The sequence below is a fragment of the Ranitomeya variabilis genome, chromosome 1, assembly GCF_051348905.1.
Source record: "Ranitomeya variabilis isolate aRanVar5 chromosome 1, aRanVar5.hap1, whole genome shotgun sequence".
In the NCBI taxonomy this organism is placed as follows: Eukaryota; Metazoa; Chordata; class Amphibia; order Anura; family Dendrobatidae; genus Ranitomeya; species Ranitomeya variabilis.
Genome location: NC_135232.1, coordinates 101,797,024 through 101,939,604, shown reverse-complemented (window position 1 = coordinate 101,939,604; position 142,581 = coordinate 101,797,024). Strand labels below are relative to the sequence as shown.

The following is a 142,581-nucleotide window of genomic DNA, read 5'->3' as shown; positions in this document are numbered from 1 at the left end:
TTTTTTCTCTTGTGACTGCAAGTATATAATTTGCTTACTTCTGGTGACATTCCGATTATTCTGTATCCGGTCTCGCTCAATTGCTCTTCCTCTTTTATGCTGGCGTTGTAATAACAGTGGCCCGAGGTATTTAACGCTTGAAACATACTGTACCTTTTACTTATTCAAATCTGTGAAAATTGGTCATTTGCCCACTGTAATGCAAGTTCTGATACCCAGAAACCATTTGGCCCAGGCTGTGGTGACCTGAATTTGATGTATTGATGTAGGGCATAACTATCAATATAATAATGATGGGGTGAGTTCAGTGGCCCAAAGTCATTTAAATCCTTTTAACACACCAGTTACTTATTCAAATCTGTGATAATCGGCTATTTGTCCATTTTGATATCAGTTCTGATGCCCAGAACCCATTTGGGCCAGGCTGGAGTGAGCTGAACTTCATTCGGGGCATCACTAGCTGTGTAATGGTGGTGTGAGTTCAGTGGCCCAAAGTCATGTAACACCTTAAAAACACCATTACATCACCGTTACTTATTCAAATCTGTGAAAATTGGCTATTTGCCCACTTTGATGCCATTTTTTATGCTGCTAGAACCCATTTGGGCCAGGCTGTGGTGACCTGAATTTGATGTTGGGCATCACTATCTGGTGTCTGCAGTGTGAGATCACTGGCTCACAGACATTTAATCCTTTCAATCATACCCTTCGGCGCCCCTTTGATGCCCATTGTTTATGCCAGTTTTATATTTTTTGTAGCTGCTTTTAGGTGTAGTCACATCAGGTCACCTCGCTGCATTGTATATTATTCTTATTGTGACATTTTTATTTTCGTTATTAAACCTGTAAAAAAAACATTAAAAATAAAAAAATTTGCCTAATAAGAAATCAACTTCAGCCCTGAATAAGAAACTGGACGAATAAGAAACCAACTTCAGCCCCAATAAGAAACTGGATGAATAAGAAACCAACTTCAGCATCGTGCTGTACGAATCCTGAGGGTGCAGATAGTGGTGACAGTGGGCAGCAGATATACGGCGGGCAGGGGAGGGCATGGTGTGGCCACTGTTTCAGCCCTTTGGCTTTCTCGGTCTTCGGCCTGGACTGGAACAGCCAAAGAGACAGATGTGGCCCATGGGCCCAGTTTGCCCAGTGATCAGTTACTGGCACACACTCGATCTCCTGCAGCAGGGCTCATGGAGATTGCTTCATTTCAAAGAGGGTTTGATCAATGTTGATATACTGTGACTTGAGGTTTTTGGTTTTCCTGACTAAGATAATTGTGCGGCCAGCATCTCACTGTGCATTTCCTTCCTTATTTACAAGTATTGTCTGGTGCTGAGCCTCTGCACAGATAAATGTGTCTTATACTGACATAACGCAGGCATCATGCCGAACAAAGCAACTTACACAACTGCACGTTTATAAGCTGTTCATCGGGGCAAAGCATTTTCTATGTAAATATTTTTCAGAAGAACAGACTAGAATGATAAAGCTTTCAGTTTTCTAATGGAAACATGCATGATGACCTACGTACAGAGTTGTGTCTACAGGAACTATTAGAGCTGCCAGGCACAAGCCGTGTACTAGTGCTGTTTTCTGATCCTGATGGAACAGTCGTAAGTCGCCTTTTTGTGTCCATAACATCTGGGTAACATGGTAGCTTACTGGTTAGCATTGTTGGCTTGCAGCTCTGGGGTCCTGGGTTTTTGTTTGGTGCTACAAAACACTACGTAGGACGTGTGGCTAAAGATCACTCAAAGTCTAGGAGACGCTTTGTAATTCCATTCTTTCTTTATCCATGCAGGAAAATCACTGATGACAACTGATGGTCAAAACGGACACACAGATGACACACTGATGGAAAATAGAGATGAGCGAACATCGTCAGCTCCCTCCTTAATCGACAAGCTACAGCACTTACTGAACAAGCTGCCGCGGGATCCCGGAAACCTGGATTGCTTCTGATAATCAGCTGTACGGCGCCGCAGCTGCATGTGTGACGCCCCAGGGTCCTGGTTGTCACAGTGGCATTGCTTTCTCCACAGGGAGAGTGATCCCACGCTTGGAAGCATTGAAGGATATCTTTCACCAGGTAATCACTGCATACAACACGTTCACATTCCAGGCCAGAAGTGGGAGCTCTATACCCGGATTAAGGGTGAACTCCCCTATAAATACATTCTGGTCTGGAGGGAATGGAGTCAGTTTGTTCCAGACAGCAGAGAGAGGAGTCTGTCAGAGGACAGAGACGAAGGCAGATGGACATAGAGTGTCAGAAGGTCTGAAGGGGCCTGTAGTCTGAAGTACTACTGCTCCAGGTTTGAGAGAACTAAGAAAGAGCAAACAGCTTGTAGAAGGAGTGCAAGAGAGAGAAAGCGCAGGAGAAAAACACCAGTGGAGCAGAGCTGTGAAGTGGCTACCTCCTTGGCTAGTGCAGATTCCGGTAGCTGGAAGACCGAGCCCGTGCTGAACTCTATAGTGGCATAGCTGAAACCAACAGGACAGCTGGATTGTACATCTCCTGTCCACATTGATACCCAGGAGACACAGTGATATCTATAGGGCCCGGGTCATGATAGAGACCCTGTAAAAAGGCCCAGTTCACCTGTCATACGGGTTGTGTCCTAACCTTTATGGGGGACAGAGAGGAACTGTGAGGACCTTATTGGAAGCCTTAGGCAGTAAGGGACTACAACACCACCGCGCTAGAGGAAGTCTTTGATCTCCACCTGGTAAGTCTTTGATCTCCACCTGGTAAAGGGGACTCTGGATTCGCTTCCAAGACGGCCGGACCCTGCCTGTCCTGTGATCTGGTGCCCTGGACGGCAGTTGCCTGAAGCCTTCAGAAAACCAGGTAAAGAGACTGCAAACCTGTGTCCTCGTTCTTTACTGCACCATTCACCATCTTCCATCTACACACCGGGATGTTATGATCCTAGAGGCAAGGATCGCAGGTCGGACTAGCTAAGTAACTGAACAGACTACTAGCTCTGGGGAAGTGGTAACTAGATTGACCGCAACCTGATCCTATCCGCAAACAACTATAGGCAGCCATGGAACGTTACCTAAAAATCCTAGACGTCTCTTCACGGCCTGAGAAACTGACTATTCCTGGAGGGAAAGAAAGTCCTCTCTTGCCTCAGTGGAATGACCCCAAAGATATAGAATAGCCCCCCACAAATATTAACAGTGAGTTAAGGGGAAAGCACAAACGCAGAGATGAAATCAGATTTAGCAAATGAGGCCAGCTAATACTAGATAGCAGAAAATAGGAAGGGAGCTATGCGGTCAATAAAAAACCCTATTCAAAATATCCACGCAGAGATTGCTCGAGCCCCCGCACCAACTAACGGTGCGGGGGAAGCAACTCCGTACCCCAGAGCTTACCAGCAAAAAGAAATCACATATTAGCAAGCTGGACTAGACTCATCATACACAGAAATCATATTGCAGGCAGATGAGCAAAAAATATTCAAACAGAACTTAGCTTATCCTGAAGAGGCAGAAAACGAGATAATCAGGAGTAATCAGAATAGCACTGAATACATTGACAGCCGGCAACAAGTGGAAGTGAAGCAGAGCTAAATAGGAGCCTCCCTGGTGAATAACGAGGCAGCTGATCCAGCCAGACCCGCAGGATAATAAACCAAACCACCAGGGGGAGTCAAAAAAACAGTCACACAGTACCATCTGTGACCACAAGAGGGAGCCCGAAAACGGAGTTCACAACACCGGGAGCCCTGGGGACATACTTCACCTGTGGGAAGTTATACCATCTAGCTGCCATAACATCACCCCAGAGGACCCCTTTAAGCAGTGTCGGTCCCTACTGACCGAATACCACAGGTGGCGTCATGAACACGAACTTTATTCATAAAACCCCTAAAAGACTTTTCCTTTAATTGGGCGCCCAGGGCCACGGACCGGGTCGCAGCCACCGTGACATTCCCTTTAAGACCGGACCCGGTACCGAGTACCCCATTGCCCAGGCGGGCGACTCACATGTGTCACGGCTGTGTCACTGTCACAGCACATGCATGGAGAGCCTGTGTGTTGTCACACAGCCATGACACTTGCAGCTGTGTGTTGTGAATTCCGTTCTCGGGCTCCCTCCTGTGGTCGTGAATGGTACTTTGGTGAGTTCTGTCCTTGGACACCCTCTGGTGGCTTTGAGGTGAACTGCTGATCTTTGAGGTTGGCTTTCTCAGCTGCCCTCGTTTGTTGCTTCTGCTCGCTTCCCTATTTAACTCTGCCCAGGTCGTTTGTCCATGCCAGCTGTCAATGTCTCAGTATTGGTTCAGATCTCTCTTGGAATTCTCAGATGACCTGACTACTCCAGCAGAAGCTAAGTCCTTGCTAGTCATTTGCTGTTCATTGGTTTTTTGAATATATTTTTCAGTACATGCTATGTTTCAGTCCAGCCTGCTATTATGATATTTCCTTGCTAGCTGGAAGCTCTGGGGGTGCAGAGCTGCACCTCCACACCGTGAGTCGGTGTGGAGGTCTTTTTGCACACTCTGCGTGGTTTTTGTAGTTTTTTTGTACTGACCGCATAGTTCCTTTTCCTATCCTCTGTCTTTCTAGAGAAGATTCGGCCTCCTTTGCTAAAATCTGTTTCATTCCTGTGTTTGTCACTTCCCTCTTAACTCACAGTTAATATTTGTGGGGGGCTACCTTTACTTTGGGGAATTTCTCTGAGGCAAGGTAGGCTACTATTTCTATCTTTAGGGGTAGTTAGCTCTTAGGCTGTGAAGAGGCGTCTAGGGAGAGTTAGGTACGCTCCACGGCTATTTCTAGTGTGTGTGATAGGATTAGGGATTGCGGTCAGTAGAGTTACCACTTCCTCAGAGCTTGTCCCAGGTTTTCTGTTTTAACCATCAGGTCACTTCGGGTGCTCCTAACCACCAGGTCATAACAGCTGTGGTGCCGAACAGCTGATAATCGGGAGCGCTCCAGGAATCCGGGTTCCTGCGGCAGCTTGTTCGGTAAGTGCCGTAATTTGCCGAATAAGGAGGGAGCCGACGATGTTCGCTCATCTGTAATGGAAAACACTGATGACACCGGTACCATTTTTTCACATCTGTGTTTAAACAAGGACATCTGAATAAGGGCTCATAGTCACTTGTGTGAAATATGGCCGAGTCTCACATGGTAACACCCGGCTCTGCTGCCGGCACTTGGGAGCGGAGCGTGCAGCTCCATGTATTGCTATGCAGCCACACGCTCCGCTCTGGAGTGCCGGCGGCAGAGCCGGGTTTTAACATGCGAGACTCGGACGTATTTCCCGCAAGTGAGTATGAGCCCTAAGTCCTAAAATCCATTTGTGGCCAGGAAGGTATATTTCAACATACTTTTTACCACTCTAACCAGCAATGTCATTAGTTTTGTGACTTAATCTAGTAACAAGTTACTTCTACTTTCGACTATTTGAAATGAGGTGTAGGAAACTTTTTGTCCACGCATGGCCACAATTGAATGCAATGTAGCATTTAGCGACTATTTTCAACCTGATGGTATCAATGACCCCAACCAGAGGTCATAAACATTAACTCTGTGGGGGTCCAACACCTGGTTCCCCACGCTGATCATCTGTTATCAGCTCTGACAGCCGGACCAGTGAATGGAGCTGTTCTGCAGTGCTAAACAGTGGCCATTACACAGTGAAGCGAGTTGTGCTGTTCAGTTCTAGTCAATTTATATCTAGCCATTACCACAGCTAATAACAGCTGAATTGTGGAGGTACTGTTTGTCGGACGCCCTCTGCTAGGATACTGATGACCTATCGTAAGGAACGATCATCAGTATCAAAAGACCAGAAAACCTGTCGAGCACAGTCATTCCGAATTAAATCCAAAACTTATTTATTAGAGGAATTGCCATCAGAAATCCAAGGTTGGAATTTCTCCTGCGTATGTGCAGATTGAATTGCTGTGGAATTGCCAATGACATACAGCTGAATCCCAATGTTGGCGCCTCCATGTGGAATCTGCAGGTGTAAGTAGCATGCTACATGTTTCCACCACCCACCTTACGCTGTGTCAGTTTTCCTTTGCATGTGAAGGGGACTTTTGAAATCTCATTCACATGCGTGAGATATGGATTGTTATCTGATTTGATGCTGAACACTTTCATCAATGAGGCAACATTTCATAGGAAGCCCATAACTCCGGGTTAAACACAGACAGCAAAGGGCCTTTGTGCAAGGATAGTATATGGGCCCTTTTCAGGCCAAACGCTCATCATAATGCCTTCATGTGCCTGTGACAGAAGCTTTGGAGGTGGATGTGGCCCCCTTTCCTCTTGGGTCTCTGTCACAGGTTGCCCACAATTAACATTCTGGGTCTATATAGCTTTGAGGTCGGGTCATCCAATTTACATCTAGAATAAAACAAACATTTCTGGTCCATATTGTCGTCTTTATGTCTGATTTTACGTCTGTAAGGAACCCATTTTTCTACATCAACGGTAAATAACATTTACAAGATTAGATAAGGTTTCCTATGGTAATAATATGAATTCTATCGGTTAAAATCGAATGTTATATGGATGATCTATTTGTGGTCAACTTTTTCGCAGACCCATTACTTAAATATGCAATTCTCATCCGATATACAGAAGTGGCCCAGTGCATGCTGCAGTCTCTTCACATGGACACTCAGACAAATGGACATTTCGTCAGGTTCAAAAACTGGCATCTGTACATTTCCAGGTATTTTATTTTCAATATTAGAAGGATATAGTCTTCAGCTGCTGGTTTTTATTCTTTCCCCTGTGAAGCTGATTGCTGCCTTCATTATAATATTTCTCAGACATCCACAAGGCCTGGAATGCCTGGCAGCCAGAACAGTATACATGAATCACACAGGAAGTTTGACGTAAACTTGGAGTCTTTACAAAGGGTGTGATTGTGACCCGACCATAAACTTCTGTGCTATCGACACCCAATTATTTTCAAATGCCATGTGGTTGTTCATATTATCAAAAGGTGGCAATAACAACAACAATGGCGCAATCTAAGAGAATGTAGATACTAATAATGTATCATTTAGATGATGACAAATCTGCCAGCATTAGACAAGTGGTATTCTGTTATGTAATGAGAAAATATTATTGTCTGTTTTTTGTGTCAAAAGAATTGTCCTATATAGACAATCACTTTCCAGATGATTGCCATAGGGCCGACTTCAGAAGCTCCACATGAGCAGCTTCAGCTGGCCGGACATTACCTCTGCTCGAGTGCAAATGTATGAATGTAGAAAAAAATTCTATACAGTATATATATTATTATTACATATAAATTATTATATTTATTATGCTTTGCTTATATAGCACCAATGTATTCCAGAGCACTTTACAGACGTGGTCATCACTGTCCCCATTGGGGCTCACAATCTAAGTACCCCATAATTATGTCTTTGGAGTCTGTGAAATGAGCTGAGTACTTAGAGGAAACCCACACAAACATGGGGAGAACATACAAACTACAAACTCTTCGCTGATGTTGACCCCAGCACTGCAAAGCAACGGCGCTAAGCACAGTGCTCAGCTATTAGTTTTGCGAGTACACCTGAGAAATTTGTAATTGCTAAGGAGCCACTCAGGGGACATTTTTACATTTTAGGGACATCCGGGGGCGATGATAAATGTTCAGTTGTTACTTAAAAGGCAATATTACTTTATAGGGGCACAATGACATTATTCCTGTATGTAAGTTCACTCAGGGGGTGTTATAACTATATGTGCAGGAACTCAGGGGGGATTATTAATATACATGTGGCGAACTCAGGGGACATTATTTACTATATCCAAAAAACTCAGTGCTGCAAGGCTAAAGTGCTAACCACTGAACCACCTTGCTGTCCATATATGTATGTTGATAGACATGACTTAATAAAACATTCATATATATGCTTGGCCCACAAATAAAAATGCATTAAGTATGTCACTATGATTTCAAATGAGGAAATGAAACGTCGCATGTACGTAAGTATTGCACCCACACCTATAGGACTGTGCTGAAATTCTTTGATAGATAGATAGATAGATAGATAGATAGATAGATAGATAGATAGATAGATAGATAGATAGATAGATAGATAGATTTTTAGAATTGTAGAGTAACTACTTTTACCGGAAAGGTGATAATGATCATCATTTTCATATGTAGATTGAACCACAATCATTAACAGATACAGCTGTATAGGAGGCCTAAACCTGGGTGAGGGAGAGCTACAGAGGTGAGGCTGTGGAAGACAGTTTTATGTCATACGTCATACGCAATGGCAAAACTGTGCACTGCAACAAGATATACGTTTCTATACTGCATCAGAAAGTTTCTCCCAACCAAAGATTTCAATGCAGACCGGGATTTCATAATGTGCTTTTCAAGCTCTTTGAAGAAACACCAAGAAATAGGCAACATTGAGAACAGTTGATGCAATGGTTGGCCAAGGAAACGTAGTGCTACAGATGAAAGACACACAATGCCAACTATACATGAACACATAGGAACTGGGGTGCAGAAAAATTGCAGCAAGTGCTCCGGACTGATGAGACAAAATGTGAGATATTTGGGGTTGCATCAAGATTAATGAAGACCTCAAATAAATACAGGGAGAAACTTTTTTTCATCATGCAGTATCATTAGGAAGGCATCTGATTGGCTCCAAATTTATTCAGCATCAGGACAATGACCTCAAATATACAGACCATGTCATTAAGAACTCATGTTGAAGAAAAACAAGCAGACCTGAAAGTGTTGATAAGGCCACCACAGAGCCCTGATGTCAATCAACTGTAAAGAGATAGACCGGACCGCAGGTATCTGCATGCCGGGTCCGGAACTGAAAGGGCTGCATTCTCTGTTCCTGGGGGGAAGCTTGAAAGAGGTGGACCTTCCCCTGCAGACTGGGGAAGCCCTAGTGAGACGGAGCTTCCTGCTGTCCCAGGGGGGCGGGCGAAGCCAGAAAAGGGCGCGCAGAAACAGAGGAAAAAGCGCGCGCAGGAGGAGAGTTGCGCGCCAGGGCAGAATAGCGTGGAGTCAGGTGAGCAGCGCGCTCCGCTCCCCCTCCTGAGACAGAGTAACGGTGCTGTGCTGTGACGGGCTGTGCTGCAGTTGGACGAGGGGTCCGGGACACCGTTCTGCAGAGAAAGGCCGCTCAGAGCGGAGCAGAGCAGAGCAGTGTAGAACAGAAGTGTGCAGAGCCGTTCACAGAGCGAAGCCGAGCCGGGTGTAGCAGCAGACAGAGAGGAGTGCTCCAGCAGGGAGCACTAGCGCCAAAAAGACCAGCGTTGCCCACCGCCAACAGCAGGGATCCGGGAGAGCGGGACGTGCGGTGTGTGCCCAGTGACAGCCAGGGAGTACCAGGTGCTGTACACGACGTGACAGTGAGTACCGCACAGGCATTGCCCAAGAGAGATCACACATAGGACTGACACTCGCACCCTGACGTGGACACACAAGAGTTGTCCTAACCACCGTCTGTTACCTTACTACCTCCAGCTAATATAGTTAAAGAGCCACGTTGGGCTCGCACCGGTCTGTGGTCCATGCCTTTAATAGCCACATTAGTATATAGACAAGGGGCAGTGGAAGGTACCGGAGTCCGACCACTGCCACCAGAAGACGGAACCAGCGACTACACTACCATCTAGGAGGAGGCACTGCACTCGCCGTTGCCGGCGCTATGGAATGTGCAGCAGGAGCTGCAGTGTGAGGACTACCTTATACTCTTGCCACCTAATTATTGTGTTTGAACTGTTGTATTTTGCTGTACCTTTAACTCCATTTGACTCTTTACCTCCCTGTGTGGAGTATCTCCCCTGTAAATAAACCTGTTAACCCTTGCTCTGCCTCTTGAAGACATCCCACGTATCTGCTTGTTACCTTTCACAACCTCATCATGTCTGTCTGGGATTACATAAAGAGACAAAACTATTTACTGTACATAAGCTTACATCCACAGAATAATAATAATAATCTTCATTTTTATATAGCGCTAACATATTCCGCAGCACTTTACAGTTTGCACACATTATCATTGCTGTCCCCGATGGGGCTCACAATCTAAATTCCCTGTCAGCATGTCTTTGGAATGTGGGAGGAAACCAGAGTACCCGGAGGAAACCCACGCAAACACAGAGAGAACATACAAACTCCTTGCAGATGTCCTTGGTGGGATTTGAACCCAGGACTCCAGCACTGCAAGGCTGCAGTGCTAACCACTGAGCCACTGTGCTGCCCTACAGAGAAGATAATTACTGCTCATGAGAAGGTAAAGGAGGGTGGATCACAGCAAGTGCTGATATTAATTTCGATCAATTTCACTCACTTTGCATCTCACTGATTTATAACTATTAAACCTTTGATTATGTAAAACATTTTTTACTATGCAGCCTCATTTTCACACCTGCCTAAGTGTGTGTATATCACAGAACCACATGGGGGGACGTAGTGAATGACCTGCATAGAGCTGGGACCACATAAAGGCTACCATCGGTAACACACTATGCCACCAGGGACTCAGATCCTGCAGTGTCAGACGTGTCCCCCTGCTTAAGCCAGTACATGTCCTAGCCCTTCTGAAGTTTAATAGAGAGCATTTGGATTATCCAGAAGAGTATTGGGAGAATGTCATATGGTCTGATGAAACCAAAGTAGAACTGTTGGGTAGAAGCAAAGCTCGTCGTATAATAGTAGACCAAATGAGAGAGCATATATGAAGTCTATGAGGAAACTCTGGATGGATATAAGACCTGCATGTCCACTGACTGAGAAACAACTAATCACCCAACATTTCATAAATATATATCATATATATCAATGTCATAAAGAGAAAAATAATATCACAATTTGAAATGGATCATCCCCACATGAAGACCACCCCACATGGAAGAACAACATTTGCAACCCCCTGAAAATGCTGCAAGAAAGCAGATCTTAGATAAACTACCGTATTTTCCGGCGTATAAGACGACTGGGCGTATAAGACGACCCCCCAACTTTTCCAGTTAAAATATAAAATCTTCTTAAAAGTCGGGGGTCTTCTTATACGCCGTATGTCATCTTATAGGGCCGGTGACTAATGTGCCTTTTGGGGGGGGAGTGGTCCCGATGACGAAGAGGGGGCGTCTCACAGGAAAGTGTGAGTGGAGTATCCCCCATTACCTCATTGTAGCTGCAGCGTGGGGTCTCTGTGCTGGGAGCAGCGGCGGCTGCTCGGGACGAGATCTGAATCTGAGTATGCGCCGCCCCCAGCGGCCATTTTACCGGAGGCCACCGCATCGCAGCAATGGAGCTCCCGGGGCCTCCGGGCTTTGAGGAAATGCCGGAGGAGCCCCGACTGACTCTGCACGAAGATACGCCGCCCCACAGCACAGAGCCCCGACGCTGCACAAAGAGGAGCCGCTGCCCCACAGCACAGCACCCACGCGGCACAAAGAGGAGCAGCCACCGCCGCTCCCAGCACAGAGACCCCACGCTGCAGCTACAATGAGGTAATGGGGGATAATCCACTCACACTTTCCTGTGAGATGCCCCCTCTTCGTCATGGGGACCACTCCCCCCCACCCACCATATACACATTGGTGTCAGCACCCGGTGTATAAGACAACCCCCGACTTTTAAGAAGATTTTCAGGGGTTAAAAAGTCGTCTTATACGCCGGAAAATACGGTAAATACCATCAATATCAGAGATCGATTGCAAAGGCTCAAAGAAAAATCACCAGACAGTATGCTAGAAGATGCCAATAGAGTACTTGCATGAAAACTACCACCACGATAACGCAAACTAATAAACTGATCTATGCTACTGCCTCAACAATCATGGAAATGCTATACAACCAGCACGAACAACAGCCTTGGAAAACAGCCTTGAGATAGATACAGATCAAGTCAGCCATCTAACAGAACTACAGAAGGGTGTAAAGACTGTCCAAGAGTTGGCGGATGCTTTAGTCCAGGTCTGGGAGGAGATCTCTCAGGAGACCATCCACCGCCTCATCAGGAGCATGCCCAGGCATTGTAGGGAGATCATACAGGCACGTGAAGGCCGCACACACCTTCGGGGCCTCATTTCCTTGTTTTTAGGCATTTCCACTGAAGTTGGATCAGCCTGTAACTTAATTTTCCACTTTGATTTTGAGCATCATTCCAACTCCAGACCTCTGTGGGATATTAGTTGTGATTTATGTTGATCATTTTTAGGTTTTATTGTTCTCAACACATTCCACTATGTAATGAATAAAGATTTACCACTGGAATATTTCATTCAGTTATATCTAGGATGTGGGATTTTAGTGTTCCCTTTATTTTTTTGAGCAGTGTATATATATCTATACAGTACAGAGCAAAAATTTGGACACACCTTCTCATTTAAAGATTTTTCTGTATTTTCATGACTATGAAAATTGTACATTCACACTGAAGGCATCAAAACTATGAATTAACACATGTGGAATTATATACTTAACAAAAAAGTGTGAAACAACTGAAATTATGTCTTATATTCTAGGTTCTTGAAAGTAGCCACCTTTTGCTTTGATGACTGCTTTGCACACTCTTTTTTTTTCTGTGCTATGTTGTGCATAAATATGTGATTCTTCAGAATTTGTATTAGTCTATGCCTGATGAAGAGACCTGTGTAGTCTCGAAAGCTTGCAATTTGTTACCATCTTTTCAGTTAGCCATTAAAAGGTATCAACCACTGAGGACTCTCAATTCTAAACATTTTTCTATCTACTGGCTAACACGGTACCAGATATATATCTTTCCTGTTGCACACTCTTGGCATTCTCTTGATGAGCTTCAAGAGGCAGTCACCAGGAATGGTTTTCACTTCACAGGTGTGCCCTTTCAGGTTTAATAAGTGGGATTTCTTGCCTTATAAATGGGGTTGTGACCATTAGTTGTGTTGTGCAGAAGTCTGGTGGATACACAGCTGATAGTCCTACTGAATAGACTGTTAGAATTTGTATTATGGCAAGAAAAGAGCAGCTAAGTAAAGAAAAACGAGTGGCCATCATTACTTTAAGAAGTGAAGGTCAGTCAGTCTGAAAATTGGGAAAACTTTGAAAGTGTCCCCAAGTGCAGTGGCAAAAACCATCAAGCTCTACAAATAAACTGTCTCACGTGAGGACCGCCCCAGGAAAGGAAGACCAAGAGTCACCTCTGCTTCTGAGGATAAGTTTATCCGAGTCACCAGCCTCAGAAAGTGCAGGTTAACAGCAGCTCAGATTAGAGACCAGGTCAATGCCACACAGAGTTCTAGCAGCAGACACATCTCTACAACAACTGTTAAGAAGATACTTTGTGCAGCAGGCCTTCATAGTAAAATAGCGGCTAGGAAACCACTGCTATGGACAGGCAACAAGCAGAAGAGACTTGTTTGGGCTAAAGAACACAAGGAATGGACAATAGACCAGTGAAAATCTGTGCTTTGGTCTGATGAGTCCATATTTGAGATCTTTGGTTCCAACCACCGTGTCTTTGTGCGACGCAGAAAAGGTGAACGGAGGGACTCTACCTGCTTGGAGGAGGAGGCATGATGGTGTGGGGGTGCTTTGCTGGTGACACTGTTGAGGATTTATTCAAAATTGAAGGCATACTGAACCAGCATGGCTACCACAGAATCTTGCAGCAGCATGCTATTCCATCCGGTTTGCGTTTAGTTGGACCATCATTTATTTTTCAACAGAACAAAGACTCCAAACACACCTCCAGGCTGTGTAAGGGCTATTTGACCAAGAAGGAGAGTGATGGGGTGCTACGCCAGATGACCTGGCCTCCACAGTCACCAGACCTGAACTCAATCGAGATGGTTTGGGGTGAGCTGGACCGCAGAGTGAAGGCAAAAGGGCCAACAAGTGCTAAGCATTTCTGGGAACTCCTTCAAGATTGTTGGAAGACCATTTCCGGTGACTACCTCTTGAAGCTCATCAAGAGAATGCTACTTTGAAGAACCTAGAGCATAAGACATAATTTCAGTTGTTTCACACTTTTTTGTTAAGTATATAATTCCATGTGTGTTAATTCATAGTTTTGATGCCTTCAGTGTGAATGTACAATTTTCATAGTCATGAAAATACAGAAAAATCTTTAAATGAGAAGGTGTGTCCAAACTTTTGGTCTGTACTGTATATATAGACATATAAATATATATTTATATATCTATATATACAGTATATTCGCATATTATATATAAAGTAATTGTGGCAGATCGAGCAACACTTTCCTTTTGAAGTCTAATAGACCCTAGCAGTTATCTCCTCTCATTATATTGAGCCCTCTCGTGTTCTTATCTTTCTTCTCGGAGATGCATCAATTATCTGTCTCTTCTATTTTTCATCACACACAAGCATGCATCACTCATGCCTTTGTTGCTCAGCTGTTAAATAATGCACCATAAATTCCCTTTAAAGTGCTTGCAATCCGATATCAGCAAAATGTTTAAGGCTGACATACATAAGGATGACCTTTAAATACATCCATTGACATCAGAGTTTATATTCACTGAATACAGGACATGAAAGATAATTACTGGCAATGGTTAATTAAATGTTAATAAAGCGCTTTGTAATATATTATTAGCTTCAGTTGCTCAGTCACAAACAGAGATAAGGAAGCTGGATATATACATTACAGACATAATGTGGAAGGCTTGCTATAGGTCACTTCTTGATATAAACGATGTCTTTATATTATTATCCTGCTGACATTATTGTAATTCTAAGTTATAATCTTTATATGACTTTTTAGTCAAGATAATAAAACTGGAACATGCAAGCAATACAAATTAGCATAAAACAAAATACTAAAAATGTTTACCGGGGTATTCTCAAGATTGGAAGTTATTCCCTATCCATTTGTGAGAATGAAATAGAGGAAAAGGAGTAGTAACGTTAAAAAGGAATATTTTATTTTATAAATATATAAGTTGTACAAAACAGTAAAGTACATAGATGACAGAACAACCCAACGGTGCCAGCCAACATAAGAGGCTTAATGATAAGTCACCAGTACTACAGTGGAGCAAAGTCCTATATACTGTATAAAGCAGCATTAAACGGTATTAGAAACTGTTAAGGCCAAATGACAATAAAAGTAGTACAATTCAAGGCATAGCTTACCACACTTAATACAGAGCTGTTGGAGGTACCGGACCGGATGATGAAAACCCCAATGCGCGTTTCGCGTGTTATTCACTACTTTCTCAAGGGGATGCGGTAATGGTGCAGATAAGGTCCTTTTTATTTCATTGGTGGCCATCAGGTGAGTGGTCAGATGGTCACTATGGACCAATGAAGTGGCTCCAATGGCCGCACCCACCGAGTCCAGCAGCCGCAGCCACTGACGTCAAGTGTGACTGCACATGCATGGGGGTGACAAAGCCCTGGGCATGCGCAAGGAGCATAAAGACGCACGTGCACCGCCAGACAGGAAAGTAAATGCGGTCACGTAAACAAACCTTCATCATACAGATATCAGGTGTATCCTCAGTATTGGCATTAACAATTGCATGTGAATACTAATGATAAAACAATAACGGTGGCTTCCACCTTTCTCACACACCCCGCCCCTGCAGCAAACATGGCGGATGAGTTGGTTTTCTCCTGTCAGATAACTGCTCCTTCACCCCAATCCCACTGCCACTCTCTGTTACCCTCCCTTCCTTTGAGGTGCACTCTGTGCGCATCTACTCCCCCTCCAACCTCCAACTGGCTGTCATTTACCGCCCCCCAGGGCCATCCACCACCTTCTTTGACCACTTCAGCACCTGTCTACTTCATTTCCTTTCCGCGGACATCCCCACTATCATCATGAGCGACTTCAACATCCCCATTGACACTTCCCTCTCAGCTGCCACTAACTTCAACTAAACTTCAACTTAGCTGCAACTAAACTTCTATCTCTCAATTCCTCCTTCGGCCTCACTCAATGGTCTTCTACAGCCACCCACAAAGATGGTCACACACTGGACCTCATCTTCACCCGCCTCTGCTCCCTATCTAACCTCTCTAACTCACCTCTTCCTCTCTCTGACCACAACCTTCTCACATTCTCTTCCCTCTCCACTCCATGTCTACAATCCCCACCCCACAAACTTTCACACCCTCGCAGAAATCTTAAACATCTTGACCTACATTCATTCTCTGAATCCCTCCTCCCTCTCACAGATATAAGTTCCTTACACAATGCGGATGGCGCTGCCACTCTATATAACACCACAATAGCTGTAGCTTTGGAATCTGCTGCCCCACTTACACATACCAAAGCTCGCAAAATCAACAGACAGCCCTGGCACACCAGCCTGACCAAAGAACTGAGGCGAGCTTCCAGGGCTGCTGAGCGCAGATGGAAAAGATCCCACTCCAACGAGCACTTCATTGCATTCAAACAGTCTCTCACTACTTTCAAGACCACACTCACCACAGCTAAACAAACCTACTTCAAATCTCTCATATCCTCCCTGTCTCACAACCCTAAACAGTTATTCAACACCTTCAATTCTCTCCTCCGTCCCCCAGCACCTCCTCCCTCCCCGCTTATCTCAGCTGAAGACTCTGCCTCATTTTTCAAGCAGAAGATTGATAACATCAGAGACAGTTTTGGTGAACAACCCCCAGAGCCCTTCCTCCCGACTTCCCAGCCCTCCACCTCCAAAACCAACTTCTCCACCATTACAGAAGATCAACTCTCCACTCTACTCTCAAGATCGCATCTCACCACCTGTGCACTTGACCCGCTCCCATCCCACTTCATCCCATACCTCACCACAGTCTTCATCCCAACCCTAACCCATCTCTTCAACCTATCACTAACAACTGGTGTTTTCCCCTCAAGCTTTAAACATGCCTCCATCACACCTATCCTCAAAAAGCCTTCTCTTGACCCATCCTCTGTATCTAGCTATCGCCCTATATCACTTCTCCCCTATGCCTCCAAACTACTGGAACAACACGTCTACCTTGAACTGTCCTCCCATCTCTCTTCTTGCTCCCTCTTTGACCGCTTACAATCTGGCTTCCGGTCACACTATTCCACTGAAACTGCCCTAACTAAGGTCACCAATGACCTCTTAACCGCCAAGAGCAAGCGACACTACTCTGTCCTCCTCCTCCTCAACCTGTCGGCTGCCTTTGACACAGTGGACCATTCCCTATTATTACAGACCCTCTCATCCCTTGGCATCACAGACTTGGCCCTATCCTGGATCTCATCATACCTAACAGACCGGACATTCAGCGTCTCCCACTCACACACTACCTCCTCACCTTGACCCCTATCTGTCGGAGTCCCACAAGGTTCAGTCCTAGGGCCCCTGCTCTTCTCCATTTACACCTTTGGCCTGGGACAGCTCATAGAATCTCATGGCTTTGAGTCTCACCTCTATGCTGATGACATACAGATCTACATCTCTGGACCAGATATCACCTCCCTACTAACCAGAATCCCTCAATGTCTGTCCACTATTTCATCCTTCTTCTCAGCTAGATTTCTGAAACTTAACATGGACAAAACAGAATTCATCATCTTTCCCCCATCTCACATGACCCCCCCAACGAACCTATCCATTACAGTAAATGGCTGCCCACTCTCCCCAGTCCCACAAGCTCGCTGCCTCAGGGTAATCCTTGACGCTGATCGCTCCTTCAAACCACATATCCAAGCCCTTTCCACTTCTTGCCGACTTCAACTGAAAAATATTTCACGAATCCGTACATTCCTCGACCAAGAATCTGCAAAAACCCTAGTCCATGCCCTCATCATCTCTCGCCTTGACTACTGCAACCTCCTGCTCTGTGGCCTCCCCTCTAACACTCTAGCACCCCTCCAATCTATTCTAAACTCTGCTGCCCGACTAATCCACCTGTCCCCCCGCTATTCCCCGGCCTCTCTCCTCTGTCAATCCCTGCACTGGCTTCCCATTGCCCAGAGACTCCAGTACAAAACCCTAACCATAACGTACAAAGCCATCCACACCCTGTCTCCTCCATACATCTGTGACCTCGTCTCCCGGTACTTACCTACACGCAACCTCCGATCCTCACAAGATCTCCTTCTCTACTCCCCTCTTATCTCCTCTTCCCACAATCGTATACAAGATTTCTCTCGCGTATCACCCCTACTCTGGAACCCTCTACCACAACACATCAGACTCTCGCCTACCATCGAAACCTTCAAAAAGAGCCTGAAGACCCACCTCTTCCGACAAGCCTACAACCTGCAGTAACCACTGATCGACCAAACCGCTGCATGACCAGCTCTTTCCTCACCTACTGTATTCTCACCCATCCCTTGTAGATTGTAAGCCTTCGCGGGCAGGGTCCTCTCTCCTCCTGTACCAGTTATTACTTGTATTGTTTAAGATTATTGTACTTGTTTTTATTATGTATACCCCTCCTCACATGTAAAGCCCCATGGAATAAATGGCGCTATAACAATAAATAATAATAAATAACTATAATCATGCAGGTGAAAGCTGTGATGTGATTTCTTTCAAATGCTTTTCAGGGAAAATGAAGTGGAATCCAGGTGGAGTGACAGCAGATGGAAAGACATAAAAGGTTGATGATGGCACCACAAAGCAGTCATGGCTGTAAAAAGTGATATCATTACAGAAATAATATTGAGACATAATAAAAAAACATTAAAAAAGTTAAAAATCTGGAATAGGTCAGGGGGTAAGGTAGGGAGGGAGAGAGAGGATGGCAGGAGTAAATAAAATGTAAACAATGTACTATAGAAAGGAAGAGAAGCTAAGGGTCACATTTAAGCCCTTACGTGTCATAGTGTTAAGCCTCACGATCCAATTTGTTTTGAGTTGGGCTATACGTTTTTTGTTATTGCTCCCTCTGATCCCCATATGTAATCTCTCAATGCCCCTGACCATAAGTGACCTGGCATCACAATTATAGTAAACCTTGAAGTGGCGGGGGATTGTTTTTAGGTCAGAGGGGTCAACCACTGTCTTGGCAACTCAAATGTTCCGAACGTACTGGAACGTGAAGCTCCCTAGATGTCAGTCCAACATATATTAGAGAGCAGCTGCAAGTGGCATAGTATATTACATTGGCAGTACTGCACATGATATGTTGCCTGATGTGAAATGGTTTGGAGCTATCCGAGGAGTCAAATGTTGAGCTGCTCAGGATATTTGCACCAGCAAGACAGTCGCCGCATGGAAAAGAGCCCAATAAGGGTGCCCTAGAGCCAAATGGTTTGGTACGAAAATAGTGGCTTCTGACTAATAAGTAACTCAAATTTGTAGACTTTCTAGATGTCATAGAAGGGAAGTCACCCAAGTGTAGCTCCAGGGAGGGCTCTGTCCTCAACATAGCCCAATGTTTAGTCAAAATGTCTCTCATGTTAGTCCACCCATGATTGTAGGTTGGAATAAATCTTATCTTAACCTCCATTATTTTTCCCTTGTTTTTACTGTTGGAGTACAATAGGCTATTGCGTGGTGTCTTTCTTGCCCTGTCGTAACCAAGCCTGATGCATCTGTGACTATAGCCACGTGATTAAAAGTGCTTTTTGAGATCCGAGGCGTGGGTCTCAAATCTGTCATCGGAGGAGAAAATCCGCCTCTTCCTTCGGAACTGTCCAACCGTGACGGCCCAGGATTGTGAGCAGAATCCCCACATATTAAAGTGTTAACTGATGTAGGTTTTCTGAAGACATCCTTCTGGATACACGAGTGATCGTCAATCTCCAGAGAAATGTCCAGGAAATACATTTTTTTGCAGTTATATTTATGCGTAAGCTTTATATTACGGGAATTCTTATTAAGTTGATTGATAAACATCTCAAGCTGCTGCACCGTCCCATCCCACATGATAAAAATATTGTCAATATATCTTAGCCAGCACAGCACATGGTCAGCAGCCTCCACGCCTGCACCACCAAAAAGGAATCTCTCCCATGAACCAAGGAAGAGATTAGCGTATGAGAGCAAGCAGGCCGCGCCCATGGCTGTGCCTCGCATCTGGAGATAAAATGAGTCTTTAAAGACATAAAAGTTGTGGGTAAGGACAAAGTGCAGCAGCTAGAGAATGAGCTCACGCAGAGAACCGTACAGGTTGCAGGTCCACAAGAAGAGGCAGATCTCATCCAACCAGTGACCATGTTCGATACAGATATACAAAGTCTCAATGTATTCTGCTACAGATGGATCTGGATAAGTTGGAAACTTGAGCCGAGAGGTGGCAGATGCGGTTTAACAATGATAAATGTAAGGTTATACACATGGGAAGAAGGAATCAATATCACCATTACACACTGAACGGGAAACCACTGGGTAAATCTGACATGAAGAAGGACTTGGGGATCCTAGTTAATGATAAACTTATCTGGAGCAGCCAGTTCCAGGCAGCAGCTGCCAAGGTAAACAGGATCATGGGGTGTATTTAAAGGATGTCTGGATACACATGATGAGAGCATTATACTGTACAAATTCCTGGTTAGACCACACATGAGTACTGTGTATAGTTTTGGGCACCGATGCTCAGGAAGGATATAATGGAACTAAAACGAGTACAAAGGAGGGCAACTAAATTAATAAAGGGGATGGGGAACTACAATACCCAGAAAGATTAGCAAAATTAGGATTATTTAGTCTAGAAAAAAGACAAATGAGGGGCGATCTAATTACCATGCATAAGTATATAAGAGGACAATACAAATATCTCTCCAAGGATCTGTTTATACCAAGGAAGGTGACGGTCACAAGGGGACATTCTCTGCATCTGGAGGAGAGAAGGTTTTTCCACCAACATAGAAGAGGATTCTTTACTGTTAGGGCAGTGAGAATCTGGAATTCCTTGCCTGAGGAGGTGGAGAAGGCGAACTCAGCCGAGAGGTTCAAGAGAGGCCTGGATGTCTTCCTGGAGCAGAACAATATTGTATCTTACAGTTATTAGGTTTTTTAGAAGGACGTAGATCTGGGGATTTATTCTGACAGAATATAAGCTGAACTGGATGGACAAATGTCTTTTTTCTGGCTTGCTAACTATGTTGCTATGTTATTATGATGTCAGCGGTAACAAGCTTTGTATTCTTATCCACAAAGACGCCGTCAACCTGAGAGAGGACGTCTGTCACATCCCGGACATAAGATGGCAAGGTCTGAACCAGGGACTTAAGGTAGTAGTCAAACCTGCACATAGGGTCACAAAGCCCCTCAATTCCTGAAACGATCAGACTCCCCCCCCCCCCCCCCCCCGGGGAGGGAGGTTTACAGCTTCTCTGTGGATTTTGGGCAATAGATAGAAGGTGGGTATCTTGGGGGACCTGACTGTTAACCCCTCCAACACCTTTTTGTCAATGATTCCATCCTCGTAGGTCCTGATAAGGATCTGCCGGAGTTGAGATGAGAAGTAGGTTACTGGATTAAATAACAATTTAGTATATGTGTCTGGATCTTTCAATTGGCGAAACTTTCTCTACCTCTCTTTCATATTTATCACATGGCCAAATCACAATGTCCCCCCCTTGTCCGCCGGTTTGAATAAACATCATTATAATATTACATTTGCTTGATGGCATGACGTTGCTGGGATGTAAGATCGTCAAATTTGCATCTCGTGGAATGTTTTTTAAAATCCTTGGATACCAGCCTGCTAAAAATATCAATAGCCGGGCTTAGGGACCTCGTCGATCTGGGCATGATGGATGCCCTCAGTGGTTCTTAAATAGATTGATTCTTGTAGTGTGATTTTCTCAAGATGAGCTTGCGGGAAAATAGATGCAGATCCTTCAGGGACTGCAAAATAATCAAAAGAGTTAGTGAGAGAAAACGTCAGGCCCCTCCCCAGCACCTCCAACTGCAAATCCCAAAAATCATGAGGGCACAAATTGAGTACCTGTAGCCCTCCCTGGGGACCAAACGCAGGTTGTCTTCCAACGGGACCCTTGTTTCTGGCGGTTTGTCAACTCACGGCCCTTTTTGGTTGATGAGTCTGGATCAGTCTGCTCTCCAAATGCACTCATCTGATGGAATGTAGGTTCGTCGCATGACATATTGGATTTGGTGGATGCCGATCTGGAACGTGAGTTAGAATTGTTCCTAAATCTCGGATGCTTGTTTGTCAAGGGCATCAGCGGGCATGTCCTTTTGTAGGATGGTCTGTATAAATCGTATAACTTCCTGCTCATTAGCGGTCCCACCGCTGAGACTCCCCTGATCGCAAAAGCAGAGCCCCATGGTGGTTGATTATGCACATTGCCTCTCTATTCATTGCTAATAGGACCGCCAGAGATGAAGGGAGCGCAGCACTCTGCTGGTCTTCGGTACTCTGCTAACAATGAATATTCCATTCATGATCACCACTCCATTCACATAAGGCTCTTCAGCAATTGGACCCACAGTGATAGGGGATAACTTCCAAAGAGTTCCTGAGAATACCCCTTTATTACATAGGTCTATGGAGTATCGTTTCTCCTTATGGAGAGTGACATACCATCTCTGGCTTGTCAAGGTAAGGAGGCTTATTTGCCGTACAATGCTCCTCTGGGAAATTAAATATGCAAATTGCCTCTTCTGAGAAAAAGAGGACTTAACTCTATAGCGCCACCTGTTGGAAGTAGTGATCCTACAAGTCACAATCAACCCTCTAACGAGTCGTGCAATATGACTTAGGATAAAAGCCAAATCAGTATCTCAATTCGCAGACACGGTGTTTCGGGCTGTTGGCCCTTGTCAGTGCGAAGCATGAGAACTGAATTTGGCTAGGTGAGAGGCTCTGGACTGGGGTCTAAGGGGTATCGTTTCTCCTTATGGAGAGTAACATACCAGCTCTGGCTTGTCAAGTTAAGGAGGCTTATTTGCCGTACATTTGCTCCTCTGGGAAATTAAATATGCAAATTGCCTCTTCTGAGAAAAAGAGGACTTAACTCTATAGCGCCACCTGTTGGAAGTAGCGATCCTACAAGTCACAATCAACCCTCTATCGAATCGTGCAATATGACTTAGGATAAAAGCCAAATCAGTATCTCAATTCGCAGACACGGTGTTTCGGGCTGTTGGCCCTCGTCAGTGCGAAGCATGAGAACTGAATTTGGCTAGGTGAGAGGCTCTGGACTGGGGTCTAAGGGGTATCGTTTCTCCTTATGGAGAGTAACATACCATCTCTGGCTTGTCAAGGTAAGGAAGCTTATTTGCCATACAATGCTCCTCTGGGAAATTAAATATGCAAATTGCCTCTTCTGAGAAAAAGAGGACTTAACTCTATAGCGCCACCTGTTGGAAGTAGCGATCCTACAAGTCACAATCAACCCTCTAACGAGTCGTGCAATATGACTTAGGATAAAAGCCAAATCAGTACCTCAATTCGCAGACACGGTGTTTCGGGCTGTTGGCCCTCGTCAGTGCAAAGCATGAGAACTGAATTTGGCTAGGTGAGAGGCCCTGGACTGGGGTCTAAGGGGTATCGTTTCTCCTTATGGAGAGTGACATACCATCTCTGGCTTGTCAAGGTAAGGAGGCTTATTTGCCGTACAATGCTCCTCTGGGAAATTAAATATGCAAATTGCCTCTTCTGAGAAAAAGAGGACTTAACTCTATAGTGCCACCTGTTGGAAGTAGCGATCCTACAAGTCACAATCAACCCTCTAACGAGTCGTGCAATATGACTTAGGATAAAAGCCAAATCAGTATCTCAATTCGCAGACACGGTGTTTCGGGCTGTTGGCACTCGTCAGTGCGAAGCATGAGAACTGAATTTGGCTAGGTGAGAGGCCCTGGACTGGGGTCTAAGGGGTATCGTTTCTCCTTATGGAGAGTGACATACCATCTCTGGCTTGTCAAGGTAAGGAGGCTTATTTGCTGTACAATGCTCCTCTGGGAAATTAAATATGCAAATTGCCTCTTCTGAGAAAAAGAGGACTTAACTCTATAGCGCCACCTGTTGGAAGTAGCGATCCTACAAGTCACAATCAACCCTCTAACGAGTCGGGCAATATGACTTAGGATAAAAGCCAAATCAGTATCTCAATTCGCAGACACGGTGTTTCGGGCTGTTGGCCCTCGTCAGTGCGAAGCATGAGAACTGAATTTGGCTAGGTGAGAGGCCCTGGACTGGGGTCTAAGGGGTATCGTTTCTCCTTATGGAGAGTGACATACCAGCTCTGGCTTGTCAAGGTAAGGAGGCCTATTTGCCGTACAATGCTCCTCTGGGAAATTAAATATGCAAATTGCCTCTTCTGAGAAAAAGAGGACTTAACTCTATAGCGCCACCTGTTGGAAGTGGTGATCCTACAAGTCACAATCAATCCTCTAACGAGTCGTGCAATATGACTTAGGATAAAAGCCAAATCAGTATCTCAATTCGCAGACACGGTGTTTCGGGCTGTTGGCCCTCGTCAGTGCGAAGCATGAGAACTGAATTTGGCTAGGTGAGAGGCTCTGGACTGGGGTCTAAGGGGTATCGTTTCTCCTTATGGAGAGTGACATACCATCTCTGGCTTGTCAAGGTAAGGAGGCTTATTTGCCGTACAATGCTCCTCTGGGAAATTAAATATGCAAATTGCCTCTTCTGAGAAAAAGAGGACTTAACTCTATAGCACCACTTCCAACAGGTGGTGCTATAGAGTTAAGTCCTCTTTTTCTTTTCTTGAATCAGTTTTACAGAGAACCTGTCAGCAGGATTTTGTTATGTAAACTACAGAATGGCCATATTAGAGCTGTAATACTGATTAAAATGATGCCAGCGTTGAAGAAATCTGATTTGTGGTTCTCCTGTAATGAGTGTTTAAAGTTTTGCTGTAATCATGTCTTTGAGCGTTAAGGCGGGACTATGAAGCGGGATTGTGGGCAGGCTCTTTTCTTGTAGCTCTGGCCTCTCTGTCTGCCTCCTGTTTGAACGACAGGTCAGTGATCCGTCAATGAGCTGCTTCCTATTTTAAATATCGCGCCTGCACAGTACTTTATTTTGTCTTAAAAAAAATTAGGTCTTAAACTAAATAGCACCAGCGGTGGCGCATGCGAGGTCCCATCTAAAAACCTATGCTAATTCTCAATCTGCACATACGCCGCCCACAAAGCCCAGAGGACGATGAAGACGTGAATGTAAACATCATGCTGGTCCTCTGAGAACGATAGGTGCAGGAATGTGCTCACTTGGCAGGGTTGTGGACCACAACACCAAAGACAGCTCAGTTGAATTGCTGCTGCAGAACCAGGATTCATGCAGTGGAAGGAAAAACCATGGAGGAAGGATCGTTAACTGCGCTGACGAAGACACCATATGATGGAAAATGAGATCCAGAAGTCAATGTGTTGAAAATTGTAGTTTAATTAGCACGTTTCAAAGTTCACAGAATTCTTCATCAGTACAAAAATACCTGACGAAGAAGTCTGTGAACTTTGAAATGTGTTGACTAATAAAACCGCAATTTTCAGCACATTTACGTCCCATGCAGCGGCTTGTCTTGCCATGGCTCCTCATGTTCCTGCTCTTCCTTCCAGATCTGTTGTTGTTGCTGCCTTTGGGCTTTCTCTCAGTGTCTCATCTTTTGGTGCCATTTTTCTGATGAATTCCTGGATACTCCTTGTTTTATCCGTGATGATGGCATGGATGCTTATTAAGCCTTGACCACCCTCCTTTCTGTTGGTATACAATCTTTGGATGCTAAACTTAGGGTAGAGAACTCCATGCATTGTGAGGAGCTTTCGTGTCTTCACATCTGCTGCTTCCATCTCTTTTTTGGGCCAGCACACTATGCCAGCAGGGTATCTGATATCTGGCACTGCATATATATTGATGGCACAAATTTTATTCTTTCCATTGAGCTGGCAAGACAAGAGAACCTGGATCTGATGAAATGCAGCTCTAATATATATATATATATATATATATATACTAGATGGTGGCCCGATTCTAACGCATCAGGTATTCTAGAATATGCATGTCCACGTAGTATATTGCCCAGCCACGTAGTATATAGCCCAGTGACGTAAGCATATTGCCCAGCCACGTAGTATATTGCCCAGCCACGTAGTATATTGCCCAGCCACGTAGTATATTGCCCAGACACGTAGTATATTGCCCAGCCACGTAGTATATTGCACAGCCCACATAGTATATTGCACAGTGATGTAGTATATTGCCCAGCAACGTAGCATATTGCCCGGTGACGTAGTATATTGCCCAGTGACGTAGTATACAGCACAGAGCCACGTAGTATATTGCACAGCGACGTAGTATATTTCCCAGCCACGTAGTATATTTCCCAGCCACGTAGTATATTGCCCAGTGATGTAGTATATTGCACAGCAACGTAGTATACAGCACAGAGCCACGTAGTATATAGCACAGAGCCACGTAGTATATTGCCCAGCTACGTAGTATATTGTCCAGCCACGTATGTCACAGGTTAAAAAATAAAAAATAAACATACTCACCTTCCGATCCGAGGGCCCCTTGTAGTTCTAACATACTCACCTTCCGCTCCGAGGGCGCCTTGCAGTTCTGTCGCCTGTGCGCGGTGCAGGCGGCAGCTTCCGGTCCCAGGGTGTGATGACATCGCGGTCACATGACCGTGACGTCATGGCAGGTCCTTCTTGCGCAGGGCCTGTGATGACGTCGCGGTCACATGACCGTGACGTCATGGCAGGTCCTTCTCCCGTACCATCGTTAGCACCGGAAGCTGCCGCTTGCATGGAGAGGTCACCGGAGTGTTGCGAGGATCGTGAAAGGTGGGTATATAATAATTTTTTATTTTTTTTTATTATTTTTAACATTAGATCCTTTTACTAATGATGCTGCATAGGCAGCGTCAATAGTAAAAACTTGGTCACACAGGGTTAATAGCGGCGGTAACGGAGTGAGTTACCTGCGGCATAACGCGGTCCGTTACCGCTGGCTTTAACCCTGTGTGAGTGGTGACTGCAGGGAGTATGGAGCGGGCACTGACTGCAGGGGAGTAGGGAGGGACTAATCGGACTGTGGCCGTCGCTGATTGGTCGCGGCAGCCATGACAGGCAGCTGCCGAGGCCAATCAGCGAATGAATATCCGTGACAGAAAGAAGGACAGACAAAAGGACAGACAGAAGGACAGACAGAAAGATGGAAGTGACCCTTAGACAATTATATAGTAGATATATTCACGCACAGTCCTGCTCATCATTATTGGCATCCCTTCATTTTTTTTCATAGACTGTACAATATTTTTAGAAATAAATGGAAATGTAACAAAGTTCTATCCTCAGGATTTTTTAATTAGTGGTACAAAGTAATGCAACAATAAAACATTGTTTTTCAACTGACATGTTGTAATTTCAAAGAAACACAATATACACCATGTGCACCAATAAAGGCAGTCGTAATTAATGCTTGGTTGCAGAGCAGACCCTTTAGCATTGATGACAGCCTCCAAGCGTTTCTTTCAGCTATCTATAAGCTTCTTGCACTTCTCAGCTGGTATTTTCTCCCACTCTTCCTTTGCAGTTTGTTCAAGCTCTTGAATGTTTGCAGGGTTCTTTTTCTCGAAGCAGATTTCAGCTCCCACAAAGATTTTCAATGGGATTGAGGTCAGGACTCATTGCTGGCCATTTTAAAACATTCATTTTTTTTCATTTTCAACCATTGCTGTGTACTTTAGGATGTGCGCTTTGGGTCATTGTCTTGCTGAAGGACCAATGATCTTTGACTCAAACCGAGTTTTTTTTACACTAGGTAGGACATTTCATGCTAAAACCTCTTGATAATTCTCTAATTTCATGATTCCTGTGATGCTGTCAAGGCCTCCTATACCAAACATAACAAAGCAACCCCACAGCATTATGGATCCTCCACCATGCTTAACTGTTGGTAGGGTGTTCTTTTCCTTACAAACTTTATTGTGCCATCTGTAAACAAACTGTTGCTTTGCATTGCCAAAAAGCTCTATTTTTGTTTCATCCATTCACAGAACAGTTTCTCAGAAGGAGTGTGGTTTTTCAAGGTACTCTTTGGGAAAGATCAAGAGAAATCCAAAAAAACTTTTTTTTAAAAGGAAGCGATAGTCATGAATATAATCCAAAAACCTTTATTATAAATACTTATTAAAAAAATATTTTTTAGGTATATATCACTTTAGTAGTTTACAAATGGAGATGCACATGCAAATAAACAACAGGTGCAGGTACAGTATAACAACCGCCGGACGAAGCTAACGCGAAACGCGCGTTGGGGCTTAGGACAACACGTGCAGGTTATATATCACCCTTATTTCTTTATAACTATATGCATGAGATATGGGGAATGGTTCAATGGTGAACCCTATATGCAGCAGCATGGTATGACCAATACTACTTCTGTGTGGTTACTACTCAGGGCCTCCTAGGATTTTTTCTATGGTAGATAGGGATCGGTATGTACTCTACAGAAATATAGCACTTAGCATTCCTTTTTTGGTCTCTACCTTTGGGTCAGCCCTATAAACTATATACCAGATATGAAATGACTTTCTGCTCTATGTGGTAAATTATTTATTCCCTTGTATACACAGTAACTTTTTCTATATTCATATGTGGTGATATGTTATAATACTGTACCTGCACCTGTTGTTTATTTGCATGTGCATCTCCATTTGTAAACTACTAAAGTGATATATACCTAAAAAAGATTTTTTAATAAGTATTTATAATAAAGGTTTTTGGATTATATTCATGACTATCGCTTCCTTTTAAAAAAAAGTTTTTTGGGATTTCTCTTGTTGTTTTTGGAAGTGTCATGTTGACAGGCCGGTTTTCTTGTTTTTGGATAATTTGGGAAAGATCAGTTGTTCCTTTTTATGCCTTGGTTTCCTCCTTGGCCTTCACCCATAAAGCTCTGCTTAGTTTAGTGTGTGGAGTATAGTAGTTGTTGAAACCATGACCCCAGACTGCTACAGGTTGACCTTCAGGTCTTTGGATGTTAGACATGTTGTTTTTTTCCACCATTCGCACCAACCTTCGAAGACATCTCTCTTCAATTTTCCTCTTTCCCCCAAGTTCAGGGAGGTTCTTGATGATTCCAAGCTTGGCAAAGTTCTTAATAACATTGCACATTATTGAAACTGGGATACCAAGGTCTCTTGGGGATGGCCTTATACCCTTGGGAAGTCTTGTGTTTGCTAATAATACCAGTTCTGATGTCCTCAGACAGCTACTTTATCTTCACCATTGTGATAAAAGAACCAGACCTACCATATGGTTTTTTAAAACACTATCTCCGGAGACAGATATAATATTCATTATTTAAACTAAGGGGCAGGACAGTGAGGGATCAGTGACCTGTCAGCATTCTTCATTATGAATAGCTAATCAGAGCACCACATGAAGACCCCCCACAGCACAAGCATATCATTAACTCAAAACTGAAAATAAAGAGTAAGCAACAACCACAAAATGGATTTCATCAACCAAAGTATCATTTTAATCAGTATAACGGCGCTGACCTAACACTGTCTGTAGGTTACTGAGCACAATCCTGCTGACAGGTTCCCCTTAAGGAATCACTAGTGCCAGATTTCAGTGGTATACACCAACTATTAAGGTACTGTATATTGCCTATGGCCTGCATTGTTCAGCACAAACAGTAGAAGACATCTACTTTGAGAATGCAAAGTAACCAACTTTCCCGCAGTGGAAGCAGAGCCAGGATTGAAATTTTGGATGAGGGCCTAGAACAACAATAGCATGATTCTGGATATGATCCCATTGTGAAGAAACCATTATAAAAATCGCAGATCGATAAAACTGTGAATTCTGCAAAAATGGGATAAATATTACATGTTACTAAACCTAAGCTCCGAGTACAATCCATCATGCATTTCAGTTATTTCAATATTAGGTTTAGTTTTGTGCAAATTATAAATAAAACATTTAGGATTTATATTAGATTTCACGCTACCCACAAATTTGATGCTCTCAAAGCAAATTGTATAGTTTCCATATCTTCAGCTGAGACTAAGGCCTCTTTCACATGTCCCTGTCTCCGGTACGTGTGGTGACAGTTTTCACACGTACCGGAGACACGTACACACTTAGACCCATTCAAATGAATGGGTCTGTGCTCATGTCAGTGTGTTTCCACTGACCATGTGTCCATGGGAAAAAAACGCTGACATGTCTGTTTTTTACCGTCTAGAGAGTACAGAAGGCTAGCACTCGACAGTTGCGGATGTGACGGTGCAAGTGAACGGAACCAATGGTCCCATCAGTCATAAAAGTTCATAATCACTGCACTCGTACTATGAAGAAGGCTTGATTCAAGTGAAAAAGTTTATTGAAACAAAATGTTGTGGTAGAGCGATAGGCATTATTATGTTGCTACAGCCAAACGTATTGAGACAGGCCGTGTCTCTCCTCTGCATAGACACGGCCTGTGTCTGCTCTCCCCACTTGGCCACCAACGCTGGCCCCTGCCACTATGATCGCCACCAGCAGATGACGGATCTGAATTCACTTTCACTTTACCTCTGGTTGATAAGCAAGAATATCATAGTTTGGCCCTGGCTGTTTCTACACACTGGCAGCTATACTTATATATATACTGTCCAACTCCACATTACGGCGGCAATACGTTTGGCTGTAGCAACATAAATAATAAGTTGGACCGCATATATCTATATCTCTGGCTGATACCTTTAGCAGCACCATAGATATATTATAAGGAAGAACTTCACATAAGGTGATATTGTGATCAAGGCCACGGGTTGGCCGAAACATTTTTGCCTATCGCTCTACCACAACATTTTGTTTCAATAAACTTTTTCACTTGAATCAAGCCTTCTTCATAGTACGAGTGCAGTGATTATGGACTTTTATGTTTTTTCCTGTCAGCACGGATGGCAAAACGTCCCGTACACGTGCACAAGGAGAACACACATTGATGTCCTCCATGTGACACGCATCGGCACTGGGGAAGAAGCACTACAGTAAGCACTGTTTCCCGGCGGCAGGTGCTGAAGCCGGCTCTCATCATTCTCCCCTGCTCTGTGTAGACATTTATTCTATCTATTCTATTCTAACCTGTCAGTGTGATTTTACTGTACACTGCGCTGAATTGCCGACTTTTCTATAGAACACCGATGCATATTTCTCGCAAGTCACATGCTTGGTCCGTGTGTAATCCATATTTTTCTCGCGCCATAGATTTTCATTGGCGGATTTTTTGCGCAATACACTGACAAACGCAGCATGCTGCGATTTTCTACGCCCGTAAAATACAGCTGTGAAATATACGGCAGATAGGAGCTGCCCCTTAGAGAATCATTGGTCCGTGTGCAATGCGTTGTTTTTGCACCTCTCATACGTCCGTAAAACTCTCTAGTGTGACCCCGGCCTAATAGAAACACGTCACCTCTTCTGTATTTATTACCCACTCCTGGTTTGGGGTTACAAATACTGAGGTAAAATACTGACCAAATACTGACCGTGTGAACGTGGCCTTCGACGTATTAGATATTAGACGACGACTTATTATTTCTTAAAAGCATTTATCAACATAAAAGATTCTGTGATGAAAGTTATTATTATTAATTAAACATCATGATCCTATATTAGCTCGTTTACACGACCGTATTTTTAGTCAGAGTGCTGTCAGTGAAAAAAACGGAACACACTCAGACCAATGTTATTCAGTGCACAGTGCAGATGAGCTATTTTTTTTCACTGACTGATTCTTCATGTGAAAAAAATCTCAGCATGTTCTAGTTTCTTTCGTAAATAGGATGAGACTTCTGTCGGCCCCCGGATCCAGCCCTGGCCTTTAGCGATGCTCCTCGCGACGCTCCGTTCCCAGTAATACCTTGCAGCAATAACACGTGATGATGTTGCAGTCTCGCGAGACCGCTACATCATCTCCGGTCATTGCCGCAATGCATTCTTGGGACCGGAGCGTCGCGAGGAGCGGGAAAGGCGCGGACGGCGGAAGGTGAGAATATAATGGTTTTTTTTTCTTTTATTATTATTTTTAACATTATATGTTTTTACTATTGATGCTGCATAGGCATCATCAATAGTAAAAAGTTGGGCACACTTACACGGTTAATGGCAGTGTTAACGGACTGCGTTATGCTGTGGTGTAACGCAGTCCTAAAACACTATGTGGGTGCTGACTGGAGGGGAGTAGGGAGGGGGCACTGACTGGGCGGAAGTAGGGAGGGGCCAATTCGCGGCCGGACTGTGCCTGTCGCGACCAATCAGCGACCCGGGATTTCCGTTACAGAGAAACAGACAAACAGACGGAAGTACGCCTTAGACAATTATATATACAGTGGGGCAAAAAAGTATTTAGTCAGTCAGCAATAGTGCAAGTTCCACCACTTAAAAAGATGAGAGGCGTCTGTAATTTACATCATAGGTAGACCTCAACTATGGGAGACAAACTGAGAAAAAAAAAACCAGAAAATCACATTGTCTGTTTTTTTTATCATTTTATTTGCATTTTATGGTGGAAAATAAGTATTTGGTCAGAAACAAACAATCAAGATTTCTGGCTCTCACAGACCTGTAACTTCTTCTTTAAGAGTCTCCTCTTTCCTCCACTCATTACCTGTAGTAATGGCACCTGTTTAAACTTGTTATCAGTATAAAAAGACACCTGTGCACACCCTCAAACAGTCTGACTCAAAACTCCACTATGGTGAAGACCAAAGAGCTGTCAAAGGACACCAGAAACAAAATTGTAGCCCTGCACCAGGCTGGGAAGACTGAATCTGCAATAGCCAACCAGCTTGGAGTGAAGAAATCAACAGAGGGAGCAATAATTAGAAAATGGAAGACATACAAGACCACTGATAATCTCCCTCGATCTGGGGCTCCACGCAAAATCCCACCCCGTGGGGTCAGAATGATCACAAGAACGGTGAGCAAAAATCCCAGAACCACGCGGGGGGACCTAGTGAATGAACTGCAGAGAGCTGGGACCAATGTAACAAGGCCTACCATATGTAACACACTACGCCACCATGGACTCAGATCCTGCAGTGCCAGACGTGTCCCACTGCTTAAGTCAGTACATGTCTGGGCCCATCTGAAGTTTGCTAGAGAGCATTTGGATGATCCAGAGGAGTTTTGGGAGAATGTCCTATGGTCTGATGAAACCAAACTGGAACTGTTTGGTAGAAACACAACTTGTCGTGTTTGGAGGAAAAAGAATACTGAGTTGCATCCATCAAACACCATACCTACTGTAAAGCATGGTGGTGGAAACATCATGCTTTGGGGCTGTTTCTCTGCAAAGGGGCCAGGACGACTGATCCGGGTACATGAAAGAATGAATGGGGCCATGTATCGTGAGATTTTGAGTGCAAACCTCCTTCCATCAGCAAGGGCACTGAAGATGAAACGTGGCTGGGTCTTTCAACATGACAATGATCCAAAGCACACCGCCAGGGCAACGAAGGAGTGGCTTCGTAAGAAGCATTTCAAGGTCCTGGAGTGGCCTAGCCAGTCTCCAGATCTCAACCCTATAGAAAAACTTTGGAGGGAGTTGAAAGTCCGTGTTGCCAAGCGAAAAGCCAAAAACATCACTGCTCTCGAGGAGATCTGCATGGAGGAATGGGCCAACATACCAACAACAGTGTGTGGCAACCTTGTGAAGACTTACAGAAAACGTTTGACCTCTGTTATTGCCAACAAAGGATATATTACAAAGTATTGAGATGAAATTTTGTTTCTGACCAAATACTTATTTTCCACCATAAAATGCAAATAAAATGATAAAAAAACAGACAATGTGATTTTCTGGATTTTTTTTTCTCAGTTTGTCTCCCATAGTTGAGGTCTACCTATGATGTAAATTACAGACGCCTCTCATCTTTTTAAGTGGTGGAACTTGCACTATTGCTGACTGACTAAATACTTTTTTGCCCCACTGTATAGACAATGTTCTAGTGTTCTGTTGTCACAGATAAGGACAAGAAAAATGCTTAAGGGTAACTTGGCATGATTTAACAATGTAAAGGCATGGCCGTAATGGTGCTTTTATACTGATTAAAGCCATAGTTTTAGTGAAGAAATCCGCTTTGTGGTTGTTCTTTAATCAGCATTTGATGTTTTGGTGCAATTAGCTTTAAGTGCATAGGGGACGGACTGTGGATACTTTCTTTGGCTCCTGTCCCAGCCCCTCTGCCTGCTTCAGAACCAAGGCTTGTGGTTCTCCTGAAGAGGTTTTGAGAACATCGAAACGCATTGAGAATAAAGTGCACGGTTACCTCAAAACCTACATATCGGGGATTATTTGGGGACACAGCGCCAGCAGAGCAGGTTGCCCACATCACTGATTACTTTATACCACGTTTGATCTGCCAACCTATGGAGGTGCAGCAGATGGAGAACCTCTATTGTTTCCGCCCTGCCAGTGCTGTGTCTCACCCTAGGTGATCAGTGCTGCTTTATTTTATACTAGCTGTACTACCCGGCTTCGCCCGGGTTAATAACTGCTGTTAGCAAAATAGAACGTGTTAAAAAAAATTTATTCTGCACACAAAAACCACAAAACAAATAGATAGAAATATAATTATTAAAAGGCAAAAACTAAGCTAATTGCCTCACTTCCCTCTCCTCAGAAAGTTCATTGGCTCTTGAGGAAGCATTTCTTGTTTTCTTGTGTGCAAGCCTTGCTTCCCTCTCCTCAGAAAGTTCATTGGCTCTTGAGGAAGCATTTCTTGTTTTCTTGTCTGCAAGCCTCACTTCCCTCTCCTCAGAAAGTTCATTGGCTCTTGAGGAAGCAGCTATTGTTTTCATGTCTGCAAGCCTCGCTTCCCTCTCCTCAGAAAGTTCTTTGGCCCTTGAGGAAGCAGCTCTTGTTCTCTTGTCTGCAAGCCTCGCTTCCCTCTGCTCAGATATTCATTGGCTCTTGAGGAAGCAGCTGCTGTTCTCATGTGTTTCAGCCTTGTTTCTCTGTCTTCACATTTTTCATTGGCCCGTAATGCAGCTTTTCTTTTCGTATCAGCTGACATTCGTGCCATGGAATTCCTTTTCTTATGAGGCATTATTGTGGCAAAAATAGTCTGTAACTGGCAGTTTCTATATCCTCTCACATAGAGGTAATGTGACTGACAGTAGCCTTTCCACCAACACACCTTAACTGACATGCTATTACCTCACACAAGAGAATGTCCTTTGTTGCCTATATTAACCAATCAGAGCTCAGATTAATTAACTGTAGCAAAATAGAAGCTGAGCTGTGATTGGTTGCTATTGGCAGCCTGATAAATCCCCACCCAACAGGAAGCCATCCCCCCTGGCAGTATATATTAGCTCACACATACACATAATAGACAGGTCATGTGACTGACAGCTGCCTGATTTCCTATATGGTACATGTGTTGCTCTTGTAATTTGTCTGCTTATTAATCAGATTTTTATTTTTGAAGGATAATACCAGACTTGTGTATGTTTTAGGGCGAGTTTCATGTGTCAAGTTGTGTGTGTTGAGTTGCGTGTGGCGACATGCATGTAGCGACTTTTGTGAGATGAGTTTTGTGTGGCGACATGCGTGTAGCAACTTTTTGTGTGTCGAGTTGCATGTGACAGGTTAGTGTAGCAAGTTGTGTGCAGCAAGTTTTGCGCATGGCGAGTTTTATGTGTGGTGCGTTTTGAGTATGTGCAACTTTTGTGCATGTGGCAATTTTTCCATGTGTGCAAGTTTTGCGTGTGGCGAGTTTTCCATGAGGTGAGTTTTGCACGTGTGGCGAGTTTTGCGTGAGCTGTTGTGAACTCCGTTTTCAGGATCCCTCTTGTGGTCACAGATGGTATTGTGTGACTTTGGTTTTTTGGCTCCCCCTGGTGGTTTGGTTTATTATCCTGCGGGTCTGCTGGATCAGCTGCCTCGTTATTCACCAGGGAGGCTCCTATTTAGCTCTGCTTCACTTCCACTTGTTGCCGGCTGTCAATGTATTCAGTGCTATTCTGATTACTCCTGATTATCTCGTTTTCTGCCTCTTCAGGATAAGCTAAGTTCTGTTTGAATATTTTTTGCTCATCTGCCTGCAATATGATTTCTGTGTATGATGAGTCTAGTCCAGCTTGCAAACATGTGATTTCTTTTTGCTGGTAAGCTCTGGGGTACGGAGTTGCTTCCCCCGCACCGTTAGTTGGTGCGGGGGCTCGAGCAATCTCTGCGTGGATATTTTGAATAGGGTTTTTTATTGACCGCACAGTTTCCTTCCTATTTTCTGCTATCTAGTATTAGCGGGCCTCATTTGCTAAATCTGATTTCATCTCTGCGTTTGTGCTTTCCCCTTAACTCACCGTTAATATTTGTGGGGGGCTATTCTATATCTTTGGGGTCTTCCACTGAGGCAAGTGAGGACTTACTTTCCCTCCAGGAATAGTCAGTTTCTCAGGCCGTGACGAGACGTCTAGGATTTTTTAGGTAACGTTCCACGGCTGCCTATAGTTGTTTGCGGATAGGATCAGGTTGCGGTCAATCTAGTTACCACTTCCCCAGAGCTAGTAGTCTGTTCAGTTACTTAGCTAGTCCGACCTGCGATCCTTGCCACTAGGATCATAACAGTGAGCCTAGTTTTGCATGTGGCGAGTTTTGCATATGGCGAGTTTTGAGCGGCGACTTTTGTGTTTCGACTTTTATGTGGCGAGGTTGGTGTATGTGTGGTGAAATGTGTGCTGAGGGTGATATATGTGTTCAAGCACGTGGTAGTGTGTGGCGCACTTTGTGTGTGTGTTCATATCCCCGTGCGTGGTGAGTATCCCATGTCGGGGCCCCACCTTAGCAACTGTACGGTATATACTCTTTGGCGCCATCGCTCTCATTCTTTAACCCCTTAACGACCGCCGATACGCCTTTTAACGGCGGCCGCTAAGGGTACTTAAACCACAGCACCGTTAATTAACGGCGCTGTGGAAAAAGTGAATAGCGCCCCCCGAGTCGGATTTTCTCTGGGGTCTCGGTTGCCGAGGGTAGCCGAGACCGCAGAGAACATGATTCTGGGGGTTTTTACCGACCCCCGAGTTGCGATCGCCGGTAATTAACCGTTTACCGGCGGTCGCAACAACAAAAAAAAACGCGATTTGCCATTTAATTTCTCTGTCCTCCGATGTGATCGCACATCGGAGGACAGAGAAATAGTGTCCCCGATGGCCCCCAATAGCCCCCCAATACTCACCTATCTCCCCCGGTGCTCCTCGTGGCTCCCGATGGGCGCCGCCATCTTTTTTCCGGGAAAAAATGGCGGGCGCATGCGCAGTGCGCCCGCCGCCCGGCACCCGGAAGATCTTTGGGGTCTCGGCTGCTGGGGGTAGCCGAGACCCCAAAGAACATGGTCGGGGTCGGTTTTTACCGACCCCTGTTTTGCGATTGCCGGTAATTAACTGTTTACTGGCAACCGCAAAAAAAAAAAAAGCGATCTGTAATTCTCTGTCCTCTGATGTGATCGCACATCAGAGGACAGAGAAATAGGGGGATTCGGGGACCCTATCATACTCACCCGGTGTCCCCGAGTCCTCCTGCGTCTCCTCTTGCCGGCCGGCTTCTTCCTCTGCAAAGAAAATGGCGGGCGCATGCGCAGTGCGCCCGCCATCTGCTGCTATCTGCCGGCCGGCAGGAGAGACGAGTTGGGGCTAAAATTAGGGTTAGGGCTAGGGTTAGGGTTAGGGCTAGGGTTAGGGCTAGGGTTAGGGCTAGGGTTGGGGCTAAATTTAGGGTTAGGGCTAGGGTTAGGGTTAGGCTACTTTCACACTAGCGTTTTTTGGCTTCCGTCGCAATGCGTCGTTGGAGAAAAAACGCATCCTGCAAAAGTGCTTGCAGGATGCGTTTTTTTCTCCATTGACTTGTATTAGCGACACATTGCGACGGATTGCCACACGTCGCATCCGTCGTGCGACGGATGCGTCGTGCTTTGGCGGACCGTCGGCACAAAAAAACGCTACATGTAACTTTTTTTGTGCGACGTGTCCGCCATTTCCGACCGCGCATGCGCGGCCGGAACTCCGCCCCCGCCTCCCCGCACCTCACAATGGGGCAGCGGATGCGTTGAAAAAACAGCATCCTCTGCACCCGTTGTGCGGCGCTTACAACGCTAGCGTCGGTACGTCACCCCGACACACTGCGATGGGCCGAGTACGACGCTAGTGTGAAAGTAGCCTTAGGCTTCTTTCACACTTGCGTCGGTACGGGGCGTTCGCAATGCGTCAGCCCGACGTACCGACGCACGTTGTGAAAATTGTGCACAACGTGGGCAGTGGATGCAGTTTTTCAACGCATCCGCTGCCCAGTCTATGTCTTGGGGAGGAGGGGGCAGAGTTACGGCCACGCATGCGCGGAAATGGCAGACGCGACGTACAAAAAAAAGGTTACATTGAACTTTTTTTGTGACGACGGTCCGCCAAAACACAATGGATCCAGTGCACGATGGACGCGACGTGTGGCCATCTGTCGGTAATACAAGTCTATGGGCAAAAAAGGCATCCTGTGGGCACATTTGCAGGATCCGTTTTTTGTCCAAAACGACGGATTGTGACGGATGCCACACGACGCAAGTGTGAAAGTAGCCTTAGGGTTAGGGTTGGGGCTAAAGTTAGGGCTAGGGTTAGGGTTAAATTTAGGGTTAGGATTGGGGCTAAAGTTAGGGTTAGGGCTAGGGTTGGGGCTAAAATTAGGGTTAGGGTTAGGGTTGAGGCTAAAGTTAGGGATAGAGTTGGGATTAGGGTTAGGGTTTGGATTAGGGTTGGTATTAGGGTTACGGTTGGGATTAGGGTTACGTTTGGGATTAGGGTTGGGATTAGGGTTAGGGTTGGGATTAGGGTTAAGGTTAGGGTTGGGATTAGGGTTAGGGGTGTATTGGGATTAGGGTTAGGCTTGAGTTTAGGGTTGAGATTAGGGTTAGGGGTGTGTTGGATTTAGGGTTTTGATTAGGGTTATGGTTAGAGTTGAGATTAGGGCTGTTTTGGGGTTAGGGTTGTGATTATCGTTAGGGTTGTGATTAGGATTATGGACCGGGTTGAGATTAGGGTTAGGGGTGTGTTGGAGTTAGGGTTGGAGTTAGAATTGGGGGGTTTCCACTGTTTAGGTACATCAGGGGGTCTCCAAACACGACAGACAATTTTGCGCTAAAAAAGTTAAATGGTGCTCCCTCCCTTCTGAGCTCTGCCGTGCGCCCAAACAGTGGTTTACCCCCACATATGGGGCATCAGCGTACTCGGGATAAATTGGACAACAACTTTTGGGGTCCAATTTCTCCTGTTACCCTTGTGAAAATAAAAACTTGGGGGCTAAAAATCTTTTTTGTGGGAAAAAAAATATTTTTTATTTTCACTACTCTGCATTATAAACTTCTGTGAAGCACTTGAGCATTCAAAGTTCTCATCACATATCTAGATAACTTCCTTAGGGGGTCTAGTTTCCAAAATGGGGTCACTTGTGGGGGGTTTCTACTGTTTAGGTACATCAGGGGCTCTGCAAACGCAACATAACACCCACAGACAATTCTATCAAAGTCTGAATTCCAAAATGACGCTCCTTCTCTTCCGAGCTCTGCCGTGTGCCCAAACAGTGGTTTACCCCCACATATGGGGTACCAGCATACTCAGGACAAATTGGAGAACAAATATTGGTGTCCAATTTCTCTTGTTACCCTTGTGAAAATAAAAACTTGGGGGCTAAAAAATCTTTTTTGTGGAAAAAAAAAATATTTTCTATTTTCACTACTCTGCATTATAAACTTCTGTGAAGCACTTGGGCATTCAAAGTTCTCACCACATATCTAGATAAGTTCCTTGGTGGGGTCTAGTTTCCAAAATGGGGTCACTTGTGGGGTGTTTCTACTGTTTAGGTACATCCGTGGCTCTGCAAACGCAACATAACGCCCGCAGACCATTCTATCAAAGCCTGCATTCCAAAATGGCGCTCCTTCCCTTCCAAGCTCTGCCGTGCGCCCAAACAGTGGTTTACCCCCACATATTGGGTACCAGCATACTCAGGACAAATTGGACAACAACTTTTGGTGTCCAATTTCTCTTGTTACCCTTGTGAAAATAAAAATTTGGGGACTAAAATATCTTTTTTGTGGGAAAAAAATATATTTTTTATTTTCACTACTCTGCATTATAAACTTCTGTGAAGCACTTGGGCATTCAAAGCTCTCACCACATATCTAGATAAGTTCCTTGGGGGGTCTAGTTTCCAAAATGGGGTCACTTGTTGGGGGTTTCTACTGTTTAGGTACATTAGGGGTCTGCAAATGCAACATAACGCCAGCAGACAATTCTATCAAAGTCTGCATTCCAAAACGGCGCTCCTTCCCTTCCGAGCTCAGCCATGCACCCAAACAGTGGTTTACCCCCACATATGGGGTACCAGCATACTCAGAACAAATTGGACAACAACTTTTCGGGTCCAATTTCTTTTGTTACCCTTGTGAAAATAAAAACTTGGGGGCTAAAAAAATCTTTTTTTGTTAAAAAAAAAAATATTTTTTATTTTCACGACTCTGCATTATAAACTTCTGTGATGCACTTGGGCATTCAAAGTTCTCACTACACATCTAGATAAGTTCCATGGGGGGTCTAGTTTCCAAAATGGGGTCACTTTTTTGGGGTTTCTACTGTTTAGGCACATCAGGGGCTCTCCAAACGCGACATGGCGTCCGATCTCAATTCCAGTCAATTTTGCATTGAAAAGTCAAATGGCGCTCCTTTGCTTCCGAGCTCAGCCATGCGCCCAAACAGTGGTTTACCCCCACATATGGGGTGTCGACGTACTCAGGACAAATTGTACAACAACTTTTGGGGTCCATTTTCTCCTGTTACGCTTGGTAAAATAAAAATTTGGAGGCAAAAAGATCATTTTTGTAGAAAAAATGCGATTTTTTTATTTTCACGGCTCTACGTTATAAACTTCTGTGAAGCACCTGGGGGTTTAAAGTGCTCACCACACATCTAGATAAGTTCCTTAAGGGGTCTAGTTTCTAAAATGGTATCACTTGTGGGGGGTTTCCACTGTTTAGGCACATCAGGGGCTCTCCAAACGTGACATGGCATCCGATCTCAATTCCAGCCAATTCTACATTGAAAAAGTAAAACGACACTCCTTCTCTTCCAAGCTCTGCGGTGCGCCCAAACAGTGGTTTACCCCCACATATGGGGTATCGACGTACTCAGGAGAAATTGCACAACAACTTTTGTGGTCTAATTTCTTCTGTTACCCTTGTGAAAATAAGAATTTGTGGGCGAAAAAATCATTTTTGTGAAAACAAAAGCGATTTTTTATTTTCACGGCTCTATGTTATAAACTTCTGTGAAGCACTTGGGGGTTCAAAGTGCTCACCTCACCACACATCTAGATAAGTTCCTTAAGGGGTCTAGTTTCCAAAATGGTGTCACTTGTGGGGGGTTTCCACTGTTTAGGCACATTAGGGGCTCTCCAAATGCGACATGGCGTCCGATCTCAATTCCAGCCAATTCTGCATTGAAACAGTCAAACGGCGCTCCTTCACTTCCAAGCTCTGCGGTGCGCCCAAACAGTGGTTTACCTCCACATATGGGGTATCGGCGTACTCAGGAGAAATTGCACAACAAAATTTGTGGTTACATTTCTGTTTTTACACTTGTGAAAATTAAAAAAAATGGTTCTGAATTAAAATGTTTGCAAAAAAAAGTTAAATGTTCATTTTTTTCTTCCACATTGTTTCAGTTCCTGTGAAGTACGCAAAGGGTTAATAAACTTCTTGAATGTGGTTTTGAGCAGCTTGAGGGGTGCAGTTTTTAGAAAGGTGTCACACTTGGTTATTTTCTATCATATAGACTCCTCAAAATGACTTCAAAGGTGATGTGGTCCCTAAAAAAAACATGGTGTTGTAAAAATGAGAAATTGCTGGTCAACTTTTAACCCTTATAACTCCCTAACAAAAAAAAAAATTTGTTTCCAAAATTGTGCTGATGTAAAGTGGACATGTGGGAAATGTTATTTATTAACTATTTTTCGTGACATATCTCTCTGATTTAAGGGCATAAAAATACAAAGTTTGAAAATTGCAAAATTTTAAAAAGTTTCGCCATATTTCCGTTTTTTTCATAAATAATCGCAAGTAATATCGAAGAAATGTTACCAATAACTTGAAGTACAATATGTCACGAAAAAACAATCTCAGAATCAGCGGGATCCGATAAAGCATTCCAGAGTTATAACCTCATAAAGTGACAGTGGTCAGAATTGTAAAAATTGGCTCGGTCATTAAGTACCAAATTGGCTCTGTCACTAAGGGGTTAAGTCCCCCTTGTTCACATCTGGCAGCTATCAATTTGCCTCCAATACTTTTCCTTTCACTTTTTCCCCATTATGTAGATAGGGGCAAAATTGTTTGGTGAATTGGAACGCGCGGGGTTAAAATTTCGCCTCACAACATAGCCTATGACGCTCTCGGGGTCCAGACGTGTGACTGTGCAAAATTTTGTGGCTGTAGCTGCGACGGTGCAGATGCCAATCCCGGACATACACACATACATTCAGCTTTATATATTAGATATTCTTCTTGCACTTGAATTGTCCCCAATATCTTTTTCAACATTTTGCAAAATTTGGCACAAAAATATCAACAAATGCCACATGATAAAAACAAAAATAGATGTGATTTCCAAAAGACCACAAATGATGAATCGGGCCATAAATGTAAAGCTCAAACACAGTGTGAACAAAGCTCCAGAAAGTATTCCGTGCACAGGAAAGAGAAAGAAGCCGAGGCGAGATCCTAAAATAAGCTTGTCAGTATCTTCCAAGATAATGTAATGACGGATGCCTCTTATGCTGATCATCATAATATTAATGGGCGAGGTGACCTTAATTTATTACTTCTTGGGATGGACACGTGTAATCCGAAGATTAACAGAAGCAAATCTGTCATTTCACTGATACCTGCCATGGTAATTCTTATTAAAACAATTAGCATGCTTCCTATTACATTAGGTACTGATTTTAATTACCTAAATGTAATGATTTAAAATTTAATGAGTGAAAGTAATGAGAAAAAATTAGCAGTCAACATCCCCAATAATCGCTCTGTGCAAGGTTTAATTTTATAATAGCTGAATGCACAAAACGGCAATTGTTAGCGCCGGCAGAGATGAATAAGAGCTGATTTATGTCAGCTGAAAGATTAATTGCTCTACCACATAACCATGCATGCTTACATTGCCAGAGCGTGCATGTTTATTTAAAGAGGACCTGTTACTTATCTTTGAAATGTCTGTTAGTGAATACTTGTGGTCTCCATACTTCTTGGAACTCTGTATTGTCCTGCTCCTGTATAATTCTTCCTAGTTTTTAATTATGTTATCCAGTATTAATAGGATAGTGAATAATTTACTAATTGCTGGGACTCCTAGGGATCCTGAGAACAGGGGGCTCTGCAGAGTCTTGCTATGAATGGGGGAGCGGGAGTGGAGCATGCACACACCTCTGCTCCATTCATTCTGAGAGGGACTGCTGGAGGCAGCAAATACTAGAACTCTGCTGTACTCTGCTGTCTTAGGCCGGTTTCACACGTCAGTGGCTCCGGTACGTGAGGTGACAGTTTCCTCACGTACCGGAGACACTGACACACGTAGACCCATAAAAATCAATGCATCTGTTCAGATGTCATTGATTTTTTGCGGACCGTGTCTCCGTGTGCCAAACACGGAGACATGTCAGTGTTCGTGGGAGCGCACGTATTACACGGACCCAATAGAGTCAATGGGACCTCACACGGACGTTCTCCGTCTGGGGTCCATGTGCGTGCAGGAGACAGCGCTACAGTAAGCGCTGTCCCCACCACATGGTGCTGAAGCCGCGATTCATATGTTCCCTGCAGCAGCGTTTGCTGCAGAGAAAATATGAATAATAGTGTTTAAAATAAAGATCTATGTGTCCGCCGCCCTCCCACCCCCTGTGCGCCCCCCCGCTGTTCAGAAAATACTCACCCGCTCCCACGTTGGCTGTCACTCCTTCCTCTCTGCCCCGCGCCTCCTACTGTATGCGGTCACGTGGGGCCGCTCATTTACAATCATGAATAGTCGGCTCCGCCCCTATGGGAGGTGGAGCCACATATTCATGACTGTAAATGATCGGCCCCACGTGACCGCATACACTAGAAGCCGCGGCCAGACCAGGAAGCAGCGAGGGAGGCGGGTAAGTATTTTCAGAACAGCGGGGGGGCGCACGGGGGTGGGAGGGCGGCGGACACATAGATCTTTATTTTAAACACTGTTATTCATATTTTCTCTGCAGCAAACGCTGCTGCAGGGAACATATGAATCGCGGCTTCAGCACGATGCAGGGTACCACATGCGTGGGTACCACACGCTCCGTGTGGTACCCACTCGCCATACGGGCGGCACACGTGTGCCGCACGTATGGCCTACGTGAGTTCCCAGGCACACGGACACGGATAACTCCGGTACCGATTTATTCCGGTACCGGAATTATCTGGACGTGTGGGACAGCCCTTAGGGTACTGTCACACTATACGATTTACCAACGATCACGACCTGCGATACGACCTGGCCGTGATCGTTGGTAAGTGGTTGTGTGGTCGCTGGAGAGCTGTCACACAGACAGCTCTCCAGCGACCAACGATGCCGAAGGCCCCGGGTAACCATCGGGTTACTAAGCGCAGGGCCGCGCTTAGTAACCCGATGTTTACCGTGGTTACCAGCGTAAAAGTAAAAAAAAACAAACAGTACATACTTACATTCCGGTGTCTGTCCCCCGGCGTTCTGCTTCTCTCCACTGTGTCTGCGCCAGCCGGAAAGCACAGCGGTGACGTCGTCGCGTCACCGCTGTGCTCGCTTTCCGGCTGGCCGGCGCTCACAGTGCAGAGAAGCAGAACGCCGGGGGACAGACACCGGAATGTAAGTATGTACTGTTTTTTTTTTTTACTTTTACGCTTGTAACCACGGTAAACATCGGGTTACTAAGCGCGGCCCTGCGCTTAGTAACCCGATGTTTACCCTGGTTACAAGCGAACGCATCGCTGGATCGCTGTCACACACAACGATCCAGCGATGACAGCGGGAGATCCAGCGACGAAAGAAAGTTCCAAACGATCTGCTACGACGTACGATTCTCAGCAGGGTCCCTGATCGCTGCTGCGTGTCAGACACAGCGATATCGTATGGATATCGCTAGAACGTCACGGATCGTACCGTCGTAGCGACAAAAGTGCCACTGTGTGACAGTACCCTTAGGCCTCTTTCACACTTCCGTTTTTTAGCCATACGTCGCAATCCGTCGTTTTGGCAAAAAAAAGGAACCTGCAAATGTGCACGCAGGATGCGTTTTTTTGCCATTCACTTTTATTGACGACGGATTGCAACGAATGGGCACACGTCGCATCTGTCGTGCAACGGATGCGTCATGATTTTGCGGCCCGTCGTGACGAAAAAACGTTCAATGTAATGTTTTTTTCATCCGTCGAAACTGCCATTTCCGACCGCGTATGCGCGGCCGGAACTCCGCCCCCTCCTCCCCGGAACTCACAATGGGCAGCGGATGCGTCTAAAAACTGCATCCACTGCCCACGTTGTGCACTATTTGCACAACGTTTGTCGGTACGTCGGGCCGACGGTTTGCGATGGCCCCGTACCGACGGAAATGTGAAAGAGGCCTTAGGCTCGAGTCTCACCACTCTATTTTCTCTCATCCAAGAGAATCGGACCAATTATGCTGATCACACTCTGATCAGACTATCTTGAATTTCTCCATCTTCTCCATTATGGCAGTCCGTAAAAACTGCACCACACTCAGATGTCATACGAGTGCAGTCTGATGTTTCCCATGGACTAATTGACTTGCATGGCCAAGTACATTTTGAATATCACATGCAAATTGGACATGCTGCGATTTTACTTCTTAGGGCTCATACCCGTCACCGTGAAAAAAAAAAAGCAGTCCGATTTCAATCCAGAAAAGTCTGATGAGTATCATGCAATTTTCATGTGAGTACAATCCGGTTTTAACACCCAGCATCCGATTTACATGTGAATGCGTTCCGATAGCAATGCCATTTTAACATGAGCTTTTACATACAGTGGGTACGGAAAGTATTCAGACCTCTTTAAATTTTTCACTCTGCGTTTCATTGCAGCCATTTGGTGAATTCAAAAAAGTTCTTTTTTTTTCTCATTAATGTACACTCTGCACCCCATCTTAACTGAAAAAAAACAGAAATATAAAATTTTTTGCAAATTTAATAAAAAAGAAAAACTGAAATATGACATGGTCATAAGTATTCAGACCCTTTGCTCAGACACTGATATTTAAGTCACATGCTGTCCATTTCCTTGTGAGCCTCCTTGAGATGGTTCTACTCCTTCATTGGAGCCCAGCTGTGTTTAATTAAACTGATAGGACTTGATCTGGAAAGGCGCACACCTGTCTATATAAGACCTCACAGCTCACAGTGCATGTCAGACCAAATGAGAATCATGAGCTCAAAGGAACTGGCCAAGGAGCTCAGAGACAGAATTGTGACAAGGCACAGATCTGGCCAAGGTTACAACAGAATTTCTGCAGTACTCAAGGCTCCTAAGAGCACAGTGGCCTCCATAATCCTTAAATGGAAGAAGTTTGGGACCACCAGAAGTCTTCCTAGACCTGGCCGTCCAGCCAAACTGAGCAATCGTGGGAGAAGAGCCTTGGTGAGAGAGGTAAAGAAGAACCCCAAGATCACTGTGGATGAGCTCAAGAGATGCAGTAGGGAGATGGGAGAAAGTTCCACAAAGTCAACTATCACAGCAGCCCTCCACCAGTCAGGCCTTTATGGCAGAGTGGCCTTATGGAAGCCTCTCCCAGTGCAAGACGTGAAAGCACACATAGAGTTTGCTAAAGAAACACATGAAGGGCTCCCAGACTTTGCAAAAGGTGCCCCAAAAACACTGGACAAACACAAAAATGCTAAAAACAAAAAATTGAAAAAAAAGACAAAAAGAAACACTAAAAAAGATAAAGGAAAAACATGCAGCCGTTTCCAATTGAAAACCTTGTTTTCTGCCCATCTGAAAAAGTGAAAAACAAAACTAGAGGAGCAGCTATAGTGCAGTGAGGCGGGTGGGGAACGTTCAATATAAGGAAGGTTATTAGAAGATGGCTTAAATTATGGTAATAAATAGATGGGATTCAGGCTATGTGCACACGTTGCAGATTTGCCTGCGGATTTTTCTGCACTAAATCCGCAGCTCTTGGCAGAAAAAGCAGGTGCGTTTTTTATGCGTTTTTGTATGTGTTTTTGAAAGCTAAATAAAGATGTATTATTGAACAAAAAAAAGATTTGTGATGTCATTTCTTGTCCAATCTCCTCTTTTACATTTGTCCAACCCACACTCCGTTACACACATAGACAGATAGAAGGAATGAGATAGATATATCTATATCTATCCATATATCTATCTACATCTATCCATTGATATATTTATCTCATTCTATCTAGCTATCTATCTATCTATCTATCTATATCTATCCCATATGTATATCTATCTGTCTATAGATAGAAGGAATGAGATAGATGAATAGATATACAGGTCCTTCTCAAAAAATTAGCATATAGTGTTAAATTTCATTATTTACCATAATGTAATGATTACAATTAAACTTTCATATACTATAGATTCATTATCCACCAACTGAAATTTGTCAGGTCTTTTATTGTTTTAATACTGATGATTTTGGCCTACAACTCCTGATAACCCAAAAAACCTGTCTCAATAAATTAGCATATTTCACCCGACCAATCAAATAAAAGTGTTTTTTAATACCAAACAAAAAAACCATCAAATAATAATGTTCAGTTATGCACTCAATACTTGGTCGGGAATCCTTTGGCAGAAATGACTGCTTCAATGCGGCGTGGCATGGAGGCAATCAGCCTGTGACACTGCTGAGATGTTATGGAGGCCCAGGATGCTTCAATAGCGGCCTTAAGCTCATCCAGAGTGTTGGGTCTTGCGTCTCTCAACTTTCTCTTCACAATATCCCACAGATTCTCTATGGGGTTCAGGTCAGGAGAGTTGGCAGGCCAATTGAGCACAGTAATACCATGGTCAGTAAACCATTTACCAGTGGTTTTGGCACTGTGAGCAGGTGCCAGGTCGTGCTGAAAAATGAAATCTTCATCTCCATAAAGCATTTCAGCCGATGGAAGCATGAAGTGCTCCAAAATCTCCTGATAGCTAGCTGCATTGACCCTGCCCTTGATGAAACACAGTGGACCAACACCAGCAGCTGACATGGCACCCCACACCATCACTGACTGTGGGTACTTGACACTGGACTTCAGGCATTTTGGCATTTCCTTCTCCCCAGTCTTCCTCCAGACTCTGGCACCTTGATTTCCGAATGACATGCAAAATTTGCTTTCATCAGAAAAAAGTACTTGGGACCACTTAGCAACAGTCCAGTGCTGCTTCTCTGTAGCCCAGGTCAGGCGCTTCTGCCGCTGTTTCTGGTTCAAAAGTGGCTTTACCTGGGGAATGCGGCACCTGTAGCCCATTTCCTGCACACGCCTGTGCACGGTGGCTCTGGATGTTTCCACACCAGACTCAGTCCACTGCTTCCTCAGGTTCCCCAAGGTCTGGAATCGGTCCTTCTCCACAATCTTCCTCAGGGTCCGGTCACCTCTTCTCGTTGCACAGCGTTTTCTGCCACATTGTTTCCTTCCAACAGACTTACCATTGAGGTGCCTTGATACAGCACTCTGGGAACAGCCTATTTGTTGAGAAATTTCTTTCTGGGTCTTACCCTCTTGCTTGAGGGTGTCAATGATGGCCTTCTTGACATCTGTCAGGTCGCTAGTCTTACCCATGATGGGGGTTTTGAGTAATGAACCAGGCAGGGAGTTTTTAAAAGCCTCAGGTATCTTTTGCATGTGTTTAGAGTTAATTAGTTGATTCAGAAGATTAGGGTAATAGGTCATTTAGAGAACCTTTTCTTGATATGCTAATTTATTGAGACAGGTTTTTTGGGTTATCAGGAGTTGTATGCCAAAATCATCAGTATTAAAACAATAAAAGACCTGACAAATTTCAGTTGGTGGATAATGAATCTATAATATATGAAAGTTTAATTGTAATCATTACATTATGGTAAATAATGAAATTTAACACTATATGCTAATTTTTTGAGAAGGACCTGTATGTATGGATAGATGTAGATAGATATATGGATAGTTAGGTTACTTTCACACATCAGTTTTTTTCTGTCAGGCAGGATCCGGAGAATTTAAGAAAAAACGGATCAGTTGCAAATTATAAAAAACTGATGCAACTGATGAGAGAGAGAGAGAGAGAGAGAGAGACAACGTAAAATGTGCATGATTTGTATGGAGAATGCATGAAAAACCGGATTCGGAGGCCGGATTCATCATTTCACATCTCAGTTTCATACGTTTTTCGCCAGATCCGTCGCTGGGTGTTTTTTCGCAGGACAGAAAAAAATGTTCCTCTGTACGTTTTCTCAGTCCGCCGGAAATGTTTTTTTTACGGATCCGGCAAAAAAACGGATGAAACGTGTGGCCATCAGGCGCAATCCGGCGCTAATACAACTCTATGAGAAAAAAAAAGGATCTGGCGAAAAAAAACAGATCCGTTTTTTCAAAACGCGCCGGATTATGCCTGACGGCAAAAACTTGAGGTGTGAAAGTAGTCAGATAGATATATGGATAGATATAACTATGTATCTATAGATATAACTATCTATCTATAAATATATCTATAAATCAATATAGCCATAGTTATCCATCCATAAATATATAATAGCAAGGCCGATGTTGATTAATGAACATGTTTAATTAAAAAAAAAAATGGCAAAAAAAAATGGCATGGTCTCCTGCGCAATTTTCTGCGCCAGAGGGGGAAAGCCGACGGCCGGGGGCCAATATTTCTAGCCTGGGAAGGGGGTAATACCCATGGCCCCCTCCCAGGCTATGAATATCAGCCTGCAGCTGTCTGCGTAGCCTTTACTGGCTATTAAAATAGGGGGACCCCCAAAAAAATGATGTGGGGTCCCCCTATATTTTATAGCCAGAAAGGCTATGCAGACAGCTGCGGGCTGATATTCATAGCCTAGAGAGGGGCCATGGACATTGGCCCCCCTGACTACAAATACCAGTCCGCAGCCGCCCCAGAAATGGTGCATCGCCAATTCCGGCACTTAGCCCCTCTCTTCCCACTCCCGAGTAGCGGTGGGATATGGGGTAATAAGGGTTTAATGTCACCTTGCTAATGTAAGGTGACATTAAGCCCGGTTAATAATGAAGAGGCGTCAATAAGACACCTATCCATTATTAATCCAATAGTAGTGAAAGAGTTAAAAATAATAATAAAAACACAGCCAGAAAAAAGTATTTTAATATTAATTTAACCATACTCGATCGCCTGCAAAAAATTAAAAATAATAAACCGTATACTCCCTATCCAACGCAGTCCAATTAATAACGAGTGTCCCACGACGATCTCCCCTATAGAACAGTGACATCGGGTGATGTCACCGCTCTATAGCCCTTCAGTGACACACTGACAGGAGACAATGGCTCCTGCAGTGCATCACTGAGGTTACCTTAGTTCAGGGTCTCACTTTATGGCAATGCTACGTGGGAGCTGTCTCACAGAGCAGTGCCACAAGTGAGACTAGGGATTATTTTTTACAGTGGCGGAGGAATACATTGCGGAAGGATACCTTCTGTCATTGTATTCCTGGAGCCCCTGGAGAGCGGTCGCATCAGCTGATGCTGCTGCTTTTCACGGGAGCTCGTCGTGGGACACTCGTTTTAATTGGATATCTGTGGACACAGGGAGTATAGTGTTTGTTTATTATTTTAATATTTTTTACAGGTGACACTGGCTTCGGAGATCAAGGTGACAAGGTGATGGTGAGTATGTACTCAATGTTATATGTACTGTATGTCTATATGTATGTATTGTATGGACTGTATGAATGTACTGTATGTATGTATGTTATATGTACTGTTATATATTGTATGTACTGTTATATGTTATATGTTGTACGTACTGTTATATGTTGTATGTACTGTTATATGTTGTATGTTATATGTACTGTTATATGTTGTATGTTATATGTTGTATGTTCTGTTACATGTTGTATGTTCTGTTATATGTTGTATGTTATATGTTCTGTTATATGTTGTATATGTACTGTTATATGTTGTATGTTATATGTACTGTTATATGTTGTATGTTATATGTTGTATGTTCTGTTATATGTTATATGCTGTTATATGTTGTATGTTATATGTTCTGTTATATGTTGTATATGTACTGTTATATGTTGTATGTTATATGTACTGGAAAAAACAGCGAGACAAAGATCATGCCCATATGTAAAGGAACACCTCCAGACAATAATAAATGAAAAATATATAAACTTTTAATTAGCAATGAACCTCAAAAACTACATATATGTGTATGCAAAGAACAATAACACACAACACTTAAAAACATTTAAAATTGCAAAGAATGCAAAAACAACAACATGCCTATGCTGGAATAATTGTCAAATCCTATAATAAGGAAAATGACGTCCCACAAGAAAAATATGCTTCCCCCAATAAGATGATCCAAAGGATCTACCCACACAGTCAAGATATAAGAATGAATAACCACTCAATGGTGTGGTGTCAATGTTGCAAAACCATAGCCCCTAGCATAAGGTGCATAATTCCTGTGCAAAATAACTGCAATAATGTGCAGATCATGGTAATGGAGTACAACCAAAAAAGGCCCTGGAAAAAATGTGCCTGAGAATAGAGTCTAAAATATAACTCAAAAAATGACTGTTATAAGATAGGCACATATGGCATGCAAGGGGAAGGGAGAGGAAGGACTACAGAATATGACAGCCCAATAAAATGAAAACCTCAATCCCATAAAAAAAAACCAAAAAAAAAAAAAAAAAAACCATCATACCAATAATGCTAATGGTCCAAAGCCCTGACCATGGGTGGAAGTCTGTGTGGAGAGGGGAAGCAATCTGTGGGTAGGCTCCCACGCGTATCGCCGCTCAGATGGCGGCTTCCTCAGGGAAAGATTATTATCAAATACATGTTATATGTACTGTTATATGTTGTATGTTATATGTTGTATGTTCTGTTATATGTTGTATGTTATATGTTGTTATATGTTGTTTGTTATATGTTCTGTTATATGTTGCATGTTATGTGTTGTACATTCTGTTATATGTTGTATGCTCTGTTATATGTTCTATGTTCTGCTATATGTTGTTATGTTATATGCTAATGTATGTTATATGTACTGTTATATGTTGTATGTTATATGTTGTATGTACTGTTATATGTTCTGTTATATGTTCTGTTGTATGTTATATGTTTTTTTTTACATTCAACACATTAGCTGGATGATGGGACTACTACTGTCCCATCATTGGCTAATGTGTCAATCACTGTCACTGCAGCAGGCATAGCCTGATGGGACTTGTAGTCCCATCGGACGATGCCTGCACACACACACACAGACCCCTGGAAGACCCCTGCACAGACCCCCGAGAGCCCGCACACAGACACGCAGTCTCCACCCACAGACTTCCCCCCTGCAGCGTTTCATCCACAGCTAAACTACAGATCTTTTTTACATCACAAAGAATTGACATGCTGCGGAAAAAACAACGCTGCGTTTTCGCGCATTTTTTCTGCTGCATGTGCACAGCGGATTTGGTTTTCCATAGGTTTACATGGTACTGTAAACCGCATGGGAAACTGCTGCGGATCCGAGGTAAAAACCGCAGCGTGTGAACATGGCCTTAAAGTCAGGTGACGTCCCAACAGCGCGGGAAGCAGCGGATGAATCGTGGCCCTTGTAGTCAGATATTGGGGGAGGCGCTTGTTTAGTCTCGTGACCAGCAGGAACCCTCTGTGAGCATGCGCGGCAGGACACTGGACACGTGCGCATGTTTACGTTCCTTCTTCGCAGGTCGTGACGTCAGCAGCACCGGCCTGACAGCTTTGTTGTCTCCATAGTCCTGGGAAGGGGGAGGTCGCTGATGGGAGAGAGGAGGAGGCAGCGGCGACAACAACGAGCGGCCCGGTCTGGCGGAGACTACGTGATGCGGGTGACAGGCGAGGAGGTCATGCCGGAGATAAGACGGACGACGGCGCAAGAAGAACGGGGCCGCTGCCCGGTGACTGTTAACCAGGCGCCTAGTCACATGACCGGCGGCCGCTGATAATAACAATAGGGGCACAAGTGTAGAGAGATCCGGCTGCAGACACTCGCAGGGATCCCTCCGCCGCAGCGCCGCGCACGTATACAGCCGGTCGGCGGCGGTGAGGGCCGGAGATGTCGTCGTTCGCTCTGGAGGACACGCTGGAGGCGGACTGGGTGGCCGTGCGGCCCAATGTGTTCGAGGAGAAGGAGCGCCACAAGTTCGTGTTCATCGTGGCCTGGAATGAGGTAGAGGGCAGGTTCGCCATCACCTGTCACAACCGGACCGCGCAGCGGCAGCGGAGCGCGGAGAAAGGCGGCAGCCGCAGCCCCTGCAGGAGGGACGAGCCGGAGGGCAGCCCGGGCAGAAGGGACGCGACCCCGGGAGGGAGCCCGGCCCGGGAGCCGGAGGACGAGGACTGCAGCTGGGCCGGACTGTTCTCCTTCCAGGACCTGCGGGCCGTGCACCAGCAGCTGTGCTCCGTCAGCGCCGAGCTGGAGCCCTGCCTGCCCGCCTTCCCCGAGGAGCCGTCCGGCATGTGGTCCGTGCTGTTCGGGCCCCCCGAGCTCAGCGAGGAGCTGGTGGAGGAGCTGTGCGGCCGCCTGCAGCTCTACCTGGGCCACGGCCTGGACACCTGCGGCTGGAAGATCCTGTCCCAGGTGCTGTTCACGGAGAGCGACGACCCGGAGGAGTACTACGAGAGCCTGAGCGAGCTGCGGCACAAGGGCTACGAGGAGGCGCTGCACCGGGCCCGGCGGAGGCTGCACGAGGTACACGGTCACCATGGGAACCGGGCGTTGTGTGAGGGCCGAGCTGCTGCTACAGGGGGAGAAGGGGCTGCCAGGGGGCGAGGAGAGCTGAGCTGCTGCAACAAGGGGCTGCCAGGGGGCGAGGAGGGCTGAGCTGCTGCAACAGGGGGAGAAGGGGCTGCCGGGGGGGGGGAGGAGAAGGGGCTGCCAGGGGGCGAGGAGGGCAGAGCTGCTGCTACAGGGGGAGAAGGATAAGGGGCTGCCAGGGGGCGAGGAGGGCTGATCTGCTGCTACAGGGGGAGAAGGATAAGGGGCTGCCAGGGGGCGAGGAGGGCTGATCTGCTGCTACAGGGGGAGAAGGATAAGGGGCTGCCAGGGGGCGAGGAGGGCTGATCTGCTGCTACAGGGGGAGAACCATAAGGGGCTGCCAGGGGGCGAGGAGGGCTGAGCCGCTGCATCAGGGGGAGAAGGGGCTGCCAGGGGGCGAGGAGGGCTGAGCTGCTGCTACAGGGGGAGAAGGATAAGGGGCTGCCAGGGGGCGAGGAGGGCAGATCTGCTGCTACAGGGTGAGGAGGGCTGATCTGCTACAGGGGGCAAGGAGGATAAGGGGCTGCCAGGAGGCGAGGAGGGCTGATCTGCTGCTACAGGGGGAGAAGGGGCTGCCAGGGGGTGAGGAGGGCTGATCTGCTACAGGGGGCGAGGAGGGCAGATCTGTTCCTTCAGGGGGCGAGGGATGAGTGGCCATGGGGTAGTGTGGGGGGAGCTGGGTAAGTGGCTGGTAGGTGATTAAGGGGACACTTATTCGGTTGAGGAGTATGAATGGCTGGCAGGGAGTGAGGGGAACCTTTATGTTATATAAATATAAGTGAGGAGGCTAAAGAGATGTCCACACATAATTTCCATTATTGTCCTAAGGGAAATGTGTACAGCAAATCTTTACAAACATTATTATTATTATTATTATTATTTATTGTTATAGTGCCATTTATTCCATGGCGCTTTACAAGTGAGGAGGGGTATACATAATAAAAACAAGTACAATAATCTTGAACAATACAAGTCATAACTGGTACAGGAGGAGTGAGGACCCTGCCCGCGAGGGCTCACAATCTACAAGGGATGGGTGAGAATACAGTAGGTGAGGATAGAGCTGGTCGTGCAGCGGTTTGGTTGATCGGTGGTTACTGCAGGTTGTAGGCTTGTCGGAAGAGGTGGGTCTTCAGATTCTTTTTGAAGGTTTCGATGGTAGGCGAGAGTCTGATGTGTTGTGGTAGAGGGTTCCAGAGTTGGGGTGATACGCGAGAGAAATCTTGTATACGATTGTGGGAAGAGGAGATAAGAGGGGAGTAGAGAAGGAGATCTTGTGAGGATCGGGGGTTACGTGTAGGTAAGTACTGGGAGACGAGGTCACAGATGTATGGAGGAGACAGGTTGTGGATGGCTTTGCATGTCATGGTTAGGGTTTTGTACTGGAGTCTCTGGGTAATGGGGAGCCAGTGAAGGGATTGACAGAGGGGAGAGGCCGGAGAATAGCGGGGGGACAGGTGGATTAGCCGGGCAGCAGAGTTTAGAATAGATTGGAGGGGTGCGAGAGTGTTAGAGGGGAGGCCACAGAGCAGGAGGTTGCAGTAGTCAAGACGAGAGATGATGAGGGCATGGACTAGGGTTTTTGCAGATTCTTGGTTGAGGAATGAACGGATTCGTGCAATATTTTTGAGTTGAAGTCGGCAGGAAGTGGAAAGGGCATGGATATGTGGTTTGAAGGAGAGATCAGCGTCAAGGATAACCCCGAGGCAGCGAGCTTGTGGGACTGGGGAGAGTGGGCAGCCATTTACTGTAATGGATAGGTTCGTTGGGGGGGTCACGTGAGATGGGGGAAAGATGATGAATTCTGTTTTGTCCATGTTAAGTTTCAGAAATTTAGCGGAGAAGAAGGATGAAATAGTGGACAGACATTGAGGGATTCTGGTTAGTAGGGAGGTGATATCTGGTCCAGATATGTAGATCTGTGTGTCATCAGCATAGAGGTGATACTGAAAGCCATGAGATTCTATGAGCTGTCCCAGGCCAAAGGTGTAAATGGAGAAGAGCAGGGGCCCAAGGACTGAACCTTGTGGGACTCCGACAGAGAGGGGGCGAGGTGAGGAGGTGGTGTGTGTGGGAGACGCTGAATGTCCGGTCTGTTAGGTATGATGAGATCCAGGATAGGGCCAAGTCTGTGATGCCAAGGGATGAGAGGGTCTGTAATAATAGGGAATGGTCCACTGTGTCAAAGGCAGCCGACAGGTCGAGGAGGAGGAGAACAGAGTAGTGTCGCTTGCTCTTGGCGGTTAAAAGGTCAGTGGTGACCTTAGTTAAACATTGTGGAGATCTGTATACACAGCTGCCCCAGTGGCACCGCTTCCTTACTCCGGCTGTTCCTGTATCCAGGTCTCCAGTTATGTTCTGATGAGTTGACTAAAATGAAACCTTCCTTGGGGGACTGGATTTGTTAAAAAATAAATAAATAATAATACTGAACTCATTATTCCTCTCCTACTAGCAGCCACCTGGATCTATTTGGTGAAGAGGGTGCTCACTCGATAAGTCAGAGGTGCTCTGGAAAAATAATACTATAAGAAAAAACTCCGGCACACTACAGTTCTTGAAATGAAAAATTCTTTGTTTATTATTCTTTTTTCAAAATATTTCTTTAAACGGTGGGATTCCATATATGAAAAAACTTCAACAAACTTCTGATGGACATATATCACATAATTTTCAACGTTTCAGCTAAAAAGCCTTTATCAAGAAATAATGTCCTTCTGTAACACATATGAAAGAATATTTAAGACAACAAAACAAAAATAAAATGACTTTCAAATGTCGAGACATTTAATGGCATGTCCCTTACTAACATGTTATCCCCAACCACCGTGTGAATAATTAAATCATTACATGCTTCATATATCTGAGGAGAATCTTCAAAAAACAATGCAACAAAGATAGTAAAGGAAACATGTGTACATACACAAATGAAATAAGTGTTCTCTGAACAAAGGAACATGAATATTAATATGGTCAGCTAACGGCAATTGGAACCACATCACAACTGACTATATGATGCATTCTTATAATTCTCACATATTGCTATTGAAAGATAGGGATCTAGTGAGCATGTATCCCATATACTAAGGAGACTAATAAATCATATAGGGATATATGGAAACTGTGGAATAGAGTGGAAAAAAGAATTTAATACGCTTATGTGTAATATAAGTAACCGTGTGTTGTATAAAGAAAGTTGCTACACTTGCAGATATGTTGCGCAGGAGATAGAGACCCCACACTGTGGAAACAGATTTTCATTGTTAATGCCTTGTGTGCTGGCTAGTCAGGAGACAGCGCATCAGATAAATACCTTCAAATACCTTTAGTCCAATAACAGGTATGCACCGTGCTCGGTACGAAGTCCCAGGAAGAAGTGCGTGACCGCTGTCAAGAAAGCATGTGTGGAAGACAGCGTGTTACCGGCTTTTAACCTCATCCGGTGCTCGTGTCCGCACTAGTATTTCCGGGTGAGAGTTCACAAAGGAACATGTGACGGGAGCGCTATTGAAAAAGTCCGGAGAGGGACGAGAGGTGCCGGAAAAGACCGATGTTATGCGCATGCGCTGTTTAATCGTGATCTGTCTCTAGTTCCCGCTTGTGTGCTGAAAAGAAGAAGAAAAAAAGAACATAATCAAAGCATTTATATTTAAGTTTTAGCGTATTCTATCCACTCTCCATGTATTTGTATGGGAAAAAATAAGAACCATAAGTAATTAGTGAAAATTATGATTTTAACCATAACTAAATTTTAGGTATAATCTGAAGACCACTAAGTTTCTGCATAGGTCATAGGTAAATGACACTTTCATTAGTTGTTGAAAAGTACCATCCAAGGTTCATCCCAAACTCTGTGAGGAGGCTTGTGTGCAGCAGCCACAGGTGTGTGCCAGTTCGCCCCCAGCAGCGGGTATTTCATCTAGTCTGTCACTCTGTGTGTGAGGGTTAATGCGGTGTCCTCAGAACAGAGCGGGCACTGTCACTAATTACTGCACGCTGCCATGAATGTACCACAATTGTTCTCCATTTGCATTTTCTGCTGGGGAGTTGGCATGTGTCTAAGTTCATATGAATGCTACATTTATCATGCTCGGCATTAATGTGCTGATCTCGCACGCTTACCCCATGTTGTCGCGCTCTTCAGTTCAGTCTGTACATGCTGTGTGCTCAGATTTCCTCAGAATGTGATAGTCGCTCCAATCAGGAGCTGTAGCTCACTACAATTTTACATTTTCCATCTTGTTTTTTTTTCTTTTTTTTTTTTTTGGGGGGGGGGTACATTTACATATGCCGACCTGTGGTCGCTAAATGACTGCTGATCGGTACATATTTACCTATCAGCAACTGTTTAATAGTTGGTTTACAGCAGAACGATCATTAGTAGATCGGTATGTGCTGCCGAGGACATTGATTTTGTTTGTTCTTCTGGTGGTCATTTCCATTGCCGGGGAGTGAGCGTTCCTAGGTTGGCTAGTTCAGTGATCGGCCACTGTAAATGCAGTTGCAATTTTCTCATACAGTTCAGCTCTGATATATACTATAATGGACTTGATACGCAGTGGACAGACTTCGCAGGGGGTTTCCGAGAATATTTAAAGGACACAATCGAACGGCATTTCTATTTGCTGTCTTACATAGTCGTGTTCTGAGAGCCAGCAGGAAACATTTAGGGGTTTCTTGGGGGAATAGTCATGGATGGCCTATGTTTAGGATAGAACATCAGAGTCCAAGCCTTGCTCAGAATAAAGACTAGGCACGGCCGCGTGTACACCCCAGCTGTTGTGTCCCAAGGATAGGCCACCCATGTATACTCCTGGACATCTGCCGTGTTACTGATTGATTGGGTGAGGGCTGGAGTCCACCAGATTGCCTGCAATGTAATATATTGCTTTGGACTGTTATAAAAAGTCTGTATAGTTTTTCACACCCTGTTTAAGACACTTTTACTTGTGGATTATTTCTGGGTGCAAAACACAGTGTGCGTAATTTTAAATTATTTTTACAAAATGTATTCATACATGCTGAAAGCAATGCTTCATAGGAACACTATTTCTGTAATATAGTAATTAGAAAAAATAGAGCAGCCCACTCCCCAATCACGGGTCTTCAGATTGGGTGCAGGCAGTTGAGTATCATGGTCCAAAGACATTGAAAACTCAATGGAAGAAAAAAACCCACAGGACTTCAGCTTCATTCCCGGTGTTCTAATCACCAGGCCCGCCTGCGGTGAAGCTGGAGAACTGAGGATTTTTCCTTTTGTTGAATTTATTTCTGTAATGGGCCATATTGCTGGAGCAGACTAAAAGCCTAAACCTCCTCTATGGACATCTATCGGCCCTGTGTTGAGGCCTTATACATCTGATTCATTTTAGTTACATATTGAATAGTAAAAGCCAATAGCAAACTCTCATGCAGTATATATGACTTATATTTTTTTGCTTATGCGATGTTCTCCAACATGTTAAATATATTATTGACAAGTAAGGAAGGAGACAATTAAAAATGAGAAGTGCTCTGAGTGGATGTGTGATCAGATTTTACCATTCAAAATGCATATATTGTAGAGATCGTTCAGACCTGATGAGGCTATTGTACTTTCTTTGACAATCTATCATAGGAATGCTGTATAATCCTTTGTAAAAAGTTTACAGGAATTGTCTCCAATTCAAAAGTGACCAGTTTTTACTCTCCCTGTGGCTTCATAGTATTTTCTTTAAAAAATAAAATAAAATCCGATATAATCTTCTGGCCACTCTTGACCTGGTGACGCGTCCTCCTTACACTCCTCGCCCCACTACATAATCTGAATGACAGCTCTTCAGTGACCTCTTTGCTGCTGCTGAGATGTCAGGCTGGGTGGAGAATGAATTGCTTGGACTCGGAGCTCTGTAGTTGGCCACTTTTTAATATCAGGATTACGCAGACATTATGCAAGTTATTGCACCAGTCTCATGAGGTCTAAAACATCTATTTAATATTGTATGTTGGTTGTAATGTAGATGGATATACTTTAAATCCGTTCAGACAAGGTTGATATTTGGGTTAGGTTTGCTGGATTATTTGCATAGTTTAAAGATCCCTGCTGTCTGCACCAGGAAAGCGGTGGAAGCTAGAGGCTGGTCTTGTGCTAAGATGTTAGATTTGTGGGGCTGGCTGCTGGTGAGTTAGAGCGTATTCAGCTGATGATGGACTACTACTACCTTCTGACAGCCCTTGTATTTTTCTGCACCCCCAATAGGGGAGCTCGGTGCATCGTGATTTTTACATCTTCCATTCAGTGTAATATTAGCTATACCAATTCCTGTGTCCTGAGCTCCCCCTAGTGGTAACTGCAAACAGCCAGTTTTATCACATACTGTGTGAAAGGGAGCATAGATTCTGGGGGTGACTCTGGAATGTATGTATGCAGATATTTGTTGCAACTGCATTGAAAAATATGCTATTCTGGCTGAGAATCGTATTGATAAAATATTTGCTCTGCTTTTGCAGCATACAAGTCAAGTAAAATTGACCTGGCTTCAGAGTTGTTCTACATAGAAAAGTTTTGGAAAAGGTCTGACCCAATGGTTTTTAGCTGAAGCCAGATTCATTAACAGGGTGTGCACCCTGCTAATAAATTTATAACCTGCTGCACAGAGGAGCGGTATTGGCACACTGCTCACATGTTGCATCAGTATTATCCACTCCACTGATAAAGAGTTGTTATAAAATCATGGCGAACATTAACTTACTAAAAAATTAGTAAACTAGTAAGTTTTACTGTGCGACTCTAAGATATATGTGCATGGCCCTGGAGAGAGTGTATGAAGAAGCCCTGCCAAGACATCTGTCTAGTAGAGGCAGAGCACTGTTGGGAGCAGCTATGCATCTGTGTAGTAGAGGCAGCGTAGTGACGAGGAGTAAGGCTACTTTCACACTAGCGTCGGGCACTGCACGTCGCAATGCTTCGTTGTGAATAAAAAACGCATCCTGCAAAGTTGCCTGTTTTTTTCTTCATAGACTTTTATTAGCAACGCAGTGCCACACACCGCAACCGTCATGCGACGGTTGCGTCGTGTTTTGGCGCACCGCCACCACAAAAAAAAGTTACATGTAACGTTTTTTTGTGCGTCGAGACCGCCATTTTCGACCACGCATGCGCGGCCGAAACTCCGCCCCCTCCTCCCTGGACCTTGCAATGGGGCAGCGGAAGCGTCATAAGACTGCTTCCGCTGCCCACGTCGGGCATTTTTTGCACAGTATGCGTCGGTACGTCGGGCCGACGCAGCGCGACGGCCCCGTACCAACGCTAGTGTGAAAGCAGCCTAACAGAGCATCCGTGTACTAGAGGCAGAGCTTTGTCGGGGAGCAGCAGAGCTTTCGTGTAGTAGTCCGCGTAGTGAAGAGAAGTAGTAGAGCATCCGTATAGTAGAGACCGAGCTTTGTCAGGGTGAGCAACACAGTATTCGTGTAGTAGAGGCAGCGTAGTGACGAGGAGCAGCAGAGTCTTTGTGTAGTAGAGGCAGTGTAGTGACGAGGAGCAGCAGAGTCTTTGTGTAGTAGAGGCAGTGTAGTGACGAGGAGCAGCAGAGTCTTTGTGTAGTAGAGGCAGTGTAGTGACGAGGAGCAGCAGAGTCTTTGTGTAGTAGTGGCAGTGTAGTGACGAGGAGCAGCAGAGTCTTTGTGTAGTAGAGGCAGTGTAGTGACGAGGAGCAGCAGAGTCTTTGTGTAGTGGAGGCAGTGTAGTGACGAGGAGCAGCAGAGTCTTTGTGTAGTAGAGGCAGTGTAGTGACGAGGAGCAGCAGAGTCTTTGTGTAGTAGAGGCAGTATAGTGACGAGGAGCAGCAGAGTCTTTGTGTAGTAGAGGCAGTATAGTGACGAGGAGCAGCAGAGTCTTTGTGTAGTGGAGGCAGTGTAGTGACGAGGAGCAGCAGAGTCTTTGTGTAGTAGTGGCAGTAGTGACGAGGAGCAGCAGAGTGTTTGTGTAGTGGAGGCAGTGTAGTGACGAGGAGCAGCAGAGTCTTTGTGTAGTGGAGGCAGTGTAGTGACGAGGAGCAGCAGAGTCTTTGTGTAGTGGAGGCAGTGTAGTGACGAGGAGCAGCAGAGTCTTTGTGTAGTAGTGGCAGTGTAGTGACGAGGAGCAGCAGAGTCTTTGTGTAGTAGTGGCAGTGTAGTGACGAGGAGCAGCAGAGTCTTTGTGTAGTAGAGGCAGTGTAGTGACGAGGAGCAGCAGAGTCTGTGTAGTAGAGGCAGTGTAGTGACGAGGAGCAGCAGAGTCTTTGTGTAGTAGTGGCAGTGTAGTGACGAGGAGCAGCAGAGTCTTTGTGTAGTAGAGGCAGTGTAGTGACGAGGAGCAGCAGAGTCTTTGTGTAGTAGTGGCAGTGTAGTGACGAGGAGCAGCAGAGTCTTTGTGTAGTAGAGGCAGTGTAGTGACGAGGAGCAGCAGAGTCTTTGTGTAGTAGAGGCAGTGTAGTGACGAGGAGCAGCAGAGTCTTTGTGTAGTAGAGGCAGTGTAGTGACGAGGAGCAGCAGAGTCTTTGTGTAGTAGAGGCAGTGTAGTGACGAGGAGCAGCAGAGTCTTTGTGTAGTAGTGGCAGTGTAGTGACGAGGAGCAGCAGAGTCTTTGTGTAGTAGAGGCAGTGTAGTGACGAGGAGCAGCTAAGCATCCCATAGAGAAATATTGTGTAAATATAGCCCACCCAAGGCCATCAGGGCAGATTAATGCAGTCTAACACTAAAATTTTCATTGTTGGCAAACAGTCATGATGCTGTTTTCATTTCTAAAGCTGCTTTGGAGAGATGAAAGCTGTGCTTGTGTGATTTGTTGCCATGTGCAACAAAGAAAATTTGATTTTGAGAAATCTGCTGCAATGTGTTTTATACCACAAGCCAATCACTCATTGCTGAAATAGCCAGTTTTTACCTTTTATGATGCTGTATGTATTTTTTTGTTTCCTTTTTATCTCCACCTTCTGGAATCCATATGTTTTTAGTTTTACAACAATTTAGGTTAATGAGGGCTTGTTTGTTATACGGCATCAGTTGCATTTTAGCACAATGTTTCTTGAAGCCATTTTCAATCTTTTTATCTATCCTTTTGACTAGCCGGGTTGTTTCTGGCAGGATGAGTTGAGGTTTTCATTGGTGCAATTTTAGACTACATACCGTACAACTTTTTTTTTTTTTTTTCTTTTTTAATTTTGACATTTGAATCGCTTGTGTTGGATCCCACTATGGGGCTTACATCTCTTTGATCTTGATTTCTCATATTTTAAACTGCAATGCTTCAGTATCGTAGAGCATTATGCCTCTCCGCGTATAAATTGGACAAGTTCTATCTGTGGTTTGACGAGTAGCACTCTTACGCAAGTCACGTCATTCTCTGGGACTGTGCACATTTTTTCTTTTTCCTTTTTTTTTTTCTGTCTTCCTCGAACCGAAAGTCACTGATCAAGCTATGATCATAGTTTCAGCAGAATGTAATCCAGTCTTCTTCTTGAGAAAACCGGATCGTCTTCATTCTGTGAGTGGGCGGCAATTGGATTGCACTCAGATGTCACCCTAGTGCAGTCCGATGGTTTCCCCTGACTTACTGACTTGTTTGTTGCAGTGCGATGTGAATATTTTGGCATGCAATAATGTTTTGGGTTTTTTTTCCGCCTTCGGACAGTCTCTGTTAAAGGAATAAATTGCACATGTGCATGGCCCCATTACATAACATTGGTCCAAGTGTGTTCTGATGTTTTGTTGGATCACACTCGGACCAAAAATACAGTTGTGTGCACCTGCCCTGAGTGTGAGGGCGAATGCTGTAAAGTCCCATGCCTAGCAGCCGTAGAGGCGATCTGCCTAGTTTAGTGAAGCCCACAGATCAGACTTCAGGCGGTCCGTGATGCAGGCTAGCTTAAAAAGGAAAAAAATCATCCTGCATCACACTGCAACACTTTATCTGCCATCTTGTATCTCAGTAATGGCAATGTCTGTCTTCACTGAATACAGATTTTACCACTTAATTCAGAATTGTGATAAATATAAATTCTGGCAAAAAAGAAGCAGATTTCTCCAATAAGATATATTACAAAGTTGCTTATTTTCACGTATGCTATTGATTTATTAAGGAAAAAATAAAACTGCTTTTACTCTTAATAGTGAAAAGTCCTATAACCAACCAAGAGCATAATGCCCCATGAATATTCATAACACCAACTGTTTCATATGAAAGTACAAATTTTATTTACATAAATGCATAAACAGAAGGTAAAACAGTCAATAATACCAATGATGAGGAAAAAGGTGAATGACTAAGGCTACTTTCACACTAGCGTCGTGCACGTCGCTATGCGATGTTGCAGCGCACCGACGCATACTGTGCAAGCGCCGCACAACGGGGGCAGCGGATGCTGTTTTTTCAACACATCCGCTGCCCCATTGTGAGGTGCGGGGGGGCGGAGTTCCGGCAGCGCATGCGCGGTTGGAAAAGACGGGAAAGACGCACCAAAAACGTTACAAGCAACGTTTTTTGGTGGCGACAGTCCGACGCAACCGTCGCACGACGGTTGCGACGTGTGGCAATGCGTCGCTAATGCAAGTCAATGGATAAAAAACGCATCCTGCAAGCACTTTTGCAGGATGCGTTTTTTTTCTCCAAAACGACGTGCAGTGCACGACGCTAGTGTGAAAGTAGCCTAAAAGACACCAGTAGCATGAAGACACACATTACATGTGTAAAGGTGCCAACAAAAGCAGCATGTAAGGTAAAAGGTTGATTAAATAGGGCAAAAAAAACAGTGCAAACATTAATAGGGTAGGAGGAAATGCAGTAGTCCTAGGCTCAATAGCCGGTAACTCTCAAGTATTGGTCTGCCATATTCCTTTAAATCCACCCATATTGCAAGATGCCCAAAAAGTGCAAAACTAACTAGATAACATGCTGCAAGTTATGCTCACCCATGTGTGTGTAGCCTCCTGCTGGAGGTGTCAAACAGATGAGCCCCGACGCACGTTTCGCGTTCTGAGCTTCCTCGGGGGGCTGTCAAGGAGTTCAATGGGCACTTCTTGTAGAAGGGATTGTTATATCAATAATTACATCCGCAAGGTCGGTTTTTGTAATAACTTAATAGTGATGAGCGGACATGCTCGAATAAGGTGTTATCTGAGCATGCTCAGGTGCTATCTGAGTGTCTTTGGCATCCTCGAATAGTATGTTTGAGTCCTCGCTGCTGCATGTCTTGGGAGTTGGTCGACAGCTGCAACACATGAATGGATTGCCTAACAAACAGGTAATCCTGCATGTGTTGCGGCTGTCGGACAGCCCCGAGACATGAACATAGTATTCGAGCATGCCAAAGTCATCCGGTTAGCACCCGAGCATGCTCCAATAATGCCTTATCCGAGCCTCTTCGCTCATCACTAGTCTTTAAGTCTTCTTTCTCAGCTTTGTTTTTTTTTTTTTATGTATAGCTTCCAGATTTTTACTTTTTACGTTCAGTCTTGAAAATGGACAGGGAATAGCTTTTAAACTTGGTACAAAACCTTTTTAACCCCTTAATGACCGCCAATACGTCTTTTAACTGACCTGAGATATAAGAGAATAGCCTCCCCATACAGGGGACAATCCAGCAGCTGCCGGCTGTCCACTATAGCTGACAACTTGCTGTATCCGCCATGATCAGTGTTTGCACCATCCAAATCTGTTTAACCCCTTAGATGCTGCTGTCAGTAGTGACTGCATCATTATAAATGGTTAACAGAGTGTGGGGGCTTCCTCTTTATCCAAATTGGTGCCCTCAGATCATGATTGTGTGGTCCTGATGTTTGCCATGTCAGTTCATGACCAAATAGTGGCCTTACAGTCTGACTGCTGTAGTAATCTGTTCAGAAGTTAGAGGCATTTAGGTGGTAAAAATAGACATTTTCATTTCTGTCATGCCACTCTGCATTAATTCCTGTAAAGCACCTGAATGGTTAACAAACTACCTGACTGCAGTTTTCAATATGTCAGGGGTGCTGTTTTTAAAATGGTATCACTTTTGGGGGTTTTCTAATATATAGGACCCCTAAAGTCACTTCAAACATGGATAGGTCCTTAAAAAAAGAAATTGTGTAAATTTCCTTGAAAATATGAAAAATTGTTGCTACATTTTTAAACCTCATAAAATGCTAACAAAACAAAATAACATTTTACAAATGGTGCTGATATAAAGCAGACATGTGGGAAATGTTATTTATTAATGGTTCGCTGTGGTGTGACCATCTGGATTAAAGAGATAATCATTCAAATTTAGAAAAGTGCTAATTTTTTAACATTTTACTAAAATTTTTTATACTTTTTATAAATAAACACAAAACATATTGACCTAGAATTACCATTATCATAAAGTATAATGTGTCATGAAAAAACAGTCTCAAAATCACTGGGATTTGTTGAAGCGTTGCAGAGTTATTGCCACATAAATTGACACTAGTCAGATTTCAAAAATTTGGCTCCGTCACTAAGGGGTTAATAATGCAATGTAGGAAACTGTAGCAGAAAAATACGGGTCTTTAAATTCTGCCCTAATATATATTTCTTTTTTCCTTTTATAGCTTTTGGATAAACATAAAGCCACAGAAAACATGATTGATCTCCTGGAGCTGTATCAGATGGAGGATGACGCCTACAATGGTGTTGTCGAAGCCACGACCGAATTTTATCAGTACTTGTTACAGCCCTTTCGAGACATGAGGGAGCTTGCAATGTTAAGGAGGCAGCAGATTAAGGTAATTCTTGTATGTTCTTGGATTTTAGTTTTCTCTAACAAATATTAAGACTCCCAGAACACTCATGGATATTGCAGCAGCTGGCATCTTCGCTTCAGTAGTGCTTGTGTCACTTACAACGCCATCAGATGAGCAGAAGTCTAAAGGCCCCGTCTCACATAGCGAGATCGCTAGCGAGATCGCTGCTGAGTCACAAGTTTTGTGACGGAACAGCGACCTCAGTAGCGATCTCGCTATGTGTGACACGTACCGGCGACCAGGCCCCTGCTGTGAGATCGTTGGTCGTGTCGGAATGGCCTGGACCTTTTTTTGGTCGTTGAGGTCCCGCTGACATCGCTGAATCGGTGTGTGTGACACCGATCCAGCGATGTCTTCACTGGTAACCAGGGTAAACATCGGGTTACTAAGCGCAGGGCCGCGCTTAGTAACCCGATGTTTACCCTGGTTACCAAAAAAAACAAACACTACATACTCACCATCTGTTGCCCGTCAGGTCCCTTGGCGTCTGCTTCCTGCTCTGACTGCCGCCGTAAAGTGAGAGCACAGCAGTGACGTCACCGCTGCGCTCTGCTCTCACTGTACTGCGGCTCAGTCAGAGCAGGAAGCAGACGCCAAGGGACCTGACGGGCAACAGATGGTGAGTATGTAGTGTTTGTTTTTTTTGGTAACCAGGGTAAACATCAGGTTACTAAGCGCGGCCCTGCGCTTAGTAACCCGATGTTTACCCTGGTTACCCGGGTGCTGCAGGGGGACTTCGGCATCGTTGAAGACAGTTTCAACGATGCCGAAGTCGTTCCCCTGATCGTTGGTCGCTGGAGAGAGCTGTCTGTGTGACAGCTCCCCAGCGACCACACAGCGACACAACAGCGACGCTGCAGCGATCAGCATAGTTGTCTGTATCGCTGCAGCGTCGCTGTGTGTGACGGGGCCTTTAGACACTGTCACTATTTTGCTTGGATAAGACCGTATTGCGCTTTGCAATTTTATTTATTTATTTTTTTGGGGGGTAGCCAAGACCCCAGATTCGGGTCCAACCCCAGTGTTGCGATTGCCGCTATTAACGGAATAACAGCGACCGCAAGAAAATAAATCAGATTTCCCATTAAGTTTCTCTTTCTTCTGATGTAATCCCACATCCCTGCATCCCTCGGTGAAGTTTCCATGCCGGTGGCACCTTCTGGGAAGAAAATGGCGAGCGCACTGCGCCTGCCGAGATCTGCTGGCCGGCACATGACACCAATAGGAAATTTTTCCTATTGGTTAATTTTGATCACTGTGATAGGGTCTATCACAGTGATCAAAATGAACCAATAGGAAAAAAAAAAAAGTAAATCAAACCCCCCTTTATCACCTCCCTTAGGTAAAAATAATAATAATAATAATAATAATATAAAAAAAAAGGTTTTTCCATTTTTTTCGGTTAGGGTTGGACAAAAGTTAGGCTTGTGATTACAGTTAAGGGTGGGTTAGGGTTGGAGTTAGAATTGGGGGTTTCCACTGTTTAGGTACATCAGGAAGTCTCCAAATGCGACATTGCGCCATTGATTCCAGCCACTTTTGCATTCAAAAAGTCAAATGGTGCTCTCTCGCTTCTGAGTCCTGCCATGCACCCAAACAGTAGCTTTCCCCCACATATGAGGTATCGGTGTTCTCAGGAGAAATTGCACAACAAATTTTGTGGTCCATTTTCTCTTAATACCCTTGTGAAAATGAAAAGTTAGGTTCCAAAGTAAATTTTTTGAGAAAAAAGTAAAATGTAAATTTTTTTCCTTCCACATTGCTTTAGTTCTCGTAAAGCACCTGAAGGGTTAATAAACTTCTTGAATGTTGTTTTGAGCACCTTGAGGGGTGCAGTTTTTAGAATGGTGTCACTTTTGGGTATTTTCTGTTATATTGACTACTGAACCTCACTTCAAATGTGAGGTGGTCCCTAAAAGTAAAAAATGGTTTTGTAAATTTTGTTGGAAAAATGAGAAATCGCAGGTCAACTTTTAACCCTTATAACGTCCTAACAAAAAAAAAATAATTGTTTCCAAAATTGTGCTGATATAAACTAGACATGTGGGAAATGTTATTTATGAACTATTTTGTGTGGCATATCTTCTGATTTAAGGGCACAAAAATTAAAAGTTTGAAAATTGCTAAATTTTAGGTCGATTGATAGTTTTCGGTTGCTTAGGGCAAATGCTGCCTGAATAGAATCCCCCGCCGCACCGACACTTCAGGTGTCAAACCCTCCTGCCTAAACCAAGTCACTGCAGGTGTGCAGGCATCCATCTCTCCTGCTCCATTGACCTTTCACTACTGTGGGATCCTGTGTGCAATGAGCGCAGCAGACAGGAGAGGGGAATGAAAGCGCGCCCACACCGACACTGTGTGTGCACTCCGCTTCTGCAGTGTCAGTGCGGAATATGCAGGCTATACACAAAAAAGCTCTTTTTTTTTTTTTTTCCTTGTGCAATTTAAAGGGAACCTGTCACCCCCAAAATTGATGGTGAGGTAAGCTCACCGTCATCAGGGGCTTATCTACAGCATTCATAAAAGGGAACCTGTCACCAGGACTGCAGGCCCCATGTTATGGAGCAGGAGCAGCTGAGCAGTTGCATAGTTTTTTTGAGAAAAGTTTGTGTAACTTTTGTTTTATTCATTTATACCTCTACTCTCTGTGAATTTTGGTCCAGTGTTGTTCTGATCACTGACTGACAGCTTTCTTTATACAAGTGTGAATGGAGAGATCGCTGGACCTGAAAATCCCAGAAAAAGCAGAGGATTAAATGATTAATGCACCGACTAGGGTGCAGACAGACAGCGGTATAACTTGTGGGATGATTGCACTGTACAGACTGGCCCGGCTACTGTACTGACCTGAGCATGGCAGCGTGATGTATTTCTATGCGGCTGTCAAGCTCGGGTCCAGAGAGCAGGCAGCCAGTACGAGGATTGCAATGAGATCCTGTCAGGAGTTATACAGCGTCTGTCTGAGCCCTTACACTATACAAAACTATATATCAATCTACTTCACTCCCCCTGCTCTATATAACATTCTGCTAGCAGATTAGACTGCATTTGCTTGGTGACAGGTTTCCTTTAATTTCCTATCCTGGTTCCCAAGAGTCAGCTGAGCTCTGTATAACCCCACTTACACCACTGATTGGCAGCTTTCTGCCTATGCACATTGGGAGCTTTCTGCGTACAATCAATGGTGTGGGCAGGGGTATAGTTCTGCATTCAGAGAACTGCTCGATCTGCAGTAAAGAAAACTATCAAAATTGCTTTGAAATGCTGCTGCGTTTCATAGAGAACATACTTTTAAGAGTCAGCCTGGGACAATATGGCTGGGATGAGGAGTTGACAGATCTCCCCTGATCGGCTTTTATAAAGGAAGACCTGTCGGTAAAGGGGAGCAGGGTAGGGAGAAGCTGGCAGAGACTTTCCTCTTGGACTAGTCCTCCAAATCACATTGTCCCCAGAAGGTTTTTCAAAACATACTTCATTGAAAAGATAGAAACTGTCTCTGACTAAACCAGTCAAGTGAAGAGAACCTGAGTGGATGGAACGAACACTGAGATCAGCGTTATATGCTACACGTTTTGTTGTATTGGGGTACGTGCACACGATCTGGAGTTGCTGCGGGTTGGATGCTGTGTATTTGTGCAGATTTCAAGAAATCCCATGTCCACTGTGCATCCACAGACACCCGCGGCTCACCCGCAGAGACTGACATGTGGCGTGTCTTTCCAGACCGCAGCATGTCAGTTTCTCTTGCGGAGATGCGAGTGATTCTGCACGGTTCAGTGAACACATGCGGATTCACCTGTGTTAAATAGACTGCTTCGCTTTGGATGCAACAAACATTTGCGTCCAAAGCATTGCTACTTCTGGATCGTGGGCACCCAGCCTTAACCATGTAATTTTATTACACAGTGAGCAGCATTTATCTACACACGGCAGGGTGGGATCTCAGTGACCAGATGAGCTGCCAGGAACAGGAGCTCCAGACATCGGTGTTCCACAACCCGGTCACGTCTATGGGAGGGTGCTGCTGGATTGCTCTGTGATATAAGTAGGGCCTGTTGAACAATATAAAAACTATAATATTAGAAGGTAACAATTGCTTTCATTACTTTTTGTTATAAATCTATAGAACAGGTGAAGATAGGAAACCTTGTAATATATCTTATTTCAGAAATTGCCTCTCTTCTGCACCTGGAATGATCGGGTCCTCTTCTTACTTTGGTAAAATCTGTCTTCAGTGGATAAAGATTATCAGCTTAATAAGGGATCAGGCAGCAGTTGCTGCTCATTAAAGTCTATGGAGCAGAGTGAGGGAGATGCTAGAGAGAGACCACAGACCTGCTGCAGTTCCACTTTTAAAGGAGTTGCTTTGTGAAGACTCCTCCTATGACGGCTTATTGACATCGGAGAGGGGCTGTAGTAATTGAGCCAAAGAGGAGAGCAGCTCCTGTCCTGGCCGATGGGAGCTCTCCTTATATTACAATCCAGCTGGCCGCCTCTTTCTCCGACACATTAACGGGACTAGATTTCAGGACCTGCATTCTGAATGCGGTTGTGTCTGATTAGAGACCCCCCATTAGTATACCTAGTGACATGGGGGGGAAATGGCAAAAACATAATTTTGAAAATAAATAATTGCCATAGCTTTCCATTGTCCGGTTGTATCTGATAACACTTATTGATGTTTCTGGAGAGTAACAAACCAAGAATGATTTTATTTACTTCTTAACTATCAGTAACTTTTTGTCTTTTCCCTTTACATACATATTGTAATCTCATTATATAAGAAATATGGGTCTGGCTAAGATTGTCCCAGTTGTGTCAAGTGGTTATAGCCTTTGATGTCTCCTTTCCTTTCAATACAAGTTGACAACGTGGGCTTGATTTCAAAATAGCATATTCAATTAAAATTCTTTTACATCTTTGGAGAAGAAAGCAGACAAACAACTGTGTCATAGAAATACACGTATCAGAAAGAAACTTCCATGCACAAGATATAATAGATGTAGTGCAGTCGGATCATCGTTTCATGATCCTTAAAGTGGTATTCCAGAATGTACCTTGTAGTTACAGCACAGACAGATGCTATCAATTAAAACCTAACTTTTAATATGTACCAAATAAAAAAGGACATACCAGCCACTGTCAAAAACATGATACAAAAGGTGCTCAAAAACAGTGCACGTAAATAAAATGAACCCGTCTCACCGTTAAGATGTCTTAAATGAGCCGTCATAGGTCAAAAGTTAAAATATGGGGAGGTGTCAAATTCTTGAAGGTAACCCTGTATCATACCCCGTGCAAAATCTTCCGTCCTGACAAGGACAGTACCCAAGTGTGGTCCTGCCCTCACTAGTGTCTTGGCGTTCCCTCCCGACGTGTTTCATCAACCATGGTAGGTAGACTCATCAGGAGAGTATCAAACAATTTTGGGGGAATCTGTAAATAATTCCAAAAAGTGAAAACTTAAAAATTAGGGTACTGAGCAATAACCCAAGTTAAGGGCTACTCCTCCTGATGCCTTTTTAACAGAGTGAATATTCACTGTTTAAACAGGCGGCACTCTGCTAATAGGGAGGAATAGTCCTTAAGTTGGGTTATTTCTCAGTACCCTAGTTTTTAAGGTTTCACTTTTCGGGTACTGTCCTTGTTAGGACGTAGATTTTGCAGGGGACATGAAGGGGTTACCTTCAAGAAGTTGAACCCCCCTCCCCCCCCAAAAAAAAAAAACAAAAAACAAAAAAAAACCTATTTTAACTATGGACCTTTGACTGCTCAATCAAGGCATCTTAATGGTGAGACCGTTTTATTTATGTGCTCTGGTTATTTGAGCACTTTTTGTATCATATGTTATGGACTGTGGTTGCAACGTGTGCACTTTTTTTTGGTACATGTTAAAGGTTGTTTTAACCGATAGTATCTGTCCGTGCTGTAACTATGTATATGTGTGTGTGTGTATATATATATATATATATATATATATATATATATATATATATATATATATATATATATATATATATATATATATATATATATATATATAATTTTCACTGCTAGCATATAATCTGCTGACTCTACAAAATTTACCCTGCCACTGAACTCTATACAGACCATGATGGATGCAAAATCGAGAGCAGTGGTTGTGTTTCATTCTGTTGCCACCGCTCGCGTCACCCTGTTTAGTGGCTGCTCCCCAGTAGTGCAGATTAGCATTGATCTGCATTACCTAGCAGAGTCCACAGAACCGTTTGATGGACCTGTGCAGTTGTGCTCTGTACACGAATATTCAGCGGCTACCAGGTGTCAGACCTCTAAAACCTACTGATCTGATATTGATGACCTATGCAAAAAACTGCATAGCCTCTGGGTCTCCTGTGTGATGTGTATAACGATCTCTTGTGTCCTATGTGATGTGTAAAGCAGCCTCAGTGTCTCCTATGTGATGTATATGGCCGCCTCCGTGTCTCCTATGTGAAGTGTATAGCTGCCTCAGTGTCTCCTATGTGATGTACTGTATATAGCAGCCTCAGTGTCTCCTATGTGATGTATACAGCAGAATATCCCTTACTATATCACTGCTTTCATATAAAGTACATAGATACAAGATAAAGTGTTTTTTTTTTTTTTTTTTAAATAGCATCAATCATAGAGCAGAATAATGTTTTTCTTCTTGTAAAGCGAAATCTGCAGTATAAATGTTTGCCATGGCCAGCAAAGTCTGACAGTTTTTCATTTATACAGAGCCTGCACCCATCTCTTTAGCTCATTGGGAGGAAATACAGTGGACTGAGGAGGGCGGAGCTTGGTGGGCAGGGGAAGAGTCTGAAAGCTGTCAGTAGGGATCAGATGGGTGATGATGTCATCCTGCAGCTCACAGGTTAGAGACTGACTCCCTGTCTATAGGTCAGCCCATGTATCCGACTAGATGGGAGACCAGTGATCAGTGACCCAACTTCCTGTTATGAAGGTGGGAATTGTATGGATGTAGCGAAGGGAAGATTGTGAGTAAAGATTTTATGGGCAAAACATTTGGTAGTTCCCTTTTTTAATGATGCACTAATAATGTATGGGAAAATATAAAGCGGATATCATTTACAGTGGAAAACACTGAGCTTCACACAGAACATCATAAATATGTATATTTCTGTAGCTTCATATGTATATGCTAATGTTTCCTCCCTGCCAAGATTGATGAACTCAGCAGGACCCTCATTGGTGGTGGGTAGAGTGGGGTTCATGTAAGGTGCCACTCATGCATATGGACATTTTTTATTTTTTGCTTTTCATTTTCTCTAATTATAGAGTGGGTTTGATTATACTACACTGTGCTGAATTGTGCTGGGAATACTATCCCCACTCTCTGTTTTAGCAGGAGGAGATGAATGAAGCAAAGGCTATTGTAAATTACTCTTTTGGAAAGAAGCTTCCCTTAAAGGGAGTTGTCCACTACCTGGCCAACCCCTTAAGTGAAGTAGTCCCCCCTTGTAAAATAAAGTTTTGCTAAAATAACTTTTTTTTTTCTCAGTAGGGGATTAGCACTAGAGGACTAGCAAACCTACTGGCAAGTAGTCCTCCATATTTATAATCTCTATATAACCCCGCCCCACCACTGATTGGCAGCTTTCTGTCAATGCACAGTGTATACAGAAAGCTGCTAATCAGTGGTGTGGGTGAGGTTCACCATTCAGAGAATCAGTAGATCTGCAGAAGCCTAATAAGAGACACATCACTAGAATCAGAGCCTCTGCCCCTACATCACGCTCTCAGATGGGTGACCAAAAACCTATTGACTGATTCCCTTTAAGTGCAATTCTGCAGTGATACACAGCACTTTGTAATATTATTTGCCTCTGCATCCCCCAAGGTCCTGTTCCCAGTGTATTACTGCGGCAGCCTGACAATATGATGGTGAAGGTAGTAATGATCCCTGCTTGCACAGTGCGGACCAGTTTGCTTTTTTTGCTTTGTTTCTTTTTTTTTTTTCTTTTTCTTAAAGCCCAGTGAGACCTATCCATGACATTTGCATAGATGGCAGGAAAATTGACACTTCTTGCTGCTTTTTTTTCCTCAAGCCAATGGTACAGTTTTGTGCTTCACACCTAATATGGAGCTTTGTCCGTTACCCGAGCCCGCATCCTCTAGTCGCACTCTGGATTGTTAGTATCTCCAATGACTTCTAGGGTGTTATGATCCGGTGACCTTGGAGCCGCATGAAAACTTTCTCTGGAGTTGGTGGAACCTGTACTGACCGCAAATCCTGAACTAACACCGCAACAAGAAGTGCCGTGGGGTGTGCCTAACAAACCCTAGACACCTCGACACAGCCGGAGGACTAAATACCCCTATAGATAGAAATGGGAATGCTATCTTGCCTCAGAGCAGACCCCCAAAGGATAGGCAGCCCCCCACGAATAATGACTGTGAGTAGGAGAAGAGTAGACACACGCAGGTAGAAAACAGGATTTAGCAAAAGAGGCCACTCTAGCTAAATAGGAAAGGATAGGACAGATTACTAGGCGGTCAGTATTAAAACCCTTCCAAAAATATCCACAACAGATAATACAAAAAGTTCCACAATCTAACTAAAGACATGGAATGTATATCTGCCACTCCAGAGAATCCAGCAAGACTGAGAAAATACTGACACAATCTAAGCTGGACAAGAAAACACAAAGAATAGCACTGAATTGTGAAGCACACAGCATGTGTGCCACAGGAAAAAAAAAACAGACACTTATCTTTGCTGATTTGGCAGAAAGACAGGAGGAACCAGGCAGAGGTCCAACACCTCCCAACAACAATTGACAACTGGCAAGGACTAATGAATCCTGCACACCTAAATACCCCAGTCAGAACTGCAATCAGCAGACACACCTGACTAGGACTGCAAACCAGGGACAACTGCATTACCGCCTACTACCACCGGAGGGAACCCAAAAGCAGAATTCACAACCGTACCCTCCCCTTGAGGAGGGATCAACGAACCCTCACCAGCGCCCCCAGGCCGATCAGGACGAGCCAGATGAAAGGCACGGACCAGATCAGCAGCATGGACACCAGAAGCAAAAACCCAAGAATTATCCTCCTGGCCATAACCCTTCCATTTGACAAGGTACTGAAGCCTCCGCCTCGAAAAACGAGAATCCAAAATCTTCTCAACCACATACTCCAACTCCCCATCAACCAAAACAGGGGCCGGAGGATCAACAGAGGGAACAACAGGCACCACATATTTCCGCAATAAAGATCTATGGAAGACATTATGGATAGCAAAAGAGGCCGGAAGCGCCAATCGAAAAGACACCGGATTAATAATCTCAGACCAAGGCTTAAACTTAGGGGAAGAGACCTTCATAGGAACATGACGGGAAGACAACCAAACCAAATCCCCAACCCGAAGCCGGGAACCAACACACCGACGACGGTTAGCAAAACGTTGAGCCTCCTCCTGAGACAACACCAAATTGTCCACCACATGAGCCCAAATCTGCTGCAACCTGTCAACCACAGAATCCACACCAGGACAGTCAGAAGGCTCAACCTGCCCAGAAGAAAAACGAGGATGAAAACCAAAATTACAAAAAAAAGGCGAAACCAAAGTAGCTGAACTAGCCCGATTATTAAGGGCAAACTCGGCCAATGGCAAAAAGGCCACCCAATCATCCTGATCGGCAGACACAAAGCATCTCAAATAAGTCTCCTAAGTCTGATTAGTTCGCTCGGTCTGGCCATTTGTCTGAGGATGAAATGCAGAAGAAAAAGACAAATCAATGCCCAGCCTAGCACAAAAGGCCCGCCAAAACCTAGAAACAAACTGGGAACCTCTGTCGGACACAATATTCTCCGGAATACCATGCAAACGAACCACATGCTGAAAAAACAACGGAACCAACTCTGAAGAGGAAGGCAATTTAAGCAAAGGCACCAAATGAACCATCTTAGAAAACCGGTCACAAACAACCCAGATAACCGACATCCTCTGGGAAACCGGAAGATCAGAAATAAAATCCATAGAAATATGCGTCCAGGGCCTCTCAGGGACCGGCAATGGCAAAAGTAACCCACTAGCACGGGAACAACAAGGCATGGCCCGCGCACAAGTCCCACAGGACTGCACAAAAGAACGCATATCACGTGACAACGAAGGCCACCAAAAGGACCTACCAACCAAATCTCTGGTACCAAAAATACCAGGATGACCAGCCAACACAGAACAGTGAACCTCAGAAATCACTCTACTAGTCCATCTGTCAGGAACAAACAATTTCCCCACAGGACAGCGGTCAGGTCTATCAGCCTGAAATTCTTGAAGAACCCGCCGTAAATCAGGGGAAATGGCAGAAAGGACCACCCCTTCTTTCAGAATGCCGACTGGTTCAAGGACCTCAGGAGAATCAGTCAAAAAACTCCTAGAAAGGGCATCAGCCTTAATATTCTTAGAACCCGGAAGATACGAAACCACGAAATCAAAACGGGAAAAAAACAAGGACCATCGAGCCTGTCTAGGACTCAGCCGTTTGGCAGACTCGAGGTAAATCAAATTCTTATGATCGGTCAGGACCACAATACGGTGCTTAGCTCCCTCAAGCCAATGTCGCCACTCCTCAAACGCCCACTTCATAGCCAACAACTCCCGATTGCCGACATCATAATTGCGTTAAGCAGGCGAAAACTTGCGGGAGAAGAAGGCACACGGTTTCATCAAAGAACCAACAGAATCCCTCTGAGACAAAACGGCCCCTGCCCCAATCTCAGAAGCATCAATCTCAACCTGAAACGGAAGAGAAACATCTGGTTGACGCAACACCGGAGCAGAAGTAAATCGGCGTTTAAGCTCCTGAAAGGCAGAGACAGCCGCAGAGGACCAATTCGCCACATCAGCGCCTTTTTTCGTCAAATCAGTCAAGGGTTTAACCACGCTGGAGAAGTTAGCAATGAACCGGCGATAAAAATTTGCAAAACCCAAAAATTTCTGAAGGCTCTTCACGGATGTGGATTGAATCCAATCACGAATGGCCTGAACCTTAACCGGATCCATCTCCATAGATGAGGGAGAAAAAATAAAGCCCAAAAAAGAAACCTTCTGCACCCCAAAGAGACACTTAGACCCCTTCACAAACAAAGCATTGTCACGAAGGATCTGAAATACCATCCTGACCTGTTCCACATGAGACTTCCAATCATCGGAAAAAATCAAAATATCGTCCAAATATACAATCAAGAATTTATCAATATAAGTCCGGAAGATATCATGCATGAAGGATTGAAAAACAGATGGAGCGTTAGTGAGCCCAAATGGCATCACAAGGTATTCAAAATGGCCTTCGGGCATATTAAACGCAGTTTTCCATTCATCACCCTGCTTAATACGAAAAAGATTATATGCCCCCCGAAGGTCAATCTTCGTAAACCAACTAGCCCCCTTAATCCTAGCAAACAAATCGGAAAGCAAAGGTAAAGGGTATTGAAACTTGACCGTGATCTTATTCAAGAGGCGATAATCAATACAAGGTCTCAAGGAGCCATCCTTCTTAGCAATAAAAAAAACTCCTGCTCCTAACGGTGAAGCAGATGGCCGAATATGCCCTTTCTCCAAAGACTCCTTAACATAACTCCGCATGGCGGTATGTTCAGGCACAGACAGGTTGAAAAGTCGACCCTTAGGAAACTTACGGCCTGGAATCAAGTCAATCGCACAATCACAGTCCCTGTGCGGTGGAAGGGAACTGGACTTGGGCTCATCAAATACGTCCTGAAAATCAGACAAAAACTCTGGAATTTCAGAAGAGGAAGAAGAGGAGATTGACATCAAAGGAACATCATTATGAACCCCCTGACAACCCCAACTAGTCACAGACATAGATTTCCAATCCAACACAGGATTATGTACCTGCAACCACGGGAAACCCAGCACGATAACATCATGCAAATTATGCAACACCAGAAATCGACAATCTTCCTGATGGGCTGGCGCCATGTGCATGGTCACCTGTGTCCAAAACTGGGGCTTATTTTTAGCCAAAGGTGTAGCATCAATCCCCCTTAACCCCTTCCCGACATGTGACGGTATAGTACGTCACATGTCGGGACCCCCGCTTTGATGTGCGCTCCGGCGGTGAGCGCACATCAAAGCCGGGACATGTCAGCTGTTTTGAACAGCTGACATATGCCCGCAATAGGCGCGTGCAGAATCGCGATCTGCGCGCGCCTATTAACTAGTTAAATGCCGCTGTCAAACGCAGACAGCGGCATTTAACTACCGCATCCGGCCGTGCGGCCGGATATGAGCGCATCGCCGACCCCCGTCACATGATCGGGGGTCGGCGATGCTCCTCCATTGTAACCATAGAGGTCCTTGAGACCTCTATGGTTACTGATTGCCGGTGGCTCTGAGCGCCACCCTGTGGTCGGCGCTCACAGCACACCTGCAAATCTGCTGTGTAGCAGTGATCTTATGATCACTGCTGCATAGCAGAGCCGATCGGGCTGTGCCTGCTTCTAGCCTCCCATGGAGGCTATAGAAGCATGGCAAAAGTAAAAAAAAAAAAGTTTTTAAAAATGTGAAAAAAATAAATATAAAAGTTTAAATCACCCCCCTTTCGCCCCAATCAAAATAAATCAATTAAAAAAAACCCCAACCTACACATATTTGGTATCGCCGCGTTCAGAATCGCCCGATCTATCAATAAAAAAAAAGCATTAACCTGATCGCTAAATGGCGTAATGAGAAAAAAATTTGAAACGCCAGATTTACGTTTTTTTGGTCGCCACGACATTGCATTAAAATGCAATAACGGGCGATCAAAAGAACGTATCTGCACCAAAATGCTATCATTAAAAACGCCAGCTCTGCACGCAAAAAATAAGCCCTCGCCTGACCCCAGATCACGAAAAATGGAGACGCTACGAGTATCGGAAAATGGCGCAATTTTGTTTTGTTTTGTTTTTTGCAAAGTTTGGAATTTTTTTTCACCACTTAGGTGAAAAATAACCTAGTCATGTTAGGTGTCTATGAACTCGTAGTGACCTGGAGAATCATAATGGCAGGTCAGTTTTAGCATTTAGTGAACCTAGCAAAATAGGCAAGCAAAAAACAAGTGTGGGATTGCACTTTTTTTGCAATTTCACTGCACTTGGAATTTTTTTCCCGTTTTCTAGTACACGACATGCTAAAACCAATGATGTCGTTCAAAAGTACAACTCGTCCCGCAAAAAATAAGCCCTCACATGGCCAAATTGACGGAAAAATAAAAAAGTTATGGCTCTGGGAAGGAGGGGAGCGAAAAACGAAAACGGAAAAACGGAAAAAGCTCCGGGGGTGAAGGGGTTAAAGGAATAGGGTTCTGCAAAGGCTGCAAGGGAAAACCACAACGCCTGGCAAACTCAAAATCCATTAAGTTCAAGGCGGCGCCTGAATCCACAAACGCCATGACAGAAAATGATGACAATGAGCAGATCAAGGACACCGATAACAGAAATTTAGGTTGTACATTACTGATAGTAAATGAACTAGCGATCCTTTTTGTCCGCTTAGGGCAGACTGAAATGACATGAGAAGCGTCGCCACAATAATAACACAACCTATTCTGACGTCTGAATCCTTGTTGTTCCGTTCTAGACAAAATCCTATCACACTGCATTGGCTCAGGACTTTGCTCTAAGGACGATGCCACAGCGCGCACAGTTCTACGCTCCCGCAAGCGCCGATCAATCTGAATGGCCAGAGACATAGAATCACTCAGACCGGAAGGCGTGGGAAACCCCACCAGAACATCTTTAACGGATTCAGAAAGACCCTTTCTGAAAATTGCCGCCAAAGCATCATCATTCCATTTAGTCAACACAGACCATTTTCTAAATTTCCGACAATACAATTCTGCCGCCTCTTGACCCTGAGACAGGGCCAACAAGGTTTTCTCTGCTTGATCCACAGAATTCGGATCATCATATAATAATCCTAAAGCCTGAAAAAAGGAATCTACATTAAGCAAGGCCGGATTCCCAGATTCCAGGGAAAATGCCCAATCCTGTGGATCGCCACGCAGCAGGGAGAGGACAATTTTAACCTGCTGAATGGAATCACCGGAGGATCGCGGTCTCAGAGCAAAAAACAGTTTACAATTGTTTTTAAAACCCCGAAATTTGGACCTATCACCAAAAAACAAATCAGGAGTAGGAATCTTCGGCTCTAAAGCAGGAGTCTGAACAATATAATCAGAAATACCCTGTACCCTAGCAGCAAGCTGGTCTACACGAGAAGCTAATTCCTGAACATCCATGCTGGCACAAGACTCCTCAGCCACCCATAAATAAAGAGGGAAGAGAAGACAAAACAGACTGCAGAAAAAAAAATGGCTCAACACCTTTCTTCCCTTCTTCTGAGATGCATTTAACTCATTATTGGCCAGTTGTACTGTTTTGATCCGGTGACCTTGGAGCCGCATGAAAACTTTCTCTGGAGTCGGTGGAACCTGTACTGACCGCAAATCCTGACCTAACACCGCAACTAGAAGTAGCCGTGGGGTGTGCCTAACAAACCCTAGACACCTCGACACAGCCGGAGGACTAAATACCCCTATAGATGGAAATAGGAATGCTATCTTGCCTCAGAGCAGCCCCCAAAGGATAGGCAGCCCCCCACGAATAATGACTGTAAGTAGGAGAAGAATAGACACACGCAGGTAGAAAACAGGATTTAGCAAAAGAGGCCACTCTAGCTAAATAGGAAAGGATAGGACAGATTACTAGGCGGTCAGTATTAAAACCCTTCCAAAAATATCCACAACAGATAATACAAAAAGTTCCACAATCTAACTAAAGACATGGAATGTATATCTGCCACTCCAGAGAATCCAGCAAGACTGAGAAAATACTGACACAATCTAAGCTGGACAAGATAACGCAAAGAATAGCACAGAATTGTGAAGCACACAGCATGTGTGCCACAGGAAAAAAAAACAGACACTTATCTTTGCTGATTTGGCAGAAAGACAGGAGGAACCAGGCAGAGGTCCAACACCTCCCAACAACAATTGACAACTGGCAAGGACTAATGAATCCTGCACACCTAAATACCCCAGTCAGAACTGCAATCAGCAGACACACCTGACCAGGACTGCAACCCAGGGACAACTGCATTACCGCCTACTACCACCGGAGGGAACCCAAAAGCAGAATTCACAACACTAGGGGCTTCCAGCCATTTCTCTTGGTGTGGAGCAGGACCCGTTTCTTAGGCTTTGTGTGGATCCCATTGGCAGCAGTCCCACTGATCTGTCATATAACCTCACAAATGAGCTACGGTATTTTTCTGACTAAAGACGCACTTTTTCCCCAAAAAATGTGGGGGGTGCGTGTTATAGTGCGAACGCAGGCTTACCGGGGGGTGTTTTGCAGCAGAGATGTGGGCGGTGCAGAGTGCACCTGCGCAATGTCCCTTCTTCAGGATATCGGCGGCAGGAATATGGCGACGTCATGGCCCGACTACAGGAAAATGGCCGCCGAGATCTCAATCTGCGCATGCGTGTCCTCCGGCGGCCATCTTCCTGAAGCCTCCCACGGCTACAGGAATATGGCCGCAGGGAAAGCGGTGATGCACTCGACTCGACATCGTGTCACGGTGTCGCCACATTTCTGCCTCCGGCATCCTGAAGAAGGGACCCAGCTCCATGCTCTGCCTCACCGCCGACACCGGACCCGCAGGATCCGCACCCCGGGACTGCAGCATTGCCCCCCTTCTGCCACTGCCGTCATCCTGAGGAAGGGACCCTGCCTCCTGTGACCCCGCTGTACCATTGCCGGCCCTCGGGTAAGATACCTTAAATTCAGACAGTAAGACGGACGCCCATCTTTTTTCTGCTATTTTCCACCCCAAAATTTGGGGTTCGTCTTATGGTCTGGTGCGTAGTATGGTCCGGTGCATCTGATAGTCTGGATTATATGATAGCTCTCTTGTCAAAGTGTACTTCAAGCTGGTGTCCTGTAGGTTTAGTGGTAGATTAGGTCCTTTGCTTACAGATGTAGGAGATCTATATCTCTGATTAATCCGATCTGGACACTATGCAAGTGGAAACTTTGCCTTATTTTATATCTTCTCCTTTTCTTAAAATAAGAGAATAAATTGCCTGACCACAACTCTGACTTGTATGTATTAGGGTAAGTTCACACAGGGTGTTTTTGCTGCGTTTTTTATGCTAATTTTCAGCGGCTTTTTACAGTGCCAGCAAAGCCTGTGAGATTTCAGAAATCTCATGCACACACATTGGGTCTTTTTGTCATCAGGATTTTGTGCTTTGCTGCTTTTTTTAGACATAGGGCATCGTTTTTGCAGCGTTTTTCACCCATTGGCTTGAATGGGTGTTGGAAAAAAATGCTTCAAAAACGCAGGTATCATTATTTTGCAGCCTTTTTTCTGCAAAAAAGTCATGGACATTAGCATGGACAAAGACACAAGTTAGCCCAAAAACCGCACCTAAACCTGCATTTTTGCCACAGCTTCTTTCCTGCCAAGAAATCCGATTTTGCTGCAGAAAAAAGCAGCAAAATCGCCCTGTGTGAACTTACCCTTAACCTGTTTTATTGATGGAAATTTGTAGTCTTTAGCTTGAACCTAGCAAAAAAAGCCACACAAAGTGTGGGATTGCAGTTTTTTTTGTAATTTCATTGCACTTGGAATTTTTTCCCATTTTAGAGTACACGACATGGTAAAACCAATGGTGTCGTTCAAAAGTACAACTCGTCTCGCAAAAAATAAGCTCTCACATGGCCATATTGACGGAAAAATAAAAAAGTTATGGCTCTGGGAAGGAAAGCAAAAAATGAAAAAACGAAAAAAAGCTCTGGTCATGAAGGGATTAAAAACCTTACGTGATACAGACTTTTGGAGCACATATTCGTGTTCAGCATATCAAAATCTATAAGATACAATAAAATATTCTCAGGGGACAAGAACTTCCCTGAAATTTGTTGCGCAGTGTTATTTATTGCTGTTACATTATTGCGACTTTCTGGGTGTCATTGACTTGTATTATCAACAATGGTGTGGACGCAAAACATTAGGCTTAAAGGGGATCTGTTAGCAAATGGATGCTATTTAATCAGATAGCATAATATAGGGGCAGAGAGCCTGATTCTAGGGATTTCAATTGCTCAGCAGCTTGCTGTAGGTTAAATACAATCATGTTTTATCAGCAGGAGATTATCACTGCAGTACTAGACGCCACGTGTCGGGCTAATTTGTGTACCACCACTCCACCACTGATTGGCAGCTTACGGACAATGTACATTTTTAAACAGGAAGCAGCCTATCAGGAGTGTTGGCGGGGTTATGCAGAGCGCAGCAGTCTGACCACTGCTACATCTACAGCAGAGAAAGCAGGGATTTTATCAAAACTGCACCAAGAAGCCCAGTAAGGGATACATTGCTGGAATCAGGCTCTCGGCCCCTACATCATGCAACGCTCACATTCCATAGCAAAACCCTGTTGACAGATTCCCTTTTATATGTTGCTCTTTGTAAGAACACCTGATATACATCTACAAGATGGAATGGCTTAAAAATACATTGTGCAGTTTGGCTACTAGGAGCAGAAATAGAACGCACTACACACGCTGGTGTATTCACGTGGAGATCATTCCCACTGTCCCAAAAAGTGTGTGTGTGTGTGTGTGTGTGTGTGTATGTGTGTATGTATATAAAGATTTTTCTGTATTTTCATGACTGAAAATTGTACATTCACACTGAAGGCATCAAAACTATGAACTAACACATGTGGAATTATATACTTAATTTCAGCTGTTTCACACTTTTTTGTTATGTCTTATATTCTAGGTTCTTCAAAGTAGCCACCTTTTGCTGGTCACTAATGAGCATGTGCATAAAGTGCAGCACAGATTCATCTCAACTAAAAGCCCAGATCCTTAGATCAGGAACAGGAGACATTTATATGACATTTCATAACTTTCCCAAATTATTATGGAAACATTTACAGCACATCCTGCACTGAACTACTGAACCCAAATTATTATATATTTTAACCCCTTAATCCCATATGACGTACTATCCCGTCAAGGTGACCTGGGACTTAATTACCAGTGACGAGATAGTACGTCATATGCGATTGGCCGTGCTCACGATAAGAGCGCGGCCGGGTGTCAGCTGACTATTGCAGCTGACATCCGGCACTATGTTCCAGGAGCGGTCACTGACCGCCCCCGGCACATTAACCCCCGGCACACTGCGATCAAACATGATCGCAGTGTACCGGCGGTACAGGGAAACATTGCGCAGGGAGGGGGCTCCCTGCGTGCTTCCCTGAGACGATCGGTACAAGGTGATGTACTCGCCTTGTACCGAGCGTCTCCCCCCTGCAGTCCCCGGATCCAAAATGGCCGCGGGGCTGCATCCGGGTCCTGCAGGGAGTACTTCAGGGTGCAGACCAGGCTCTGGTAAGCCTGCACTGCTGTATGTCAGATCGCCGATCTGACAGAGTGCTGTGCAAACTGTCACATCGGCGATCTGTGATGTCCTCCCCTGGGACAAAGTAAAAAAAAAAATTCCACATGTGTAAAAAAAAAAACCCTGAATAAAGAAAAAAAGAAAAATATTCCCATAAATACATTTCTTTATCTCAAAAAAACAATAAAAGTACACATATTTAGTATCGCCGCGTCCGTAACGACCCAACCTATAAAACTGTGCCACTAGTTAACCCCTTCAATGAACACCGTAAGGAAAAAAAAAAAAAGAGCCAAAAAACAACGCTTTATTATCATACCGCCAAACAAAAAGTGGAATAACACGCGATCAAAAAGACGGATATAAATAACCATGGTACCGCTGAAAACGTCATCTTGTCCCGCAAAAAACGAGCCACAAACGTTATAGTCCTCAGAATAAAGCGATGCCAAAATAATTATTTTTTATATAAAATAGCTTTTATCGTATAAAAGCGCCGAAACATAAAAAAATGATATAAATGAGGTATCGCTGTAATCGTACTGACCCGAAGAATAAAACTGCTTTATCAATTTTACCAAACGTGGAACGGTATAAACGCCTTCCCCAAAAGAAATTCATGAATAGCTGGTTTTTGGTCATTCTGCCTCACAAAAATCGGAATAAAAATGATCAAAAACTGTCACGTGTCCGAAAATGTTACCAATAAAAACAACTCGTCCCGCAAAAACAAGACCTCACATGACTCTGTGGACCAAAATATGGAAAAATTATAGGTCTCAAAATGTGGAGACGCAAAAACTTTTTTGCTATAAAAGCGTCTTTTAGTGTGTGACAGCTGCCAATCATAAAAATCCGATATAAAAAACACTATAAAAATAAATCAAACCCCCCTGCTTCACCCCCTTAGGGAAAAATAATAAAATTTAAAAAATGTGTTTATTTCCATTAGGGCTAGGGTTAGGGTTGGAGCTAAAGTTAGGGTTGGGGCTAAAGTTAGGTTAGGGTTGCGGCTAAAGTTAGGGTTAGGGTTAGGGTTGGGGCTAAAGTTAGGGTTAGGGTTGGGGCTAAAGTTAGGGTTAGGGTTTGGATTACATTTACGGTTGGGATTAGGGTTGGGGTTAGAATTAGGGGTGTTTCAGGGTTAGGGGTGTGGTTAGGGTTACCGTTGGGATTAGGGTTAGGGGTGTGTTTGGATTAGGGTTTCAGGTAGAATTGGGGAGTTTCCACTGTTCAGGCACATCAGGGGCTCTCCAAACGCGACATGGCGTCCGATCTCAATTCCAGCCAATTCTGCGATGAAAAAGTAAAACCGTGCTCCTTCCCTTCCGAGCTCTCCCGTGCGCCCAAACAGGGGTTTACCCCAACATATGGGGTATCAGCGTACTCGGGACAAATTGGACAACTTTTGAGGTCCAAGTTCTCTTGTTATCCTTGGTAAAATAAAAATTTGGGGGGCTAAAAATCATTTTTGTGGGGGAAAAAAAAGATTTTTTATTTTCACGGCTCTGCGTTGTAAACTGTAGTGAAACACTTGGGGGTTCAAAGTTCTCACAACACATCTAGATAAGTTCCTTGGGAGGTCTAGTTTCCAATATGGGGTCACTTGTGGGGGGTTTCTACTGTTTGGGTACATCAGGGGCTCTGCAAATGCAACGTGACGCCTGCAGACCAATCCATCTAAGTCTGCATTCCAAATGGCGCTCCTTCCCTTCCGAGCTCTGCCATGCGCCCAAACAGTGGTTCCCCCCCACATATGGGGTATCGGCGTACTCAGGACAAATTTGACAACAACTTTTGGGGTCCAATTTATCCTGTTACCCTTGTGAAAATACAAAACTGGGGGCTAAAAAATGATCTTTGTGAAAAAAAAAAAAAAAAAAAAGTTTTTATTTTCACGGCTCTGCGTTATAAACTGTAGTGAAACACTTGGGGGTTCAAAGCTCTCAAAACACATCTAGATAAGTTCCTTAGGGGGTCTACTTTCCAAAATGGTGTCACTTGTGGGGGTTTTAATGTTTAGGCACATCAGGGGCTCTCCAAACGCAACATGGCGTCCCATCTCAATTCCAGTCAATTTTGCATTGAAAAGTCAAATGGCGCTCCTTTCCTTCCGAGCTCTGCCATGCGCCCAAACAGTGGTTTACCCCCACATATGGGGTATCAGCGTACTCAGGACAAATTGTACAACAACTTTTGGGGTCCATTTTCTCCTGTTACCCTTGGTAAAATAAAACAAATTGGAGCTGAAATAAATTTTGTGTGAAAAAAAGTTAAATGTTCATTTTTATTTAAACATTCCAAAAATTCCTGTGAAACACCTGAAGGGTTAATAAACTTCTTGAATGTGGTTTTGAGCACCTTGAGGGGTGCAGTTTTTAGAATGGTTTTACACTATGTTATTTTCTATCATATAGACCCCTCAAAATGACTTCAAATGAGATGTGGTCCCTAAAAAAAAAATGGTGTTGTAAAAATGAGAAATTTCTGGTCAACTTTTAACCCTTATAACTCCCTAACAAAAAAAAAAAATTGGTTCAAAAATTGTGCTGATGTAAAGTAGACATGTGGGAAATGTTACTTATTAAGTATTTTGCGTGACATATCTCTGTGATTTAAGGGCACAAAAATTCAAAGTTGGAAAATTGCGAAATTTTCCCCAAATTTCTGTGTTTTTTTTTCACAAATAAACGCAAGTTATATCGAATAAATTTTACCACTAACATGAAGTAAATATGTCACGAGAAAACAATATCAGAATCGCCAACATCCGTTGAAGCGTTCCAGAGTTATAACCTCATAAAGGGACAGTGGTCAGAATTGTAAAAATTGGCCCGGTCATTAACGTGCAAACCACCCTCGGGGCATAAGGGGTTAACAGTTGGAGTCGTTCCATTTTAAACCGTCTCCACCAAAATGGACACACCTCATTTTTTAGATCTGTAATTTTCTGTTTCAATTTTCTTCCTCAGTAACTCTGTCATGTGTCCTATGATGCCTTTTTCTTCTGATGTCCCGTCATGCACTGTTCTATTCATGTAAAGGCTTTGTTTTCTGATTGTTTTGTATTGGGTTTATTTGGTCCTCCTGGTATAGATATGCGGAAGATTTGTTTTCATAGGTCTATGGTAATCCTGTTCATGCAAATATTGATGGTTAAAGATAGATTAGATTTGCAAATGTGTGCCCAGTGTATGCGCAGCTGCTAATATCCGTTGGAGCATGGAAGTAGATGGATGGTCTGTGGATCCAATGCCTCCGACTTCACCACACAGACTTTTATATACTAGTTAGCTGCTCATTTCACTGCTTTCATTCTGCTTGGTGGTGTTACAAGAAGTTTCAGCATTTTTTCCTAATTCCTTCTAATTATGTTTGTAAAGTAGCGGGAGTGCATTAAGGTACTTGCCGCTTGTCATTGTCTCCAGTTTCCAGCAGTTTCTTTGGTCCTCTAAGGCTGCCGTCACACTAGCAGTATTTGGTCAGTATTTTACATCAGTATTTGTAAGCCAAAACCAGGAGTGGGTGATAAATGCAGAAGTGGTGCATGTGTCTCTATTATACTTTTCCTCTATTTGTTCCACTCCTGGTTTTGGCTTACATATACTGATGTAAAATACTGACCAAATACTGCTAGTGTGACGGCAGCCTTACAGTGTGATCCAAAATCATACTAGCAGCTCAAACGGAGATCATGAGTAATCAGGAAGTCACTTTCTCAATATAAGTGTATGGAGCTTGGTTCTGAGTCTCAGACTCGCATTGGGAAAGCTACATCGTCCCAGACAATTTGAGCCAGTGAAGCTAAAGAAGAGGATCACAGAGGTGCTGGGAACCAGGGAAGGCTATTGTACAGCCGAGGTGACAGTGCTGTAAGTCGAGGGTGTGTAATATGTCACAGCTAAACTCTGCTGCACTGCCCCATCTCCCCACACTGACTGGTGCCGGAGGTTAGCGCAAGAGATCTGGGCTTGGTCACTACATCTCATACACTGAGCTAAACTGTGATGGAGGCGTGTTCTTCTTCTTTTCTTTGAGTGTTGTTACCTACTTAAAGGGAACCTGTCACCCCCAAAATCGATGGTGAGGTAAGCTCACCGTCATCAGGGGCTTATCTACAGCATTCTGGAAAATGTTACCTGAAAGAGGAGAAAAAGACGTTAGATTATACTCACCCGGGGGGGGGGGGGGGCGGTTCCGCTCCGATGGGTGTCTCAGGTCCGCTCCGGCGCCTTCCATCTTCATTCCATGACGTCCTCTTCTGGTCTTCACGCCGCGGCTCCGGCCCAGGCGTACTTTGTCTGCCCTGTTGAGGGCAGAGCAAAGTACTGCAGTGCGCAGGCGCCGGAAAGGTCAGAGAGGCCCAGCACCTGCGTACTGCAATACTTTGCTCTGCCCTCAACAGGGCAGACAAAGTACGCCTGCGCCGGAGCAGCGGCGTGAAGACCAGAAGAGGACATCATGGAATGAAGATGGGCGTCTCAGGTCCGCTCCGGCGCCTCCCATTTGACCGGACCGCAGTGGGACTGCCCCTGGGTGAGTATAATCTAACCTGTTTTTCTCCTCTTTCAGCTAACATCGGGGGCTTATCAACAGCATTCCAAAATGCTATAGATAAGCCCCTGATGCCGGTGGGCTTACCTTACCATCGATTTTGGGGGTGACAGGTTCCCTTTAAGCCTGGAGGAAGAACATGCCCCAGTGAAAACTGTCTCATAACACCTATTTGGACTTAATCAAAACTAACTCATTAGGGGCCACATACATTGATTCCAAATATCTCCACAACAGAAAGGCTAAGTTAAAAAAAAAAAAAAATTATATATATTTTTGCTCTCTGCAGCCACCATGAAATCTTGTGTTCAGCTCAGCATGATAAATGTGATGAAAGGTCCTCATTAAAGGGGAGGGATCATCAGAAAATTACCTAGTCTTTAATTCAGGTGTGTGTATATATATATATATATATATATATATATATATATATATATATATATATATATATATATATATATATATATATATATATATATATATATAAATTTTTTTTATTTTTTTTTTTGATAAAGGGTATTTTTGGGACTTAACTTAAAACAAAAAATGTATCTAAGCACGAACATGCAGGTAATTTCTACTTACCTGCCTGTTGTGCCCTGCGCTGTTCTTCCCCAGCACAGAGCGGACACAGACCGCTTCTGCCGGGGATTCAGAAGCCTCTTTTTTTTCTACTTCTTAGAGTTTACAGGAGTTTTCCTATCCGCAGAGGCAGGATTACAGTGATGGGCAAGGCTTCTATGTAACAAAGGATCCACCAATAGATATAGGGGACATCACAACTGACCTTGTTCCCTTTAACTTCACTATGTCCTTTGCACGCATACATTAGATACTCCAATACAAACCGTGGGTCGGGATCTGACTATTATAGGGTAACGTGGCACAGCCGTGGAGGTGCACAAAGAAGGTTCCCAAACCAGAAACTGTATAAAATAAACTTTGGCACTCAACTTTCAATGGTATGCAAATTTTATTGGCAGCCACTTGTACAAACGTTTCGGTCAAAGATATTGACCTTCTTCAGTGTACTTGTTGGGAAGTACCGCTAGTGTGTGGCTCAAGGTTTGAAATATGGTCCTAATTTGGATCCCGTGTAAATGGTAAAAATGGAGGTACTCCTCTTCAAGGTAAAGAAAGTAAATCGTACATAAGTATAAGCTAAAGCTCCAGATGACCTCAGAACAAGCGGCGGACACCGCGTTCCTGGCGCGCACCATTGCCACCCTCCTGGCGCACACCTCGGCCATATATTGGCAGGGACGTTAGTACGGTCCAACTCCGGATCCACTCTTTAGCTTATACTTATATACGATTTACTTTCTTTACCTTGAAGAGGAGTACCTCCATTTACCTTTTTCACCATACTGTTGAGGATTTCTATGGACATATCCTTAACCCTGATGAGGAGCACCATTACTTGTCCTCTCTCAGTATACATTATCCTGACCGGTATCACTACACGGGATCCAAATTAGGACCATATTTCAAACCTTGAGCCACACACTCGCGGTACTTCCCAACAACAAGTACACTGAAGAAGGTCAATATCTTTGACCGAAACGTTTGTACAAGTGGCTGCCAATAAAATTTGCATACCATTGAAAGTTGAGTGCCAAAGTTTATTTTACACGGGATCTGACTATTGTGGCTAATGTATATCCGTTGTTTCCTGGGGAGAAAAAAAACGGAAATTCGAGTCCAGAAAAGCCCAAGTGGCCAGTGTGAAACTTACAAGATTTCTATTTTTTTATTTTTTTTTTAAACTAATTTTATTGAAGATTATAAATAACAAGGTTGTAATCATACAATGAAACAACAAACAGCATTTCTCAATGCTCATTAATACTGTCTGGCACAGTTAACCTTGCTTTTAACAAACCATGGGTCTAATATCATGACCAAAACTATAAGACACCCATGCCAGGCACCAAATATCACATACTCCTCATCACGTGGCCACTGATGTGAGTCAAAGGATATCAAACCAAGGCTTCCATCATACCGTGTCACATTTTGGAGGACATTGTCTGTTTTTATATACTACCTTTATTAATTGCCATGGAAACATTGTGGGGAGGTCAAGGCCTCACACAAATCCTCTTCTGATAGGGAGAGTATCATTGTCCTCCATTTGGCCTCAACCATGGCGATGAGGAGCAGCTCCTGCTTAGTAACTGGCCGCATAGGAAGGAGATCGAGCCCTTGGAATCCCAGTCAGGGGGTATAAGGATATGATAGAATTTTCAATGTCCAGGATTTGGGTATTTAGGGCATGCCTTAGTTGCAGATACCTAAGGCTAAGTTCACATTAGCGTTCGGGGGCTTTGTGGAGGGCTGCGTACTTCCTCCGTTAAGCTCCGCCTACTTCCACGTACTTCTGCATGCGTCCTGCGTACCTATCTTTAACATTGGGTACGCAGCACATGTGGATGTATGCGGATGTGTTGTTTTGACGTGCCCGCCAACCGCACGGGAACGCAACAAGTTGCGTTTCCAGTTCTGTTTTTTTTTTTTTCATGAACTAATGAACATTTTTGTTCCGAACAGTCACTATTTTTTCAGACCTAAAAATCTTTTTCCACTAAATAATTTGATCGAATTGTACCTTTTTTCCCCAAGGATGTTTTATTGCGTCACATACGTCTTGCAATTTTGCCCTAACACCTTGCATTGTTCATGCTTGTATAGTGGAAGCAAAGCTGAACTGTGGGGTCCTGAAAAATGCAGCAAAAAAGCCAGAAAAACCTGCGTTTTACTACCAACAGATCAGGTTTTGGCTGCAGCAAAAGATTTAAAAATTCAACGTGTGTACATAGCCTAAGAAGAAGTGAATGAGTGCCATCCCTGCCTCATCCCTGGGCCTGAAGAGTTTGTGTCTGTTTTGAGCACCATGTGGAGGATGCTAAATGGGAGGGACTATGGAGGCTGAATATTCCAGAACATGTAACAATTTAGGGAGGACTATCATTGATTCTCCCAGCTGACAGAGGGAGGGCTCCCAATAATCTGATTTTCTCCCACAGCCATGATAAGAGGGGATACCGTATATATAAATCATGGAGTTGCGTGTGATTTCTTGCTATGTGTATGCCATACCTTGATGTTTAAGCTGTGAAACTATTCGTAACCTGCGGAATTCATCCCTTACTTTCCATCCTATACTACTTACAGGCAACAAGATGGGTTTCTGCCAGTTAATTTTTAGATCAGAGAACTGGCCAAATTCGTCATCAGATCCAATACCAAAGGCATTGTTACTCTTGGACTAGCCATAAACCGAACTACGGTAAATCATTTTCATGTGACCACTAGTGGTCTTCACGGGAGCCCACTCTGTTTTTTATTTTTAATACCGACACTGCCATGTAAAAGAAATAATAATGCCAAAATAAATTAATTTATCGCCAAAAACCTGATTGGTCAATTTGTCACTAGGTTTTTCCACCTAATCTGAGAACAGCATAATGTAGAGCCAGACCCTGATTCCAGCAATGTCATTTACTGAGCTGCTTGATGCAGTTTTGATAATCTCCTGCTCCTAAAACTGTGATTTTTATCACTAAAGAATTAGTTATCTTGTGCCATATAGTCAGCTTTCTCTATATAACCCCGCCCCACTGATTGGCAGCTTCTTTTGTGCACTGTGCATAGGCAGAAACCTGCCAATCAGTGGTGTGGGCGGGGTTATACAGATCTCCGCATTTACAGCACTGCTAGAACTGCAGCAGAGAAGCCATTTTTATAAAAACTGCAGCAAGCAGCCCTGTAAGTGACACATCGCTGGAATCATGTTTGTTTTTATCCCCCTGCATCATGCTGCTCTCAACAGGGGCAGGAAAAACCTTGTGACAGATTCCCTTTAAATAGACAGCACCACTTTAGCATCCCGTTTACGTCTGGGCCCACAAGGTGCCCATTCACTTGTATTCATATGGACACTTGTCAAGTGTGCATGCTCAGCCAATGTGGGAGGATACACAGGTGTACAGTGTATACAAGTATACTCTGCTGAGATGTTAAAAGTTTTTACAAACCGGATTTATTTTATTTATTTTTTGACAGATCTCTATAGAAAATGATTACTTAGGACCCAGACGAATCGAAAGTCTGAAGAAGGAAGATGCAGACTGGCAGAAAAAAGCTCACATGGCCGTGCTGTCTATCCAAGATTTAACCGTGAAATACTTTGAAATCACAGCGAAAGCTCAGAAAGGTAACTGTGGCTATTCTGACCGCCGTAACACTTACCAAGGCTGCAGGGGAGAGCGGATGTGTTCCAGGAACCTTCGCACTGGGACCATGGACTCGTGTATTAGCCGAGGGGGGTCTTTTTTCAGCAAAAAAAAAGGGGCTGAAAAACTCTGCTTGTACGCGAGTATATACGGTACTTTTTGTAAAAAAAAAAAAAAAAAATCTCATCAGTCTCCCAAACAAAATAGAAAAGAAGACAATTACAATCTCCCTATTAATCCAATGTAAAAATACAACCTAGAATAAGGCTATGTTCACACGTTGCATTTTTTTTCCCCCCCTAGGAAAAACCTGCTCTCTCGGCAGTAAAGAAGCTGCTTGCAAAAAGCAGGATTAGCTGTGTTTTTGCTGTCTCTTATGCATGCTGATAAAGTTTTGTGGCACAAAAAAAAATCATATACAATTTCCCTAATGTTTTTTGCACCAAAAAAGCAGCAAAATCAAATACATGCGTTTTTTTTTTTTTGCTGTGTTTTTGCACTTGCTCATTGCTTTCTATGGGTGAAGTGACCTGTTGCAGTTTGCAAAAACGAAGCACTTTTCCAAATCAGTAAGGAAAAAAACCAACGTGTGTGCATGACATTTCTGAAATCTCATAGCTTTTGCTCATACTGTAAAACGCAGCTTAAAATTTGCTTAAATAACCTGCAGCAAAACACAACACGTGAACATAGCCTTATACATGAATGAGGGTTGAAAACAAAGCCACATATGACCTATACATGGAAAAAGTGCATATCAATACCAATAGCTAAACAATATCAAAGTCAGCACATATGCATAGGGCTAGCAAAGTACAATTGCAAAGGAAACCTGATGAGCTTTCAATGAAGTAATATAAAAAGTAGAAATGAAATGCCAAAAACAAATTTAAGTGGGCAAATGACGCACCAGGTATGCAGCCCATATGTAAGATGGAGGGAGAGAGTTTGAGACGCGTTACGCCAACAAATGTGGCTTTCTCAGGGGTAGAATGTCAGTGTTAAATGTAGCATCTGTGTATATATTATTATTATTTGTTTAGATAACACCATTAATTCCATGGTGCCGTATATGAGACTGGGTACATCAAAATACAGATATCAATTACAGTAAACTAATAATGACGGACTGATACAGAGGGAAGAGGACCCTGCCCTTGCGGGCTTACATTCTACAGGATGGTGGGGAAGGAGGCAATAGGTCAGGGGTTGCAGTAGCTCCGATAGTGTTGAGGTGGTCGTGTGGTCATTACAGGTTGTAAGTTTTCTTGAAGAGGTGGGTTTTCAGGCTTCTTTTGAAGGATCCAAATGTGGTGGATAATCAGACGTGTAGGGGCACAGAATTCCAGAGGATGGGGGATATTCAGGAGAAGTATTGGAGGCTATTGGGTGAGGAGCGAAAAAGTGTGGAGGAGAGAAGGAGGTCTTGGGAGGACCGGAGATTACGTGAGGGAAGATATTGAGCGATTAGTTTGGAAATATACAGAGGAGAAAGGTTATGGATGGCTTTGTAGGTCAGTGTTAGTAATTTAAACTGGATACGCTGGGAAATTGGGAGCCAGTGAAGGGATTTGCAAAGAGGCGAAGCAGGAGTGTAGAGAGGAGAGAGATGAATTAGTCGGGCAGCAGAGTTGGGGACGGACTGGAGAGGTGCGAGAGTGTTAGAAGGTAGGCCACAGAGGAGGATGTTGCAGTAGTCGAGGCGGGAGATGATTGGGGCATGAACAAGCATTTTGGTAGAGTGAGGGTTGACGAATTCTGGAAATATTTTTGAGCTGGAAGCGACAGGAGGTGGCGAGAGCTTGGATGTACGGCTTGAAGGATAGGCAGTCAAGGGTTACTTTGAGGCAGTGGATTTCGGGGACGGGAAAATGTGATTTCATTTATTGTGATAGATGGATCAGGTAGGGAAGATATGCGAGATGAAGGAAAGATAATTCTTTCAGATTTGTCCACGTTGAGCTTGAGGAAGCGAGAGGAGAAGGAGGATAAGGCTAATTGACACTCTGGGATTCTGGAGAGCATAGAGGTGACATCTGGTCCAGAGAGGTAGATCTGAGTGTCATCAGCAGATAGATGGTACTAGAAGCCATACAGGATGGTATGGTAGATGGTACTGGAGCTGTCCCAGGCCAAGTGTATGGACTGAGAGAGTAAGGGTCCTAGGACAGAGCCTTGAGGGACACTAACAGAGAGGGGGCGAGATGAAGAGGTAATATGAGAGTAGGAAACACTAAATATGTGGTTGGAAAGGTATGAGGACATCCAGGATAGGGCGAGGTCTTTGACACCAAAGGAAGAAAGGATCTGTAGTAGGAGGCAGTGGTCAACTGTGTCGAAGGCAGAGGACAGGTCTAGAAGGAGGAGTATAGAGAATTGTCGGTTAGCTTTGGCTGTAAGTAAGTCGTTAGTAGTTTTGTTCAGGGCTGTCTCAGTTGAGTGATGGGGACGGAAGCCAGATTGTAGGTTGTCGAAGAGAGAGTTAAATGCAAAGTGAGAGGAAAGTTCAGCATGGACGTGCTGCTCAAGGAGTTTGGAAGCAAATGGGAGCAAAGATATGGGGCGATAGCTGGACATAGCGCTTGGGTCAAGGGATGGCTTTTTGAGGATAGGTGTGATTGTGGCATGTTGAAAGTAGAGAGGAAGGTACCAGAAGTTAGTGATAGGTTGAAGAGATGGGCTAGGGATGGGATTAGTGTAGTGATGAGGTTGGTGAGGAGGTGGGATGTGATGGGGTCAAGTGCACAAGTGGTGAGGTGTGATTTTGAGAGAAGATGAGCAAGCTCCCCTTCAGTGATTTTGGAGAGGGAAGTTATGGGGTTAGGGCATTGTTCTGCTTTGCGGTAGTTCATCAACAAAGACTTGCCTTGTTTGGTCTATCTTGAGAGAGATATAGAATGTAAGTGCGCAAATGTAAGTGCGCAAGGACAGGGTCCTCTCCCCTCTGTACCAGTCTGTCATTGTAAATTAGTTTACTGTAAATGATATCTATAACCCTGTATGTAACCCTTTCTCATGTACAAGCACCATGAAATTAATGGTGCTATATAAATAAATAGTAATACACACACACACACACACACACACACACACACACACACACACACACACACACACACACACACGTGTGCAAGTCTGTCGGAAGTTGCCTATAATCAAATGGCGCGGGGGGCATTTAATATTCCGGTGTTTGTCATTTGCGGCGCTCATCTCACGATGGACCGCATGGCCGGAAATTATCTGACAATGATATCATCATAGAAGGCTGCGTGTCATGGTGGACCGCACTGCCTGAAATTATGTATTAATGACATCATCTTAGAAAAGGGGCATGTCACGGTGGACCACACTGCCAGGAATGACATTATCATAGAAGGGATGCATGTCACTCTGGACTGTACTGCCGGATATTGCGTATAACTGACACCATCATGGAAGGGGTGCATGTCACGATGGACCGCACCGTCGGAAGTGATGTTTGAGACATCCAGTGAATCTGAGCGCAGGCAACATGCATGCCACAGTGGATCGCAAGTCCGGAAAAGACGAGTCTATGAGGGAAGGATCTTCCTATTCTGAAGTAAGCAGTGCCCAGGGAGATATGGGCTGGAATAGCAAGAATTGAGCATCCTTCAATAAACCACCCATATTGTGTAATGATATAGAAGCTAAAGCTCCGCATAAGATTCATGCGTCCCACTACGGAACAAAGGTTCCACAGTGGAGCACACGAGCACCATCCACAGCATTCTGTGGAGTGATGTCACAGGGAACTTGAGCAAAAATAACAATGGTATGTGCAAAAAAACGCAAATTATAATAAAAGGATATCAAAATCAAAAAGCACCAAATTATATAATTGAAAAAAAAAATCCTGACCTTGTGCACTGTGAAGATTCTCAAAAAGTGACTGCAGACTTGTGTGCCAAAGCTGGACAACCCCTTTAATTCACCAGTTTAGATGAGCTTAGTCTTGTCTTCTGCTAGCTGCCCTCGTTACTACATGTCTACATCTGCTTTTTTTCCTCTCTCTCTTCAAAAAGGCAGCTACATTTCATATGTTTTATGCTAAAAAGCCTCCATAGTCAGCACTGTAATTAGTGGTTGATGCTTAGCTTCAATTTTGTAAGAAAAGCTTATTTGTTTCTTACTGGCTTAAGTCTTTCTTTTTTAAAAAAAAAAATTGTATATTTTTGTATATGAAGCTGTTTTTGATCGGATGCGAGCAGACCAGAAAAAGTTTGGAAAAACATCCTGGACGGCAGCAGTGGAGCGCATGGAGAAACTTCAGTATGGGGTATCTAAAGAGACATTGCAGTTGATGAGAGCAAAAGAAATCTGTCTGGAACAAAAGAAGCATGCACTAAAGGAGGAGGTAAGTGAAAACTGCAGAGAGCGGTAGGGGGGACATCTGGGGTGGTCAGTGCCTGTTTATTACCAGGTTAGCAAGCTGTATTCCATGAAGACCTGACAACTAGTGTTCAGTTTCCCTGCAGTGTCCATAGGGTGATAGTAGGAATGTGGGGTGAGGGGTAAAAGTCAGAACACATTAAAAGCATGAAAGAAGTTGTCCACTACTTGCACAACTTCTTGTCATACCCCTCTCTTGGCCCTGATAAAATGGTAAAGCCTATACTCTCCTTCAATGCTGACGCCATTCCCACAGTGTCGGTACTCGCTCACCCCGGGGCTCTCGTGCGGTGTTGTGACGCCGGCGCCTATCCGCGCTGGCGTCACTGTCCCCGCCTTCGGATAAATCAAGCATGAAGAGGAAGCTAGGGATCAGCTGCAGCCCGGACTTCCACTTCATGATCAATTTGTCAGAAGACAGGGACAGTGATGCCAATTGGGCGCCAGCGTCACGTGTCACAACACCGCACGAGAGTGAGTGCCGACGGCACCAATACAGGAGGTAAGTATAGGCTTTATTATTTTATGGGGGCCAAACATTTTGATCATTAAGGGGTTGTCCTAGTAGTGGAAAACCCGTTTAATATGAAGGATTAGGTTATGTTTTAAGTTAGGTTAGGTTTCATGTATACTGGCTCTTTTCTGTCTAGAATCCCTATATTTTGGTCTCCGCTTTCCAGAGGTTTTCTACTGTGCATCCAAGTCTAAGATTACTTGTAGTTAGTACCGTTCACTGGGGAAACAGTCATGGGGGCTGTGTGGAGTGCTACATCGACCATTGACACTTGCTTGCAGGTCTCATTGAGATTCGGTAAGCTTTATACTTGGCCATCAGTAACCGTACTTGTTAGTGCTGGGATATGTGCACACGGCATCTTTTTTCCGTTGGATTGCCCCTGGAATATGCCTGAAAATATGCAACAACAGCGCTTCATAAAATCAGCATGGTGCGCAGCAATGTCAAAACGATGATGCTGTGCACACGTTCTATCTTCTTTCACTTCTAATTGCTTTAGGGTTTTGGAAGCTTTGAAGCGGTAAAATGAAGTGCCATGCTAATGGGAAGGCGCATGCTATGTATACCTAAGAGCATAACGTGAAAGCCACCAGCAGTGGCACTGGCGAAGCTACCTATGGAAAATGACTGCCTTTGTTTTCCTGAAGCAGCATTTTCTGGTGTGTGAATGTTGCTGTGTGCACATAGCCATAGGGTACACATCAGATTTGGAAACGCGTTCATGAAGTGAGCCTCCAGTTTATAGCGCTAACACTCTTCTGCCATAGGCAATTTTCTTTTTTTCCACTTTCATTTTTTTCTTTCCCTTTCTTCAAGAACCATATTATTTTTTTTTTCTCCATCAATACAAATTACAATTACTTATTGCAGTGTTCCCCAACTCCGGCCCACAAGAGCCACCAACAGGTCATGTTTTCAGGATTTCCTTAGTATTACAAAGGTGATACTTACACAGGTGATGGGATTCTTGGTCCTCCAGCTGATTCAACACTAAGGGAATCCTGAAAACATCTGTTGGTGGCTCTTGTGAGTCGGAGTTGAGGAACACTGACTTAATGTCTTGTTTTATTGCGGGATGAGTTATAATTTTCAATGAAATCATTCAGCTTGTCATATAATGTGCTGAAAAATGGTGGAAACAAATTACAAGTATGATGAAAAAAAAACTTCTGCAACTTTGAGGGGTTTTGTTTTTGTGATGTTAATTGTGCAGAAGAAATTACTGGCACAAGTATAGTATATAGAGGAAATTATGTTCTCATGGAAAGCTGGGTTTCACAGGAGGATGAAGATGGCAGCTGTGCGGACACTGGGCAGACCCCGTCGTCCTAACAGCACCCTGGGTCTGTCGCATTGTCTTCCGATGGAGGCACATGCACCATCAATAGCGTTATTTAAATGCTGCTGGCAATGATTGGCAGTGGCATTTAAGTGGTTGAACAGCAGCAATGGGAGGAAGCGCCAGACGCTGCTGTTGTAGGCAGATGCTGGTTGTGTGGCACAGGTGGCATCTGCTGGGTATGGTGTGGGCTCCATATACAGGGACCTGACTTGGGACTTAGTTATGCCCTACGTCTTGAGTTCTGAGTTTAACCTTGAGACGAACCTGTCACGTTGCACATGCTGGCCTGTCTGTGGACACCATGATATAGCGAAGAAGAGCAGAATGATATACGGTTTGTTGGGAAATGATTCGGGTAAACTTACATTTTATTTCATTGACATCCTTGCTGTTTGTATGGATAAAAGTCCAGTGGGCGGTCCTACTAGTGATTTGACAGCTGTCTGCATGCACAGTATTACAGGGAAGACGGTCAGTCACTAGTAGGAACACCCACTGGACTGATCTGTATAATTTTCAGGCATTTCAACAAATAAAATGCAAGTCAACCTGAAACATCTCCCACTTTTATTTGTAGTTTCGGACATAAAAGAGCGTTGTGCATGGCACTGGGATTAAAAGATAAGAAGTATCCGACAGATCAATTAAAGGGGGTTTCTCAACATAAATTATTAAAATTACAAAATGCTGGTAAAAACAATCACATAAATAACTTATTACTAAAAAAAACATTTCTATTCTCAAGAACAAAAGGAATTTTATTTTTATAGTTTTACTGCTCTTTGCCTAGGTGCTAGGCTAGGTTGCTGCAGGCTATCAGTGGTGGTTGGTCTTCTAGGCAATGAGCACAGCTATTACAAGCGCTGCTCTGAAATTGGATCTGGTCAGCTTCGTGGCCCCTCCGCTCCTCTGATGATTCAGGGGTAAAGCTGCTTCTTGAAGTTGCAGCGATGAGGGCAGAGCTGATCATCGGGAGCACAGCGCCCCCTGACAAGCAGGGAGGCTGGAGGCAGCTCAGTGGTGGGCTTTTGAAGATTGATCTTGTATTCCCCCTCCAAAAAATGTTCTAAGTAGAGATACTCGCCTCCTGACTTTTTTTTTTTTACATTTTTTTTTTTTTAATTAAAAAAAAAACAACACACGTTCAATTTGTGAACTGGATTTGTGCATTCAAGTGAATGGGTCTAAAAAAAAAAAAAAAAGACAGAAAAATGATCATCATGTGGACGTCAGGGATTTTTTTTTTTAACCATAAAATTTTTATTTTATTAAACATTGTATAACAAAACAGGGTCGTACAAGTATTTAGTTTCTGTATAGTGTGCATGAACAATAAACGATATAAACGATGTAAGGCTATAAATTACCTTAATTTTACAAAGACGTAAATGACAAAGACAGGACAAGACAGTAAGGGGTAGAAGGAGGGGGGGAAAACCTCTGGAGACTCTCCTCCACGGACTGGGCACCATATAATTGGTCCAAAAAAAAGAAATAAAATAAAAAATAGTCCTATACTCACCTTCGATGTCTTCCCGCCTGTCCACTGCATGCTGCCGCTTCGGTTTCTATAGCTGGTGTGCGGTGAAGGACCTGCGATGACGTCACGGTCTTGTGATTGGTCGAGACCGGTCATGTGACCGCTCACGTGACCGCGACGTCATGGAAGGTCCTGAACCACACCGGCATCTATAGGACGCCTGCAGGTGAGTATAACCATTTTTTTTAATTTTTTTTATTATTTTTAAACATTCTATCTTTTACTATAGATGCTGCATAGGCTGCATCTATAGTAAAAAGATGGTCACACTTGTCAAACGCTATGTTTGACAAGTGTGACCAACCTGTCAGTCAGTTTTCCAAGCGATGCTACAGATCGCTTGGAAAACTTTAGCATTCTGCAAGCTAATTACGCTTGCAGAATGCTAAAAAAAAACGCAAAAAAAAAAAGCGGATTTCTTGCAGAAAATTTCCAGTTTTCTTCAGGAAATTTCTGCAAGAAATCCGGACGTGTGCACATACCCTGAAATCGACTAATCAAATCCGAACTCAGCCGCACTACAGGTCGGATCCCGCTGCATAATAATCCCACGGGGACCATATTGCCTGGAAGCACACCACCGAGTCATTTAGTAAGACTGTAAGGTGTTCCATCCTTCTGACATCCATGATCCGTCTAATGAGGATCTGAAGCGAAGGGGGACTCGGCTGCCTCCAAAGACGCGCAATCAGACATCTGGCCGCCGTAAGGATATGTTGCAATAATCTATTGGAGAGTTTGCCCATACCCGGCGCCCCGTGACCCAGGAGAAGCACCAGCGGGTTTAGTTCTATATCTGTATGCAATACCTTGTCAATGAGGGACTTAGCTTGACCCCAAAAAGGCACAATTTTTGGGCATGACCAGAATATGTGCATGAGGGACCCAGTGCTTCCTCCACATCTCCAACAGGAGGGAGGGACAGAGGGATTCAGTCCATGCAGAAACTCTGGAGTGTGATACCAGTGCATTAGTATCTTATAGATATTTATTCAGTCGCCATGACAGCACTACGAGAGAGGGGATCCGCCCTTCAGGGACAGGAAACCTACAGACATAAAAGGGCGGTACCTCTCTCCCGCATCAGTTGGTTTCCTGTCCCTCACAGCGGAACCTCTTCAGGCAGGCCTTAAGAAGAAGGTTGAAGATAAGATGAAATCCCACTCCTGACAGGCCGATGCAGGTAGCGGGGGTCCCCTACCTCGGCCTGATCAGGATGCTGGAAGCACCACACGGCAGGGGAACTGTTAGTGTCGGTGGCAGCAGGAGGAAGCAGCCTACATAACAGGGGGCTAGCTTCCATTGTGGTCTACAGAGTCGCGCGTACCTGGTGAGTATGGGGGTCTCCTCCTGGGTGGCCGTGTCTGCTGGGACCTCTGCGGTCTGTCCGCACCTCCCGGGAGACGTATGCGTCGGTCCGGGGGACGCTGACATCCTCGGTCGCACATCGCTTTGCAAAGCTGCAGTCGCGACCGGAAGTGACGCGGCTGGGCGGCGCGGCCTGATGACGCGACGGGGCATGCGCAGTTGCGTCCTTCCGGCCGATGGCGGCGCTCCGGCGTCTCTGCCGGCTTGGTCCCGGGAGAGGCGGCGATTGCGGTGGTCGGTGGCGGGCCCGGGGGGGGGGGGGGGGGGAGCGGACCCTATTGGAGGTACCGGACTCACCACCTCGACTTCCTGCTGACCCCCATCCGGGGGCGGTACCCTGGGGGCATATTTTAAGTGCTGCATGAGGGCCGCAAGGTGTTCCTGGCCATTTTTTCATAATGGAATTGCCAAAGGGAACTTCGCAGCAGCAGCAGTAACTACTACAGGAGTCGGAGGAGCCTCAGGTGATCTCCCAGCGACGATCCAGTGGCAGCAGTCGCGCTGGTGGAGTTAAAATGGCTCAGAAGTCAAAACCAGATAAGTCCTCAGGCCGTAAAGAATCTCCGGCTAGAAAGGACCCCCCCAACTACGGTACCATTCGCTGCAGGGCTGGGTAAGTGATCTACGTGAAAGTTCGCTTACTGATTATTGTCCCTCCTTATATTCCCTCTCTCCTTACTAGGGGAGAAAATGCTTTACTAAGTCCAAGCATAGGGAGTGTGCCGAGTGTGCAGAACCGCTTCCTGATGGGCATAAAAGGACATTATGTAGATCCTGCATACAACACTTTATTGAGGAGGAGGCCCCTGACCTTACTTCTACGCTAAGACAGATAGTTAGGCAAGAAGTAAGAGGTTCCATGAGATCGCATAAAACGGATGCCAAAAAGAGAAAAGAAGTTACATCCCCAGTCTCTGTTATAGATTCGGACTCGGGTGAGCTGAGCTCAGACTCTCTCCCGTCATCTTCCTCATCAGAGGACATGGAGTCTAGTCGAGCCTGTTTGTCGCTCGATAGGATCAACCACCTGGTCAAAGCGGTCAATAACACGATGGGGATTGAGAAGACTCAGTCAGAATGTTCCATTCAGGACATAATGTTCAGAGGTCTGGATCGGAAATCCTGAAGATCCTTTCCAGTAGTGGATAAAATTAAGTCACTAATCTCAAGGGAATGGAAGAAACCCGAAAGGAAGGGGTCACTTCCTCCAGCTTTCAAAAGGAGGTATCCCTTCGAGGAAGAAGCATCATCCTCATGGGACAAGGTTCCGAAACTGGATGCGGCAGTGGCCAAGTCGTGCAGAAAAACCTCTCTTCCATTTGAGGATTTAGGGAATCTGAAGGACCCACTGGATAGGAAAGCTGACGTTTTCCTTAAAGGGGCTTGGGAAACAGCAGGTTCCCTAAGGCCAGCAATTGCAGCCACTTGCACAGCTCGGTCGTTGATGGTGTGGCTGGGCCACCTAGAAGATCAGCTCAAGGATAAGGTTCCCTGAAATGAGATCTTAGCTTCTATGCCTATAATTCAGGATGCTGCAGCTTTCCTTTCGGATGCGTCGGCGGATTCTGTTAAACTTGCCGCCAGATCTTCAGCCTTGTCTAACGCAGCCCGGAGAGCGCTGTGGATAAAATGCTGGCCAGGAGACTTACAGGCCAGATCGAAATTGAATAGCATTCCCTGTGAAGGATCTCATTTGTTTGGACCAGTGCTGGATGAACTACTGGATAAGGCAGGAGATAAGAAAAAACGATTTCCTTTCTTAGGAAAATCCTTTTATAGACGGGACTATAAAAGAGGGTGGTCTAACCGCAGAAGGTTTAACAGAGAGTCAAACAGAGAAACTACCAGATATGACAACACCAGGAGAAGAGGTAGAGGATACATGTTTAATTCCTCTCGAGAGTTTAAAAAACCACAATGACTGGCGGACCAGGTGGGGGGTAGACTTTTAGCCTTCTACCCTGCCTGGATACAAATCACTAATAGTCCTTGGATTCTAAGCATCATTGAAGCAGGTCTGAGATTCGAATTCCATCAGGTTCCTCAGGACAAATTTAAACTGACACCCATCCGTTCTTCCTCTGCAGAACAATTGGCACTGGAATCGGAAGTTCAGGAACTTCAACAAAAAAAGGTTCTAATCAAGGTGCCCGTAGAAGAAAGAGGTAAGGGGTTCTATTCCCCTTTGTTTCTGATCAAGAAACCTGACGGATCTTTTTGCACAATTATCAACTTAAAAGGCCTGAATAATTTTTTGTTGGTTCCATCCTTCAAGATGGAATCTGTAAAGACGGCAATAAAGCTTCTTTAGAACAATTGCTTCATGGTTGTCTTAGACCTTAAAGACGCCTGCTATCATGTCCCAATACATGTAGATCATCAAAAATTTCTTAGGGTGGCGGTTTCACTTGCTGGCACAGTAGAACACTTTCAATATCGGGCACTTCCCTTTGGTGTCGCAGTTGCACCCCGTGTATTTACTAAGATTATGATAGAGGTTATGGCGCACCTGCACGAGCAGAACATATTAATAATTCCCTACCTGGATGATTTATTGATTGAGGGTCATTCAGAATAACATTGTAAAGACCAATTGGAGGAGGTGATAGCAGTGTTGCACAGATTAGGATGGATTATTAACCGTAAAAAATCTCGTTTACAGCCCTTAAAAACACAGGAATTTCTGGGTCTAGTTATAGGCTCTAGTCGGCAGGAATGTCGCCTCCCAGATTCGAAAGTGGAAAGTATAAAACAACTTGCCACGAGGGTGATTAATAATCCTTTAGTCTCTGTAAGAGGTGCCATGTCACTTAGGTTCTCTTACATCTTGTATTCCGGCGGTTCTCTGGGCCCAATATCACACCAGAACACTACAGTGGGATGTCCTACATAACTCTCGCCGACTAGGGGCTCATCTTGACAGCAAATTCTTGTTATCTATTGAATCCATTCATTCACTAAATTGGTGGACTCACGTTTCAAACTTACGTAGAGGAGTTCCCTGGACTTATATTACTAGAATAATAACTACTAATGCTAGCCCCAAGGGATGGGGGGCACACTTGGAAGATAATTGGGTCCAGGGGCTATGGTCCCAATCGGAACAAGACTCGTCTTCCAACCTAAAAGAACTATTAGCGGTAGAACGTGCTTTAAACAGCTTTCTTATACCCCTACAGGGTCGTCACGTCAGGCTGTTCTCGGACAACCAGGTAACCGTGGCCTACATTAATCATCAAGGGGGTACGCGGTCCAATTCATTAATGGAGGTCGCGGATTGTATTTTCCAGGTGGCCGAGAATCACCTACTTTATCTCACGGCACTTCATATAAAAGGAAAACTCAACACCATGGCCGACTATCTAAGCCGCAACAAGCTCAGACAGGGGGATCGGTCTCTAAACCCGACCGTCTTCAATCAGATCGTGCATTTATGGGGATGTCCAGAAATAGATCTCTTTGCCAACCGAGGAAACAAAAAACTACACCAGTTCTGCTCCCTATATCCGAGAGATAACCCGTATGCAGTGGATGCTCTTCTAATATCATGGCGCTTCAGTCTCGCATATGCTTTTCCCCCTCTAAACTTAATATCAATAGTTCTGAGGAAGATTCGGGAAGACAGGGCCCGGGTAATCCTGATAGCCCCGTTCTGGCCCAGGAGATCGTGGTTTCCTTGGCTAAGGAAGATGTCCGTCACTCAGCCATGGATTCTCCCAGAATTACCAGACCTCCTCTCTCAGGGCCCAATACTCCATCCACGAGTAGCCAATTTACACCTAGCAGCGTGGAATTTGAGAGGTAGTTGCTAAGGGGGAAGGGGTTCTCTAAACAACTTGTAAATACACTTTTAAAAAGTAGGAAAACCTCTTCGACAAACATCTATATCAGGGTTTGGAAAAAGTTCTTATCAATTTCAGGAGCACAGATTGACCAGAAACCTTGTATTAATCAAATTCTAGAATTTTTACAAAAGGATTTAGAATTAGGCTTAGCCACTAGCACTCTTAGAGTTCGAGTGTCAGCTCTAGGGGCGCTATACAATTCTAATTTAGCCAGCAATTACTGGATATCTAGGTTCTTCAAGGCAGTTACTAGATCCAGACCAATTATTAAACAAAAGATAGTTCCGTGGGATCTAAATCTTGTACTTTCAGCTTTAACGCAAGCCCCGTTTGAACCTATTGATACTATTCCAATTAAAATCCTGTCGATTAAAACAGCCCTCTTAGTTGCTCTCACGTCCGCAAGAAGGGTTAGTGATTTACAAGCATTATCTAGACAACCGCAATACATGCAGTTCAGGGAGGATAGAGTTATTATGAAACCTGATCCCCTTTATCTTCCTAAAGTTGCCACAAAATTTCATAGGCTACAGGAGGTGGTTCTACCTCCTTTCTGTTCCAATCCCGCTAATGATAAAGAACGTAAATTTCATTCCTTAGATGTAAGAAGATGTCTCCTTAAATATATTTCAGTTTCAGATGCTTGGAAAAAAGATAACTCTCTGTTTTTAGCTTATCAGGGAGTGAGGAAAGGTCTTAGAGTATCTAAAAACACTTTAGCTAGATGGATCAGGGAGGCAATCTCTCTCGCTTATACAGGGAGTGGCGTGGAGATCCCAGAGGGTATAAAAGCTCACTCCACTCGAGCCGTAGCAACATCCTGGGCGGAGAGGTCCGAGGTGTCGATTGAAGACATATGTAAGGCGGCCACATGGTCTTCTCCACCTACTTTCCTTAGACACTATAGACTAGATCTGGGTAGCTCCTCCGACCTCACGTTTGGGAGAAGGGTACTTGAGGCTGTTATCCCTCCCTAATTCTTCCTTACTTCTCTGAAAGTCTCTCGTAGTGCTGTCATGGCGACTGAATAAATACGTAGGCTACTTACCGGTAGCAGTGTTTTTTCAGGAGCCCATGACAGCACCCTTATATTCCCTACCCTATTCTTTCTCGGATGGCTCAACACTTTCGTTTCCCTTTTAAAATGATATGTTCACTTACAGCATAAACTTTGGTACAATTTATTATGTATCTGTGTTACTAACCAAGGGGGTCCTCTCGTGCTCTGGAACTAACTGATGCGGGAGAGAGGTACCGCCCTTTTATGTCTGTAGATTTCCTGTCCCTGAAGGGCGGATCCCCTCTCTCGTAGTGCTGTCATGGGCTCCTGAAAAAACACTGCTACCGGTAAGTAGCCTACGTATTTTCTCTATAGAGAGTACACACTGATGATTTTGCGGCATTCCTCCAAATGACAGACCACTCTCGGGGAGAAATACGCCGCTCCAGGGCGGCCTCCCACTTGCGCATGTATAGAAAAGATTCACCAGACCCATCCCGTGGATCCTCCTGACTGTTTTTGATCCTCCTGGATCTTTGCTGGCCTGTGATTTCTGGTCGCTCTCACTGCTTCATAGCCTTTTCCTACTAATTTCAAGCAGTGTGCTCATGTCTCCATCCAGGGCTTCCATCTGAATCCTCCAAAACGGGGATTAAGACTTGCCCCTGATGGAATCATGGAAATAAATAAGCAAATGCATTTAGAATTGAGAGTCCTCAGTGGTTGATACCTTTTCATGGCTAACTGAGTAGATGGTAACAAATTGCAAGCTTTCCAGACTACCCCGGTCTCTGATACAGGAAATATATGTATCTTGGTACCGTGTTAGCCATCGTCTAGCCACTGGCTAACACGGTACCAAGATACATATCTTTCCTGTAAGGCAAATCAGTCATACTATGAAAGTTTGTGCTCTTCTTTATTTTATTTTTTTATGTCCGCCTCTTCACACAGGCATGAGAATGGAGACTTGCTGCTTGGTGCCAGCACTTTAGTGTCACATCGATCTTCTGTGCCTGCACACAATCACAGGAGCCGGGCTCTTAGCCTTTCTTATTCCAGCCTGTTACTTGTTTGTTCTAATTTGAAAGCCAAGGAAGCATAGGAGACAAACAAGCGACAGTAGACTGATCTCCTTATTAGGTAAGGATCTCGCATATATTCTCCTATGAGCTAATCAAGATTATTTTTTTACCATTTAGATGCAGAGTTTACATGGTGGAACAGAAGCAATAGCCGTATTAGACCAATTGGAGGCGGATTATTACGGTCATCAGCTCCAGCTATATGAAGTCCAGTTTGAGATTCTCAAGTGCGAGGAGCTGCTGCTAACGGCTCAACTGGAAAGCATCAAGCGGCAGATCTCAGGTGAGAGACCTGTGCAGAAGTGGAAGCACATGTCACATATACACCAGAGGAAGAACCTGACTGCTTCCCATGAATACAGGACTCTCATGTCCTTGAAGATCACGATATAATCCCTTCTGTTCTATATTACACACTTGGTATTAGGTGATTTTCTCTTTACCCGATCTGACATGATGGCAACTTCACTTCCCGTTCTTTCAATGAATTGGAAACTTTTGGAGCAAACTCAAACCTAAGTAATTTCTAAAGGGGTTTTCCAGGACATGTACGAAAATGTAGCTTTATTTCTCTTGCGAAATGATATGAAAGTACAAAACACAAGATCTGATGGGTAACGGCGAGCCTTTCAAGCTTTACCTTGTAGCATTGCTTGGGCACCCATTGTATCGCTGTTGGGTATGGACCCACGGGCCGGGCTTGCTCTGGAGGCGTGTTATTAAGATACAACCAGGTCTTCTCTACAGCCTCAGTTGGTGAGGGTAGGCTTTGTCGTCGGTAGTCGGCAGGTACCACTCCAGGGCTGTCCCCGGGTCTGCAGCAGAGGCACAGGTACAAGGTATAGGTGGACAGAGGCAAAGACATGGTAGTCATTCCGGGGTCAAGGCACGCAGCATGGGTTCAATGTACGCAGCCAAGAGAAGGATAAACGGGTAGGTAAGCCGGATCAGAAAAGTGAAGAAACAATACAAGAGTGCACCTTATAGGAATCTAGACAGAAACTGATCTAGGACCTTAGATCAGGTGAGGAGTGGAGGGAGGAGGTCCCTAATATAGTGCCTGCTGGTTGGTGATTGCCTTGGAATCCAAACTGTGCAGGACACAGCAGGGTTAAATTCCTGCAGGATCTGTCCATGCCTCCCTATAGCCATGTGGAGCCAACAGGGGTATGTAACAGAGTTTGAAGTTCTGTATGACCTGAGGATAAGCTGAGTAGCGGACACAGTGAATAGCACGACCGTGGGAACACATAAGAGATACCGCTGTGGCACCCATTATACACGGGCTCTGGTACAGATGTGTGTACAGCAGTGGGCTTCACCTACTGGCTGAAAAGCTGCTAGTTGGAGACTCTGGTGCCTAGCGTGGGCAATGGGATCACTTGATAAAATCATTAGGACAAGCCTTAGCTGTATTTTTTTTCTCTTCTTTTTTTTTTATTTTTTAATATTTTATTTTTGTATGACTTCTGAAAAGCAAAAGTACTGGATAATCCATAGGTCTACTCCTCGTCTGTTGCGTGACACTGAATCAGACATACTTAAAGGTGTTTTACGGCCTTAGGGTACAACTCTGCAGACTTGTGAATCCTCACATCACTCACACTGTGAGGCTGCTCCAGGATTTGGGCGGTCACGTGACTGCATGTAAGCGATTTGCACACTTTCCAACTAGACTGGTCCGGCCTCAATACACTGCATTGAGCGAGGCTACACACGTCTAGTTGGCATGCGACCACATGTATGCAAATCACCTACTTTTGGTCACTCGCCCGCCGCTCCTGGCACCTGAGAATTCTCACAGTGCACATAATGTGAGGATTCAGAAGTCTACAGTCACATAGAGTAACTGCAAACCTACAGCCTCACAACCCCTTTAAGAAATGCCCAAATACATTTTTTGTCCAATGACGTGTTTTTAATTTTCTACTATCCCCAGAGAAAAGAGAAGAAGTTGTTTACTATGATGCGTATGAAAGTATGGATGCAATGCCTGCAACAGAAGACATGGCATCCTCCATACATTTACAGAGAGAAGAATTCCATAAACTTCAGCTAAAAGTTCGGCAGCTGGAGGCAAAACGAGGCCGAATTTCAGCGAAAAAAGCCTACCTCAGAAACAAAAAGGTATAGTTTACTCTAATTTATACAGGAGTCCTTTTCATATAACATAAAGCAGATTATATGGGATGGCTGGCATGGGACTGACTAGTTGAGAGAACACATGCACATTAGACTGTTGTTAAATGCCACCAAAACGGCAGAATACTGTGACATTAACCTGATGGGTTTTCCTGCTAAAAATAAGTAGTATATGGCACAGCTATTTGGGAACGTCCATACAAACTTTGTGCACAAGGAACAGTTGAAACCTTTGTGCTAGTTTGCTATTTTTTTCCCCATGCACCCCTCAGATTTACAGGGCAGACCAGTGCATGTAAGGAACAGGCACCTCCTGCACCCGTCCGATCCGTCCGCTGTGCAGATCAGCGCAGAGCCACTCGCATCCTCGATATATGGACCTGACAGCTCCAATAAGTGTATTGCTCCTCCGACCTTACGTTAAGTCTGTTTACCTGTAAAGCCCTTTTAACCCTGTAAGAGTCGGTCATATTTTTGGGGTTATTTTGGTCAGTGCAGCAACCAAAAAATGGCAATTCTAGAGTTTCAGGATTTTTTTTTTCTCTTTGGCATTCAGTGTACGTATTAATTATTTATATTTCAATATCAATAGTTTTGTCTTTTCCAAGAAAGCCCAATCTATAAGTGTGTTTTTTATAATTTTAAAACATTATATATATATATATATATATATATATATATATATATATATATATATATATATATATATATATCAAGAAACTTCTCTTTTTACTTGAATCTGTCATCATTTAATGCCAAAGTATTGCAGTATCTAGTGAAATTGCAGTTTTCCAAAGAAGCTTGTGCCTGGGCTTCACAAGAGGACTAAGATGGCAGCCACAGGATCCTTCAACGGGCCCTTGGCAAGTTAGTGCATCTTTTTGACATGATCGCAGGAAGGCCAACAGAAGTTGGTGCGTGTGCATTGGCAATGATGTCCTTTAAAGGGAACCTGTCACCCCCAATAATCGTATATGAGATAAGGCCACCGGCATCAGGGGCTTATCTACAGCATTCTGTAATGCTGTAGATAAGCCCCTGATGTATCCTGAAAGATAAGAAAAACAGGTTAGATTATAATCCCCCAGGGGCGGTCCCGGTGCGGTCTGGTCCGATGGGCGTCGCGGTCCGGGGCCTCCTATCTTCATACGATGACGTCCTCTTCATGTCTTCCTGCTCCGGCGCAGGCGTACTTTGCCCTGTTGAGGGCAGCGTAAAGTACTGCAGTGCGCAGGTGCTGTGAGAGGTCAGAGAGGCCCGGCTCTTGCGCACTGCAGTACTTTGCTCTGCCCTCGACAGGGCAGACAAAGTACGCCGGAGCAGGTGCAAGAAGAGGACGTGACCGTATGAAGATGGGAGGCGCCGGACCCGGACCGCCCCTGGGTGAGTAGAATATAACCTGTTTTTCTTATTTTTCAGGTTACATCGGGGGCTTATCTACAGCATTACAGAATGCTGTAGATAAGCCCATGATGGCGGTGGGGTTAGCTCGTATACGATTTTTGGAATGACAGATTCCCTTTAAGTGTTGCTGTTAGATATTGACTGCAGCATTTAAGCGGTTAAAGGGGTATTCCCATCTCCAAGATCCTATCTCAATATGTAGTAGGTGTAATAATATTAGCAAATACCTCCAGTCAGAAATGTAGTATAGTTCTTCTGATAAGCTATGTTGCTTATCCCATGTGTAGTGCATTGCAGGAGCTTAGGTATTCATGGTTATGACCACTAACCTCTAACTAACGATTACTATGTGATTGGTCGTAACCATGCAAACATACGCTTACTGTAATGCCCTGCACTTGGAAAGTGACATAGGAAGTCAGAAGAACTATACACATTGAATATTTCTAGACCAGTTTCTGCTTACACTGCTCTGTGAACGAACTGCTTCCTCTCCTGATTTCAGGGATTGTTTTGTCGAACCTTTATTAAAATGTTTTTTTCCTGTTCAAGGGAAATGTCAAAAGCAATAACTAGTCCCAAATTGTCTTTGGTGTACACTTTAACTGACTAATCTTCCTCTTATATTTCATTGTGTTTTACTAACCTTCTGTTCTGTGGTTTTGGTTTCTTTTTTTTTTTTCTTTTTGTTAGGAGATCTGCATCGCGAAGAACAGTGAAAAGCTGCAGCAGCGTCTTCAGACTGACGAACAGTATAGAATTCATCATGCCACACAAGTAGTGAGTTTATTCTTTATGTTGTGGAAATTTACTGTTCTTAAATGTAGAACTCCAAAAGAAAAATGGATTTTCCGGCACTTAGATCCCCAAAAATCATATTTTTATTAGAAATTCATTTGAAAACAGGAGGCTCCATCATGAGGATAAAACGTTACTCCTTTCTGGCTTACACTACATCCTTTCTGATAGGTCTTAAAAATACTATAATCAAACAGACAATGGCGCATGTCTTTGATTTATAAAAGACTTGGGCAAACTGGCCTGCCAGTCTTTTTGGCTGTTTCTGCCTGGCTCATGGATTGGAACAGCCAAGGTGCTGGGAGTAGTGGTGTACTGCCAGTGAATTGGGCGACAGCCAAGGTGCTGGGATTAGTGGTGTACTGCCAGTGAATTGGGGGTCAGCCAAGGTGCTGGGAGTAGTGGTGTACTGCCAGTGAATTGGGCGACAGCCAAGGTGCTGGGAGTAGTGTTGTCCTGCCAGTGAATTGGGGGTCAGCCATGGGGGCTGGATGTAGTGGTATATCCAGGGTCAGCATCAGCACCCAGGCAAGTGCCGTGGCCCTGAGCAGGCGGGGGGGTCCACTCGCTGTCGGGTACAACGGCGTGCTATGGAGGCCCGGTGCCAGCGCCCGCGAGTGTGCCCCTTCCCACTTGCTCAAGGCCCCAGTACTTGCAATACTTGCCTCTCCCCATTCCTCCACTGCGGCGTCTTCTGACTGTGACGTTTCAGGTCAGAGGGCTCGATATGACGTCACTAGTGTGCGCCCTCAGCATGAACAGTCGCAGCCGGAAGACGGCGACTCTGAGGAGTCTGGAGCAGAGGAGCGGCCAAGCGAGGAGAGTTGAGGATTTATTTATTTATTTATTTTTTAAGTATGAAGCAGTATATGGGACCCTTCATATACTGGAGCAATATATGGGGCTCATTGTTCTGTATGGAGCGCTATGTGGTGCCCATAATACTATATGGAGGACTATACTGTCCGGTTTTTGACCTATTGTAGAACTTACAATAGATATGACTCCTGTAATGTAAGAAGTAAAATCTTTAGCATTGTACAATACCTGTATTTCTCTGCCGTATCTGTGCATTATGAATCGTGGTATGTGTTAAAGGGGCCCATTGAGTCTGTTTCGCCAAGGGCCCACAAAAATCTGTAGCCGTCCTTGGGTATACCACCCGTAAGTTGGGGTACAGCTTGGTGTACTGTCCGTGAGTTGGAGGATGTCCAAGAGGGCTGGAGATGGTGATGTACCGCCCATGAGATGGGATACACACAAGAGGGCTGAAAGTAGTGGTGTACCATCCGTGAGTTGAGAGATGCCCAAGTGAGGACTGTAAGTTGTGGTGTAACACCCATGAGTTGGGGGATGGCAAGAGGCTAGAAGTAGTGGTGTGCCACCCATGAGTTGGGGGACAGTGTACCACCCATGAGTTAACTGATGGCAAGAGACTGGAAGTAGTGATGCCCACCTATCATTTGAGTTGAGGGACCGCCACCCTTAGTCCTAGCTGGTGTCACAATTTCAATGCTATCTGCATCTTCAGCATACAGATATTGTTGACTACAATAGAGGAACAAGAATTTGTTGGCTGTCTACCATCCTTCAGCTTCAGTGCATCTGAGACCTTGCTAGATCACCCAAGCTGAATGGAACCATGTATACACTCTGGGGGTGAGGGAACTTTGTCGAGTTGAGTAATATTTGTTTAGTTTGTTTTTTGTCAGTCACTTGTCACATCATACTTAAGGTACCGTCACACTCAGCGTCACTGCGGCGATATAGACAACGAGCCGACCTAAACTAGATCGCTGTTTAGGTCGCTGTAGAGACGTCAAACACAGCAACTCCAGAACGATGCAGGAGCGATCCAGTGACGTAACGGCGACTCACTTCTCGTTCTCGCTGGTTGTTAGCTCCATGTCAAACAGCCGGAGTGTACCGACTGGCTAGAAGGAGACGCTGCGACGCCCCCTATGCTCGTTGCTGGCGTCGTTGCTTTTGATGTCAAACATGACGATACACCCCGACCTGGCGACGAAACAAAGTTCTGGAATTCTAGCTCCGACCAGCGATGGCACAGCGGGATCCAGATCGCTGCTGCGTGTCAAACACAACGAGATTGCTATCCAGGACGCTGCAACATCACGGATTGTTGTCGTTCTCTTTGCAAAGTTGCTGAGTGTGATGGTACCTTAATGTAGGGGCATTATGCTGTTTGGGGGGCTGTGGGCCGCATCATACTGTTTGGGGGGCTTTTGCTGGCTTCATCATATTGTGTTGTGAGCTATAGATTAACGTACAAGGGCTGAATTACAAAAGGATTTGATTTAGAAACTTAGTAAAAAGCAGAAAATGATATGTTTGCTTCAATCATTGCTCCATTGTGCTCACCTTGACCACAGCACCCGCTCCGCTGGTTGGAGAAGCCAACATCGTTATATCCCGAAGGGAGAGTTGCGGGTGTGCTGGGCTGCTGGTGAAGAATTCACAGCAATCGGATGAATAGGAATATGTTGCAATTTATTCCCAACCCATTTACAGGTCAAAGAAACCTCTTCCTCAGGGAAACCAGAATAAAGAGCTAATGTGTTCCCCTGAGTAAGAGGACAATTCGATCTGGAAACGCGTTGGGAATAAACTGCAACATATTTCTATTCTTCTGATTCCTCCCGAGCAGCGCAGCACACCCCAACTCTCCCTTCTGTATGCTGCAATACTAAACAGTCGATTGACAAGAGTGTGGCTGCTTCTTTGGGGAAAAAAAAAAGATCCTTTTTTTCTTATCCTGGATAATTCCTTGAAATTTAACCTCTTTAGTGCACTAACATGAAATCATGCCATACTGTACTACATGGTGCTCGTACCGGCACTTTTTTTTTGTAGTGGTTGACTCCTGGCCTCCCTCATGAACAGCTAGAATGGATCAGAAAAATCTGTAATTCTTTCCATTTAAACCCTTCAAGGATGGCATGAGTGGGCTCCCTACAGTGTGATGGCAGGGTGCTGTGGTAGTGAAAGGCCTCATAGTACCACCAAATCGTACAACTTGTCCTGCAAAGACACAACCCATTATACACCTACCCTGAAGGATAAATATAAACCTTTTGGCTCTGGACAACTGATCATGGGAAAGAACGAATCTTGGACTTTAATGGGCATGTATAGAGACAGAAGGGCAGCACACAATTTGAGTGATGCTGATTAATGCAGGTTGGATTTAGATCTCCAAAGCCAACAAGATAAGACAACTAGGTTTTTCAAATTGGAGTAATTTATCAAACTGATAGGAGTGATAGGTCTTGGGACCTGGAGGTCGCCTGCACCATTATGCTTAAAGGCCCCGTCTCACATAGCGAGATCGCTAGCGAGATCGCTGCTGAGTCACAAGTTTTGTGACGCAACAGCGACCTCCATAGCGATCTCGCTATGTGTGACACGTACCAGCGATCAGGCCCCTGCTGCGAGATCGCTGGTCGTGTCGGAATGGCCTGGACCTTTTTTTGGTCGTTGAGGCCCCGCTGACATTGCTGAATCGGTGTGTGTGACACCGATCCAGCGATGTCTTCACTGGTAACCAGGGTAAACATCGGGTTACTAAGCGCAGGGCCGCGCTTAGTAACCCGATGTTTACCCCCTTAGTGACAGAGCCAATTTGGTACTTAATGACCGAGCCAATTTTTACAATTCTGACCAGTGTCACTTTATGAGGTTATAACTCTGGAACGCTTTATCGGATCCCGCTGATTCTGAGATTGTTTTTTCGTGACATGTTGTACTTCAAGTTAGTGGTAACATTTCTTCGATATTACTTGCGATTATTTATGAAAAAAATGGAAATATGGCGAAAATTTTTAAAATTTTGCAATTTTCAAACTTTGTATTTTTATGCCCTTAAATCAGAGAGATATGTCACAAAAAATAGTTAATAAATAACATTTCTCACATGTCTACTTTACATCAGCACAATTTTGGAAACAATTTTTTTTTTTGTTAGGGAGTTATAAGGGTTAAAAGTTGACCAGCAATTTCTTATTTTTACAACACCATGTTTTTTTTAGGGACCACATCACCTTTGAAGTGATTTTGAGGGGTCTATATGATAGAAAATAACCAAGTGTGACACCATTCTAAAAACTGCACCCCTCAAGCTGCTCAAAACCACATTCAAGAAGTTTATTAACCCTTTACGTACTTCACAGGAACTAAAACAATGTGGAAGAAAAAAATTAACATTTTACTTTTTTTTGCAAACATTTTACTTCAGAACCATTTTTTTTAATTTTCACAAGTGTAAAAACAGAAATTTAACCACAAATTTTGTTGTGCAATTTTTCCTGAGTACGCCGATACCCCATATGTGGAGGTAAACCACTGTTTGGGCGCACCGCAGAGCTTGGAAGTGAAGGAGCACCGTTTGACTGTTTCAATGCAGAATTGGCTGGAATTGAGATCGGACGCCATGTCGCGTTTGGAGAGCCCCTAATGTGCCTAAACAGTGGAAACCCCCCACAAGTGACACCATTTTGGAAACTAGACCCCCCAAGGAACTTATCTAGATGTGTGGTGAGCACTTTGAACCCCCAAGTGCTTCACAGAAGTTTATAACGTAGAGCCGTGAAAATAAAAAATCGCATTTGTTTTCACAAAAATGATTTTTTCGCCCACAAATTCTTATTTTCACAAGGGTAACAGGAGAAATTAGACCACAAAAGTTGTTGTGCAATTTCTCCTGAGTACGTCGATACCCCATATGTGGAGGTAAACCACTGTTTGGGCGCACCGCAGAGCTTGGAAGTGAAGGAGCACCGTTTGACTTTTTCAATGCAGAATTGGCTGGAATTGAGATCGGATGCCATGTCGCGTTTGGAGAGTCCCTGATGTGCCTAAACAGTGGAAACCCCCCACAAGTGATACCATTTTGGAAACTAGACCCCCCAAGGAACTTATCTAGATGTGTGGTGAGCACTTTGAACCCCCAAGTGCTTCACAGAAGTTTATAACGTAGAGCCGTGAAAATAAAAAATCTCATTTTTTCTACAAAAATGATCTTTTTGCCCCCAAATTTTTATTTTCACAAGGGTAACGGGAGAAATTAGACCACAAAAGTTGTTGTGCAATTTCTCCTGAGTACGTCGATACCCCATATATGGGGGTAAACCACTGTTTGGGCGCACCGCAGAGCTTGGACGTGAAGGAGCACCGTTTGACTTTTTCAATGCAGAATTGGCTGGAATTGAGATCGGACGCCATGTCACGTTTGGAGAGCCGCTGATGTGCCTAAACAGTAGAGACCCCCCACATATGACACCATTTTGGAAACTAGACCCCTTAAGGAACTTATCTAGATGTGTGGTGAGCACTTTAAACCCCCAGGTGCTTCACAGAAGTTTATAACGTAGAGCCGTGAAAATAAAAAAATCGCATTTTTTCTACAAAAATGATCTTTTTGCCTCCAAATTTTTATTTTACCAAGGGTAACAGGAGAAAATGGACCCCAGAAGCTGTTGTACAATTTGTCTTGAGTACGCCGACACCCCATATGTGGGGGTAAACCACTGTTTGGGCGCATGGCTGAGCTCGGAAGCAAAGGAGCGCCATTTGACTTTTCAATGCAAAATTGACTGGAATTGAGATCGGACGCCATGTCACGTTTGGAGAGCCCCTGATGTGCCTAAACAGCAGAAACCCCCCAAAAGTGACCCCATTTTGGAAACTAGACCCCCCATGGAACTTATCTAGATGTTTAGTGAGAACTTTGAATGCCCAAGTGCATCACAGAAGTTTATAATGCAGAGTCGTGAAAATAAAAAATATATATTTTTTAACAATAAAGATTTTTTAGCCCCCAAGTTTTTATTTTCACAAGGGTAACAAGAGAAATTGGACCCCAACAGTTGTTGTCCAATTTGTCCTGAGTATGCTGGTACCCCATATGTGGGGGTAAACCACTGTTTGGGCGCATGGCAGAGCTCGGAAGGGAAGGAGTGCCATTTTGGAATGCAGACTTTGATAGAATTGTCTGCGGGCGTTATGTTGCCTTTGCAGACCCCTAATGTACCTAAACAGTAGAAACCCCCAACAAGTGACCCCATTTTGGAAAATAGACCCCCCAAGGAACTTATCTAGATATGTGGTGAGAACTTTGAATGCCCAAGTGCTTCACAGAAGTTTATAATGCAGAGTAGTGAAAATAAAAAATATTTTTTTTCCCACAAAAAAGATTTTTTTAGCCCCCAAATTTTTATTTTCACAAGGGTAACAAGAGAAATTGGACCCCAACAGTTGTTGTCCAATTTGTCCTGAGTATGCTGGTACCCCATATGTGGGGGTAAACCACTGTTTGGGCGCACGGCAGAGCTCGGAAGGGAAGGAGCGCCATTTTGCAATGCAGACTTTGATAGAATTGTCTGCGGGCGTTATGTTGCGTTTGCAGACCCCTAATGTACCTAAACAGTAGAAACCCCCACAAGTGACCAAATTTTGGAAACTAGACCCCCTAAGGAACTTATCTAGATATGTGGTGAGAACTTTGAAAGCTCAAGTGCTTCACAGAAATTTATAATGCAGAGTAGTGAAAATAAAAAAATATATTTTTTTCCAACAAAAAAGATTTTTAGCCCCCAAGTTTTTATTTTCACAAGGGTAACAGGAGAAATTGGACCCCAAAAGTTGTTGTCCAATTTATCCCGAGTACGCTGATGCCCCATATGTGGGGGTAAACCACTGTTTGGGCGCACGGCAGAGCTCAGAAGGGAGGGAGTACCATTTGACTTTTTTAGCGCAAAATTGGCTGTCGTGTTTGGAGACCCCCTGATGTACCTAAACATTTCCGCGGATGCGTGGCCGTAACTCTGCCCCCTCCTCCCCAGGACATAGACTGGGCAGCGGATGCGTTGAAAAACTGCATCCGCTGCCCACGTTGTGCACAATTTTCACAACGTGCGTCGGTACATCGGGCCGACGCATTGCGACCGCCCCGTACCGACGCAAGTGTGAAAGAAGCCTTAGGCTACTTTCAGACATAGCGCATTTTTGAGCGCTATTTTGCGGGCGCTTTTCAAAAATGCGCAATGTCATTTTCGTCTGCCGGCAAAGTGAATGAGAAATTCACTTTGCCGTTCAGACACACCGCAAAAAAACGCGGCGCTTTTGTCTGCAAACACGCCGGCGTAAAAAGAATTGACATGTCAATTCTTTACGCAGCGGCGTGTCTGCGTATCCCCCTAGGGCCCCATATTACCTTCCACACACAGCACCTTTGTCCTGGGTGTCGGCGTCTTTGTACGGAGGGGTTGACACCCAGGACCGGACGTGACGTCGGACAGGAAGAGGGAAGCCCCCGCCCCCCAGTGAAGCAGCATGGAGTCCTTCTGTGTGTGTGTGTGTGCGTGTGTGTGCGTGTGTGTGTCCCCATGCGACGCTAGTGCCACCATTGTGCTAAGTCGCCGTATGGGACTACTACTCCCATCCGGTATTAGGATGGGAGAGTTGTCCCTGTGTCCGGCGACTTAGCACAATTGTAAAGTTACACAAAACACCTACACACAATACACATACATGACACACAGTACATACAACATATAACACAGAGTATATACTCACCAACAGCACACTTGTAGGCGAAGCCCTCGATCCTCCAGGAAAAAATCCAAAAATAATAAACCAAATTCATACTCCCTGTCCGCAGAATCCATAAAACGAGTGTCCCACGCCGATCGGCTGCTCTCCGGCGATACACTGCCAGGAGCGAAGCTCCTAGCAGTGTATCGCGTACTGTTCCGGAGTTCAATGACTCCGGCGTCTCGGTTAACAGCAGTACAGCTGCGTTGAACTTTCCCACGCAGCACTGCCGTTAAGCGAGAGTGCCGGGGTCAATGACCGCCGGTAAACTCGCTCGCGCATGCGCAGTGACACACCGACAGGAACTATGGCTCCTGTCAGTGTGTTGCTGCAGCCGTGGAGAGCTGACATATCTCTGGATGTGTCTGTTCTCCATGGAAAATCTTGATACGTGGCACTTAAATATGTGGCAATTAAATACGTGACACGTGGCACTTATACGTGATACGTGTCACTTAAATACGTGGCACTGAAATACGTGATACGTGGCACTTTGATACGTGGCACGTGTCTCTTAAATACGTGGCACGTGGCACTGAAAGATGTGGCACGTGGCACTTTGATACGTGGCACGTGGCACTTTGATACGTGGCACGTGGCACTGAAATATGTGGCACGTGGCACTTTGATACGTGGCACGTGGCACTTTGATACGTGGCACGTGGCACTTTGATACGTGGCACGTGGCACTTTGATACGTGGCACGTGGCACTTTGATACGTGGCACGTGGCACTTTGATACGTGGCACGTGGCACTTTGATACGTGGCACTGAAATATGTGGCACGTGGCACTTTGATACGTGGCACGTGTCTCTTAAATACATGGCACTGAAAGATGTGGCACGTGGCACTTTGATACGTGGCACGTGGCACTTTGATACGTGGCACTTTGATACGTGGCACGTGGCACTTTGATACGTGGCACGTGGCACTTTGATACGTGGCACGTGGCACTTTGATACGTGGCACGTGGCACTTTGATACGTGGCACTGAAATATGTGGCACGTGGCACTTTGATACGTGGCACGTGTCACTTAAATACGTGGCACTGAAATATGTGGGACACGTTGCACAAAAAAGTTACATGTAGTTTTTTTTGTGTTGACGGTCCGCCGAAGCACGACGCATCCGTCGCACGACGGATGCGACATGTGGCAATCCGTCGCAATGCGTCACTAATGCAAGCCAATGGAGAAAAAACGCATCCTGCAAGCACTTTTGCAGGATGCGTTTTTTCTCCAACGACGCATTGCGACGGAAGCCAAAAAACGCTAGTGTGAAAGTAGCCTAACCCTAGCCCTAACCCTAAATTTAGCCCCAACCCTAACCCTAACTCTAACCCTAACCCTAACTCTAACCCTAACCCTAACTCTAACCCTAACCCTAACTCTAACCCTAACCCTAACCCTAATTTTAGCCCCAACTTGTCTTCTCCTGCCGGCCGGCAGATGGCAGCAGATGGCGGGCGCACTGCGCATGCGCCCGCCATGATGAAAAAGCCGGCCGGCAGGAGAAGACAGAAGAGGACCCAGGGACCCCGGGTGAGTATGATAGGGTCCCCGAATCCCCCTATTTCTCTGTCCTCTGATGTGCGATCACATCAGAGGACAGAGAAATAACTGATCGCTTTTTTTTTTTGCGGTCGCCGGTAAACTGTTAATTACCGGCGATCGCAAAGCAGGGGTCGGTGCAAATCGACCCCGATCATGTTCTTTGGGGTCTCGGCTACCCCCGGCAGCCGAGACCCCAAAGAACATCCGGGTGCCGGGCGGCGGGCGCACTGCGCGTGCGCCCGCCATTTTTTCCCGGAAAAAAGATGGCGGCGCCCATGGGGAGACACGAGGAGCACCGGGGGAGGTAGGTAAGTATTGGGGGGCTATTGGGGGCCATCGGGGACCACATTTCTCTGTCCTCCGATGTGCGATCACATCGGAGGACAGAGAAATTAAACGGCAAATCGCGTTTTTTTTTTTTTTTGTTGCGACCGCCGGTAAACGGTTAATTACCGGCGATCGGAACTCGGGGGTCGGTAAAAACCCCCCGAATCATGTTCTCTGGGGTCTCGGCTACCCTCGGCAACCGAGACCCCAGAGAAAATCCGACTCTGGGGGGCGCTATTCACTTTTTCCACAGCGCCGTTAATTAACGGCGCTGTGGTTTAAGTACCCTTAGCGGCCGCCGTTAAAAGGCGTATCGGCGGTCGTTAAGGGGTTACCCTGGTTACCAGCGTAAATGTAAAAAAAAACAAACAATACATACTCGCCTTCTGATGTCCGTCAGGTCCCTTGCCGTCTGCTTCCTGCTCTCACTGACTCCCGGCCGTACAGTGAGAAGTGAGAGCACAGCAGTGACGTCACCGCTGCGCTCTGCTCTCAGTGTACGGCGGCTCAGTCAGAGCAGGAAGCAGACGGCAAGGGACCTGACGGACATCAGAAGGCGAGTATGTATTGTTTGTTTTTTTTTGTAACCAGGGTAAACATCGGGTTACTAAGCGCGGCCCTGCGCTTAGTAACCCGATGTTTACCCTGGTTACCCGGGTGCTGCAGGGGGACTTCGGCATCGTTGAAGACAGTTTCAACGATGCCGAACTCGTTCCCCTGATCGTTGGTCGCTGGGGAGAGCGGTCTGTGTGACAGCTCCCCAGCGACCACACAGCGACTTACCAACGATCACGGCCAGGTCGTATCGCTGGTCGTGATCGTTGGTAAATCGCTAAGTGAGACGGGGCCTTAACTCTTTTCTCTCTCTGTGTGCCTATGTGATTGTGAACTGTAGCAGTGTGTACCACCCTTATGCCCCTGACCCAAAATAGCTGTTGTTGAACAAAATTAACTTACAGGCATTTTATAGGAATAAAAAAAGAATAAAAGCAATAACATTGTAAATAAAGGGAACCTGTCACTCCGTCCCTGGCATTTTTAACTAAAAGAGCCACCTTGTGCAGCACTAATGCTGCATTCTGTCAAAGTGGCTCTTTTATTTGGGGTCCCTTCTAATGTTCCTTTTTCGGGCATGCGCAGTTTGTGCTGCCCTTCGACTCCCATCACATAATGGGAACTAACAGCGCCGGGGACGTTAAGGAAGGCACAGGAGGCGGAGCACGGAGGTGCTGACTGATGGCTGGGAAGCGTTTGTGTCCGGGGAGAAAAGACATGCCCCCCGGACAGACTACAGGTATGTTGGGCTAATTAAAAAAAAAACGAATATTGCAGCATTAGACGGGACGCCAAATAAAAGAGCCACCTTGACAGAATGCAGCATTAGTGCTGCACAAGGTGGCTCTTTTAGTTAAAAATGCCAGAGGGGGGTGACAGATTCCCTTTTAATAGGATAATAGGAAAAATTGGAGTCCGGCTCAACAAGACTGGATTTTCCTTTTTTTTTTTTTTTTTTTTAATCTTTTTAAAAAAAAAATGTACATGGTTGACTGCACTTAGTGGTGAGTCATGAGTAAGATTGCTTAGTGCAGTTGAAATGCGTCGACTGGGTCATGTCGACCATGTACATTTTTCTTTTGTATGCACTATAATTTTTTTTTTTTAAAAGGAAAATCCAGTTCTGTTGAGCCAGACTCCAATTTTTTTTCTATTTTCCTTGATGTGAGGCCAGGGCGAGGCCGGTATCTGAGCCCCAGGTGGATGAGCATAGAGCTACTGGGTGAGTTGGAATCAAATTTTTTAAATTCTTAAATACTTTTCGGTCACGCTTATTTAGTTTTAATTGAGGCAACAGATAAAGAATTAAATATTATTAGGACAGATGCCTATGAGCATGTGCCGTAGGGAGCTCCGCTGTTGTGACCTGGAGATAATTTATGCTACATACAGTCAAGCTATTACCAGGTCACAGCAGCCGCTCCGCATACAGGAAGACATGGTGGACAGCAGTGTGAGCAGCTTCTTCTCACTTCCACATCCCTGATATATCCAGCATAAGAACAGATAGATATGGTGAGCAGCCTCTTCTCGCCTCACCACCCGTGAAATCTCCACAGTTAGATCAGCTAGATATGGGTGACAGCAGCGTGAGCAGCCTCTTCTCGCCTCACCACCCGTGATATCTCCACGGTTAGATCAGATAGATATGGCGGACAGCAGTGTGAGCAGCCTCTTCTTGCCTCACCACACATGATATCTCCACGGTTAGATCAGATAGATATGGCGGACAGCAGTGTGAGCAGCCTCTTCTTGCCTCACCACACATGATATCTCCACGGTTAGATCAGATAGATATGGCGGACAGCAGTGTGAGCAGCCTCTTCTTGCCTCACCACCCGTGATATCTCCACAGTTAGATCAGATAGATATGGGTGACAGCAGCGTGAGCAGCCTCTTCTCGCCTCACCACCCGTGATATCTCCACAGTTAGATCAGATAGATATGGGTGACAGCAGCGTGAGCAGCTTCTTCTCGCCTCACCACCCGTGATATCTCCACAGTTAGATCAGATAGATATGGGTGACGGCAGCGTGAGCAGCCTCTTCTCGCCTCACCATCCGTGATATCTCCAGAGTTAGATCAGATAGATATGGCGGACAGCAGTGTGAGCAGCCTCTTCTAGCGTCCGCACCCCTGGTATCTCCGTTTCTTTAACAATTAGATGTTTTGTGCTTAGTGGAAACAGGATGCAATTGCCCTGACTCTCCCAAAGTGCAGGTCCGTGTTGGAAAAACATCTTCAATCTGCGTTACATGAAGTGTAAGGAAAATTCTGCGAATGTTGTCTTTACCGCTAATAACCATTTAAAAATGTACCACAGTTTTGACTGGCACGCAGATTTTGTGTTCATATGAACTTTATTAAAGAGAGATTCCCTTTGTAGCTAGGGTTTATGGAATCGCCACAGCTGATTTTGCTCTATGTTTAGCAGGTAGGATCAAGCTCTATTTAAAACGTGTACTACAGATGTCAGAAAACTGACCGGCACTTCCAAACAGAAAAAAACTGCAAGTTTAGAGAGCCACCCTATGTAACGAACACTGCACTCTGAAACGCCACAGCATGTACACAATGAATATATCAAATTGAAACTGCATAACTGCTGCAGCAAACATGTTAAAAATGAAGATTAAGGTACTTGGCTCCTAAATTGGCCAATTTTTGTGAGCCCAACAGCCAGCCACAAGGCATAAACCTTTGTTGATCCTACCTGTATAATTGTAGGCTTTTAGACCGGTAGAGGCATCATGTTAGGTTTAGGGTCCCAACAAAGGGGTACGCCTTGCCTCTGGCTGTTGGGCTCACACGAATTGGCTAATTTAATTTTTTTTAACATGTTTTCTACAGCAGTAATGCAGGTTCAATTTCATATATTCAGTGTTTACATGTTATAGCGTTTCAGAGCACAGCTTTAATTTGTTAGTTCTATAGCGTGTCTGTCTTAGCTTGCACCTGTTCACACTAGTCTTTCTCTTGTTTGGTTGTGCCGGTCAGTTTTTTGATAGTTGCCTTCTATGTAGGTAAGGAGTGTCATTTGTACGTATTGAAGTTCTTCGGGTTAATAACTCGCAACAAGTGTATGTGCACTCAACGTCTCTAAGACTGCGGCACATCCACCAAAGATGAAGTCACTTCAGTAAAATGCCAGCAGTCTTTTTCCTGTATCGGCTTCTCTGGCGGTTTTAAACTATAACTAGTGAGCACCTTGCTGGCAGACGCAGGCTGAAGAATGAAAGTGCTACATCTCTGAACCACTTCATGCTATCCAAACCCTGAAAAGTTTAAAAGAAGTAACAAAATAAAAACGTGCTCAGCAATGTCATTTGTACATTGCTGTGCATTATATTCACTTTTTGCACCATTTTTGGTGAAATCCCACTGAAAAAGAAAGACACCATATGCACATACACAAAGCCTTTTCCAAAACCAGATTAACCCCTTAGCGACCGCCGATACACATTTTAACGGCGTCAGTTTGACTTTGAGCAGGGGGTTGGACGAGATGACCCAGGAAGTCCCTTCCAACTCTACCATTCTTTGATTCAGTTAAGGGTACTTAAATGACAGCGCCGCTTTTTTTAACGGCGCTGAGGAATAAGGGTATAGCGCCCCCAGAGTTGGACTTTCTCTGGGGTCTCGGCTACCAGGGGTTTACCATTTAATTTCTCTCTCCTCTGATGTAATCGCACATCAGAAAGAGAGAACTGGGGTCCCCCATGAATTCCCCCCCTTCCCGATACCTCCGTTGTCCCTGCAACCCTCCGTAAAGTCTTCCGTGCCGCCAATATCTTCTTTCGGGAGAAAATGGCGGGTGCATGCACAGTGTACCCACCGAGATCTGCCAGCACCCGGTAACAATAGGATATTTTTCCTATTGGTTCATTTTGATCACTGTGATAGACCCTATCACAGTGAACAAAATAAAAATAGTAAACCAAACCCCCCTTTATCACCCCCTTGGTTAACTAAAAATAATAAAATAAAAATAGTATTTCCATTAGGGTTAGGTCTGGGGCTAAAGTTGGGGTTAGGGTTGGGTTGGGGTAAGGTGTTTATGGTTGGGATTAGGGTTAGGGCTGTTGTTATGGTTGGGTTTAGGGTTAGGGTTGTGGTTAGGGTTGGTGCTAGAATTGGGGGATTCCACTGTTTAGGTACATCATGGGGTCACCAAACACGACATGGCTCTACCATTGATTCCAGCCAATTTTGCGTTCAAAAAGTCAAACGGTGCTCCCTCCCTTCTGAGCCCTGCCATGCACCCAAACAGTGGCTTTTAACCACATACAGGGTATCGGCGTACTCGGGAGAAATTGCACAACAAATTTTGTGGTCCATTTTCTCCTGATACCCTTGTGAAAATAAAAAAATTAAAAAATTGGTTCCAAAGTAAATTTTTTGTGAAAAAAGTAAAATGTTAATTTTTTTTTTCTTCCACATTGCTTTAGTTCTTGTGAAGCACCTGAAGGGTTAATAAACTTCTTGAATGTGGTTTTGTGCACCTTGAGGGGTCCAGTTTTTAGAATGATCAATTTTGGGTACTTTCTGTTGTTTTGACCCCCCCACCCCCCAAACTCACTTCAAATGTGAGGTGGTCCCTAAAAAAAATGGTTTTGTATATTTTGTTGGAAAAATGAGAAATTGCTGGTCAACTTTTAACCCTTATAACTCCCTAACAAAAACAAAAAAAAATGTTTCCAAAATTGTGCTGATGTAAAGTTGACATGTAGGAAATGTTATTTATTAACTATTTTGTGTGACACCGCTCTCATATTTAACCCCTTCACCCCCAAGGGTGGTTTGCACGTTAATGACCGGGCCAATTTTTACAATTCTGACCACTGTCCCTTTATGAAGTTATAACTCTGGAACGCTTCAACGGATCCCGGTGATTCTGACATTGTTTTCTCGTGACATATTGTACTTCATGATAGTGGTAAAATTTCTTTGATATTACCTGCGTTTATTTGCAGAAAAAATGGAAATTTGGCGAAAATTTTGAAAATTTTGCAATTTTCCAACTTTGAATTTTTATGCCCTTAAATCACAGAGATATGTCATGCAAAATACTTAATAAGTAACATTTCCCACATGTCTACTTTACATCAGCACAATTTTGGAACCAAAATTTTTTTTTGTTAGGGAGTTATAAGGGTTAAAAGTTGACCAGCAATTTCTCATTTTTACAACACCATTTTTTTTTAGGGACCACATCTCATTTGAAGTCATTTTGAGGGGTCTATATGATAGAAAATACCCATGTGTGACACCATTCTAAAAACTGCACCCCTCAAGGTGCTCAAAACCACATTCAAGAAGTTTATTAACCCTTCTGGTGCTTCACAAGAATTTTTGGAATGTTTAAATAAAAATGAACATTTAACTTTTTTTCACAAAAAATTTACTTCAGCTCCAATTTGTTTTATTTTACCAAGGGTAACAGGAGAAAATGGACCCCAAAAGTTGTTGTACAATTTGTCCTGAGTACGCCGATACCCCATATGTGGGGGTAAACCACTGTTTGGGCGCATGACAGAGCTCGGAAGCGAAGGAGCGCCATTTGACTTTTCAATGCAAAATTGACTGGAATTGAGATGGGACGCCATGTTGCGTTTGGGGAGCCCCTGATGTGCCTAAACATTGAAACCCCCCACAAGTGATACCATTTTGGAAAGTAGACCCCCTAAGGAACTTATCTAGAGGTGTGGTGAGCACTTTGACCCACCAAGTACTTCACAGAAGTTTATAATGCAGAACCGTAAAAATAAAAAATCATATTTTTCACAAAAATTATTTTTCGCCCCCAATTTTTTATTTTCCCAAGGGTAAGAGAAGAAATTGGACCCCAAAAGTTGTTGTACAATTTGTCCTGAGTACGCTGATACCCCATATGTGGCGATAAACCACTGTTTGGGCGCATGGGAGAGCTCGGAAGGGAAGTAGCACCGTTTGACTTTTCAATGCAAAATTGACTGGAATTGAGATGGGACGCCATGTTGCGTTTGGGGAGCCCCTGATGTGCCTAAACATTGAAACCCCCCACAAGTGACACCATTTTGGAAAGTAGACCCCCTAAGGAACTTATCTAGAGGTGTGGTGAGCACTTTGACCCACCAAGTACTTCACAGAAGTTTATAATGCAGAACCGTAAAAATAAAAAATCATATTTTTTCACAAAAATTATTTTTCGCCCCCAATTTTTTATTTTCCCAAGGGTAAGAGAAGAAATTGGACCCCAACAGTTGTTGTACAATTTGTCCTGAGTACGCTGATACCCCATATGTGGCGATAAACCACTGTTTGGGCGCATGGGAGAGCTCGGAAGGGAAGTAGCACCGTTTGACTTTTCAATGCAAAATTGACAGGAATTGAGATGGGACGCCATGTTGCGTTTGGAGAGCCACTGATGTGCCTAAACATTGAAACCCCCCACAAGTGACACCATTTTGGAAAGTAGACCCCCTAAGGAACTTATCTAGATGTGTTTTGAGCGCTTTGACCCACCAAGGGCTTCACAGAAGTTAATAATGCAGAGCCGTAAAAATAAAACAAAAATTTTTTCCCACAAAAATTATTTTTCAGCCCCCAGTTTTGTATTTTCCCGAGGGTAACAGGAGAAATTGGACCCCAAAAGTTGTTGTCCAATTTGTCCTGAGTGCGCTGATACCCCATATGTGGGGGGAAACCACCGTTTGGACGCATGGAAGGGCTCGGAAGTGAAGGAGCGCCATTTGGAATGCAGACTTAGATGGAATGGTCTGCAGGCGTCACATTGCGTTTGCAGAGCCCCTAATGTACCTAAACGGTAGAAGCCCCGCACAAGTGACCCCATTTTGGAAACTAGACCCCCCAAGGAACTTATCTAGATGTGTTGTAAGAACTTTGAACCCCCAAGTGTTTCACTACAGTTTATAACGCAGAGCCGTGAAAATAAAAGATCTTTTTTTTTCCCACAAAAATTATTTTTTAGCCCCCAGTTTTGTATTTTCCTAGGGGTAACAGGAGAAATTGGACCCCAAAGGTTGTTGTTCTATTTGTCCTGAGTACGCTGATACCCCATATGTTGGGGTAAACCCCTGTTTGGGCACACGGGAGAGCTCGGAAGGGAAGGAGCACTGTTTTACTTTTTCAACGCAGAATTGGCTGGAATTGAGATCGGACGCCATGTCGCGTTTGGAGAGCCCCTGATGTGCCGAAACAGTGGAAACCCCCCAATTATAACTGAAACCCTAATCCAAACACACCCCTAACCCTAATCCCAACAGTAACCCTAACCACACCTCTAACCCTGACACACCCCTAACCCTAATCCCAACCCTATTCCCAACCGTAAATGTAATCTAAACCCTAACCGTAACTTTAGCCCCAACCCTAACCCTAACTTTAGCCCCAACCCTAACTGTAGCCTTAACCCTAGCCCCAGCCCTAGCCCCAACCCTAGCCCTAATGGGAAAATGGAAATAAATACATTTTTTTTATTTTTCCCTAACTAAGGGGGTGATGAAGGGGGGTTTGATTTACTTTTATAGCGAGTTTTTTAGCGGATTTTTATGATTGGCAGCCGTCACACACTGAAAGACGCTTTTTATTGCAAAAAATATTTTTTGCGTTACCACATTTTGAGAGCTATAAATTTTCCATATTTTGGTCCACAGAGTCATGTGAGGTCTTGTTTTTTGCGGGACGAGTTGACGTTTTTATTGGTAACATTTTTGGGCACGTCACATTTTTTGATCGCTTTTTATTCCGATTTTTGTGAGGCAGAATGACCAAAAACCAGCTATTCATGAATTTCTTTTGGGGGAGGCGTTTATACCGTTCCGCGTTTGGTAAAATTGATAAAGCAGTTTTATTCTTCGGGTCAGTACGATTACAGCGATATCTCATTTATATTATTTTTTTTATGTTTTGGCGCTTTTATACGATAAAAACTATTTTATGGAAAAAATAATTATTTTTGCATCGCTTTATTCTCAGGACTATAACTTTTTTATTTTTCTGCTGATGATGCTGTATGGTGGCTCGTTATTTGCGGGACAAGATGACGCTTTCAGCGGTACCATGGTTATTTATATCTGTCTTTTTGATCGCGTGTTATTCCACTTTTTGTTCGGCGGTATGATAATAAAGCGTTGTTTTTTGCCTCGTTTTTTTTTTTTTTTTCTTACGGTGTTTACTGAAGGGGTTAACTAGTGGGCCAGTTTTATAGGTCGGGTCGTTACGGACGCGGCGATACTAAATATGTGTACTTTTATTGTTTTGTTTTTTTTATTTAGGTAAAGAAATGTATTTATGGGAATAATAATTTTTTTTTTTTTTCATTATTTTGGAATATTTTTTTTTATTTTTTTTTACACATTTGGAAAAAAATTTTTTTACTTTTTTACTTTGCCCCAGGGGGGAACAATACAGATCGGTGATCTGCCAGTTTGCATAGCACTCTGACAGATCACCGATCTGAGAGAAGTGCAGGCTGCTTCACAGTGCCTGCTCTGAGCAGGCTTCTGTGAAGCCACCTCCCTCCCTGCAGGACCCGGATCCGCGGCCATCTTGGATCCGGGTCTGGAGCAGGCAGGGAGGGAGGTAAGACCCTCGCAGCAACGCGATCACATCGCGTTGCTGCGGGGGGCTCAGGGAAGCCCGCAGGGAGCCCTCTCCCTGCGCGATGCTTCCCTGCATCGCCGGCACATCGCGATCATGTTTGATCGCGGTGTGCCGGGGGTTAATGTGCCGGGGGCGGTCCGTGACCGCTCCTGGCACATAGTGCCGGATGTCAGCTGCGATAGTCAGCTGACACTCGGCCGCGCTCCCCCCGTGAGCGCGGCCGATTGGCTATGACGTACTATCCCGTCAAGGGTCAGATAGGCCCAGGTCACCTCGACGGGATAGTACGTCAAAGGTCACAGAGGGGTTAAGGGTACACAAATTAAAAGTTTGAAAATTGCAAAATTTTCTACATTTTTGCTCAATTTTGCTGTTTTTTAATAAATAAACGCATGTCATATTGAAGAACTTTTACCACTAACATGAAGTACAATATGTCACGAAAAATCTCAGAATCAGTGGGATCCGTTGAAGCGTTGCAGAGTTATTACCTCCTAAAGTGACAGTGGTCAGAATTGTAAAAAATTGGGTTGGTCGTTAAGTACCAAATTGGCTCTGTCACTAAGGGGTTAGTTATGTAAAAATATTGGGTTATGGGCTAAAATTATTTCATCGACATTACAGAAATAGTATAGTATTTTATATTGTATTACTATTGTATAATGGTATATACTATTATTGTATAATGGGTATTACTATTATTGTATAATGGTTATTACTATAAAACATTATTTAGATATGTATTATGTCTTCTGTTCAGGTTCAAGACAAACATCAAGATGAAGAAGATCGCAAAAGCATTTGGGTTACTCAGGAGCGACAGAAGACTTTGGACAGGCTTCGCACATTTAAGCAGGTTAGCTGGGGTGATGCAGATATGCTTAGCTTAGCAATGGTGCCACCATGTATGATCTTTATTAATGGATCACCTCAGTACAGTGAAACCAATAAAATTGCTATGCTCTGTGCTTGGCAAGATGGCTTAATCTCCTTCCTAGAAAGCGCTTTACCATATGCACCTTGTAATATAATTATATTTAATAAGTTACTGCCGTTTTATTTTCATACACACACATACATTGTTGAGTCTTACCATTGTCCAGTTAGAAACCCAAGTGTATAGTAACGTAGCCAGACAGGTAAAAAAGCTTAGGAGTTTACAAAAGTAGACTTAAGATTTAAATGATGGCCGTATGTATGACCCAAGACCACTCAGTTTAGTGGTAATCCACATTGATCACTCATGTAAACCACATTATTAGAGCCCATTTAGATGGAGCAAAATAATAAAGGAACAGGCGTTGGTAGAAACATTAAAATCATTATAGTATGATTATCAGGCCAGCAAGAATGTGATAAACGAATAAAACGCTCGTTTGTCAGGTGTGATGGGTATTATAATAACGATTAATCTGTACAGAGATTTGTGGTCAATCTGCCTAATCAAGACTGTAGCCGAACGACGGCCATTTAAAGCCTGTGATTGTGTTCTGTAAACCTGGCCAAGTAAACACAGGAGATTTCAGTATTAGAAGCAGTATTATTTTTCCTCATGCTTCAAGAAAAATCCTTCCTAGTTTTCACGGCTTATATAATATGTTTGAGCAGGTTAAAGTTCAATAGGAAGGTCCCTCAAATTAGATTAATCGAAGTGTCGCCAGACAATGACCTATTTTAGTACATTTTTGTTAAATGCATCTTTGATAATTGTGGGTTTTTTGTTTTGCTTTTTTCCCTTGTGACTCTATGTATTCCTGTAGTCCTGTAATTATTACACTAACCACTATGTTTGATACTAGACTCACACTTCCTGTTCTAAACAGAAGAGTTTTCAGCAGTCTCATTATTATCACAGACAGGAAATTTTAGCTTAAAGGGCCACTGTCACCCCCTCCAGCCGTTATAAACTAAAAGAGCCACCTTGTGCAGCAGTAATGCTGCATTCTAACATTGTGGCTCTTTTAGTTTTTGGTGCATGTATTCACAAAATAAAGCGTTTTATAACTTCTCCAAAATACCTGTCTTTCGCCAGGGAGGCAGGTCCTCACCCCCCTGCTTGAAACGCCACACTGCCATCACTCAAATCTTCAGGGGTGCCAGGCGCCTCCCCCTCCACGCTGTTTTCGCATGAAATCCGGCGCCTGCGCTGTGTAGTACTGTCTGGTGCAGGCGCAGTGAGCTTTGGCCATCTAACGTCACAGCCAGGCTTGCAGACGCCGCCAGTGCGGCCACCCACCTTGGTAATCCCAGCCCCGCAGTGTGTTATGCATTATGCACAGTGCGGGGCTGGGATTACCAAGGTGGGTGGCCGCACAGGCGCCCTCTGCAAGCCTGGCTGTGACGTCAGACGGCCAAAGCTCACTGCGCCTGCACCAGACAGTACTACACAGCGCAGGCGCCGGATTTCATGCGAAAACAGCGCGGAGGGGGCGGCGCCCCTGAAGATTTGAGTGACGGCAGTGTGGCGTTTCAAGCAGGGGGGTGAGGACCTGCCTCCCTGGTGAAAGACAGGTATTTTGGAGAAGTTATAAAACGCTTTATTTTGGGAATACATGCACCAAAAACTAAAAGAGCCACAATGTTAGAATGCAGCATTACTGCTGCACAAGGTGGCTCTTTTAATTTATAACGGCTGGAGGGGGTGACAGTGGCCCTTTAAGCCTGGAAAACCTCTTATAATAGATAAGTCGTATTTTGTGGCGACTCTTTCCTTTGAAAATCATTTGACCGAGCTGTTTACTAAAATGTAGCCCAAAATATGTCTGGGAATCATTTTAGAAGCGACAATGAGCTGGGATGCGTCCTGTTGTCTCTGCTGCTTTGGAGGTCTGTTGGTATGATTCACTTCATGGTCTCCGTTATTGTTATTATACTCACTACATGTAGGCCATGTGATAGAGGTTAGAGGACATATAGGTGCACCATGTTTTGCAGTAGTGACCTTTTTTTACCATTTATTTGCTGAGGCTATTTTTTTTTTTTTCTTTGTTCAGCGACATCCTGGGCAAGTGATCCTTAAGTCAACAAGACTGCGTCTGACTCACAGTAGAAGAAAAACCGCAGGGAGAATTACCCCCAGTGTTGATGAGCCACAATCCCTCTCTGTCAGTATTCAGACACAGGGGATAGTTGACATGGAGTCACCAGAAATTGTACAGCCTTTGGAGGTTACGCTCGAAAACCTAAAACTTGAAGATAAGTTATTACCTCCTGGTGTAAGTACCTCTGGGCTTCAGGAAGCAATGTCACTCCCCACTTTCACTCATAGTACACTTGAACCTAATGCTGCGCAGCCCCTGTCACTTCCACTATCCTCTCCACCACCGCCGCCGCCACCACCACCTCCTCCACCTCTGCAGAAAGAAGCAAATCCTCTAGAAGTCAGAGTTATTCACGTCAAGAAGGAATCGGAAGAGCTGGCCACCCAGGCACCTTCCGGCGGCCCTCTGTCCCAGTTATTTGATAGCAGTCAGCTCGTCAGTGCCAGAAAAAAACTGAAGAAAACCGGAGCTCTGGACGGCATAGAAACAAGAAGAGGTATGAAGCCCGTTTTTAATTTTTTTGTTACTTTAAAACAATGTTTATGGCTATGCGATGTACATGTGAAAGAAGGGGTTAAATAACCACAACAATAAAACAAGAGCTTAATTAGTGAATGACTAGTAAATAAGAAGAGAAAGCCCTGCCCACGAGGACTGGGGATGGAGACGGCAGGTGAGGCGCTGCTAATATGGCAGTGGGGTTAATGTAGGCTTTTTTTTGAAAAGATGAATTGTCAAGTTAATTTTTTTGGGAGAGTGTGATGTATTGGGATAGAAAGTTCCCACGTATGGCGAAGGGAGCATGGAAAAAGTGCTGGAGACATTGATGCGAGGCGCAGAGAACAAAGAAGGAAACCTTTATAAGGAGACATTGGGAAATTAGAGAATTTCCCAGTATGGGCGACTTTGTGTCATCATCGTATTGAAAGTTGCATTATCTGGGCATCTAAAGAGATGGGCAGAAGAGAGCGGCACTGGTATTATTCAGAGAGGTAGACTGCGGAGGCGAGGGTGGACTGCAGGGGTGTAAAAGCTAGTCAGGAGGCCACAGAGAAGCATGTTGTAGTAGTCGAGGTGGGAGACAACGAGGGCATGTACTAGCATTTTTGTTTTCTCAGGATTATATTTTTTTTTTGTTTTTGCAGTTTAGTTTCAGTACAGAATTTTAGTTATAGCAGCTTTTGAATGTAGATATTGAGTGAATTGGTTATTTTATTTTCTGCCACTAGAGAGAAGAATCCCAATGTTCTGCCATGTATTCTATTACCTTTTTTCTCAGATTGACAACATTTGTGTGGCACTTGTCAAAGCTCCAAGTCTACTAAAAGATTCTATAAGGGGTCAATCACTTAGGTCCCTAGGTGTAAGCTCACTCAGATTTGAAGTATAAAAGGAACTGCAATTACTGTTTTATTATAGTTACAATAGTTACCCACATTACTAACAGCGTAGTCAAAAGTCATAAAGACACACAGGTTCTCTTTTAATTAAAGGGAACCTGTCACCCCTTCCCCCCCCCCCCCCCAGGCGTTTTTAACTAAAAGAGTCACCTTGTGCAGCAGTAATGCTGCATTCTGACAAGGTGGTTCTTTTTGTTCTGGGTGCTGTAACTGCCGAAATAATCAGTTTTGTAATTTGTCCTAAATACCTTTCTTCAGTCCTGGAGGCAGGCCTTTCCCCCCTGCTGCAGACGCCACACAGCCGTCACTCAAATCTTCTTGGCGCCGGGCGCCGCCTCCTCTCCGCTATTTTGAAATGAGCCGGCGCTTGCGCTCTTTTCTCCTGCCTTGGGCAGGCGCAGTGAGCACTGCCCGTCCTCTGTCCTCATATGCAGTCTAGCTGACTGCACCTGTGCGGCCGCCCTGCCTGTGAATCCCAGCCCCGCAATGTGAATAAATCAGAAGACACTGCAGGGCTGGGAATCACAGGCAGGGTGTCCGCACAGGCGCAGTCAGCTGGACTGCATATGAGGACAGAGGACGGGCAGCGCTCACTGCGCCTGCCCAAGGCAGGAGAAAAGAGCGCAGGCGCCGGCTCATTTCAAAACAGCGCTGAGGAGGCGGCGCCAAGAAGACTTGAGTGACGGCTGTGTGGCGTCTGCAGCTGAGGGGGAAAGGCCTGCCTCCAGGACTGAAGAAAGGTATTTAGGACAAATTACAAAACTGATTATTTCGGCAGTTACAGCACCAATAACTAAAAGAGCCACCTTGTCAGAATGCAGCATTACTGCTGCACAAGGTGGCTCTTTTAGTTAAAAACGCCTGTGGGGGGTGACAGGTTCCCTTTAAAAAACTCTCCCTGTCCCTCTTTTTAGCCATTTATTCCCATAGAAATCAAAGTTATACTTGCCTGTCTGCCGTAATTCCAAAATAATGAGGTCCCATGACGATCCTCAACTTTGCTACATTTGGATGGCGTGGTGAGCGGTGACATCAGTAACATGACCGCTCATCACGCCATCCGGAACAGCCGTATTGCTTTTGACTACGGGGTTAGTAATGGGGGATTCTGATAGACACCCCCCATTACTAACCCCTGGGCTTTGTCAGCGGACATGAAACAACTGACATCAACCCCAAATCTATTTCCTAGCCGAGGGAATTTGTGAATCTAATGAATGATCCATTCCTGGGGCGGCTGAGGGCTGATGTTATTAATCTGACAGGGAGCCAATATCCATGGACCCTTCCTAGGTTATTAATATCAGCCTGCAACTGTCTGTTTAGCTTTTGCTGGTTACTAAAAATAGGGAGAACCCCACAGCATTTTTTGGGGGGGTCTCCCCTTTGTTATAACCAGTGAAGGCTATGCAGAGAGCTGTGAGCTGATAATAATAGCCTGGAAAGCTCCATGTTTATTGCCCCCTTCCCAGACTATTAAGACCAGCTCTCAGCTGTCTGCTTTCCCTCAGCTGATTAAAAAAATAAGGGGATCCCATACTATTTTTTTTAATTCATTTATTTATTTGCTAAATACAAGTACAGAAAACTACACATGTAAAGCTCTGATTATATATCTCACTGATGTATTGCTGTATATCTACTTTTCACTTATCTATATCTGTATAAGATTGTTTTATTAGTTAGAAAGCTTAGCTTGAAATGACTGAGAATTACTGTATGTAAAAGCTGATGTTAAAATTGCATTGCAGACTCATGTCATACAGATGTTAGGTGAGGAAATATCGCTGTCCGACTTTTCTGGCTGAGAATCTCGGCTACTTTATATCCGCAGATGTGAGCGGACCCTAATGAATCTGCTTTCAAGCATTTTTCTGTCTGAGCTGCTAACAGCATTCAATATGCCTCTCCCATCAAATACAGAAAACCTATTTAAAAATAATCTAACACAAAATATATCACTATTTGGCTTTAGTAATAACCAAAACTGTTCCCTTTAAAAACTGCCGACTTTATAGAATAATAATTTACAAATAAAAAAAAAATATTCAAAAGGGAAATTCTGCCATGGACTAATCCCATTAGGTAGAAGAGGACCCCAGAGATAGGCAGATGAGACGATGTCCCATTTGTGGGACCACAGAGATGAAATGGATTATAGTTTCCTGTAGAAAAACTGAAAACGTTCTGCAAGTTTACCCATAAAACTTTGCGTGGTGAAACTAAAATCTCTGGATTGTTGATGTCCGGTAATGCCGCATCCTTCTGAGAAAGATGCTGTTTGTAGCTGCTCTTCATCCAAGTTGGCAGGTTGAGGTCCTGAAATTGGGACACTTTGACTCATGTTGATCTGTATGGTAGCCATTTCTGTAGATAAAGAGGCCTTCTTTTAGTGAAATAAACCTTGGTGTTTAATGAAAACACAGATTCAAGAAAAAGGCCTATTCCATAGAGACGCACTCTTGGACAGACCCATAACCAACACAAGAAAAATAAGTGCACGTAAGTCTCATAAAATGAACATCTTTATTAATGCAAAGATAAAATTAATAACGTGCAAAAAACAGAGTATTCCTAAAAATTGGACTAGTGCACACTTAATAATGTAAGATAATGCATGGCAAAGGAATATAGTACGAGAGTACTCAGAATCCCCTAGTCTGAAGGCTATATACGAAGACTGTCCATGGAGGACCCATATTCCTTTACCATGCATTGTTTTACATACTCTGTACTAGTCCAATTTTTTTGGAATACTGTTTTTTTTGCTCGTGATTAATTTTATCTTTGTATTAATAAAGATGTCCATTTTCTGAGACTTATCTGCACTCATTTTCCTTGTGTTGGGTATAAACCTTGGTATTTGTAGTAGCTTCTTATATCTTCTCTTTTGCAGTGAGCTCGCCAATGGATGAAGTGCTGGCATCCCTAAAACGTGGTAGTTTTCATCTGAAGAAGGTGGAACAGCGGATGTTGGCTCCTTTCCCAGATGAGGACGACAGTAATAACATATTAGCACAAATCAGAAAAGGAGTCAAATTGAAGAAAGTACAAAAAGATGTTTTAAAAGAATCCTTTACGCTTCTGCCGGACACTGACCCACTGACACGCAGCATTCACGAAGCACTTAGACGGATCAAGGAGGCCTCGCCTGAATCGGAAGATGAGGAGGAGAGTTTGCCTTGCACTGACTGGGAAAACTAACTGGTATTCAATCTTACCTATGTATGGTAGTTAGAAAATCTGTTATACTGCAAGTACGTGCACATTATTATGTCCAGTTACCACTTCTCACCAGGACATAGTTCTCAAATTAAAATGTCTTTTATAGTGCCTCCATTACGGGGAGCTCAGGAGCTTACTGCATACAATGTATACATTGCAGTTATCGCCGCCTAGTGGTAGCAGAAGGCAGCACCCTTTTGGAATTTTACTCTGTGTGCAGGATTCGGAGCACCATAGTAGAAAAACAGAACTCCGACTGCTGTAAATAACACAAAATCATTGAAATATGCTTTTCATAAAAAAAAAAAAAAAAAAAAAGATCCACAATGTTGTACTTGGTTCTCTCTGTGTCAGTCAGACATGCAAGTATCAATGAGTAACTATGGTTGTCACATACGTGGAACAGGACGAACGTTAAAACCACCTAAAGTAGGAGTGAATAGCATTAATTTTCTTGTGAGAATGACATCTGTGAAGACTGGGTATATTGGCGGAAGACGTGGGGTATATTGGCGGAAGACGTGGGGTATATTGGCGGAAGACGTGGGGTATATTGGCGTAAGACGTGGGGTATATTGGCGTAAGACGTGGGGTATGTTGGCGTAAGACGTGGGGTATGTTGGCGGATGACGTGGGGTATGTTGGCGGATGACGTGGGGTATGTTGGCGGATGACGTGGGGTATGTTGGCGGATGACGTGGGGTATGTTGGCGGATGACGTGGGGTATGTTGGCGGATGACGTGGGGTATATTGGCGTAAGACGTGGGGTATATTGGCGTAAGACGTGGGGTATATTGGCGTAAGACGTGGGGTATATTGGCGTAAGACGTGGGGTATATTGGCGTAAGACGTGGGGTATGTTGGCGTAAGACGTGGGGTATGTTGGCGTAAGACGTGGGGTATGTTGGCGTATGATGTGGGGTGTATTGGCGGATGACGTGGGGTGTATTGGCGGATGACGTGGGGTGTATTGGCGGATGACGTGGGGTGTATTGGCGGATGACGTGGGGTGTATTGGCGGATGACGTGGGGTGTATTGGCGGATGACGTGGGGTGTATTGGCGGAAGGCGTGAGGTATATTGGCGGAAGACCTGGGGTATATTCCTGTGTTGAAAGCAGGAAAAGTGGGCATGCGTCAGGATCTAGACTACTGTTCGAGCATCTCCTAATGGCAGGTCTTGTGCGGTGTTCCTGTATTCAATGGCTAGTATCCACTAAAAGTGACCGCACAGGAGCGACCTACACAACATTGTGCGGGCGGTTTTATTGCTGCCAGTAGCCAGGTAAATGATAAGGTGCATTTAAAAATCCTGTCTTTTCTGTGCACAGGTGGATCTCATGGACCATGGAGACATCCACAGCCAAACCGAATAGCTTCTGCTGCATGAAGAAGAGAGCGAGGAGACGAGTGCGTCAGGTGCCTCCATTACACAGCAGTGGGGAAGCCTCACCCATCGGTCGATGAATCCATGTCATACGTCTTGTGATACTTTCAGGCATGTTGGACTGTATGAGCCGTTCTCCGCTTCCCAATGCAATTTTTCTCTTCTCGTCGCTCATTTGCTGGTTTGGTATTTCTTGGCAAAACACTATTCAGTTATTTGTGAATTTGGAGTCTACAAAGGACATCTTTCCAATCCATATCACTGAATGCACTGACCCCAATCCACGCGATGGAGAGTAACGATAACTGACAGTATCGGACACTATTAATCAGAAGTAGATTGGGTGCCGTTTACTCCAATCAAGAATCCAATGGATTGCAGAAACATTACAGTGAAACAATAATGATCTTTGGGTTGTATTTGAAGAGGCGACCATGATGATGAGGTGCTTGCCATTACTTAGCATTACAGAATGTCATCTTGGGTCTCTTGAAAGCCGGGTAAGGTACACCTGAGACTTTGCTCTGACGTCTCATGCACTCTTTCTCTTCAAGACTATTGTTTGGCTGCAGACAGCACGGTTTTTTTTGTTTTTGTTTTTTTTCCATGCTGGTCAACAAATGCATATAGCTGCAATGGATGACGTACTGTATGTAAGGAGCAGTTAGTCATTTTACTAATTCTTATATTTTTTGCATTTTTAATTATTTGATGGCATTTTATTTTGTCTTAATTATTTTATGCAACATTGTTGAGTTCCTTAATGGGTTTCCTAAGGAAAATGCAAAATTTATATTTATACATCAATCTTAAAAAAAAAAAAAAAAAAAAAAACACAACAAAAATCTAGTATTACTTCCTGTGCATATTTCCTCCGATAATGTTGTGCGGCATTTAGCGTGTGATGGCCATGATTTGGTCCCCTTAACCAATTGTTTCTGACCAGCAACCTGCCCAAATTCAGAACTGTCCAGTGATTAAAAGAATTTAGGTGAAGTCCACGCGCCTCTGCTCCGCAGAAATAGATTTTGCTTAGTTTTGATAATACCAAAAAGGTAACTTTGGCTTGGTAGATATAGCTATTTTCTTTATAAAGAAGCCGAATTTCCGATTGTTCCGGCATGACGAGGCTCATGTGACGTTTTAGCATCCTAGCTTTCCGGTAGTACATAGCATGCACCGTTTTCAATCCGTAATGTACTTTTCTACATATGTCCATGAATAGGAGATGACGTTTTATTTGTTAGCGGTTCCTGAGGTTTTAGAGATCATTCCGTAAATTCCACTTTGCACGACAACAGGGCGGTTTTTGCATTACTGTGATAAGGTGTTTGCGATTCCCTGGGCTGTGACGGGTGGCGTGCTGCCGAGGTATAATGTGGCTTTCTTTATGCAAGCAGGGCTTGGTCTGTGTGCTTGGATGAGGCACGAAGGTTAGAATACATGGAAAGGTGGC

General features: G+C 44.3%; 1 protein-coding gene across 1 annotated transcript; it reads left to right on the top strand.

Annotated features, from left to right (window-relative positions):
* The first annotated feature begins 53,116 nt into the window (after nucleotides 1–53,116).
* JMY (junction mediating and regulatory protein, p53 cofactor) lies at nucleotides 53,117–141,936 on the top strand. Its single transcript, XM_077286944.1, has 11 exons — nucleotides 53,117–53,904; nucleotides 66,535–66,708; nucleotides 93,803–93,953; nucleotides 98,178–98,347; nucleotides 109,197–109,362; nucleotides 111,019–111,206; nucleotides 113,319–113,405; nucleotides 132,833–132,928; nucleotides 135,066–135,609; nucleotides 139,410–139,720; nucleotides 141,070–141,936. Exons 1-10 carry the CDS (start codon nucleotides 53,269–53,271, stop codon nucleotides 139,715–139,717), a joined length of 2,520 nt encoding a protein of 839 aa, XP_077143059.1. The 5' UTR covers nucleotides 53,117–53,268; the 3' UTR covers nucleotides 139,718–139,720; nucleotides 141,070–141,936.
* Nucleotides 141,937–142,581: the final 645 nt, after the last annotated feature.

Excerpts from the sequence above, each read along its gene's own strand:
- JMY (XM_077286944.1), top strand. The coding sequence starts at position 53,269 with ATGTCGTCGTTCGCTCTGGAGGACACGCTGGAGGCGGACTGGGTGGCC. Across the intron at positions 53,905-66,534 it reads CCCGGCGGAGGCTGCACGAG|CTTTTGGATAAACATAAAGC; the intron begins GTACACGGTCAC and ends TTCCTTTTATAG. Across the intron at positions 66,709-93,802 it reads TAAGGAGGCAGCAGATTAAG|ATCTCTATAGAAAATGATTA; the intron begins GTAATTCTTGTA and ends ATTTTTTGACAG.